Genomic DNA, 144,179 nt, shown 5'->3' on the forward strand with positions numbered 1-144,179 from the left:
TTAAAAATTAATCAATAAGAGACAAAATTTATCATACCAAACAATTATTTAAAATTTTAAATTATATAAATATATAAAATTGATTATAAGTCTACTTTAGTTATTATATCTAAAATTATATGTTTTTTATTTATTTACCAAACACTCTAACCTACTTTTTGAAATTTGAGCTTAAATTTACCAAACACTATTTTATTTCTTTTCATAATTGATTTTTCTAAAAGCACATCGACCAACAATTATTTTAAAAACTCCCAAAACGGAGCCTTAGATCAAAGTCTCGAAGTTTATCAATGATAGATTATATAACTAATAGAAATTTATATAGAGTCTCTTTGCTTGCTTTATAAATGAGGTCACAACTCCTATTTGCAATTCTTTACTCATTGCAATTACCCTTACATTTTTGCCAATTGATTAAATGGAGAACCCTTTTTCTTTTCTTTTCTTTCTTTTTTTTTAAAAAAATTCAAGATGGAGACAAGGTTTAAACTCAGGATCTTTTAGTAAGGATTGCAAGATGGAGACAAGGTTTAAACTCAGGACCTTTTAGTAAGGATTGTCTTAACTAGTTGAGTTATGCTCAAGTTAACAATCCATCGTAACATGATTATAAATATAAAAATAATTAACAACCAAGAGTCAATAAATTAAGATATAACATTGTTAATAATTATATTTATTCTACATATGTAAGTTAGAGATACCTAATATGCAAAATGGCAATAGGAGGCAAAGTTGATCCCTGATTAATATGGAAAAACTGTCAAGAAGTTAGTTTCTGAATATCTTCCATAGAACATTTAATTACAACAATAATAAAAGAAATAAAAGACCAGATGAGGATGAGTAAAACATATGAATGCTACATTACTGCTCGTACCTTTTGAGTACTGCAAATTGGCATGAATCATTTTTCTTGTTCAATTCAGAGTGTTATAGTTGGAGACTCCTCGTATTTGCTTTCACATTGCCAGCAAACCTTGTGGTGTCAATTCATTACAACAGCAGCCATCTCGGGCTACTGCGTCTTGCCTTGAAGCAACTGGACTATCTCCTCTGACCTTGATTGGATCCCTTTTAGATACTCGGTGAGCACGCGCTGTTGATAAGACCCTCCCTCCTGAATGATGGATGGTGCAAAAATATGAACAATATCGTTGAAATAAAGGAAAAATGACCAAAAAGGAACAGATAACAGAAGACCAAAATGTATCTTACTGTTCGTATTAGAGTCCGTTCAATTCGTTTCTTAATGACGCCATCCAGTTCGTCTGGTAAGACGTCCCCTTTTCCAATGGTCAATCCATCGATCAAGAGCTTGTTCCACTCTTCTTCAGGAGCTGCAAGGAATAATCTCTCTTTTGGTTAGGTAGGTCGACTAGAGATGATGGAAGGTCGGAGGTTTAAATTTCTCACCCACATATTGAAATAGAAAAGTGCTGAAGAGGTCAGAGGTCAGGCCATTGCAAAGTTGATCAAGTCCAATAACTACACAACTAACCTAATACAAGTAAAAGCTAAGGAGGTGTTTGGAATATTGAGTTGGTTATTATAGTCCGTAGTTATTATAGTTTGTGGGTTATATTACTTTGTAGATTATATTTAGGGGTGTTCGTGGGTTGGATTGAAGCACTTTTTCGACTCAACTCAATTGTCTGGGTTGTAATTTTCTTCAATCCAAATAATCATTGTTAAAAAAAAGAACCCAACCCAACTCAACCTGAAACATTTGGTTGAGTTGGTTTCATTTAATCAGGTCACTTATTTAAATTTTTGTTCTAAAACGAAGTAAAATGCTAATACATAAAAATTTGATTTAATTATTTTCATATATTGAATTAAGATTAATAATTCAATTTCAATTTATATAATAAAATTCTTCTTTCCAAAGTGCTAAAAAACTATTTTTGGGAATTGTTAAAGAATAAATTATCCAAAAAATAATGAAATTAAATAAAACTAAAAATAACTATGTGTATATATAATTGTATCATAAGTATATATATATATATACATTTTTAAAGTTGATAATAAGTTCGGATTGGTTTGGATTATTTTAGGTGAACCCATGAATCATCCCAGCCCATAGAGTTTTCATTTATTTGAACCCAACCCAACCCAAATGAGTTGATAACCCAATCCAAATCGCATGGGTTGGGTTGGGTTGGGTTGGATTGGGTTATCCGTTTTTTTGGGTCATTGGATTTTTTGAATATTCCTAGTTAAAATAGTTTGTGCTTGAGATGCAAACTACTTTAGCTCGGGTTAGAATAGTTTATATTTGAAGTGCATACGGTTGAAAATGTTGTATTTGTCCTAAGGGCGTTTTAGTCTTTTTACTTTTCTCTATTATTTTAGGGTTTGTCTGGGTCTATTTATACGTTGTATTTGTGGTGATTTTTAGTGTAGAAAAATAATAAAAATTCTTCTATCGTGGTTTTTTCTCCTTAATCTAGGGTTTTCCACGTAAACTTGTCTTCTTTCTTCTACCCTTCTTTATTTACGGGTGGCTGAACGAGAAAACTCGTATTTACGGGGAGACATTGTTTTTACTGCAGCCCACCTCATTAATCGGATGCCCTCCCAAGTCCTCAAATTCCAAACAACTTTTGAATGTTTCAAGGAGTCTTACCTATCCATACGTCTCATTCCTGATGTTCCTCTACGGGTGATTGGTTGTACCACATTTGTCCATAATCATGGTCCTCACTAAACTAAGTTTGCTCCTGGACTAAAAAATGTGTCTTTGTCGAGTATCCCCTTCATCGGCGAGGCTAAAAATGTTTCCACCCTACCTCACGAAAGTATTTTGTCTCTATAGATGTCACGTTCCTTAAGGATAAACCCTTCTTTCCCATTGGTCCTCTTCAAAGGGAGACTGGTGAAAAGACTAACGTGTCCACATATTCTCTTACTGTGAGTTTTCTTCCTGAACTTATCCTGGATACAAATAATACTGTTCTTCTTACTAAACAAGTGCCCTAGATAACATACTATAGGAAGAATCTTAGAAAGGAAATAACGCCTCTTGTTGCTTCGCCAAGTACTGTCCATGAATCAGAACCGGCAATGGCTCAAGATTGTGATACCTCTGTGCTTGATGATACCGGTAAGTGTGTTGAGGGTGATGTAATTGAAAATAGTGAAACTGTTGAGATTGCTTCGAATAATGCCAAGATTGCTTATGGCAATAGGTCACTAAGAGAAGGATAGGGACTTGCTACGTGTAACCGAGTGTGACCACCGGCTTAGTACTAGTGAGGAGACAGGTAAAGCAGGGGAGTATGATACCTCTCTTGATATGCCCATTGCATTGAGGAAAGGGACCAAGTCTTGTACCAAGTATTCCATGCATACTTTCTTGTCTTACAGTAACTTGTCTTCTGGGTTTAGAGCCTTCACTACTAACCTAGATACTGTAACGATACCCACCAATGTGCATGTGGCCATGGAAATTCCGGAATGGAAGGCAACAGTTATGGACGAGCTGAAAGCTCTTGAGACAAATAAGACATGAGATCTTGTGGCTCTCCCTAAAGGACACAAGACTGTTGGGTGCAAATGGGTATTCACTGTTAAGTATAAATCTGATGAAACACTTGATAGATACAAAGCGAGGTTGGTGGCGAAGGGTTTACTCAGACGTATAGGATTGATTACTCAAAAACTTTCTCTCCAGTGGCAAAACTGAACACGATTCGGGTTCTTCTCTCGATGGTTGCTAACAAAGATTGATCTCTCCATCAACTTGATGTGAAGAATGTGTTCTTAAATGGTGAATTAGAGGAAGAGATCTATATGAATCCTCCTCCGGGGTTTGAAGCTCAATTTGGCTCTCAAGTTTGCAAACTCAGGAAATCCCTATATGGGTTGAAACAGTCTCAGTGAGCTTAGTTTGACAGATTCACCACCTTTGTTAAGTCCTAAGATTTTATTCAGGGACACTTAGATCATACCTTACTCACAAAGAAGTCAGCATCAGGGAAGGTGGTTGTCCGAATCATGTATGTTGATGATATTGTTTTGTCAGGGGATGATACCGCTGAGATTACTAGACTAAAACAGAGGATGGCAGGTGAATTTGAGATTAAAGATCTCAGGAGTTTAAGACATTTTCTTGGGATGGAGGTGGTAAGATCGAGAGAAGGAATATTTGTGTCTCAACGAAAGTATACCCTTGATTTGTTGAAAGAAACGGGGATGATCGATTGTAAACCTATTGACACCCCTGTTGAAGCCAACACTAGGCTAGGAGACTCAGTTGACGGAATTCCTGTTAACAAAGAAAGGTACCAACGTCTAGTAGGAAAGTTAATTTACTTGTCTCATACTAGACCAGATATATCCTATGCCGTCAGTGTGGTTAGTCAGTTTATGCAGGCACCATACGAAAGACATATGGAGGCTGTTACTCGAATCCTGAGGTATTTGAAATCTACTCCAGGAAATGGCCTAATGTTCAGGAAACATGACAGAAGATGCATTGAGGCTTACATTGATTTCGATTGGACAAGGTCTGTTACTAACAGAAAATCAACGTCAGGATATTGTACTTTTGTATAGGGAAATCTCGTGACTTGGCGAAGTAGGAAACAGGGAGTGGTTGCTAGAAGTAGTGTTAAGGCAGAGTACAGGGCTATGAGTCTGAAAATTTGTGAAGAGATATGGTTAACAAAGGTCTTGTTTGATCTCCATCAAGATAGCGACACTCCTATGAAACTCTACTGTGACAACAAGGCAACTATAAGTATAGCCAACAACTCTGTGCAACATGATAGAATTAAACATGTAGAGATCGATAGACACTTCATTCAAGAAAAACTGAATAGCAGCAGTATTTGTGTATCCTACATTCCTGCTAGTCAACAAGCTGTTGACATTCTCACTAAAGGGTTACCAAGGCAAAGTTTCGATACGTCTATTAGCAAGTTGGGTCTTATTGACATATACGCCCCAACTTGAGGGGAGTGTTGAAAATGTTGTACCCTAAGGGTGTTTTAGTCCTTTTACTTTTCTCTACTATTTTAGGGTTTGCTTGGGTCTATTTATACGTTGTATATGTGGTGTTTTTAAGTGTAGAAAAATAATAAAAATTCTTCTATCGTGGTTTTTTTTCCCTGATCTAGGGTTTTCTACGTAAACTTGTCTTCTTTCTTCTACCCTTCTTTATTTCAATACATACTATGTTAATTTGGGTAAAAAATAGTAAACATCGTAACAAATAGGGTAAGAGAATGAGCAGAAAATAGTAAACACTACAAAGAGGGATTTGAAATATTAATATTGTAGTTAATTGCTGGTTATAATTATTGGAAATACCAATTATTACGATCAGAGTCCCAAACATGGTGTGGCCTATCCACCCACTTGAAGTCGAGGGCCCAAACATCCTTATGCTTCCAATTTTGAATCTTAGAATAATTGATGAATCAAATATATACCAAAAGACAAGATGACATGTTGGAACATAGCGTTCTTATTCGTTATGCATGAATGCGAGCGTTGGTATATATATATCTGAAAGGTAAACTGGTGGAACTGTATAGAGTAGATAAGATAAGCCACTTCACCGTCAAACCTCAAAATGTGCATGGAAGATACCACTTACCTTTGATTATGGTTTCTAAAAACAGTTCAGCTTTCAAGACTTCCTCTCCTGCAAATAGAAATCGGAATATTTCAATACCAAACCAAAATATAAAAATAATGCAAGTAGACTATTTAAGTAGCAGAGGTACTTAGCACTCTACAAGATTAAGTATTCACCGAGTATTAGATTAAAGTATTAGTACATGATCCTAGGACATTAAGCCTCTGGGACATTTACAAGTATTTTAGTGAGAGGTTTAAACCAGGAAGGTTGTAGCCAATAGCCACCAACCAGTTGGTTGAATCCATGGGTCTCTTTAACATACCCAGACGGCTGAAATTTGGTACTGTAATTATTAATTACACTTCGATAAACTCTACTGTTTTCTTTTCTGAAGTTATACATTCTTCCCACATTATAGGCGAATAAGTTATACATTCTTGTTCATACTGAACCAATTGGGTAACAGTTACAAAATTGTTACCTTTCTTTGCATAACTTCTTTTAGAAAGAACTCTAGATGCATAAAGTTGCAAAACTTTTTGTAACATAGCCTCTAACCCTGGCTTGTCTCCATCTTCTTTTGCCTGAACCAATTAAACAAGATTAACCATTTTAGGCATCATTGAACTCCATCACTAGTTGCATGTGGCCTCAAATTATATGTAATCACAAGTCTATCGCATGGACCAATGAGCAGCAATAGAAGCGAGCAGACATAACATGCAATCTAATCTATATATTATATTAAAATTTTTTAGATAGAAGCAATTAAACCAATGTTCCCGTACATGAATGATGGTTGCAAACTGAAATGAAATAAACAAATAAGTACCAGAATATATATTTTCTTGAGTTCAACGACATGGGGTAGGATGCAGATCTCTGACCTCTTGGTCAATAATATTTGTATTAATCAATTGAGCTATACAGGTTTAATCTTATCTATAAATTTCATGATGAAGAAAATCAAAAGATGGTAAAACACTTACTTGGCGTAGTTGAGCACTAACTTCTGCGAGAAAGCCTTCATCTAATTGCCCTTCTTGCTCTCGATGGATTATTTCCTAATCACCAAATGCCTTCTAAGAAAGCTTGATGAAACTAAATCTCATATAACAATCAATACTAAATATTAAATAATATTCCACAAAGGACAAGATTTAACAGCTTACTTTATCTAAATTTCAAGAGGAAGAAAATGAAAAAGAATCCTAAAAGTAAATATTATAAGGATTGTTTATTCGGATGCAAGCAAGACAGACTGGTAGCAAACAATCCCTAGATACAGGCCAATGTCCTAGGTTATTTACAGAGGAAAACCAGGTTAAGAAGGACCTCCATATTCAACCCTTCCTTAGTAACTACATGCAAGCTTAATCGAGGTCACAGTACAAGGACACACCATGCAAAATATAAGATTTACCTTTTCCATTAGCTTCAGTGCCCCAGGATCCCTGGGGGGCCAAGCTATCTCTTCCACTTCGTCAACTACAGGTTTTAGAATCTCCTTAAGAATATCAGTAGACGATTCTATTTTTTCCTGTACAATTTACATTACAAGGAAATAATAAACATCATGACTCGTGCAATCTAAAACTATTCTTTAATGTTTATGTCAGTATGTGTGGGTGGGTATGAGAGAGAGAGAGAAACAGTATTTCCATAGCCATTGGGGTTACGGATTTTCAGTTTATGGGGGGTGTATGTGATGTAGGGGAGAAAATCACCACTTTTATCAAGTATGCTACCAATCAATTTTTACCTCTTATTTTAGTATGTGCTTCTGGAGGCGCACCCATGCAAGAAGGAAATTTGAGCATGATACAAATGGCAAAATATCTTTCACTTTATATGATTATCAATATCATTTTAGTCCTATACTTTGAAGCTTTCCCAATTTTAGTTTATGTACTATCATTTGTCCAATTTTAGTCCCGAATCTTAAATTTCGTCCCTCAAAGATAATTTTTATCGAACATAGTTAAATAATAATAATAATTTTCATGCAAGGAAATACAACATGTGAATATGTTTTCAAAATTTTTAGTAAAAAAGTTTATTAAAAAACCAACAATATACTAGCAGTGGGACTAAATATACCATTTATTGCAAGTACAAAGAATAAAATTGAACAAACTTCAAAGAATAGGTATCAAAATGGTATTTTAACCCCAATATATATATATATATATATGTACCTTAGTTTTATGGACAAGGTGATCCACTATACTCATTACTGCGGCAGCCAATTCCTCGTAATCTTTCTGAAAAAGAATATATTTTGAGCATAAAAATGCTTATAAAGGCATGGACAAGAGTTCAAACAAAGGAACACTGCCTAATACTTGGATGAAAAAAAATTGAGTTAAAACTGAAACCATGCTTTATCGTCCTCTGATTTGCAGGTATCGGTTCTTGCTGCTAATCGGATCCAGAAACTCTCATTGAAAGCTAGGACATTTTGAAGGACAAGTTTCTGAAGCTGTCCATATACATGAACAGAATAAATAGTTAGTATTAAATCCTAGTACACTGGAAAAGAAACGGAGAAAGTTTAAAACAATTCTTTTATATAAATTATATATATATAACATTTCATTGATAAATGAAATAAAGTTGAAAACAATTTAGAACTTCAAAGTGCAAGACACCATTAATTAGAATGCCTCGTATCCACAAACAATTTCATTTAAAAATTGGTTTAAATTCTATTTTGGTCTCTATGCTTTTAGGTTATTCCATTTTTGGTCCCTAAACTTTCAAATCTCTATTTAGTATTTACTTCAAGTTTGTTCTATTTGGTCCATACACTTTTTAAATGTTTACTTTTGATCCATGAATTAAAAATAACTATTTTTGTTCTAGTTGTTACTTCGCTGTCAATTGTTTAAATGGATAACGTGGCTTTGCTATGTGTATTAAAATTCTAACATGAGCATGTATGGAAACCACATCAGTTGGTTGAGGCAAGTATTAGGTGAACGAGTTATGAGGTAGTAGAATGATAGTAAGGATTAAAATGATTACTCTTTAAACCTAGGGAGTAAAATAGATATTTTAGAAGTTCCACAGCCAAAATGGAATAAGTCTGAAAGTTAATGAATGAAAATATGACTTAAACCTTTCAAAATATTAGCATAACAATAATCCAATTGCAAAATTGCACATGGAGGTCCATAGAAAAGGGTCGAGAAATTATAATAGACAATACAAACATGGTCTCGTTAGTGGAAAAGAATTACACTTACCTCTATTGAACTTGCATTCCTCAGGGTATCTATCAGTCTATCTACTTCTACAGTCTTCTTGAATGCTTCCTCAGCATCTTGATTGACTGCATATATTAAAGTTCTCCTGTATTAGAGCCAAACGTGCAAATTTACTTCCAATGGTTCCATTACTTAGAGGCAAAAATGGAAATTGATAAACTTAACCTTAACATAAACTATTTGTTTCAGGTTTTTTTTTTTTTGGATAAAAAACAATTTCATTGATTAAATGAATTTCTATGTGATACTATTAATAACAGGAAAGCCTATCAAACTTACAACTCAAACTTTAAGGCAGCGAAACAAAACATGAAGTGTCCTAAAAAATAGTTTGACATATAACATCTAGAATCCAGAACTTCTTTGCGGTCTACTCAATCAATGCTGACCAATTTATCCACAAAGTTTAAGCAACTAAGAGTTCCCAACTAACCCTTTTGGCATTTTAATGAACCTTCAAGGGAAAAAACAACTTCATACCTTCCTGCCTCAAATATTAATGTCTTGTCAAAGATACTAGAAATGACAAGGTTTTTAATTTATTTCCTCCTGATAACAAACAAATGTTTCATTAACAGAGGCACCAACACAAAAGAAGAATGTTAATGTTGTTGAATATGGTCCTGGCTGCTCACTCTCCCATGCAAAGCTTACCAGACAAAGAACTCCACTTTCTTATGGATTTTAACCTTCTAAGGAGAGAAGAAAATTGAGGCCACCAGATAGGGAGAAGGGGAGCAAAAAGTATTGAAGATTGATCAACAGGATAATCCTTCATTAGGAACTAAAACACAGAAAACCTCTTCATTGTGAATGGACCATCCGATCAGAGATCACAAAAAGAAAGACCAAGCACTGCTAGGGACTCTAAGTTAGTGAGGGGCAATGAAAGCCCAAGGAGAAAGAGGACACATCAGAGGAAGGCAAAAACAGAGACCACCAAATGTAACATCTCTTCTAATTCAAATTGATAAACTTGTTCAAAAGGGGCTTCTCTCCCACCCAAAAATCCTCCCAAAAGTAATTATCAGATCCATTCCCGACTGAACAGTTAACAAACTGGGAGAATAGGGGAAAACCAAAAGCATTGGTACTCTAGAGGTTTTAACGACAACCCTTCAACCTACCACTCGAAACCCACTCAAGAGGTGCATACTATACTTACTCATTATGATCCTATACCACAAAGCACACATTTCCTGGAAGAACACCATAACTATTTAACCAACAATGTCTCATCATGTAGGGGGATGTCTCTTTATTGCGGGCTTGGTTGTATGCTCTTGCTTGTATTCTTTCATTTTTCTCAATGAAAGTGGTTGTTTTTATAAATTAATATATATATACAATGTCTCATTATGTAATCTCAAGTTACTAATGTCTAAACCTCCAACCTCCATGGACATCAAAACTACTCTCTCTTAAACAAGTGAGATCCATGATTCCTTCCCATAAGAAATTCTTCATTAAACTTTTTATGTTTTTAAACACCACCTAGGGAGGAGATCTCTTATACTTTATTCATAAGCATCTTCCTTAAATTATAATTTGATCTCGTCTATCACCATATAGACATGCTAAGTTTCTTACCCAACTAACAGAAAAAACTTAAGTTTCCAAGAACTTCTGATGCTTTTACATATATCAGTTCTTTATTCCAATTCTTGGTTCCATCTTGCACTTGTCAGTGATAACAGTTCTCCATAAAGCTTTTTATTCATTTAAAATCTCCATCCCCATACAATTGCTTGATTAATAGGAAGAGAAGCATTCTTCCACTTGATTAAGTTGTTGGCTCCCTCATTGTTTAGTACACAACAACGGAAATCGCTCATTCATTTCTCTAAATTTTTTAGTAATCGTAGCCGGAAATTAAATCAAAGAAGGAAAATAATATCAGGGAACATCGATAAAATTGCTTCCATTGTAGTAGTTTACATACATAAACCTAAGGCCTTTTTATCTATCTCACAACTTCTAATCTGAGAATATCATTTCCATCATGGAGAAGACTCATATGATTAATTAGAAAAGACAAACAAATATAATGAGTGCAAATCAACGTGAAGGAACAAGTGAATTCACTTTTTGTGGCAAATTAGAGAAGCTTTTCTAAAGAACAATCAATCAATTCCACAAACTAAGAGTACTAGCAAACATGCTTCAATCTCAGCAGCTACCAGTAAAATATCTGGCTGCAGGCTTATTACCTCCTCCTGAAGTTGACTGGACTTAAGGGAAATGCTTTGAGATTCCATGTCTTGAAAATTCCAACGTTCCATTTCTGAAAATCTGACATCTAAACGAAAAGAGAGAGGGAGGGAGAGAGGAAAAACATAAAACTTCCATGTCAATTAGAGAAACCATACCTATAATTACTGATTCAGTTATCTGCCAACATATACACACAGAGAGATAAAGAAGATTATAAAAGATTAACCATCTACAAGACGATCATAATTTAAAACTATAATCTCACTTTCAAATGCTTAGAAAGAGGAATAAAAATTGATATTGAACAAAAACAAACGCACAGTTTAGTTCGCCTCTGTCTTCTCAGCACATTCAACGGCCAGCATACCATTTAACTTTAATTTGCTCAACCCAGGTGAAAACTTATGCAGAGGGCAACAAAACAATTAAGAGGGAAAGAACCAAGAACTAAAAGATCCAAAAAAAAAAAAAAAAAAAAAAAAAAAAACCTAAATGATATAAAACATTCGGGTCACCTACGCATACACAGAACATCCAACGGTCTTCATACAGTTAACTCGAAAATGTATAAACGATGTGAAAACTAGAACCCTTGATTATCTCGGCAACCAAAAAATAACGAAAAACAAATCAATAATCGAGCAGAAACCTCTACTTCAAGGATATAAAACAAACGCTCAATTCAGTTCATCAAACTATATTCAACATATCAACAGTTTCCATGCCAATTAACTCACAATCGCTTGACCGACGTGAGAAGTAGATCACCCGATCATCTCGGCAACCAAAAAATAACAGGAGAAAGAATGGAAAAAGGAAATAAAAATATCAAAACACGAGCAGAAATCTCAATAAAATATACGCAACGGATATAAAGCAAACACACAATTCAGTTCATCAATGCATACTCAGCACACTCAACAGGTGCCAAACCAGTTAAAGTAAAATTTGTTTACCAATGTGAAAACTAAATCAACTCGACAATCTTAACAAGCAAATTAGCAACAGGTCAAGAAGAAAAAAAAAAAAAAAAAAAAGAGCAGGAATTAGAAGATCAAAAAGGCATCAGAATCGTCGATAAATTGCAGGCAAGAGATAGATAGCGAGAGAGATAGAAGAAATACCAGACGGTAAGAAGATGAAGCAGAAGAAATGCGAGTGAATGGAGCAGGAGAGAGCAAGAAGGACGCCATGGAAGTGAAGGAAGCAGCGAGAAAGAGTGTGGCGGGAGAGACAGCCAACGACCATTCATTCGGCTTTACCCAAATCCATTCCTCTAAGGCCATTGATAATTGAGATTTGAAGCCCAAAGGTTTGCTTTCGCTCTAAGCCCAACCCATCTTTACTTCTCTTTATCACGTGGAATTTGAGATTTTTGTACAGATGACCTAATCGGCGTTAGTATAGAATGACTTTATATTAAACATTCGATAAAAACTAATATTTTACTTATATCACATTGTATTAGGAACATCTTTCTCATTTTGAAATAATCAGACCCTAATGCGATGGTCATTTCTATCGTTATTTTTTTAAAAAAAAAATAAGTATTCGTCTGATTGGGGTTGTGAATGTCCTTTCACTACCATATCTTAGTGGAACTCTTTCACAATTTTGAAAACTTTCATTCTCATGAAGAACGTAAACATATGTAGTGTTAAAAAATTCAATCGATGATTAAAAATTGAAAATCATGATTGAAATGAACACCACATTAAGACTCAAATCATTTTGTAATGAACAAGACAACCCTAACACGAAAATGCATTCCAAACGATGGAGTGAGCAGAAGATTACTTTTCATTGGTATTTTAGAATTTGGTCATTACTCATTAAAGCCATTAGGATTTGGTCATTTTTACAAAAAAAAAACTCATCTTTTAGTTGAACTTTCAATCTTATTTCTATTTTTTAAATCGATAATTTTAGTTATCTTAGCAACAAAACAAGAAAAAAAAAAAAGTAGGTAATAAGTTTCTACACATTTGATTTTGGATCTAACATGTTCCTACGACTTTCAATTTTGTGCATAATAGGTTATTGACTCATACGATTGTTTCTAAAATTGATGGACATGGTAAGACATTTTTAAAATTTTTAAATGAAGGTAGTTGATTAAATACTAAGGGAAAATTTGTTGGGCGATAATCTAAGAATCCCATAAGATAAACATAAACCGTATATTTTGTGGGAATGTGAAATATATAGGCATCTTAAAATGGTTCTATGACGAAGCATTTATATTTATTTTTTTACGTCATATGGATTTTTATGATGCTCATGTAGATTGCATTATCAAATGATTTTTTTTCGCTTTACACTATTCTTTTACATTTTTTTGTCTTTTATTGATTTTCTTTATTTCACATTTTTAATTTGTAATTTAAAATAAAATAATGTATTTTTTTTACTATGCATTCATGCACTAACAAGCAACCATATGTAATAAACCAAATTTGTGCCTTGTATTTAGATATAAAATAAACTTTAGTTAAATTGAATAATATCTTGATTTACTTTTGATCAGAATTTAAAGTGCAATATTCATCTTATTATACATTTTTACTTTAGAAATTAAGAGGTTAGTTCCGATTTTCAAAGCTCTTATAAGATAACTCTCCGTTGATCATAGTGCATTCATGCACTAACCAATCACAATATACAATTAACTATATTTATACTTTACATTTGGATATAAAATTAACTTTAGTTAAATCGGAAAATATCTTGCTTCTTTTTAAGGTCTAATATTCCTATTAATGTACATTTTTAGTAGTTCCCCGACTCTTATTTATTTAGCGAGTTTTTTCTATTGTGCAACTATTGAAATTGTTTTTTAGTTATTTCTATAAACTAAATTTATCTTAAAATATAATATTAAAATAATAAATACCAAAATATTATATAAATTTAAATTAGACTAAAATGAGATGAAAATTGTTTAAAAATTAGTAAGGGCATTATTGGTATAATACATAATCTGAAGATATTTATGTACCAAAACCTTAAAATGCAAATATAGTTATCTAAATATTCTCAGACTTCATGAAAATCATTCCTTCAAAATAAATATGGTAGTATAAAATGTGGAACATATGTTATGATGTCATCAAGCTATCTTATATTGGTGAATTAATTGGATAGTTTTAAAATACATATTAAAAATTGGTCAAAGCACCATTTTGATCTCTATACGTTGAAGTTTCTTTAAATTTAGTCCAATTCAAATGTCTAGTCTTAATTCTTATAGTTTTCATAAATCTTAAATTTAGCCTCTCAAAATTAATTTTTATCAAAATTGATTAAATAATAACAATAAATCTTATGTAAAAAAAATACAATACGTGGATATGTTTACGAAGTTATAGTAAAAATATTAATGAATAATTATATGGTGTCACTACTTTTGTAAAAACAAAATTAGAACATGTTTGGAAGTGATTGGGAAATTGTTAATATTACTTTTATTATTTTTCAAAATCATTCTAAAATATCTTTTAATCATAAAATAATTATGATGATATGAAATTAAACCTAAAAGTGTACAATAAAAAATTAAATTAATTTTGATGATTAAAATTGTGTTTCGAAATGCTTTTAAACATGACAAGAGTAATTTTAACAACTTCAAAATCATTAAGAAAACATTCTATTGTCTATGAAATCGCTTCATAAATATACTAATTACTAATACATCATTGTTAACCGTCAATCAGATTTTGAGAAAAATATTCACATATCCCACTAGTTCGCCCCATAAAAAAAAATTGCAAAAACCACATTAGAACTGCGGGGTTGATTTCAATTACACCCATAAACTATTAATTTGATCAATTAAGCCCTTGTAGCTTGTAATTCGACCATTTTATTAAATTAAATTTTATTTGTGAATATTTTTAGTTTCTCTCTCCTCTCTCTTTATTCCTATCATTTTCATCTCTAGACTGTTTGTGGGCCCAACATGAGATGATATTGTTTGTGGACCTATTTTCGAAACGTGTTTCATATTTTAATTTCCTTCTGTATATCATATATCATCTTAGTGTTTGAACATACTCGATCAAAATTTCTCTCCAGATATCAGAACTCTCCACATCCTATATGATCTCGACGTCCCAAATAATCTCTTACATTTTTTAACAAATTTTGAAGCTTCTCCAAGCTCCTACTAGTGCCTCCAAGAAGCCCCATCCGCACCAATTTCATAAGGCTCCGCACATCCCCACTCTAAATCAAGTATCTTTCGCGCAGTTTCATTGCCAAATATGGCCCCATCGGCTCCAGCCCCACCTTCTTCAACGCCAACCGCTCAATTACCCACGAGGTCTTCCTCCAAAACGTCACTCTCTTCGTCGACCACCCACTCACCCTTGCCGCCAACGAGATCATCTCCACCCAACCTTGCCTCTGCTCTTTAAGGCTCACTCTGGCGTCTCCTCTGCTGCAATCTCACTTCCCAAATCCTCCATCGTTCCCGTCTCAGGTCCTAAACTCGTGGTCGCAAGTGGGTTTTGGATATTCTTCTTAATCACCTTCGATCTCACTCTGGATTGAGAAGTTTTGTCTATGTTTTTCATCATTTTCAAAACTCCATGTTCTGTTAATTTGTCTTGATGTGCTTTGGAGATAAGCTTGACCAAACCCACATAAAGGAAATTGCGAACGTGCAACGTACACTGCTGGTGTAAAAATCTTAGGCATTTCGTTGTCCTTAATTTTTGGCCAAAATTGACCAACATTTTGTTTCAAAATCGGGAAGTGAATATATTTTCAATCAACTCTTCGATGATCAAGTTTCTCAGAAGATGATGAGAAAGAGATGAGAATGATAGGAACGAAGAGAGGGGAGGGAGACTATTCACAAATAAAATTTAATTTAATATAAGGGTCTAATTGCAACCATTAAGAAACTATAAGGGCATAATTGATCAAATTAAAAATTTATGAATGTGATTGTAACAACCTCCATAGTTTAGAGATGAGTTTTACCATTTTTTCCTGAAAAAAAACAAACATATCGTAGAACTATATTATCTAAGCCTAGCATCTCCAAAATCACCCCTATTCCAATGTGAGACATCTAAAGTTATCGAATAACAGAGTGCCACGTGTCCACGAACATGAACTTTCAGAAATCAGTGCCTCAAAAACAACTATTTCCCTAGTTTTTAGTCTGTTCCAAAGATAAGTCAGAAATGCTATTGATCAAGTCATCAAGTAAATCTTCCTTCAAGTCTTTCAACACAAGAAGATTACCATCCATTGACGGGGTCGATTCAACATAATTTTCGGTAAGGGCTTTGTTCAGCTGCTCAACGAGCTCATCTTCGACTGGTGGGAAGTTCAAATCCCAAACATGGAAAATATCATTAATTGGGGACTCAGATCCAATTTCTGATAATTCATGCTCAAATCCAGCTTGATTATTCTCATCATTCCCTTCTACCTCCTCTTTGTAAGTGGGTAAAAATGGATTCTTGATAAGAGTTTGTAACAGAGAAGTATCAATGTCGTCGTGCTTTTGTGGATCTTCCGAAGCTATTCCTGTTTCATTCATAGGATCATCACTATCTCTCGAGGAAAATGTAGGCTCCTTCACATTGTTAGGGGAAAGCATGTCAACGTCGATGTCGCCATTACTACCTCCTGGAGCATTATGGCTCACAGCATGAGAAGATTCAAAACTTTGAGGATACAGGTCAAGGATTTCTAATAAGGCATCCTTTATGTGGTTCCAATTGCCATCTGAAATATCTGGTGTCTCTTTAATCAGACAAGAATCAACCCAAGCAATGTCTTCAGGAGTAAGAGCATCGACTTGCTCTTTAGATTCTTCGACCATGTTGTTCCATACAACCATATGTGTAAATTTATCAGCAAGACTGTGGTTGAAAACTTCCTACCTCAATATTATTATTTGAATAAAGTTTTGTAAACTTTTTAAGGATGGGGAGAAGAAATCAATCAAACCTTCTTAAATTGCAGGTATCTCTGTTAGTTTCACTTCACAGAAAATGACTACGATCCTAGTTTCAGTTCATGACACCTTGAGCACAATGATTGGGCAGTAGGAATTACTAAAGATTTGGAGGATAAAAGAGAGAAACAAGAAAAAACAAACATGTTAAACATTTGATGGTGGTCCGAAGGTAAGTATTGTTCATAAATCTGTGTCAAAATATTTCGTTCACAGTCCATCCATAGCAAAGCTAACAAATCCATAACAAGGACAAGAGGGAGGAAGTTGGTATAGCCCATATTACCAGAAGCAACAAAAAAATAGTAAGGAAAAATGAAGAACATCAATGATCACCATCTCTAAGTGAGAGGGAAAAAAAGGATTAAAAAAGGATAGAAGGACCAATTCCACAAGCTTAGGGGTAAAAAAATTTGCCATGATTCGTCAACATGCTGTCCCATACACCCGTGGCATAATTTTTACAGAAATGGTTCGATCTTTAACGATAACGACTGTAAAAAATAACTCACCATCTTTTTTAACTACAAGTACCTCTACTTGTTTAAGTTCATAAAATTGACCCGGATCCTAGAATTTTGTAAATGACAATGTTTTCTAGGTCAATATATAGAAAGTCTCGTAGCTAACGGGTTGGTAGCTAATGGGTTAATACCAAAACTATGCTTTGTCCCAAATTTCTTACTGGGTGTCAAAATATCCCATTCACAGTCAATGACCCATAACAAAGCAAGTAAAACCGTATTAATTCCAATGGAGACAGAGTTGGTAGAGCCTAAACTGCAAAAAGAAACATAAGAACAGTGCGATGAAGCATCAAGGACAGGTTCATTGATGATCGTATTTTTTAAGGTGAAGAAGGAAAAAAAATCAAAAGAACAAAAGGATCAATTCTACACAAAATTTCCTATGGTTTTGCAAAATTAATCTAGGAACCTAGAAATCCTACATAAAACTAAAGGCCAAAGTACTGCCTCACTTTTAGAGTCATCAAAATTACTCTAAAAAACGTCTTTAATTATTCAAAATCAATTTAATATTTGGTTTTTCATGTAATAAAAATTGATTTTCGATGATTAACGACGTGTTTTGGGATATCATTTCAAAACCGCTCTCATGCATGTCTATAGTCTAGAGTCTGTAAATTTCAATTTCATCGAATATCCTCAGCTCCCTTGTCTAATCGAATACCATAAGCTTCGAATAAAGAGAAAAAGAATCACAAACGTTTCTACGAACTAGCAACACTGCAAATCAGGCAATTATTCCGATATCTTACAGCTTTACAAATGCAATGAATTCTAGTAAAATTAAAAGAAGTAAATAGCTAGTGACTATGAAACGCAACGAATAATTCTCAGATGGCGAGGGAGTGAATGAATTCTGCGAGTAATGTCAAATGTATAGATGGAGAAAGAGAGATAAAAGGAGAGAGATCAGAAAATCCTTACTTCATATACAATCGAAACCCTAATTTGGTTAAAGATGAGAGACAATCCAGAGGGTCGCTTGTAATTGGCAGCAGAAACTGAAATGATGGTTGGACTCTCGCTCAAATAAGGAGGCCGGGTCAGGAGAATCGAGTCTTGCACAAGACAACAAGCGACACCACATCCACACTTCATCCATACCATACCATATATAAATGGTGCTGAACTTTTCCCCTTGCAATTTAAATTTAAAAGTTACAAAATTATATTGGAAGAGACGACTATTTGTTGTAATTTCATCCATATATGGGTGCGATGCAAATCATGTTCGTGAAACATCACGATCTATCAATATGAATGTGTCTGAAATGTTCTTTATAAAGAGATTATTCTATAATTAAAGTTCATTTGATTAAATATTCAAGTTCACATGAAATGATAGTGAAATTCGTAGAGATTATGATCAACCAATGCAATGTACGTGTTTAAACAATGTCCATGGGCATCACTCTTCTTAGTAAAACATGCTTTTCTACCTTTTATATATTTATTGAATGATGAATTACGGTCCAATGGTAAATAGATGTCCTGGATTGTTTTCCATTTAAACTAACTAAGATTAATTTTTTTTTTTTTATCTATTATTACTATTTTCTTACGCATGACATAGACTCGAAGGAAAACTATGATAATATGCACTATTGGTCATTCGACAAATTCACATGTAATGATGGTGAAATTCGTAGTGACTGTGTTCAACAAATGCAACATGTGTACTTAAACATGTCATGGACATCACCTTTCCTAGGAAGGCATGTTTTACTACCTTTTATATATTCATTAAATGTTGAATTACGCTCCAGTGGTAAAGAGATGTCCTTAAAATGTTGTTTATAATGAGATTTCGTATAATAAATGTCATATTTATTAGATGCTTATTCATTTTTTTATTTTTCTCCTAGAATCAATCTCTTCTACGAACACTAAAGATTTACCCATGAAATAATAAATCATCATATTATGCCACTTAGTTATCACAATTTTAATTTATAACTTTTCATTTCACTTGTACTATGTACATTTTAATTTAAATCATCTGTGTGTCTCTTTATATATATTTTTTCAATACTTTTAAATTTGATGGGTTATTTAAGATAGGAGAATCTTTATTTTCCTCTTTCACCCTTATAATTTTAATAATTTACATTTTATACTTCAACAATTACTAATAATTAAGATGTTTGTTGAGAGAATGACACTAAATAGTTGTAATGTTTGATAACGGGACACAACTATTTGAATGGATATGATTACAAATCGAATCGGCTCATCCATTCACATAAGAATGCAATCCAAACAATAAGTGAAAAACATCACAATTTGACAGTAAGAGATATGCCTAAAATATTATTTATAAAGATAAATATTCTCATATAATCAAATTCATTTTATTAAAACATTTATTTATTCTTCCCCTCGAAAAATACCAAAGAATTTCCTTTGAGGTAATAAACTATCATATTATGTTAATTCTTTATAAATTCAGTTACATTCTATGTTCTGTAATTTTAATCATCCATGTGGTATGTTTTATTCATTTTTATCTCTTTCATTATTTTCTAATTTCATGTCAAATATTTACCATTTGAACTCAATATAAAATATAATCATTCGAATTTTAAATATTACCTCATAAAATTACATTTTAAAATTTTAAACCACATGCAACACATTTCAAAGTTGTTCTAAATTAACTTTATAGCAAGAAAAATTGGATTTTTACACTACTTTTTTTGAATTCCTACTTTCAATTAAAACTATGAGTTTTCATGTTCATCGTAGTGTCTTTTAACTAGGTTTAACAAAAATAATTAAATAAGCTTTATCTTTTACACAATAGGAGTTTTGTTTTTTTTTTTTTTGGCCAACCATGACATCAAGTATGAATTAACCTTGAGGTCAGAGGTTTGATCCTTCCCCCCACATGTTGTCAAAAAATGAGTTTTGTTTTGTTTTTGTTTTTGTTTTTTATATCGGAAGATGGACTTTGAATCAAAGCGAGAGGAAGAAGTGAGAGTGAGACCAAAGAGCGAGAGAAATAAGCAACAACGATATCAAGAAGCGAGAGGAAGAATCCAAACAAAAAAGAAAAATCCAAACAAAAAAGAAAAATCAAAGAAAAATTGTTTAGTTGTGTCTAATGAAAAACGAAAGGAATGAGCGATAAGAAAGAATGTGACCTCATAAAAATATCAGGACCCACATGGATTTTAGGGTTGCCATGAAAGACCTTATGAAATTAGAATTCGCAACCCTTAACATTAATGAAAATAATTATTTGTCATGGGTGCTTGATGCCAAAATCCACCTGGATGCTATGAACTTAGGAGAAACAATTAAAGAAGGAAATATGACATCAAATCAGGTCAAAATAAAAGTTATGATTTTTCTTTGTCATCATCTCCGCGAGATTGAAAATGGAGTATCTTACCATAAAAGATCCCAGTATCTTGCGATAGAGAGGACTTGGTCATAGTAGGACTATGACTTACATTCATTAGAGGGATCAGTGATACTTAAAGAGCTAGATATAACCATAGGGGCATAACGGTAAATTGGCCCAACTGTACTTACGGGCGATCTGTGAATGGTTATTGCACTATTGATTGGTTGATATGGACAAAAAATATATATATAGTGAAAAGAGTGCAGCTGTCGTTCTTTAGTAAAGTATCCTGCCGTTAATGGATGGTGGATCCTGTGACTAAAGAGTTTAATCTGTTATTCACGTACCGTTGGAGCTTTAAGCTACAGGTCCATAAGGTCTCATTGATAGCTCAATGGATTCAAGTTGAGAATCAGTTCTTGGTGTTGATTTGAAATGTTCAAATTCACAAAAGAAAATTCGATTATATATGATATAATCGGTATGATGTATGAGATACATCAAGTGGAGGATTAATGTAAATCATAGGTTATAAAGTACCATAAAATAGAAAAAGAACTATGGTTTATATGTTTCATGAGATGAAATATTAAAACTATAGGTTATAAATATAATATGGTAAGTTGGTTATCATATATATTTATAATAATACTAATTATTGGATAATTATCTCTTCTTCTCTAATAACCAATTGAGTGGGAGGTTATTGGTGGTTTTATGGTAACCGTGAGATAAAAGGAAAAATATTTTCCTAAATTTAGGAGAGTTACTACCTTCGAAAAGGAACTCACAGAATGCTATCAAGTGAAATGGTTTCAGTAAACGATAGCTCATAGAGAGACTAAACGATCGTGAAGTGTCATATACAATAGTTCACTCAGCTGGTCGTAGCTAAACGATAGCAGGGCATTGTTTATACGATAGGCTGCCTTCTTCTACACGATTGAGCATTCGTCTATATGATAGACACTTCTCATCTCCCACTTGCTCAATCGTTTACACGATTGTTGTTTCTCCAGTCTCTTCCTCTAATCAAGTCCATATAGAGTCCACAACTCTTGGATTCTCACACCGAGAATACCAAGGTAATCATTGTGGTGGTCCTCACTCAACTCTACTGAGTTCGAGGTTTTTAAGGTCGTTCGTCGTGTGTTCGTATTGTTCGTGTGGTGGTTGTTGTTGATCATATTGTGTTGCGGTAATTGTGTTCGAGCGTTCGTGTATTACTGTCTTGGAGACTGATCGAGCATTCGTGATTGAGGGAGTTTGAATAAGGAGTCTTCAAAGGTATGATACTCAATCTCTTGATTATCTGAAAGCATGGTGTAATTTCTAGTTGTTGCATGACCAGTTAGTTTTCGTTTGTGTACTGTAATTGTGTATGTTCAATTTCGAATGAAATTTGGAACGATCCTTCCGTTGCTCATGGAAATCCTCATGTCTGATTTCCTTCAATTGGTATCATAGCTAGGTTGTTATGATATTCCAAATTTCACTTATGTTTTGAACTTCTTTTACAGTCATGGTGGGTTTTCTACATTGTGTTTGTGGATGGATGTTGATGAATGTTTACGGGTTTAATTGCCTCTGTTTAAAACTTTTTTTTAATTACAAAGTGTTAATTTGTAAAGGCCCCTGTGTTTTTAGGCATAATTAACAAGTAATTGAGTCAGTAATTCAAAGTGTTTGAGTTTGTTGAGTCATTCGTGACGAAGTTTCAAAGCATGGAGATGCAGTTCTCAACGAGAAAAAAGATCAAAGGTTGGTCGCATCATGTAGCTTATGGTAAACGATCGTTGGGATTTGGCTAAACGATGGTGTAGATTTTTTTGCGCGATTGTGTAGTATTTACTAAACGATCGTTTAACTAATGGGGTAAAGCGGTTACTCTATCGCATAGCGTTGGTTGCCCGATCGCATGGACGCTAGAGGTAAACGATCGAGTGGGAGCATTTGATGCTCATCATTTAATAAAAGGAGTGCGCACTAAACGATCATGTAGTTAGCATGCCTCATTGCATAGTCACTGACTACACGATCACGCAGTATACGATACCTCGCGTTTGCTCAACGATCGTTTAGTCAATTGTGCTTCACTGCATCGTTGTCGTTTAGATGATCATTTAAGGCTTGCATTGTATGTTGTGCGCTGCACAATCGTGTACCTCATGCTTTATCGCATAGTAAAGGTACACGATCGTTTAGCTCAAGAAGCGTAGGTAAACGATTGAGTAAAATATTTACTCTTTCGTGTAGGTGATCACCAAGGAGTTTGGTACATGATTAGTGGAGATACGGACTTCGACCGGACGGTTCAAGACCCGATTCACCTATTTGAACCGGAGACTATTTGCTATTTGTAATAGTTAGCTTTGATTTTGAGGATTTGAGGCTAATTATCCCGGTTCATCAATTTTTGTTTAATATACATGAGATGTATGTGGTTTGTATGACATAGTGTATGACATATAGATTTGAAACCCACCTTAGGTTGTCAATTATTCATGCATCATGTATTATAAGTGTTATAATACGACATGATAAAATTACAAGAGAGCATACACATGCATTATGAAATATAAGAGTTATATTTATGCATGCAGTAAGCATATTCATGCGTCATCTTTATATTATAAGCATTATAGTATAAGAGTGAATGGAAGTATGTTTGCTTGGTTCATTGCTTGGTTTTATAAGTGTTATATAAAAGTAGCAATGAGTGAACAATGCATGAAGCATGACACTTAGGCTAATTAGTAAAAGTTATGAATGCCTCGTATGTGTTTGCTTCGCATTATGGATGGTTTTGGTTGTTTCTGTTATAAACGTTATAATGGAAATTTGAACTAAAATCGATAAGAAAGAGTTGCATACAAACTTAAGCAAACTCACATTTTAAAAGGGTTTTAGAATTGGATTGAGATAGACGTAAGTTCAAGGTTCTAATGGGATTAGCAACCTAAGTTTAATCTTTTTAAATCAGTTTAATAGGATTAAATTGATTGGCATAAAATATTAAAATTGAATTAAATCTATCTATAAGGGACCTTTTTTCTAAGGCGGGTTCTGTCTAGACTGGGGTACTTAAGCTGATGGAATTGGAACCCTACCTGGAAAGGTGAATTAGATAGATTTTCTGCAAGCATGCGACAGTTGATCAAAGACTTCGTTAAAATGTTTAATGGATAATGATTAAAAGTTGTTCAACTTTCCAAGGTAAATGTTACTCTTAGACAAACCTAAAAATAACTTAATTAAAATCCTTAGTTGTGTTTTTTCTAAGTAAACTAAACACTAGGTTATAAAATACTCAGTGGGAGGAATATATATATATATATATATATGATATGTTAATGATTCCACTAATGTTCTCCCTAAATTTTCACGTCGTGAGATTCATGCTTGGTCTCGTGGTGCCCTGGGAGCATCCCCCTTCGAAAGGTGTTTGCATGAGCCAATATCAAGGTAGACGGAGAGAGTATTTATAGTAAGTGGGTGAAGGGTGTGTATCAACACGTCCTACGGTCTCCTTCATTGGTTCGCACTATGAGATCATTCTTGCATTCCCTCGTGGTGCCCTGGGAGCGTCCCCCTTCGGATGGGTTTTGTGCAGTTGGTCAATATCAAGGTGAACTCCAGAAATGGATAGGGTCACTTTAGTTTTTGGGAAATTTTTCCCTTCGGATTGGCTATTTTGGATGGAACTCTAGGACCTAAAATGACAAGTCACACTTACGGGAAACTGTTAAGTAAGTTAATGATTTCTTGACCAAATCAATGATGGCTAGTTGTTATAGGAGCAAAAGTTGTTTTGGTATTAACGACTGGTTGAGAATGTCTCAATTCAGAGGAAGGATAAATTGACCACCCTTCGACGGCTTTTGTCCTAAGATTTTGAAGCGTCATTGCGAAACTAAATGTCACATAAGGTTCATGTTAATTTTGCTAAACTGTATTAGATGTTGTTTGTTTTTCAACAAGTATTTACTTAAAACCTAATGTAGGTCAATGTGTTTGTTTTTTCAGCATCATGTTTGATTTTCCATTAAATGCCTCTAGTTTGACCGATTTCATACAGTGGAAAAAATCCACTAAAACATATTTTGTGGTAAACGACCTTGAGTTTATCATAGTTGAGAAGTGTCTTCAAGTCTCGACTCTTGATGCACCGCGAAGTGTTCGCAATGCATATGAGGTGGGGATGAAGGCTAATTCATTGGCCCGAATTCACATTTTGTCCAACATACCTGATGCTTTAGCCAAAAGGGTTGAGAACATGGTCATTGCACGTGAGATCATGGACTCGTTGCAAGAATTGTTTGAACGTCAGTTCTCACTTTTTGGGCACAAAGGGATGGATGACAATACCAGTAGTGTCAGTTCCCAAGTTAATCTCCAGGAAGAGAAAGCAAGTGTTGCAACTCTGTTAAAGTTCATCGATGAGAAATGTTCTTTAAAATTGAACTTGTAGGATATTTAGGTTCTGATGCTAATCCCACTACTCTTCAAAAGAGGAGGATGTCTAAAGACAATAAATATGATTTATTGGTATTGGAGACGTGTTTGGTAGAGAATGATGATTTTGCCTGGATCTTTGATTCGGGTGCTACTAACCACGTCAGCTTCTCTTACCAAGGATTTAGTTCCTGGCAAACGTTGCCATAGGGAAAGTTGACTCTTCGAGTCAGTACTGGTGAGGTTGTTTCAGTTGTTGTTGTGGGCAGGCTGAAGTTATTTTTGGACAAAAAACGTTATTTGTTACTGGATAATGTTTTTGTAGTTACTCATATCAAGATAAAAGTAATCTCAGTTTCTTATCTCATTGAACAAGGTTATACCGTCTCCTTTTCCGATAGAAAAGTGGTTATTTTCAAGAATGGTATGAAGATTGGTTTTAGTTCAATGGAGAATAACTTGTATGTACTAAGGCTGTTAGTCATTAAAGCCTTGCTTAATACTGAAATGTTCAGTACGACAACGATAGCTAAAACACCAGAGCTTTCTCCTAAGGAAAATGCCCATCTTTGGCATCTAAGGTTAGGTCACATCAACCTCAATAGGATTGAGCAGTTGGTGAAACGTGGACTTCTAAAGTGTTTAGAAGAAAACTCATTGTCGGTATGTGAATCATGCCTTGAAGGCAAGATGACCAAACGACCTTTTACTGGAAAAGGTTATAGAGCCAACGAAGCCTTGGAACTTGTACATTCAGACCTCTATGGTTCGATGAGTGTTAGGGTTCGAGGTGGATATGAATATTTCATCTCTTTCATAAATGATTATTCACGATATAGGTATCTCTACCTAATGCAACGTAAGTCTGAAACCCTTGACAAGTTCAAGGAGTATAAGGTTGAAATTGAAAACTTGTTAAGTAAGAAGATAAAAACACTACGATATGATCATGGTGGAAAGTATATAGACCTCCAATTCCAGAACTATATGATAAAACATGGAATTGCGTCCTAACTCTCGACCCTAGGTACACCTTAGCAGAATGGTGTATCAGAAAGGAGAAACATAATGAAACAATGTGTTTATTGGATATGAATAAATTTCATAATTAAATAATAATTATTTTATTCATCAAACAATGTGTTTCTTTACAAAACAACGAGACTCCGGGAAAATTAGGACACTAATCCCAACAAGCTTTACGTATAGTAAACATGACTAATTTCAAAATATACCTTTTTTATATGAAATATGTAGTATATTGCAGTCGATTGCTTCGTCTCTCTTTTTCGACCATGCATTGTAGTATGTTGTAGACGACTCAAGATCCAGTACGTCATCACCTTCGTTTCCGTCTGCATCGATAGTTGAGGTTCATGAATCTTCATTGGCTGTCAATTGCAGCAGGTCGATGCCTTGGTCGTTGGTCGTTGATTGAGAAATAATGAAGATTGAAAATAAGAAGGAATAAAAATGAAGAAGTAATTGAAAAGAATATTTCACAAAATGACCCAAAACCCATAAACTTTTCTATTAATTACCTATTCCTCAAAACTTTTCTACCACTGACCTTTTTCCCTATGCTAAATATCAAAATGACCCATAATTTTTAAAAAGCTTTCAGACCGCCACATTTCTTTTTCCTTCTACGATTTCCTCAGCCCTTCATTCAATGTGCATTCAATACATCAACAAAATTCCACCAAAACATTTATTCCCAACTAATATTCTGAAGAGAATGGAACGTCTATCTCATTATTCATTTTTTGTCGTCGAACTCCCCACGAAATTCTCTCATTGTTCTTTCGTAGCTTTCTTTTAGATTTTCAGCCCAATATCTTCGGATTCTTTGATAGCTTTCTCTCGTAGCTTTCATCGTCGAATTCAGTCCATATTTCTTCTTCCTTCAACGGTTTCTTCAGCCCTTCATTAAATGTACGATTTATTCTCTCAGATCACTTTCATAATAAGTGTCGTTTAGCATTAAATTACTACACGATCGTTTATAATTTACTAAACGATCGAGTAGTAAATTATACACAATCGTTTAGTAAATTATAAACGATCATGTAGTAATTTATAACGATCGTTTAGTAAATCATAAACCATCGTTTAGTAATATATGCAATAAGTAATTATACATGATCGTTTAGTAATTATACACGATCGTTTAGTAAATTAGAACGATCGTTTAGTAATTTATAAACGATCGTTTAGCAATTTACTATGTGATCGTTTAGTAAATTATACTCATTGCATATATTACTAAACGATCATTTGTAATTTACTAAACTATCGTGTAATAAATTATTTATGATCGTATAGTAAATTATAAATGATCGTGTAGTAATTTATATACGATCGTATAGTAATTTATACACGATCGCTTAGTAATTTATACACGATCGCATAATAATTTATACACGATTGTTCACTTATCAATGATTTGTTTATCCAATTGTAGATCAATGGCGCTACTTCGCATCTTTGTACGATTTGATAGGGATTGGGATGAGTCTGGAGGAAATTATATTGGTGGTCATATGAAAGGTCTAAAAGTCAGAAATGACATAACAGTTAGTGAATTAGTGAGTATGATGCACCAACGACTGAATATCGATCCGGATATGTTTGATATACACATCAAATGTTACTACAATATATTGGTCCCGACTCCCCCAATTAACATAGTCGAAGATGAAGATCTTAGCTTCTTTTTATAAGGTAATAGGGCATCCCGGATACCATTATTTGTATCATTTACACCTGCTAACAGTCATGAAGTACACCAACATTGCAATCCAACCGATTAACCCAATCCAATTCATACCGTGTCTACAATTGATTATCATACTGGGCCATGTAACTTGGGGGATGACCAAAATGAAGCTTGGTTTGGTCGAAACAATGAACCCAAATGTACTTCACAATTCAATACTGAATATGGATATGGACAAACTTCTTCAACACCTAACATCCATGTTCCAACCCCATCGGTGGACTTTATCGGTTGTGATGCCTTTGGTTCTAATGCATTCCACCATTCCAACCAAACCATTTGTTGATATACCCAAACCATCAAAGGGCCCATCGTATGACAACCTCATCACAATACCTCATGACTGTCTGAATGACAAGGATATAAAGGTCGGTCAAATTTTCTTTTTGAAATATGACTTGTCAGTTAAATTATTGATGCTTGCAATAAGAAAGAACTTTGACTACCCGTAAAAAAGTCAGCGAAGAGCTTGCTAACTGTCCGGTGTTCGGTGGAGGAATGCAAGTGGAGGGTCCATGCCAAAAAAATGAAAGAAAGTGCTTCCTTCAAAGTAGCCGAATATCCCAACGAACATACATGTTATCTTGAAATGAGAATTGGTAATAATCGACAAGCAAAAAGTTTGGTTATTGGACACTTAATAAAGTCCAAATACGGACAAGTTGGCCGAACATATCGCCCAAGTGATGTAATTGAGGACGTCCGACGAGAATATGGAGTGAACATCACCTACGGACGAGCTTATCGCGCTAGTGAATACAAATTGGTGTATGCACGAAAACTAAACGATCGCGTAACAGTTAGCTAAACGATTGCTTAGTATTATCTAAACGATCGCTTTATAAATTACTACACGATCGCGTAATGGATATCTAATCGATCGCTTAGCAGTTAGCTAAACGATTGCTTAGTTTTATCTAAACGATTGCATAACAAAACCTAAACGATCGTTTAGTATTAGCCAAATGATCGCATAATGGATATCTAAACGATCGCTTACTATTCTCTACACGATCGCGTAACATTTAGCTAAATGATCACTTAGTAATATCCATCTGATCGCTTAGTAATATCTCTTCGATTGCTGATAACTTGTAGAAATACAAGTTATTTATATTGTTTTATTTAGATATTGCGGTAAAAAGAAAGAAAAGTTGCATCAATAGTATAGAAATTGGCTAAGAAATGCGAAAATTATAAAATGTCGTCAATACACCCACTACACCATTGCGATGGTAGAATAAAATGTTTCAGTTTCTGTTTGCAGGAAATCAGTCACCACATGCGTTAATGGCTCAAAGATAAAATAAACGATGCATCTACGTCGCATTGCGCCTATCATTCAGGAATGAAGAGATGATCAACGCAATGACGGTGCATGTGACAATCGATCAAGAGCTTAGCGATCAATGCAAATTCAACCGCATGCGGTAATAAAAAATAACACTGCATGCAGCGATCGATCGAAGATGTAAAGAGCAACGCATCTGCGGAGGATTTTGACAAATGTACAACTTTCAATTGTGCATTTCTGACGGGTTGATTGCATAACAGAAGGAATATTCACTCCGCCATTTAAGGAACTACCATAACCATAAAGTGGGACCACGAAGTCAAAGAGCCAGGCTTCACCTATAAATAGCTTCTGTAAATCCACTGAAAAATATACATGAATACATAGAGACTTGCATATACTGATTATGAGAGTGAGACTGGTCTGAAGCGACTTACAGAGTAGATTCGAGTGAACCACAAGACAAGGCCGAGAGGTGAGTCTCCGAGCAGAGAATCCTTCTAATTCCTATAGTTGAAGCTCTGCGTGAAGGTCAATTCTACCAGGAAAGCAAGCCTGAGAGGGAAGTTTTCCTTTCCATTACTTCCACACGTCGGTAAGCACAACCTCCATTCAAGATTTGTGTCAAGACGTTGACACTCCTTCTGTATTTGTTTCTAATCTCTATTTCATCATTTGTATTCATCCTCCTTAATCTTTTATTCACACCATGTATCGAACGTTTAATTCTAGAGTTAAATGTTATGATAATTTCTATTGCCATCTCTCTGTCTCTTTCCGTTCATCCATAACCCATTTTCTCCATGATATTTTCCTAATTCCCTGTGTAATTAGCAAGAATTAAGCGAGTGAGTTAATTTGTGTTAAGGAAATAATTAAGTTTAGCTAAAGCATGCTCGACGGCATCTTCACTTGTGAGAGCAGAAGTGAAGATGTTATTCCGCCTATCGAGAAGGTTGGAAGAATGCGTTAACTAAAGCGATGAGTATTTCTAGAGATGGAAACAACCTTGCGTTCATCACGTTCATCCCTGTTTCACCATAGAGATATGGGAATGCGGCCGATCACTAAGAGGTGTACGCCAAGGGAAAGCGGATCTTAGTTGCATCTTTAACGCAATTGAAAAACTTGCGATGTTTTTACTATTTACTCTTTCTCTTTCTGCTTCATTCATAAAGACTTGTCATCTCATACATTGAATCTTTGTACAACTTTACAGTCAGTTCTCGACCTTAGTATCGTGTATCATGTTTCTTGTATCGTGTATCATATTAGTTTAGGATTTTATTTTATCAACACAATTTTATTTCATCGCAATTTACATTCCTGTATAAACCTAATTCTTTATTCATTGTTAAACCAGTCGCATGTATAAAAAAAGTAACGCATTGACGAAAACAATCCCTGTGTTCGACCTCAGATTGTTCTGAGAAACTTGCGTTGGAATTATACTTGGTTTCAGCGCAAGGAAACTTGTGACACGCATTACTCCATCGCATACTACGAGCATACCATTAACAACGCATATATTTAGATGTAGTATCGCATAAAAATGTCTTTATCACAAAGTATTTGAGCGCATATTTAGCACATCATTCATCCCATCCATAAGCCATGCGTCATAGTAGATAAAGAGATTAACTTAGTAGTAGTGTGCATAAGTGATAACATAACTCAACATCTCATTCATTCATATTCGTCATTGTCCTTCTGCTTAAAGATTCATTTTCACCGTTACAATTGCTTAGTAATATTTATCCGATCGCTTAAAATATTCGTACAGACGCGTTCACCATGCAGTCTGAAGACTTTTTAAAAACTGGGGGTAATTTTGAAATTTCGTATGGAGAAAAGAACAGTGGTAGAAAAGTTTTTTTACGAAGAGGTCATTTGTAGAACATTTTTTGGGTTTTAGGTCATTTCGTGAAATTTTCCTAATTGAAAATAATCCCTCCTTTGCGGTCGATTGAAGGGACGTGGGGAAGAAGTTCTATTGGAAATAGGAATTTTTTATTAAAAAAATTATAAAAAGGCATCATTTCGTGCGTGAGGGGAAGAATCTGAATCGTTTCTATTATTATTTTTATTTTTAAATGTATATAAATACGTGTCTGAGTGGAAGAATTTAATTAGTGAAAAATCTAGGTCAAATAGTTTATTTTATTTTATTTTTAAAAAAATAGAATGTTGCCCCTCCCTTCCGTACATATTCCTTCAAGAAATTCACAGTAGGCCCAAAATACTATTGGGCTTAGTCAGATGCCGAATCGAAGGCCCGATATTGTCTTCTACCTTTTCGATCCGATATGTATCTTTTCTTCGTCTGCACTTCACAAATCTTCGTTCTCGAGCGGCTGTTCTCCCGCGAATCTCATCTCGCTGCAGCTTCGTTCGTAATTTTGCCATCTTCAGCCACTTGAGCTACGGCAATATCGGCCACAAGCACATAGCCATTGGCATTGGGTTTGTTTCTCTTCAATTTCTGATTTACTGTATTTTTTTATGGTCTCATTTGATTTCTAGGGCTAGAGGCTTAGGGTACGTTATTCGTTAATTTTCCGTTGTTCATTTAGACTTATATTCTCCACCATTGGAATGAGAAGTAAAATCTTAGTTTTCTGTATGCAATCTCGTTTGTAAGATTTTCTTATGCATTGTGTTGTTTCTGCATCTTTCTTTCGGGTCTGTGAACGGGTAGATGGGGAAGTGGTTTATAGGTTGCAGCGTCTAGATGACATGAATGAATTAAGCTAGGCCTGTGAATTGTGTTTGTTTGTATGTTTGTATATGAATGTTTTTTGGAACAATCTCTCCACGAGTATGAAATTGCTCTAAAAGCGATGCCAGGTGATCGCGTTGGTGGTTACTATTGGCGTTAGGGATGGTAAATAGTTTTTGTAGCTTTAGTTTTTCTGTTAGAAAAATATTTATCCAGTATATGTCAATGTAGTTTCTAATATTCTGTTGAATTTGTGGTGTAAATTAGTACTGGAATTTTATTTCAAATGATCAAAAACTGTTGAATGACTGCAAAAACCACAGATAAAAGACTTAAACTATAAGAAGCCGAGAAACTTGTACAGAATTAGCAAGAAATCCTTCTTCAAAAGAATTTGTCCCAGAGTGATCAAACAGCAAGCTGTCTTCCATCAGAGGCATGGTATTCTAATAAGTCAGCAACATTAAAAGTGGAGGAAAACATGTATTGAGAAGGGAGGTCAATAAGCATTAAGACCAATCTTCTGTAGTACTGTAAAAGGTCTGATTTTCTTAGGCAGTAACTTCAAATTCTATCCTTTTGAATTGATTATTTTATAGACCCCAAATTGCCTTGACTTCTGTTTCTCCACTCTAGAAGGAAAAGTAATGACATCCATAATATAATATAGAGGCTGTAGTTTCACGTCTCTCTATATTTATATATACACATATATATCTTCCCTCAACCTGTTGACAGAACGAGCTATAAGTTGGTTTTCCGTCTTAGCAAAATTGGTTCTTGCATTTAACCACTTGAATTCCTCTGTATGACTGGAATGCTTGGATTTATTTGGTTGCTTGTTGGTACTGATCATAAAGTTATTGTTCATAATCAACGGGAAGAAATTGATTGTTCATGAGTTTCAACATTTTTTGCCACATTCATATTGGTCTCTTTTCATATCTCCTTCAGTTGAATTGTAGTTGTTCCCACCAATTGAATGGCTCACTCTCAAGTTTAAAAGCAACCAACTTAACCTTTTTGTTTTCTGGGGTACCAATGTATTCGAAAAAGCTTTCAACGTCCTTAATCCAATCAAGTAAAGCCTTTAGATCCAATTTCCCACTAAATGTGGGGAGGTTTATTTTCATCTTATAATCCCCATAATTGGTCGGGTTAACTTGCTGATACAATGGCTTTTCATTGATAGATGGGATTTGTCGGAGTTGGTCCTCATCCTCTTCACTCAAGCTATCTATTTCAAGTAATTGAGGCCCCTCTAATGGAGGGCTAAATGGCCGGTTGAAGTTTCTTGGAGGTTCTTGAATATCCTGAGAGCTTCTTGAACTCTTCTTGGTGCTGGAAATTGTTGAACTTGCTGGGGCGGGTAAACCTCGCTTCTCATCCTTTCTTCCTGACGAAGACTTTTTGCAATTCTTACTCAGGAAGCATTTTACCTAGTTGGCCCCCCTTTTCTTTAGGGGTTTTGTGGGGCTTGGGTTTTTTGTGTGCCCTGTATTCCTTTTTCCTTAATGAAAGCCGTTGTTTCTTTATTAAAAATAAATCCCTTTATAGAAGGAGAGCTGAGTTGGACACAACTTGTTGACCTCCTGAACCGCTAGCAGCTAGACTTCCAGCCAAAAACTAACTAATATAAACAACTTACATCAAACAGTGCTAAAGAGCACAAGAATGTTAACCACAGATAAAACACTCAAACTACAAGAAACAAGACACTCGTAAAGAATTAGCAAAAAAGCCCCAAAAAAACATGCAAGGCTGAAATTCCCTAATCGGCTAATTATGGGACTAAGATTGAGAATTTTAACGTCTGCACAAGTCGACTGCAAAACTATTTCTGCAAAATTAGTAATTAGTTGAAGAGCTGTTTCCAAAATGATCACTCGTGATGGGATTACGGATTACCAGTTGTAAAATGTGGAACTTACAAAAATATTGACATAAATGACTTAATAGTTATAATAGTGAAAGAAGTTGATGCAGCAATATGGAATGTGAATTTTAGAGGATGTTGTTTGTGGATGGTATGGTTCACTACTGGATAAATTCTTAGTTTGGTGACGTGTTGGTAATATTCACTTGAGCCACTCTTGAAATTGTATGAAGAATGTAGTTGAGGAATTGGATAATTATTCTCGGATGTTGGGGGGATGTGGTATTTGTTTTGTTGGAATTTTACTACTTTGTTGAATGGGATTGGAAATTGGTGTTTTATATTTGAAGGGAAAAGAAAGAGTTTGGTTTGGATTCATGGATATGAATTTGGGTGTGTGGTTGTTATGTGGACAGGGAGGAGGCAGCATCGGTGTGATATTTTGGTGGTGGTGGTGTTTCACATATCAGTGGGGATAAGTATTGAAGGATAAGTTTGGAAATGAGTTCAGATAGCAGGAGTCGAAGCAGGAGCAGAAGCAGGAGCCCACTGGATCGTAAGATCCGGTCTGATCGTTTTTCATATCGTGATGCACCATACAGGAGAGAATCACGTCGGGGTTTCAGGTTTCTGATTTTGATAAATTATTTATATATCTCAATTCTGATATGTAGGGTGGGAAAGAATCTGGAGATATGTTTTTTTGTTATGCAGTCATGTTATCTTTTAATCCATCTTTGGCTGTGGAGCTAACCCCCCTTGATTTTTAGCTATATATCACTCACTCATACATGTAACACTCAGACATGGTCGTGGAGTCTTATGTTTTAAAGGAATTATGTAGCCATTGCATTATTGTGCTCTGCTGGTTTTGCATGTTTTGTGTTTGATGAACTTGTCAAATCTCTGCATTAACCGTGATTGAGCAGACATGGAAGTCTCCTGTGCAGCTGCATTACATATAATATCCATGTTATAGTAATTGCACTGTAATAGTATTTGATGCTGATGTCTCTGTTTTTTGGACATGATCATATATTGGTATGAAAAAATGTCTTTGTTCTATCATCATATAGATTTGTCATTTATTGTGTAAGATCTCAAGGGTGGAGTCTATAATGCAATTTTGGTGTGCATAAGATTGCTAACTGCTTTCTTCATGGATTCTCCCTTTTCCTGTTGTGAGCTGGTGGGAAAAGCTGAAGACTTGGGGGTATTTTGTTGTTGAAGTTCAGAGACTCAGAGTGTAGGTTTGGTTAGTTTGAGTCATTGGGGACCGATGCAAATGGGAAAACTTATGTTTGAGTCGTTTACCCTCTTAACTGTATAAAAAAAAGTTTGGGGGTGTTGCTATTGCATTGGGACCGTATAACGTCATGGATGAATCCTTTTTATTTTTTATTTTATAAATATATATATATATATATTTAGATCTTTCATTTTTCCTTGCTTAGCATTGAGCTGCTAATCTTTATCTGATTTTATTGCCAGTCGAGACAATCTTTGCAAGAATTGCAAGCGGCCTGGCCATTTTGCAAGAGAATGTCCCAATGTGGCAATTTGTCACAATTGTGGTCTCCCTGGGTAAGGACACTTGATCTTGTGCTTATTGCCTTTGTCGCCTATTTGGTCACAGAGGTTTATTGGGAGAATGCTCGTTTTTTATTTACCTAAATATTCACCATTCTACTTATTTCTGGCATTTTAAAAAGTGGCTTGTTATTTTCCATTCTACTTGACATGAAAATTACGGATTTGGTCCCATGCTATCATGTCATTGGCTGGGAGTATTCAATGTTTGTATCCTCAAATCAGGAGTGCCATTAATCTATTTAGAATTTGATATTTGAAGTTGACTTAGAAGATATATTGTAAGATGCTATCAAAGCGGGAATTTGATTATATTTGCATATTTGGCATACACATGTTTGAACGATGATCCCATTTCACTTACGGCTTAGTTTTTAATTGATAAATTCATGGTACTGGATCTTCTAGGCATATTGCTTCAGAGTGCACAACAAAGTCACTATGTTGGAACTGTCGAGAACCTGGTCACATGGCAAGTAGCTGTCCCAATGAAGGCATTTGCCACACCTGTGGTAAGGCGGGACATCGAGCCAGGGATTGCACGGCTCCTCCGATGCCACCTGGGGACTTGAGGCTTTGCAATAATTGCTACAAGCAAGGTCATATAGCAGCTGATTGTACTAATGAGAAGGCATGCAACAATTGCAGGAAGACAGGCCATCTTGCTCGCGATTGTCCAAATGACCCTATTTGCAACCTGTGTAATGTATCAGGGCATGTGGCCAGACAGTGTCCAAAGTCCAATGTCCTTGGAGACCGGGGAGACCGAGGCATCGGCAGTGGTGGTGGCAGTGGACGTGGTGGTGCTAGTGGTTACCGAGATGTTGTGTGCAGGAACTGCCAGCAGCTTGGCCATATGAGTAGGGATTGCATGGGCCCTTTGTTGATCTGCCATAACTGCGGGGGACGTGGTCACCTGGCATATGAATGCCCTTCTGGTCGGTTTATGGATCGTTATCCTAGGAGGTACTAGTGATTTAAAGAGCTAAACATGGTTAGACCTTTGGATTTTGCTTCGAGTTTAGACAATTTGGGAACTAAACTCTATAGATTGCTCTACTTACTTACGTTGTAGTATTTGCTTGTGCTATGTACCAAACATTGTTTTACGCTTAGATGACGAATTTTCAGTATTGTTGATTTTGGTTCTATGTAATAAGACTTCCCATCAATGATTCTAGTTGTTGATTTTCCTCGTGTTACCTTGTATACTTTGAATTATGACTCATTTTGAGATGCTAGTTGTAAACTTTTGACTTACATTATATTTCTGGATTATAGGCCTATTTCTCTTGATGATGCCATGGCTTTCTCAAGTTTCACCGTCTCATTTGATTAATGCTTCGAAGTTCGAATGTAATTTGTTAAAGGAAATGTATAAGAAAATAGAACTACTTTTCCTTGTTTCCCTATTTGAAGGGACCGAAACTCGAGTTAATTTGTCTAAAATATTAGGTCAAAATGAGATTTGACTTGATTTTAAAAGGTAAGTTTATATAATTTTTTGCTCGTACACGTGTATATATATTCTCCATCTCTTCCTGTTCTCTCGTTTCTTTCTGATTTTAGATATGCCTCTTCTCTAGTTTGTCATTCTCCTCTCCCTTCCTATCTCTTCTCTCTTTACCTTTTTTAGGTTGGAAAATTTTTAGATGAAAATGACTTTCAAATTTGAAAAAAAAAAATGGAATGCTCCTTTCTTAGTGGTGAGACAGTTAGTGGTTGTGACGGTGGTGAGAATATAGGAAAAAGTAGTAGAGAGGGAGGAGAAAACTTAGCGAGATTGGGAAAAAACGAGCGAAGTGCAAAAAAAATGAGTAAGGAATGCACGTAAGCAGAAGTCAACTTGAATTTGATAAATTAGGTTAATTTGAATTTGAATTAGATTAGGGGAATTGAATTTGAATTTGCTAAATTCTATATTTAGTAAACAAATAAATTAGCATTAAGACTAATATACCGCAAATGAGATTTCACAGCATTGATCTAACTATTAAATGGAAGTGGCTAAAAAGCGAGAAGAAAAACAATAAAACTTATCCTGAATGATTTGTATAACAAATCTTGACAACCAAAGAAAGTGACATCCAAAAAACAATTCAACAAAAATACCTTTATGGTCCTTAGGTAGTTTATATTTAGTTCCTATACTTCAAATTGTCACACATTTAATTCATAAGTTTTGAGTTTGGTTTCAATCTAATCACTAAGTTTCAAAATACTACAATTTTACCATTGACATTTGAGTTTGACTTTAATTTGGTCATTATATTTCAAGATTTACACTTTAAACCTCAATTTTTTTATTATATACTCATTGTTCGTCTTAGGGGTGAAATCGGTTCGGTTTGATGGCCAAACCGAACCGAACCGCTTTTGTTTATACATGAAACCGAACCAAACCCGAACCAAACCGAATTGGTTCAATTCGGTTTCAAGAATCGGTTTAGTTATTTACCTCTGTTCGACGAAAAAGAACGACGGCAGAAAGAAGATGTGAACTTTGGTTCTACAAAAGAAGAAGTGAATGGCCTGGTCGATGAAGAAGAACCAGATGGTCTGGTCGAGTCGTCGACTAAAGAAGAACTCTGGTACATATCTGATTTCGTAAGGCGGTCTGGTAACGAAGATGAACAACAACATTCTGGTAACGAAGAAGAACGGTGGCGGTCAATGAAGAAGAATGACGGCAGAAACCCTAGTTGGTATAAATCTGATTGGCGAAGGGGAAGGAGATCGTGAAATGGAAATGCAAAATCGAATGCGTGAGTCGTGAGGAGGGTGGAAGGCAACGCTCGAGTGCTGAAGTGAGTTTAAATTAGGTTATTTATTTATTATTAAATAAATATTAATATTATATATATTTATATTTATATATAAACAGTTCGGTTCGGTTTAGAAATCGGTTTTCAAGCTTTGAAACGAACCGAACCGTTTAAATTCGGTTTCAACAACCCAACGAATTGCATCGAACCGAAAAATTCGGTTTTGCTTATAAATCAGTTCGGTTCGGTTCGATTTTGCAACTCGGTTCAGTTTGAGCAGTTTTTTTGTCTACCCCTAGTCCGTCTTTAGAGTTAGTTTATGTTAATAAATTAAAAATCGTTAACAGAATAATAATTAATTAAGTTTTACTATTTTTATCCCCTTTAAAATTAAAGTTAAAATTTTACTTTATAATTATTTTTAATTAATTAATAAAGATTGACATTAATGATTGAAATTGAGTATTCAATGAAAAATCGATGTTATAAATGTAAAATTTTGAAATTCATAAATAAAATTAAAATAAAATTATAATATTTTAAAATTTAAGGTCTAAATTGAAGTAAAACTTAAAATTTAAGAATTAAATGTATGATAATATAAAATTTAAGGACGAAATAGAAGAACTTATTCCTAGAAAAAAATAATTGTCAAACATTACAATTTTTTAAAAAAATTATTTTGACATTTGTAGGGTACCACATGTAATTATGCCGAATTAAGGGGCGAATATAAATTAAATGTGATTCATATTTTTGTTGACAAAGAAAAAAAGAAAAATCAAATTGAAAAAACGAGCAAATCCTCGAAGCGGAGCGAAACTCAATTTCTTTTTTTTCCCTCCTGCAAACGCTCTTATTTGTTGGACCGTAAAAAAAGAAAAAAAATTGTGAGAGAGGGAAGTGGATCTTAAAACCCTAGGGTTTCAATTCCTTTCTAATTTATAATCCAATTCTGTTTCTAAATGGATGCCGAAGAAGATGATTCTTCGTATCACGACCAAAAATCTTCTTTGTATGTTGATGATGGAAACTTAGATGTTAAGTGTGACACCAATCGGGAGCTTCAAAGCAATGAAGTACAGCATTGTGTGTCCAAGTCCTCAATTATCGAAACGGAGTTTCCATCTAATACCGGCGTGGAATCTTTACCACCCAGAGATGCAATTCTTGGCGATGAGATTCTTGCCGTGGATACTTATTCAGAGATGAAGAAGCAGGATTTGATTGAGGAGACAGAGATAGCAGAGGAGAAGGATTTTCGCAATATTATTGAGGATATGGCGGAAGATTCAGTGAAGTTGGAGATTGAGCCTGATATTGCGGAGGTGGGGTTATTGGGGAAAAGGGTTTTCGCTGATGTGAAAAACAATACAGGGGTGGCGGAGGAGGAGAAGGCTTTGAATGAATTTGCTGAAGGTGAGTTGTTACCTGAAATGGTTTTGGTTGGTGGCGCTGAAGATCAGGTTGAGGGCAACGTTTTAATGGCGAATTTTTCAGAAGATACGGTCGTAGAAGGTTCAGCTACAGTTGGCTGTGCAGAGACAACGGAGAAGACGTGTCTGAGTGATGTTTTGGCTGAGGAAACGCTTGCAGAAACGACTCTTTTTGTGCAGGATGTAGATGTGACTGATGCTACCAATGTGGTGCAGAAGATAGAGGTGGAAGAGAATGCCGATGACCTTAATGACTCGAAGGATACAGAGGTGCCAAAGCAAGAAAATTTTGCTGTGGAGGAAAGGGAATTAGGCGTCTTGGTGCAGCTGGCGGAAAACTCCGAGTTGAAAGTTAGTTTGGTAGATGAGGCTGTGGGGGAGGAGGGACGGATGGCAAATTTGGCAGGCAGAACTGGTGAAACGTTGAAGATGGAGAATGTCTCAAACACCATTGATGAGGTGGGGCTGACACATTTCGCTGTAAAAATAGGAAATGCTGAAGACAAGACTGTTGAGATGGACGGAATGTGTATGGAAGACAAGGCTACTGATGTGGCGATGATGGAGAATTTGGCAGATGAGACCCCAGAGATCAAGGGAGTGGACTTAGCAGACTACACTATTGAAGAGTTGAAGATTGAGAACGTGGAAGATAGGGAAGCGGGGGTGCAAGGATTGGCTGTGGCCGATGAGAGCCCTGTGGTTGGGAAGCTTGAGAATACAGCAGATGAGAATGCAGAGGCTGAGGGAGTAGTGCAAGTGACTGACTATGAAGTCATAAAATCGGAGAATGTAGAAGAAGACAAGACTGCACAAGGGGAGGAAATAGCTATGGCAGAAGAGAGTGCGGAGGCAGATGGCATGGTATATTTGGTGGATGAAGGGATTGGATCAGAGGAGACGGATGCAACCATGACATACTTGGTTGAGGAAACGGAAGCAGCAGAGGAGGTTGAAGAGATGGATGTTACAGAAGAGGTGGATGAACCAAATAAAGGTAGCAGTGGGTCTAAAAGGAAGCGTGGAAAGAATTCTAAAGCTCCAGCTAGAGTGCCTTCCAGGAAGAAGGTGGAAGAAGATGTTTGCTTTATTTGTTTTGATGGGGGTGATCTTGTACTCTGTGATCGCAGGTTAGTTTTTTCAGGAACATTCAAAGATTATTATTTTGTTGAGATTGTATGTTGATCTTTTCTTTTTCTTGGTTCCAGAGGTTGTCCCAAGGCATACCACCCGGCCTGTATCAATCGTGATGAGGCATTCTTCCGAGCCAAGGGTCGATGGAATTGTGGTAATGTGCTGTCTTATATTACATATTCTTCGTATAACGTACTTAAGTGTTACTCATTTCTCACACGCCAGCATCTTTAGTGATCTCATTCAATTCCCTAGTAGTACATGGTGAACGTGAAAGCCACTATTTGGCTGTTGTGGGTAGAAAGGAGCTGAGGGTTTTGTTTTTGTTTTTGTTTTTGTAAGGATCATTGATAATATCTTATTCATGGGAGGTTTTTGTTTCTATACCTTCATCATGGTTCTTTGGGGATTTTTGTATTTATTCCTTTTCATCAATTGAGTAACTTGTAGAGTTTCGTCTTGGCTAGTTTGCATGGATCTTTGCTCTCTTCTACTCTTTTTTGGTATTTAATGGGGTTCTTGAATTTTTTACCCAAAAAACTATTAATTGTTTTCTTTAATGTTTATGAAAAGGAAGTCTTTGCACCCAGATTTATTGTCCCTTGCTTTTAGAAAGATCTATGTGCAGATGGCTGCAGAGTATTGTCATTTTGATTTTAAGACATCCCAATGATGTGCACTATGACCTTTTGGAATCAGGAATTATAGTGACTCGGTTTTCATCACTCGTAGGTGTTGGTTCGGTTTTCATCTTTTGGAATCAAGAATTATAGTGACTCGGTTTTCATCCACTCGTAGGTGTTGGTCTGGAGTTTCAGCTACAGCATACTTCCCTCTGTATATGAAAAAAGATGGAGAGAAATTTTGGTTGCTAAACTTGGAATAACCATGCTCATTGATTGTACTATATTGCCTATGTAAAAATGTTGGAGGCTTAGTTCTAAGTTTGTACTGTGGAAGTGGAAATAACTGTCAAATATTTTAATGATAGGTTCATTGGACACAAGAAACCATGTTTCATTAAGAAGGATGAGTCTGTAAAAGCAAAGGCAATATGAAAACACAGGGCATGAAACAAACAAAATGAATCTCAAAAGAAGAAAGTACAAGATGAGACTCCAGAGAATTCAGTTGTTAAGAATAAAAAACAAAGGAGATCACAAAAAAATTGATTGAAAATATCGAGAGGGTTAAAACGTGCAAAACAAAACCCACTCCAAATACGACTCGTATGTGCCTTTGAAGACCCACTTGTTTCTCGCTAACCAAAAATTCCAATGAGTATCAAAACTAGTCAACCTGCCAAAAGGATCCTTCTTTTATCTTAAAATGTTTTCTCAATATAACACTTCATCACTGAAAATAGTGCCACAGAGGTGGAATGTATTCTGCTTCACTGAAAATGTTAGCAACGAATATAAGGACTTCTTCTTCTTCTTCTTCTTCTTCTTCTTCTTCTTCTTCTTTTTTTTTTTTTTTTTTTTTTTTTTTTAATTATTATTATTATTATCTTATCTTCACTGATAACAATTCTACTTATCCTCGATATTAGTAATGGGTCTTTTCGAGGCCTAGAGCAGCGGGGAAGAGGGGAGGTATCTGTTGGTTTCTGGATAAGATAAAATTCTTTTCAAGTTCTACACTAAAATTACAGTAGAAACTTGAGCTTTTTTCTTTTTGTTCAGAGACAGTAGAAGCTTGAGCTATTGATTTACAAAAAATAAAAAATAAAATAGAGATTTACTTGGTAAAGATAGCATTTATGTTGCAAATCAAGAAAGCTGTAGCCCGTGGAGATGAAGGTCCTGTAATATGTTCTTTCAAACAAGACGTGGAAGTTAAGGCAATGACCCTTGTGTGCAGTAGATCGTATTTGTTTGCTATGATGATTTATTTTAAGATTATAGGTGGCTTGTCTCTCTCTTTTGCAATCAACTCCCAATGTAATTGGCACAAATTGTTGTGGTTTTTTGTTAACACCTTTTGGGATGGTATAGATTTGGGTTGTACTTTTCACTAAATGAATGAAAAAGTGTCCACTTTACTAAAGGAAAAAGACTATTAAGATTCAATGTTTATTAACTATATGAAGTGCTCTTCAAGAGTGGAGCATTTTACTAAAATTTTCCTAATGGTCTTCCAATTAATGCTTTACCTTTTTTCTTATCAATGGAAGAGAAATAAAAATCGACTGAACAATGGGGCATACATATAATATATATGAAGCCTAGCTGTTTCTTGTGATTCTACCATCATTCCTCTGCTCTTTGAGATTTTGAAACTATCTTCTAATCCAGCCAATGATTTCCTTACCTTCTTTTCCTCCTTGCCTATTTTGTGAACTTGTACTGATTTGTGGTCTCATTCAAGGTTTTCTTTTATAATGATTTATAGGTTGGCATCTCTGTAGTAACTGTGAGAAGACTGCCCACTACATGTGTTACACATGTACTTTTTCCTTGTGCAAGGGCTGCATAAAAAATGCTGTTATTTTGTGTGTTAGAGGGAACAAAGGCTTCTGCGAGACATGCATGAGATTTGTTATGTTGATTGAAAAGAATGAGCAGGGGAATACAGAAAAGGTACGTGTTGCACTTGATTAGTGCCAAACATGCATGAATACTGTTAAAGTGTACATGAATACTGTCTCCATTTTACTGCATTACCATTGTCTCATTATCATTTTGGACATATAGAGTTGAGAAGGATTATTTTACGAGAAACAAACTTTTCATTGATATACTGAAAGAGACCAATGCTCAAAAGATACAAACTATAACAAGGCAGGACAATGTAACTTTTATGGGCTTAGATTTTTGGATACTCTTGTATTATTTCACTTTTTTCTCGATGGAAGATTGGTTCCTCATATAAAAGAAGGAAAAGTAAGAACAACATAACTACTTTATGTAGGTAACTAGCTAGTTGATCCCAATATAATGATGGGAGACAAAATCACTGGACTGTATTGTCCATGTTAAATTATGCATTAATCTGAAGTTCACGATAATTGGTCCAGAGTTCCCACTTTTTTGATTATTCATCAGGAGTCTTTCTTTTCAATACTAGTGTCTTCCCTTCTTCAAATCATTTCCATGTTGTTTCCTTTGCATTTCCTTATATCTTATTACGTTAAGAATGGTAAACTCATATCTAGATCTGAGCAAGTCATGAACTCCAAGCCCTTTCAAGGTTCCATGAAACATGGCTGGAGGAAATTATAAGGACTTCTATGTTGTAAAATTGTTAGGAAGGGAGGGAGAAATCGATGTCTTAGAAAGTCACGGACTAGATGAAGTATGACAAAGGTATATGGTTATGGATTCATGGAATAACTTTGGATGGAGGCTTTTGCTTCTAATAGTCATTACTTCAGTGCATCAAAATTTCCTCAGAAGTTCTTTATTGGTTTTGTTCTTTGGACCTCTCTTCGGATCTCTTCTTTATAAAACCAATTGGTTTTATTTGATTCTTGATTGACCCCAAAACTGATAAAACTCAACTGACTGCAACTATTACCCCTACTGAGAACTAAATCCGCACCCTACCAGTTGTTGAGTTCAAATTTCCTCAAAACTTTTTTTAAATAAATAAATAAATAAATAAATAAATAAATAAATAAATAAATATATATATATATATATATATATATTTAGTTATTTTAATAACAGAAACAAAACTTTCATTATCAAAGAGAAAAATACAGAAAGAGGGAGAGATGAGGTATTCCCTTGAGCCGGACTAGTATAAGTTTGGGGTTAGGCTATAATTTCAAAAGAATTTAGAAGTAGATGACCAAGTACAAGCAAAAAGGGTAATCAAATTCCAAAAAAATCTCGGTTATGAAAGATTCTACGGTGAATATCCCATTGGACCAAAGGATTTTCCCTAAAGCATTAAACTGAGGTCGTCAACTAACTAGAGGTGGACATTTGAAGCTTCGTGGGCCAACCCACTGCATTTTAAACAAGCTAAACAGTCCTCGAAACTCCTTTTGTTTTATCTCCCATCAAGTGGCGACTTGAGTGAATTGCCCTGTAGTTAGCGTACAGGCATTTGCAACCTTCATGGATATGAAACATAGCTTGGTGTTGGTGGGGAACCACTAAAGGATAACAAGGAGATGATGTAGCCAGTTGATACTTTGCTGGTTAGGAACTAAAACTGGGCTCAGGAGGTCAAATGAACAATTAGGTAGCATTGAGGAGAAAAATGAACAATTAGGTAGCATTGAGGAGAAAATGTCTTGTTATAGTATATATGTATATATAAAAAAAGTCTAGCATTCATTGAGAGAAAAGAAATAATGTACAAGGGCATAAAAACAAGCTCACAAAAAGAGTCATCACTCATCAGCTATAGGAAAGGATTCAAATGCAAAAGAATTCAACCAAGCCGATACTTATAAAAATTATGAGTCTCACCACATTCCACACCTCCTCCAAAGGCCACCACCACTCTAAAAATCCTACTATTATTCCTCTTGAGCTACATTCATAAAATAACAAAACAAGTCTGCCATAGGACAGACTCTCCCCTTATCTTGAAAAAAGGGAGTCCATTAGAATCTCCTCAATCAAAGCGCAACTTTCCCTGTCACGCACCATGACAATCCCAAACAATCTTAAGTACTAACTCCCAATGGAGTAAGCAAACTGGCAGCTCTCCAAATGATGATACAGATCCTCTGCTTACACATAGGACATATCATTGTGGACGCAACACCAAGGTAGAATGCTATTGGATACGATCTTGGTATTCACCCTACCATGTAAGCTTTGGAAAGCAAATAATTTTACTTTCTTAAGGATTTTAACCTTCCAAAGAGAGGAAAAAATCGAGGCCTCCCTAATAGGAGAAGACGAACATGGAGAATGAGTGATAGGAGAAACCCTCCAAAGGATTAAGCTCTCAAACTCGAATATCCCTCCTCCCTAAACCAATCTTCGGACTAGCAATAGTAGAAATAAGGCCTAGTTTAGCTTTGTTGGATTGCTGAATTGTAGGGAGACGATTGAAAAGTTTCTTCTTTTCCCACCTTGTTGAGAGAGAGGGTCACTTTTTTTGGTTGGTTGGGCTTTGTACCATTGTGTGGGGTCTTTGGTGTTGTGAGAGGAACAATAGAATCTTCAGGAGGGCAATAGAGATCCGTTGAATGATATGATATTAAATTTGCTTTCACCCATCTACTTAAGTTTTTTGGTCAATCTGTGATTTAAGATGGTATAAGAGCAAGTGGTTAAGAGGTCATGTATTCAAACCCTTGTAATATTATTTCCTCCCCAATTAATTTTGATTTTCACTTGTTGGGTTTTCTTCATATTTCAAGCCCACAAGTGAGAGGGACTGTTGAGTGATATGATATTAAATTTTCATCTATCAGTTTAAGGTTTTTTTTTTTGGTAATTATTTGCTTGGTCTTATTCTTACTGCATCGGAGCAGCTCCTTCTTTCTTTCATTTTTTGGTAGTTTTGGGGTTTTGGAAATTTTTTTGGCATGCAAGTGTATTCTTTCATTGGGGAGGGAGTTTATCATTAAAAAAAGAAAGAGAAGTAGTTATAAGGCCCACCACCTCCAAAGGCTCACGATTAGCAAGTGATTGGTTAAAATCCAAAGAAAGTGAGGGGGAATGCTCAGTAGAAATCAACGCCAAGGCAATTGAGTGTAACCGTTTTTGAGACAAATGATAAAGTTGTGGGAATAACTCACAGAAAGAGTCCTAGACCCCACCCATCAATCCTCCGAGAAATAAGTATTATCCCCATTCTCGACCGAGCAACAGTGCATAGGTTTTTACTAGAGCCTTTCAACCAACCATTAGGAGTCCACTCAAAAGGGTGTGGGGTCCATATCTACTCACAAATAATGACCCAACTGCCATAAGCGTTTGGCTTTTTATCTTGTTGAAGCAGAAAAGTGTTACACACTCAAATCACAATTTTGGTCATTTTTCCAAAATTATCAATTTATTACCAAACCTCAAATTTTGTTGGTTGGTTAGTCAAAAGTAACAGGTTATTGTTTGAAACATTTGCATTATAGGATGCTACTTTTTCATCTCATGTGCACTTCTGGTTAATAATTAATATACTTAATAAGTAGATGCTAAATGCCAATGTTGACGGTCATATTAGCAACAGAATGGCTATAAGGCTAAGGAACTAAACTATCAAATTAATCTTTTGTTTTCCTTCTTTTTGTTTGGTTTCTAGGAAAAACTATTATCTACATATGTGATATAATTTTTGATGTTGTAGGATCAGAGTAAATTAGGGCATTTTGGTCAAATCCTTAATTGGTTAGGATTAGGATTAGTTTCCTTGGTTTATTAAGATTATGATTAGTTTTTTTATTAATTAGAATTACGATTAGGATTAGTTTGCCTTTCAATTTTCTATAAACGTAAGGATTGTCTTCTTGTATTGACCAACTTTGTATTCATAATAAAGATTTTAATTTTATTATTGGAGATTCCTTGCATAGGCTACATCAATTTTTCTGTGGTGTGAAAATCAGATTGCATGCACTCCACCCCTACCAGGGCAGACAACCATCATTGTCTTGGCTGTACTATTGCTGATTATTTAATATTTATTTTCTCCATTTGTATTACTTCTTACTTCTTACTCATGCATACAAGCAGTAAGCTACATTTTTATAAAGCAGACTTTCAAAGCAGTATCTTTCAAAAACTACTATATCTATGTATGTCTTACTGCAGCAGGCCATTTTACTTATTCTGTCATTCTTGTGCTTGTGCAGGGCCAAATCGATTTTAATGACAAAAATAGTTGGGAATATCTTTTCAAGGAGTACTGGACAGATCTGAAGGGAAGCCTTTCTCTAACTTTTGACGAACTTGTTCATGCAAAAAACCCATGGAAAGGATCTGAGACACTAACTAGCAAACCTGATTCACCTGGTGAGCTATGTGATGGTAATGTTGATCGAGGATCAGATTTGGATGTTTCTGAAAATGAAGAATCTGGTAGTTCTAAAAAAAGAAAAGCTAAGAAAAGGTCAAAATCTCAAGCAAAGGAAATTAGTTCACCTACAATACCAGCTAAACCTGATTCTCAAGGGCTATCCACGGATAACAATGTTGAGTGGGCATCTAAAGAGCTCTTGGAATTTGTAATGCACATGAAGAATGGTGATAAGACTGTTTTATCTCAGTTTGATGTGCAGGCTCTCTTATTAGAATATATTAAAAGAAATAAGCTTCGTGATCCTCGACGGAAAAGTCAGATCATATGTGATTCAAGACTTGAGAATTTGTTTGGAAAGCCACGTGTGGGACATTTTGAAATGTTGAAGCTCCTAGAGTCACACTTCCTCATCAAAGAGGATGCTCAGACAAATGATCTCCAAGGGAGTGTTGCTGATACTGAATCGAGTCAGTTGGAGGCTGATGGCGCGGATGGGTTGGGAAAGACTAAGAAAGAGAAAAAACGCAGGACGCGGAAAAAAGGTGATGATAGAGGATTGCAGTCTAACCTTGATGACTATGCAGCCATTGATACTCACAACATTAATTTAATTTACTTAAAGCGTAATTTGGTGGAATATCTGATCGAAGATGAGGAGAGTTTTCTTGTAAAGGTTGTTGGTTCTTTTGTGAGGATAAGAATATCAGGCAGTGCACAAAAACAAGATTTATATCGGCTGGTTCAAGTTGTAGGTAAGAGTCATGCCTTTACCATTGGAAGAAATGTTAATCTTTAACAATTTTCTTTGTATAAGAATGTAATAACTATAGAAGTGATGTTTAAGCTGTTGACCTGTTATCAGGTACAAGCAAAGCATCCGAGCCTTATAAAGTTGGTAAAAAGATGACTGATATCTTGCTAGAGATCTTGAATTTGAACAAGACAGAAGTGATTTCGATTGATGTTATCTCAAATCAAGAGTTCACGGAGGTAGTTTTAATACAAATTTAGTGCTTGAATATCACCTTAGAACTGGATTAGCAAAGAAATTGTAATTTTGAAATACTTGGCCTTGGCACGTTTTGTTTTCTTTATTTTTATTTTTTTAAAATTCCTTTTTTTTTTTTGGGGGGGGGGGGGGGGGGGGGGGGGTTCTCAGGAGGAGTGCAAGCGACTCAGACAGAGCATTAAGTGTGGAATCCTTAACCGTCTGACAGTGGTAATTTTACCTTTCTTATTTATCTTCTATTTAATTACTTATTCAAGCTTCTCATAAAAAAAATTAAGCTATGTTAAATAATCAATCATCCCATGTAGGGTGACCTCCAGGAGAGAGCAATGTCGCTTCAAGATGCCAGAGTTAAGGATGTAAGTATTTGATTGTTTGCAGTTCTGCACTTTCTTGACGTGAGAGTGCATGGGTCTATTTATATCTGCTTCTGGAAAGTATTTGATACTTTTGAGTCTGGAATTGTTTGTCATGTATGCATGTTTTGAAGGGAAATATTTTTGAAGGGTACCTTTGTCCTTTAATGGTTAACCAATTTATTTAGGAAATATGTGTGTCTGCGAGCTATGATCCAGATGACCAGTAAAATTGTTTGTCATTGTAATGTACCATCATCATTTACCTGCTCGTTTGTATATCTTGTCTGGTCCTTCTATTGTCTTATTATTAGAGAACACATAACATTCGTCTAACCTTATACCATCGGGAGTTAATACTTGTATGGAGATGGTCCTCCTAAGTCTCTGCTACTTTTTGTCAAACAATTTATGGCTTCATTTGGATGGGGCTCTTTATTTTCTTCTTTTTCCCTCTCGTTCTGTATAAGAACTTATGCAACCAATATTTTAAGTAGGAATAGATTTACATTGACTGTCCATGTCATAAATGATTTTAAAAAGTGTATTTTAGTGTGAAAAACGGATCCAAAAAAATTAGGAAGATTTATGGGGACACTGATGTGATTTTTTGTTTACACTATGTTGTAAAATAAATCAGTGCCAACTATGGTTAGAGCATCTCCCCAAAAATCTTCAGTGCAGAAGAATATTAGCTTCTTTTTCTTGGCAACTTTTTCTTGCTATACGGTTATTTTTATTTTTTATTTATTTTTTCCTTTTCGGGAGATATGAGTCCAACTCATTTTGCTGGTCAAGTTGGTTGCATATAAGTAGTTAATATGATTAAGCCAAACTATGTATTGATTTGTATTTTAGATACCAATCGTTTGCCTTCTAGTTGGTTATTTTGTTGTATGTCTATCGACAGTGGATGGAAACCGAGATAGTTCGACTGAGTCATCTTCGTGATCGAGCAAGTGAAAAAGGCCGCCGAAAAGAATATCCTTTTTTCATTATTTTGTTGAATTATTGCTGAATTTTATTTTTAACAAGGATATGATCTTTAGTAGAATCACTTTCGGCTTAGTACTTTGAAATAGGTTATGATGGGAAGTCAACAGTGTCCTCTCTTTTTCCTGTCCTAAAATAATCTTGATTTTTTTTTTCCCCTTCCACACCTTCTATGAATCCAGACCAGATAACTTAGTCCCGTGCTTTTCCAAGGGACTACAGAATGTCAGCTGGAACTGGAAGATGAAATCTATTCCTCTGAGTGTGCAACTAGAATAAAGAAGACAAGATTGTAAAATATTCCGCTATTTTATTTCGTTTGTTCATTGTTGAGAATGGGATGGATAAATCTATGGTTATTTTCCTTGACTTCTCTCAACGCTCAGAGAATGTGTTGAGAAACTACAGCTTTTGAAGACCCCTGAGGAGCGGCAACGCAGAATTGAGGAAATACCAGAGATACATACTGACCCAAATATGGATCCAAGTCATGAATCTGAAGATGAAGATGAAGCAGATGATAAGAAACGAGGTGTGTGTGTGTGTGTTTTTCCCTCCAACTCACATTTCATTTTCATCAGCCAGCCAATATAACATAATCTGTTGCATGCAGAAACCTACACCTTGTCAAGAAGCACAAGCTTTGGCAGGAGGATGAGGGAGCCAGTTTCTCCTGGAAAAGGAGGTTCAAATTTGAATGATCCCTGGAGCGGTACTAGAAACTTTTCTAATATGAATCGGGACATGAATAGGAACTTGTCTGGCAAAGGCTTCTCTAACCAAGGAGACGATGCCATTGGTTCTGGTGAAATAATAAACGAACATTCATGGGCTCAAGGAAGAGAGAGAGATGTTAAAAAAACAAACAAGTGGGACAAACAAGTCTCTCCTAGTTCAGAAATCACTGCTAGGAATGCCTTGTCTGGGGCCACATCTGAGAGTTCTGCTGCTGCTCACTCGGTAAATCCAGCAGTATCTCCATCTGTGGGGACTACACAAAATGCTGCTACAGTTAATGAATCGGAGAAGATATGGCGTTATCAGGATCCTTCTGGGAAAGTGCAGGGACCATTTTCAATGGTGCAACTGCGCAAGTGGAGTAACACAGGTTATTTTCCTGCAGACTTGAGAGTATGGAGAATCTCAGACCAGCAAGAGGACTCCCTACTTTTGACCGATGTCTTAGCGGGAAAGATCCCGAAGGACGCTCCATCGACAAGTAACAGTTTCCAAGCACACCCGAGTTCTTCATTTGTTGGGAAGCCTCAGGTAGCCACCTTGCAGTCAGGTATGGATGGTCAGAATGCTGGTACTTCAAATTCACATAGTAATCAAACTTCTTATGACCAATCTTCTGGAGGAAGATGGAAATCTCAAAATGAAGTTAGCCCTACTGGTAGACCTGCCTCGGCTTCGATAGAAGTCCCCAGGTATTCAGGAGACAGATGGTCTTCTGACCATGGTAATAAGAACTTCACAAGTCTTCCTTCTCCTACTCCCAGCTCAGGCGGAACAAAGGAGCAGCCATTTCAAGTGGCTGCGCCATTCAAGGAGGCGAAGTCACTCTCAGGAGGTGGTGGTGGTGGTTTGCACGGTTCTTCACTTATGCAAGGGTCTGAAAATGACTCATTGCGCATACATTCAGGCAGGAATTCGTCAGAAAAGGGCATGGGTTTAGGTCTTATAAATGCATTCCAAAATCATCATTCTCAGCCAGTAAGGCTATCGCCTACCATCGATGATGCTTCGGTTAATCCAGCTGCTGCAGATATTAAGAGCATTAGTGCAAATCTTCATAGTTTAGTACAATCCATCAACAGTCGTAATCCTCCTATTGAAGCTCAAGGACAGGGGTCTGGCTCCGTCCTGAAACGGGAAACAAATGCTTCAGAGTCGTGGCAAAATGCACAATCTCTTAAAGTTGAATCGAACATTTCTTCTAGCATGCCACCAGCACAAACTCTTCACAGTCGTTGGGGGGAGATGTCGCCTGCACAAAATGCTGCTACGTCATTCAGTGCAGGAAGTTCAACATCAAGTTTTTCCTCTCCCGGTTTGTCTAATTTTCCGTCCTCTGACCCTTGGCGATCTACGCCTCCTATTCCCAGTAACCCACAACACATTCAGTCTTCAACTTCGCCCAATCTTCCTTGGGGAATGGGTGCTCCAGAAGGTCAAAGTACCGTTCCACGACCGGGTTCGGAGACTCAGAACCAAGCCTGGGGTCCAATGCCATCAGGAAATCCAAACATGGGTTGGGGTCCAACAGCACCACCTCCAAATGCTACTGGTATGATGTGGGGAACTGCTGCTCAAAGTTCTGGCCCTGCAGGTACAAACCCAGGTTGGATTCCACCAGGTCAAGGGCCACCAACTGGAAACAACATTCAAGGATGGCCAGCGCACCCTCCGGTAAACGCAACTCCGGGATGGGTTGCCCCCAACGTTGGACCATTGCCACCTATGAATATGAATCCCAGTTGGCCCGTCCCATCCCCGAATCAGAACATGTGGGGTAATGAGCATAGTAAAAATGGGGATAGATACTCGAACCAAAAGGACAGTGGCTCTCATGGCGGAGATCCCGGGAATGGAGGTAAATCTTGGGGGATGCAACCATCTTTTGGTGGTGGTGGTGGAAGTTCTAGGTCTCCTTACAATAGAGTGCAAAGACTGTGCAAATACCATGAAAGTGGACATTGCAAGAAAGGAGGAACTTGTGATTACAGGCACAAGTAGAAATTAGTTAATTTGGACAGTCATTAGAGATCAATTAATTTTGTATAGTCTTGTTACCATCGAGAGTTTTTCCTTGTATAACCTCCTGTTAAATGTTATACATGTGATAACTTTTGCAGTTCTTTATTATGGAAGGGTCTTGAAAAGCAAATAATTTTATTTAATCATTATCACTTCACCTATTTGGGTTTTGATCTTAGCTAGGAGATGCTTCAGAGGCAAAGTTTATATAATTCATGCAAAGTGAAGATTAAAAAAGACAATTATTTTAAATGGTAAAAATGGTTGAAAATATTTTCAAGTATAGTAAAATATTATTATATTTTCAAATATAGTAAAATGTCACTCTATCAATGAACAGATATAGATGTTTATCGTGGTCTATCACTGATAGATAGTGATATTTTACTATATTTATAAATAAGTGTTCATTTTTTTATTTGAAATCAATTCAATATATGTATGTATATATATTTTCGAATTAATTTTGAGTCTTTGATCATATAAGTTTTTTCATTCCATATTATATATAAATCTGTTATAGTAATGAATACTAAAATTTAATATCAACATGGTATCTCTAAATTTTCTTTCTATTTCATTTTGAAATTTATAATTCTTCTATATTACCCTAGTATTGATAAAAAAAAATGTCATTTTTCATTAATTGCAGATTTTATTCTCCATTTTTTCCCCTTCTGCAGTGAATCATTTCGGTTCTCTAAATTTAAGCTTCTTTTATTTGTCATTTATTTTTGGACTATTTTCAAATGTGGAAAGATAGAATCAACTTATTTATGTATATAACAAAATGTTGCTATCTATCGTGATAGACACTAATAGACATCTATAGTGATAGACACTAATAGATGTCTACTAGTGTTTATCGATTGAGAATAACATTTTGTTATATCTGAAAATATTTCCAGCAATTTTATCTTTTAAAACAATTGTCTATTATTTTTTCATTTTTATTCAATTCTAAAACATTATTAAGAAATGGTAACAATAAATGGATTAGTAACGATAACATATCATTTAAGCGTTTGGATTTATGTTTATTTTCCATCCAAGTTATAATCTTAATTTTTATGAGATCAAATGACACATTTACTTAACCTTATCTACAAAAATAACATGGCCAAACTATTTACAATTTATAGCAAAAAAAAAAAAAAAAAAAAAAAAAATTAAGAATAGTTACAGCCCAACCAAACCCAAAAAATAATGTAAACTACCAAAAAAGTCCAGCCCAAACGAAAAAAATGGAAAAGAAAAGACCCAATTAATTGACCCGATTTTTTCATCCAACGAAGCGTTTCATCTCTTCGAATGCTGTCGTCTCTGTCAGAATCTTTCTTCTTCTTCCATCATGCTACTCCACGTTCTCTTTTTTTCTTCTATTTATGTCATTATCTTCCATCGAAATTGCTTCATCTTCGTCCATTTTTTTTTTCTATTTAGGTAATTTTCTTCCATCGACGATGCTTCATCGACACTGTTGCCTTTTTTTTTTTTTTTTCTCTATTTACGTCATTTTTCATCCGCTGTTCACTTCCATTATAGTCCGTCTTGGTCATCATCATCTTCTTCTTAATCCTTCTTCTCCTGCTTCTTGCTGCATCTTTCTTCTACTACTATATCAGTAATTACTCAATACGGTATAACTCTTTTCTTTTCTTCTTATCAATTTATGAGTGATTATAGTTATTAAGCCTAACCTTTATTTCTTGTTTAGTGGTAATATTTATTAACCCTAAATTTTGTGTACAAATGTTAAGCAACATAAAAAGGAAGACAGTTAAAGGAGAAGAATCATAAAAAAAATAAAAGAAAATAAAAACTAAAATTGAAGGTATAAACAACCTATAATAGACATTGATCGTGGTATATCAATGTCTATCAATGATATGAATATTTTCTCATATGTTTGATGGCTATTATAAACAAACTACTATCACTGTCTATCACATTTCATGGTTTGCAATAAATAGTGATAGAATTTGGACTTCCATCACTATCTATCTGTTGGAAATGTCCTAAAACTCGTAGTTTGTAAATATTGTTAACATGTTCTATTTATCAATAAAAGTATTATTTATTGAGTATTTTATTCAATAAATTGTTATTGATATTGCATTCTGTTATAAAAATTCAATAAACAAATCCATGGCTATAATATGAATATTTTAACTTTATATGGCGACATAAAAGAGGGTCAAGTTTTAGTATATAGCCAAAATGGTCTATAAGTATATGGAAGAGATTGGGTACCTCATCCTGGTGACACTATTGGATGCGGCCCATTTTGTATACCAATACAAATGATGTGATCCCAAAATCATTCATGTGGAGACATGTGAGTGGAGGCATCCTCTTCCATGTGTTTGCATAAGACCGAACCTCGATAGTCACTTTTCTTTATAATGATTGTTTACTGTTAAAACTTACTATTTTAAAATTCAATGACCTAGGGTAACTCAATCTTAATCCTGAGCTAACTATGAACTCCTGTTTATTCGGGATTATCCTTTGATTTGCATAGGTGAGGGTAGTCCAACAACAATGCTTAATAAACCTTCTATTTTGGGATAAGACTGGATAAATAGCTAGACACATAGTTCTGCAAAATGTAATTCACCCTTACCCAATTTAGGGTTAGCAGATAGGTTGTTCTCTTAAGCGATGATTCATGATCTTGAACAATGGAGTCCCGCCCTCTCACGGTTGAGAGGGTCATGGTTTATAAGTTAGACTATAAACCAATTGTTCAATAGAGGATTAGTGGAAGCTTAGGGAGCAAGACGTATTTACAGGGTAAAACGGTAATTTTGACCTAGCTATAAATACGAACTATCTGTGAAGGATCGACTTACTGATTATGGTTAAAATGGACAAAAATATAAGAGTGTAACTATTGAGCTATAGTGGTATGTCTCGGTAGTTAAAATTTGATTATTTCGATCTAAAGAGTGTAGCCAATTAATCTCAAATTGTTGGAGCTCATGATCTGTAGGTCTATAAGGTCTCTCTACTAGCACGTAAAATATATCTTGGATTAGTGAATTAAATGGATTTGAAATATTGAGATTCAATATTAGGGTTTTTGGATTTGAAGTGTTCAAATTCAATTAGGGTTTTCATTAATTGTATTTGATACAATTAAAACCTTTAATTTTGTTGAAATTAAATGAAACTGGAGAGTTAAAAAATATTTAAATAATGATTTAAATATTTGATGAGGTAAAAATAATATTTAATATTTGATATTAAATTAAATTAATTATCCAATTTTATTCAATTTTGAAATTTGTTCAAAATTGACAATTTGATTAATTTATTTTTGGATTTTTTGAAATTCAAAATTATAAAACTTAAATTAAAAACTGAATTTTTGAAAATCAGTTTTAGTTAAAGTTTTAAATTAATCAAATTAATATTAATTAAAATTATTTTAAAAATAGAAATTTGGAAAATCCAAACACAAAATCGACCTCATGCCACTTCAATTTCAATCGAAATTGAAGTGGCATAAGCTAGTTTTAGTCAGATATGCATGGTTTTAATGTATATATTGAAGTATTGACTTCAAATTTCTAGCCATGCAAGTGTTGGGTTTTATGTCTTAAAACTTGTGGTTTGTAAACAATAAACTTATTTTGAAAAATTCAATAAAGTTGTTATCGAAGTTTGATTCAATAAAGTTGTATTGAATATATGAATTGCTTATTTTGTTTTAGAAATAAATCCAATAAACTAAAAGATCCATGACTGTTACATGAGTACTTGAACTTTATGTGGAGACATAAAAGTGGATTAAGTAAATAATCAAAATGATCTATAGTATATGAATAAGGTTGGGTGTCTTATTCTGGTAACACTATCAGATGTGACCCACTCTATAGTTGTTACAAGAAGTTGTAAAGTGTTACAGACGAAGTGATCCTGATTCGTATATGTAGTGACATGAGGAGTAGGGGCGTCATGTGCAATGAGTTTGCAAAAGATTGGACCAAGAAATAAGTCATTCTTACTTTATAACGTTGTTTACTGTTTAAGACTGACTATTTCACAACAATGACCTAGGTAACTTAACCAATCCTGAGCTAACTATGAACTCCTGTTTATTCGGGATTATTCTTAGATTTGCATAGGTGAGGGTTGGCTCAATAGTGCTGGCTCAATAAGCCTCCCATTTCAGGGCTAAGATCAGGTAGATAGCTGGCGACATAGGGTGCAAGATGGAATTCACTTGTACCCGTTTTCAAGGATAGTAGAGAGGTTGTTCCAAGTGTTAGACTCCGAGTCTTGAACAAGGGGCCCCACCTTCTCATTGGCCGACTCGATTTGATGATCGGATCACAAACCAATTGTTCATTAGAAGATTAGTGGGATATAAGGAACAAGAGGAATCTCGGGGGTAAAACAGCTTTTGACCCATCCATTATTACGAACAACCTGTGAAGGGTTAACTTACTAATTATGGTTATATCGAGTGGACACAATATATCTATAATGAAGGAGTGCAACTATTGGGCTTTAGTGGAGTGACCCGGTAGTTAATGAATAGGGGTTAATTGGTTTAAAGAGTTCAACCAATTAATCTCAGATCGTTAGAGCCCATGATCCATTAGGTCCCCTCTAGCTCACAAACAGATAAGCCTTAGAATAACATGGTAAGTTGATTTGAAACGTTCAAATTCGAATTAAGGGAATTAGTAATTATATGTGATATAATTACACTTTTAATTTTGGAATTAAACATAATTGGAGAATCGATTAATATTCAAATATGATTTACATATTAATTTTACGAATAGGGATTGTTGATAGTGGAGTTGGTGATTAATTAATATAATATTGGATATTAAATTAATTGAAATTAATTAAATTGTTTAATTAATTATTAATTATTAATTTTATTAGAAAACTATTTTTTTGTAAAATTAATAAATTTTTAGTTTTAATTATAAAATTAAAAAAAAAGCTAAAAATGACATTTGATTTTGAAAATAGATTCAAAATTAATAGAAAAACGAAAAATGGAAAAATGGAAAAATGGAAAAACCCACAAAAAGTGAGATTTTTCCACTTTCTAACCAAGCACCTTATTCATTTCTCACTACCAAAAATTGAAGTTGAAGCTTGCATAATTTGATGTAATTGGATTGCATGATATTCCAAGATATATCACATAAGCTTCAGCTAAAAGAATCCCATGCAATTGACTGGTTTTGCTGAGACATTCTAGAGGTTGAAGAAGGTCTTCAACCTCGGTAAACTAGTGACCTCCTCTTCTTTTTTATTTCCTAATTCAAGCTTGTTTTGAGTCCCACAACTCAATCTAAGGCTGCAAGAGAATAGTAGGGAAGACCTTGTGGTGGTTCACAACTAAAGAAAAAGGAGATTGCAGTTTAAGATCAAGATTCAAGAGGTTCTTCAAAGGTATGCGTTGAAACCCTCTTAATTCTCTGTGAACATGCTTATTTTGATGTCAAAATTAATGAATTAGAATACTTAATGATTCTGTTTTCTTCCCTTGTATGTATCTGTAAACCAACAACAAGCTGAATTCTTACTGAAACTCTACTGAAAAATTTATCTCTCCAAACACTCTTCCCTCTCTATCAAATTCACTTCAATTCAGAGATTGCACCTCTCAATCTGAGATAGAGAATAGTAGAGAAGGTCTTTGTAGTAGTCCTTAGCTGATTTGAAGTTTCAATTTCGTGGAGAGAAGCTGGTATTGCGGAGATTCATCAAAGGTTGTAGTTCTTGAAACTCCTCTTTGAAATTTTGTTTCAATGCATGTTTTAAGCTCAAGTTAAGTGTATTAGAGTACTTATCGATTCTGATTTTTCTGCTGCATGTTAGTTTACTCTATCACTATCGATGATAGACAATGATAGAAGTCTACAAATGTTCATTAAATGATAATAGTGAGTGATAGTTAATGATAGAATATAGACATATATCACTTGTTTATTACTGATAGTGGTATGTTTAAATAGGTGGAACAAGAACATGAACATCAAACAATAATGCAAGATGAGAATAGGCATTTTAAGATAACAATATGCATCTCATTAGATGTAATACAAATTATAAAAAAACCAATTAGATGATAGGAATTTAAATACTTGTAGAAATGGTCCTTTGACCACTTTCTAAATATTAAAATTGAGAAAATGCACACAAGATTCATAAACTACCTTATAAGAAAACAATGCATCACAAATAAGTCAAATATCTTGGCTTTTAACTTTAATGGGCATATAGCAGAGTTTGGATTAAAAGAATTTTGTTTAACCACAGGTTTAAATGGTACTCAACTAGCATCAATGGATTTAGAAGAAAAAGAAAAAATTTATGAATTTAGAAAAAGAGTCTTTAAGAATGGTGATTCGATTGATAGAAAGGACATCGAGAGAAAGTTCTTACATCATTCTGAAAGTGATAGTTTCAAGGTTAAGTTTGCAAACCTCCTTTTTTAGAGTTCTTTTTAATCCCTAGACGAGGACACAATATTGTTAATTGGTGACGATTGACATATAACTTGACATATCAATATTTTAAAAAGGCTTATTCTACTGAAAAGGATTCTGTATGCCTTCAAGGTTTCCCTTCAGAACTAGTTTGTTGGGCATTTGAAATAATACCAAAACTTTCAACAATAGATATTGGATTTGGAAGAAAAACTTGCAATCAAAGTCCAAAAATAATATTATGGGAGTACTTGCAATCTGATCATTGGAGAAATCTTGAAGAGAATATTTTTCAAAGAAATGATATAAGTATTTTCTATAATTTCTTAGCTTCATTTTTATTACTTGCAATGGTTTTAAACAAAAAACAGATAGTAGTCTATCACTAATAGATAGTAGTAGAAGTCTATCACTGTCTATTAATAAAAAATAGTGATAGACATTATAATAAAAAAGCTTGTTGGTGTTTTTCTGGTTTTGATCTAATGATTTAACATGTGCCTAAACTTGTAGTTTTGTGTAATTCCACTAGTTCCAACAACAAGAATCACAATCAGCCACCATCAAATATTTGATAGATTTGGAAGAAAAGGAAAAGGAAAAGGTAGAAAGAGAAAGAAAAGAAGAAAGAAATAAAGGAAGAGATTTAATTGGAGAAAAAAAAGCATGAGAAAAATATAATGGAGGAAATAGAAGATTTGAAAAAGATGTTGGGAAGACCATAGAAAAAAACAAAGCTCCTTCTTGTAGCTTACAAATTCTTGAAAGAAATAATGAATTTGATAAAATAGTGAATTATGCTACGAATTATGTAGCTCAGGTAAGTCTTTTGCTATGTACTATTTTATTTTTAAATGTAAACATATATTTACTAAGTAAACTAAAATTTTTTTTCTTGTAGATTGAAAATGAGAATGAAGGAAAGATTTGTATACAAGTTTTTGTACTGAGGGACAGTGATAGAAGTATATCACTATCTATCAATGCCTTTTTCTTCCTTTTGATTTGTGTATTTTATTATATAAATCTCATTCACTTCATTATCTTTGTGTTTGATTTATGTTTTTTGTTTTAGGAATCTTATATACCAACACAAGAAATTGAAACAGAAGATGATTTTGACCATATTCAATCTCTACCTTTGGAAATCCCAAAGACACAAGAATTAACAATAGAGTTTAAGGAAGAGGATGGAAAAGAAAAGGTTTACTTCATCTCTTAAGCTACTTTGTTTTCTCTATTAAGCTACATTGTCATAAAAGTCAATTAGATCTATCACTACCCATTAGTGATAAACACTGATAGAATTCTATCAGTGTCTATCACTAATAGAAAATTCTATCGCTTTCTTGATTCTTAAGTATCAATGACACATTATATTGTATTATTGTAGCGAAATAAATTTGAAGCTGTAGAACATCTGAAAAAAACTGATCATGTTCAGCAGAAGGTAAATGTCTAAGTTAAAATCTAAATGATAGATTTTTATCAGGAAGTGTCTATCACTGATATACACTGATGAAATTCTATTAGTGTCTATTTACGATAGACATTCCCGATAGAAGTCAATGAGGTCAATCACTGCACATCAGTGATAGAAACTGATATAATTATACAAATGTCTATCATTAATAGACACTGATATACATATATAACTTTCTTGATTCTTATGTAACAATGACAAATTACATTGTATTATTACAATTAAATGAATTTGAAGCTGTAGAATATCTGGAAAAAACTGATCATGTTTAACAGAAGGTAAATATTTAAGTTGAAATCTAAATGATAGGCTTTTATTAGGAAGTGTATATCATTGATATACGCTGATAGAATTCTATCATTGTCTATTAGTGATATTCTTGATAAAAGTCAGTGAGGTCTTTCAATTACTGCATATCAATGGTAGAAACTAATAGAATTCTATCAGTGTCTATCATTAATAGACAATGGTATACTTCTATAACTTCCTTAATTCTTATGTAATAATGACACATTACATTGTATTATTGCAACAAAAAGAATTTGAAGCTGAGGAACATATGAAAAAAACTGATCATGTTCAACAAAAGGATAAGTTAAATATATAGAAGCTATGAAAGAAAATAAAGCGATAAGTTGTCTTCTTAAGTATTTTAGAATTTTGGATCTATTATAGGAAGTTGAGCTTGAAGAAGAAGAATTTGATCTATCTGACAAAGAAGAAAAAAAAGAAAAAAAGAGAGGATATCAAAAATAAAAAAAATGAGAAAAAGGTAAATATAATTAATTAATGATATTTATAAAATACTATCAATGTCTAACACTATACTATTACTTTATTTATTACAACCTGTTGATGAAGGAAAAATATTGTTGAACAAAAAGAACATGTTGAAGAACAAGTTGTTAAAGAAGAACTGAAGAAGAAAATGAGAATGAAAAGAAAAAAAGACTTGAAAATAAAAGAAAATAATCAAGAGAAAAGACGGTAAATAGTTGCATGTTGTATCACTAGATATTTGATATCATGATAAATAGAATGATAGTGGTCTATCACTATCTAACATTGATGATAGACGACTATCACTGTCTATCAATGGTAGATACTGATATTTTTTTTATAAATCAATTTGTATATTAATGTTATGTTCATATATTCCTTGCTATATAGATCTAAATAGTTGTTGTTGTTAGTTATATCTAACTAGATATTTGTACATATTAGTTGATACAATAATGGATAGAGTGATAGTTATCTATCACTGTCTATCAACAGTATATAGTGAGAGATTTTATGATAAATCAATTTGTATGTTAATATTATGTTCACATATTTATTAATACATAGATATAAATAGTCGATGATATCATGATATGTAGTTTTTAAATTCTAACATTTAACTTTTTTCTTGTTACTATTATTTTGGGTTGCTGAAGGTGAAGGAAAAGGGAAACGTACAAAGTTTAGACCAAAAGTATTAGATGATGATGGAAAAATTATCAATGAGAGGCCCAAGAGAGAAAGGAAACAAACAACAAAGGCAGAGGAAATGAACAAAGCACCTCCTAAAAAGAGGAAAAAGAACGAAACAACTTCATTGATGAATAATGCTCCAAGATTCAACTTAAACATCTCTCAACTAAACTCTCAAACTCAATCTCAACCTTCTCAGACTTAATGTTAAAACTTGATTTTAGAATGTTATTGGAAAAGACTACAATACTATGAACTATGTTATTTTGTGAATGTTACAATACTAGTGACAATGAACATTGATGATAGAACTATATCTATAAGAATTGTAGTTTATACTAATGATGTTATCTGGTGTGATTTTATCAGTTGTATAAAATTTTGTCTATATGTTGGACAAAATTCTATTAGGTACATCATGAATTCTATCGTTGATAGATAATGATAGAAGTCTATCAATGTCTATTAGTGATAGTCTATCAAAAAGGAAAATGATTGTAAGCTCCATCTCACTTGGGGAAAGAACTGCTTGCTGGAAGTTACTTTTAATTGTGAGTTTAATCCAAGAAAATATGCAATGTTATTCTGTGTCATGGTAGGCCTTTGCTCTCCTCGAGTCCTCTCGACTTTATGGGACATCCCGATATTTATTCAATATTTGCTAGTTTTTGCATTATCTGTTGGACCTGTTTATGGAGCTTTGTTTCTGGTTTATTTTGTGTCTGAAGAATGAGGAAGTTCAACCACCATTTTTTGCTTGAGCTATTTACAAGAGTTTAAGTAGTCCTTTGGAGCATTTTTGCAAGAGTTTGGACGTTGATATTTTGAATTTGCTTATCTCAAACTATTAGTTTTGACTTTTTAAACTTATTTTTAGTTTGACATAAATATATTTAAACATTGATAGACTTCTATCAGTGTCTATCAATGTTTAAATATATATTATATACTTTTGAAGTCTATCAATTCCGTAGTTAACTGATAGACATTGATAGACTTGTATCAGTGTCTATCAACTCTCAACTCTATTACTATAATACTATAATGCTTCTGGTTCTAGTGTCTGATGCCAAAACTGAATCAACCATGTATAATCCTAATATTGCAACAACTTTTACATAAAAAATGAAATCAATATATAAATTCTAATAACCAAAACTGATATACTGCATTATATGGCAAAGAAGAAACACTGACTTCCAAATTGACCATTAGAAAAGTTCAGTATCAATATCCATGATCAATTCATCAAGTATCTTCATTTTCAGAATAGCAGAAAAATAAATTACTCTCCATCAATGATATACACTGATTGAAAGATATCAGTGTATATCAACACAATGGTATATCAGTGTGTATAGACACTGATAGAAATCTATCAATATTTATCAATGTATATCAGTGTGTGTATAAATGTGTATATCACATGTTTCAATCTAGAAAAGAAATATAAACAAAGAAATTCAAGAATTTTGTTCATATAAAGATATCGTTCCATTCACTTACAAACTCAACAGTAGAACCAATCAAGGAGAAAAATAACTTTCATAAATTATAATATCAATCCATTTAGCAATACAAGGGAAAACATGCAACTATAATTATTACATCATTGATTAATTTGGTGAAGTTTGCAAGTCCTAGAATTGTGACCTTTAGAATGACAACGACTACATCTTAGTGAACTACTTTTAGTTTCATCTATAGATTGAATCCTTTTTTTTTTAGGTCTTCCTACTGAACGTTTAAAAATAGGAGGTACTACTCTAATGCCATCATCTAAAACCCTCAAATTTGAATGGACTCCAAAGATTGAACATATCACACCCCTTCCCGAGCTCAACCCTCGAACTCGAAAGGAGGGGTGAAGACGACAGATACCACCCTTTTGTGATACCTACTACCCATCTGAACCCATTTTGCTCACCAAACTTAAAGTCAAGTAAATAAACAACAACTGTTTGGCTTAACTTATTTTACTATAATCATTGTAATGTTTATATAATTCCAAAAATAGCTTAACAACTCTAGACTCTTAGTTACAGAAGTTTATAACAACAACTTAAATTCCGGAAGTGTGCTTGTGGTTGTTGGGAATGTCCTAGAACTCGAAGTTTGTAAATTTCGTGTTAAACATTCTATTTATCAATAAAATACTATTGAGCATATTATTCGATAAAGTTATTGATATTGTATTCTATTATGAAAATCCAATAAACATATCCATGACTATATTATGAATACTTTAACTTTATGTAGTGATATAAACAGGATCAAATTAATAGTATATAGCCTAAATGGTCTAAAAGTATATGAATGAAATTGGGTATCTCATCCTGATAACACTATTGGATGCGGCCCATTTTGTATAGGCAATACAAATGATGTGATCCACAAATTATTCATGTAGAGACATGTGAGTGGAGGGATCCTATGCAATGATTTTGCATAAAGAATGGACCACGAAATAGTCACTTTTATTTATAACAATCGTTTACTGCTAAAACTGACTATTTCATACTAAAGTAATCTAGGATAACTCAATCTTAATCCTGAGCTAGCTATGAACTCATGTTTATTCGGGATTGCCCTTTGATCTACATGGGTGAGAGTAGTTCAATAGCACTACTTAATAAGCCTTCCATTTTAGGGATAAGACCGGATAGATAGCTAGGGATATAGCTCTGCAAGATGGAATTCACTCATACCCGTTTTAGGTTAGCAGATAGGTTGCTCTCTTAAGTGCTGATTCCAGGTCTTGAACAAACGGGGCCCTGCCTTCTCATGATAGAGAGGGACATGATTCATAAGTGGTATTATGAATCAGTTGTTCATTAGACGATTAGTGAGAACTTAAGGAACAAGATGTATTTACAGGGGTAAAATAGTAATTTTCATCCAACGGTAAATATGAACAACTTGTGAAGGCTCGACTTACTGATGATGGTTAACATGGACAGAAATACATATACAATGAGGAGAGTGCAACTATCGAGTTATAGTGGTATGTCTTGATGGTTAACGAAAAGTAATTAATTCGGTTTAAAGAGTCTAACCAATTGATTACAAATCGTTGCAGCTCATGATCTATAGGTTCAATAGGTTCCTCTACTTGCTCATAAGTAGGAATAATGAATTGAGTAATTGATTGGATGAATTTTGAATCTAAGGTTATGAATTTGAAAAGTTCAAACTCAGTTTTATGGTTTTTCAATTGATTGTATATGATGCAATTAAAACGTTTAATTTAATTGAAATTAAAACAAGATTGGAGAATCAATTAATATTTAAATTATGATTTAAATATTGATTATATGAATTTAAATCATATCGGTGGAATTGATGTTTTATTAATTTAATATTAAGATATTAAATTAATTATATTAGTTTTGTTTAAATTAACTAATTTTGAATTAATTATATAAAACTAAATTTTAAATAAAATAGTTTTATTTAAAATGAAAAAACAATTTTTTGAAATTGTTTTTGAGTTAGTGGATTTTTCCCAAAAATTGGAAAAATCCACTAACTTCACAATGGTGTATTATCACTAAATTCCACCATGAACTCTTCAATCAACACCAAATAGGAGCTGTCCTACATGTAGCCATCTTCTAGTGCATGATTTAAGGCTATATAATGAAGCTTCATGCATGAAAATTGGAAGAAGACTGCGTTCTTTATCTTTACTGTTGTAAAACCAAAATCTTACTCCACCCTCACTAGTTCATCTTCAATTCAGCTTGATTAGAGTGTTTCTACCACACATTCCTTCTTGAGCATAGTTGAGAAGATCTTGTTGGTTGTCTATCTGAAGAATCCAGCTCGAACTTGTGAAGATTCTGCTAAAATCGTAAAGAGAACTATAAAGGTATTGTCATGTTCAAACCCTCTTTTGAAAACTTCATGAGTAGCATGCTTAAAACTCAAATTAAATGTAATTCAAGTACTTATTGATTTTGAATTCTTCCGTTGCATGTTATATTACTCCTTCAATTGGTATCAGAGCATGTTTTAAGTGCTTAACAACTGTTAATTTGAGTTTGTGGGTGTTCTTCATGAACTGTATGAAAATAGTATGCTGATATGGTTTTTCAGTGTTTTGGCATTTGAATCTTTTCAATTATGTTATAACTCTTGTAATTGGCTCTTGTTTGATGGGCCTTAATATGTGTTTAAGTGTATGTAATTCGTTTAAAGTCATTAGAGTTACAATTAAGATGTAATTGAAAAAAGAAATGAAGAAGGACTAACCAGCAGGAACTGGAAATTTGAATTTTTTTCCAGATACTCGATGCTTGATGGGATACTCGATGACATTCTCAATGGATTTTCATAAAATACTTGATGCACAATGCCATAAGATGGTACTCGATGCATTTACTCGATGATATTTCATGAAATGCATGATGCCATACTTAATGGTATTCGATACATCTACTCGATGATATTTCATGAAATACTCAATACTCGATGCTAGATGCCTTACTCGATGGTCGATAGTGTCTACTCGATGGTATTTTTGTGAAATATCTAATGCTCGATGTCATACTCGATGCATACTAGCATACTCGATGCTAGTTACTTGCTGATACTCGACGAGTTTTGCCCAGTTCAAGGTGGTTCAAGCAGTCCAAAAGGTTTTGAAGTCGGTTTTGCTGATTCTTATAATAGTTAGACTTTTATTTATTTTAAAAATGCCAAAACCAAAAACCATATCAATTTTATGTTTAATTATTTATGTATTTTATGTTTTTCATAATTAAATATATGCATAAAGTATGCCATTTAGATTTAAAATCCCACCATAGGTGTTGTTACATGCATGATTGTATGTTATAATTAGTTATAATATATAGAATACATGCTTTAGGGTTTGTTAAAAATTAGTGTAATTGTTATATTGATTTTAAATACCTTTGAAGCATATTATGAATGTTAAAGCATTTTTATAAATTTTTTTATAAAATGAAATTAGACTTTAAAGTCCATAATAAAGATAAACAACATGCTCACTTAGGTTAACAACTAGTTTTAACTATTAAAATAGGTTGTTACCTTATAAAATTTTGTTACAAACTCAAAATCAGTTCATAAACCTGTCTACGACTGGGGGTGCTTAAGTTGATGGTTTACGTAACCTCTCCTACTTGGGGATTATGACCGAAATATTGAGCATTGTTAACTGATTTTATGAGCTTGCGTGAGCGGTGTGAGGTTTAAAACTTGTTTAAACACTTAGACATTGTAGGGTTATATCCAAATATAAATGTTATACTTGGATAAAAATCATATAGACTTTGGTTGTTTAAAGTTAGCCATTTTTAAACCTAAGTAAATAAATACCCAAACATTTAGAACACTTCAGTAGGAGATTAACCATATGTTCGATATATAGTTATTAGCTCTCATGTCCTCAAGAGTTCACAATGTGAGATCCATGCTCGACTTCGTTTCACTTTTACCACGACTACTCCATTCGAAAAGTGTTTGCAGGGGTCAATAACAAGGTGAATGGGGAAAGTAGTTCATAGTAAGTGGGTGAAGGAAATAGGTCAATATTTTCCTATGGTCTCCTCTATTAGTTTGAACTGTGAGATTCCTATGTTGCACCAGCTTTCATTTTTTAGGCGGCACTAGCCAGTCGTTAACCACGATGATCCCCACGGAAGGTTGTAACATAGGATTCGGAACAATCCAAGCTTCAGAAATGAATAGGGTCTTATAGTTTCGTCTTGGATATTATCTTCACCTAGGAGGCTGATGACATGCAGACATGCATGTCATCTTAGGCCTTTTATTTAGAATTATGAGAGCTGTTAAGCCGAATATGCGGCAATTATGTTAGGAATTTATGAGAAAATGGGTTTACATTGATCAGCATTAAGAATCTCGGCTAACCCATTATTATGCGTTATTATGCGTTCAACTATCTATTTTTGTAGCTAACGCAGGAAGTGGATGCAAACGCGGAAACTGACTACTGCATAGACGACCGCATGCGGAAAAAACTCTCCATCGAAAAGGCGAATGCGTTCGATCAACGCATGGGTGTTGCGGTAATCAGCCGCATGCCTCCATCGCATGGGAGTTGCGCTCGTCAAGCGGTTGCGATCATAGTGTAGAAGTTGTAGTATTAAACGAATATGGTCAGAACATGATTGCGGCGACACGATAACGCATGATAAATGGATCAACGCAAGGTTGGTGGAATGAACGCATCAACACATCTCTCGGAAAAATAAAAAAGATGATGTTGACATCTCACCTGCTATGCTGTTAGCAGCAGAGATTCAGAAAGGATTAAATGCACTGCGAATGTCAGAATCAGAGCAGTCCATTAATATTGTCGGCGATCTAAGCTCTATATAAAGAAGTCGATGAGCAGAATTTCAACTCATCCAGGGTTTATCCCTACGATCCAGACTAATGCGTGAGAAGAAAGATTGAGAGTTCTTCATCTCCCTCATCCATTCCGAGTGACGACCGGAGCCTTCGACCGGAGCTAGATCTCGGGAGAGTCAGCTCCACTGCCCATCCATGGCACCACCGGCAGCCTTGACGCACATCCGCTGGGAGCAAGACATTGTTTCCAGCCGGTCATTTTATTTTCTTTTTTTTCTTACATTGTATTGTATTACATTTTGTGATTAAGAAATTAATACATGATGTGTTCAATGCATCTCTATGTTTCCTTCAATTCCATCTCCATCTTCTTTACTTAGCATCCTTAACTTTTATTGCATCACTTAGTGAGATTGCTAGAGTATTGCACACTTAGTCATGTGGATTAGGGATATGAAGCATGTAGCAAACCACCAAGAGGTGTGCGTTGCGTGAGTGTGTGAATAACCTTATTTGCTTAGTGTGAAGCTAACGCAACGCTTGTCTATGAGTAAAGCTAGCAACAACTAATTGCCCGGGAGGGTAAGTGGTTGGTCGCATTAAGCACTATAAGTTATTGTTCACTAGAGATAGGAATAATCTTATCATTTAGGCATACTTGAAAGAGTAGTCTAAAATCCAAATCTAAGACTCGAGAGAGCGGATTGGAAAGCATAAGCAAGAATGGGGAACTTAGAGATAAGCTCTGTTTGTTATCACACAACGTATGCACCCTACGAAGAGGATATTGCATGCGTCCAAGAAGTAGGATACGGTGGTATATGGCCATCATGCTCATGCGGCGAGAGCACATGAGCAGGTTATGGAGGTTTAGGTAGGCATAGGCTTCCCAGTAATATCGCAGATACATCGCATACGTCCTAGAATTAGACTCAAGTGTGTGTAGCATGATTGCATAACTTGCATTGACTAAGGTTGCCCTTGGGATCACTCTTAAGCGTTGCAATGAAGGCATCTCCACATTTTATCTATTTTTCCATTCGTTTGTTTCATGTCAAGAGTTGTCGTATCTCTACCTTTCATTCATATTCTCATTGTGTTGTCTGTTAGTTAGGAGTAGAAGTAGTGTTAGCTTAGAAACCCCATCCACCATTCTTTTATTTAACCGCCACATGCACATTACCACATTCATCTAGCTACAAGTCCCCGAGTTCGACCTCGGATTACCCGAGAAATTTGCGTTTGTATTATACTTGGCGTAAGCACAAGAAAACTTATGACAGGACGCATGGTCATCGCATACATTTGTTAACGCATAGTCATTCTAACGCATGACCACGACGCATGATAAACAATGCATACTTTAAGAACATGCATCGCATATTATGTCCACGGAATTTTAGTTGTTGAATAATTGACATTTAATTTTTTGTCATCAAGTTTTTGGCGCCATTACCAGGGACTTAGCAGCTAATTGTTTGTTGAGTTTTGTGTCTCTGTAAGCAACTTTTTTTTATCTTGGGAGTATTGCAACTTGTGCGACCAGATTGCAACCAATATCGAAGTGTAGGCGATGTGCCGAAAGCCAGTATTGACCCCAAGGTAGAAGGGCAATCAGTCGCATGAGCTGAAGGCAGTTCTGAGAACGTGGTGGCCAACATGCGCCCCACAGTTTCCGGAAGTTCCATTGGTCAAAGCAACTTGACCCAAGCAGTTGAGAGTAAACTCCTGCATGAAAGACTCCTTGCAGTGACAACACTCCTATTTTTCCAGGGATTTTCTACTCTATCTTTACTTCGCTTTCTTAGGTTAGTTTATTTTTTTTTTTATTGTTATTTTGGATATGCGGCTGCTTCCTTGATTGAAGTGCATTTTCTTTTTGTAGGTGCAACAATAAGTCTCCTCGGTGAACAGTACAACGGAAGAATTCCTTTCATCCTTCAACGCATGGCTTCAATCGCGTGAATTTCAACGCATAATCGCATGCGTTATTCCGTCTATAGTCTTTTCTTGTTATCTTTTATGCCTTATCCTTTTGAAATTCTTTTTTTTCCCGATTGCGTTCCTTTGCGATGTTTCTTTGATGGTACATACAAACCTTCGCTCAAACATTTATTACCACATTCCTGTTGAGTTTGTTTTTAGCTTTGTGGCAAGAATGCTGCCAACTTCTAAGTTTGGGGGTGGTAGCAGTCTCGGAGAATTGCGTTCATTGCATTGCGATGATTTGAAAAAAAAAAGTGAATCGAGTTTTTGAGAATAACAACTCCACTGTCAACACAATGGGGAAACCTATGTTGATAAGAGTTAAGCTGTGAAAGGCACTTGCTCATAGTTGGATGTCCACATGACTCATGTGGGGGCAAGCCAAAACGAAGGCAAGTCACCAAGATCAGCGCATAAGCGCAACTCCTCTGTCGGGCGCAAGCCCAATCAAGTAAGACAAGGGTTGAGTTGAATATGGAACGCAACCGAAGTTGGATGCCCGCATGACACACGTGGGGGTAAGCCAAAATGAAGAGCGTAACCAGGTTCAACGCCGCATTCGAATAAGTCATCGCAAATTTTTGAAGTGTTTTAAACGAGCGCATTCTTAAAATCTAAACGCAAAGTTGCAGTGAATGAGTAAGAAGTTTTTTAGCAAAGGCTTACCGGATCTAAACTTAGAAAAGATCTTTTTGAATAAGCAGCCAAAGTGGAGGAGAACATTGCGGCGAAGGTTAGAGGTATGAGGAAATTATATTCTGAAAAGCTGGTCATCGCAAAGGAAAGCCGGAAGGTGAGTTAGAATTTCTTGAGTATAACGCATGCTTGAGGACAAACATGATTCTAAGTTTGGGGGTGAGGCATAGTCATATTGTTCTATAAGATCTGAAAATGGTGGGTCACACTTACAAGAATTACTAATCGTTAGTAAAGATCTTGACTGAAAATGATAATCAAAATAACTATAGGAATAAAGAGTTATTCTGATATAGTATTTGGTCAGGATTGTCTTGCTTCAGTAAAAGTATTTTTGACTACCCCACGGTAGCAATTATTCTAAATCACTGAAATATCGTTGCAAAATAAATAAAGAAAAATGGGTTTAATAGAATTTGTTTAAATTTTTTCATACAACTGCTCGTTTCCAATATGTTTAACGGAGAAGGATATTCAAATTGAAAATCCAACATTAATACGATATTAGTTATGGATGATTTGAGGTTGGTGTTGATGAAGGAACTTCCTTTGATTCCCAGTACAACAACGAACCAAAATGTTCGGGACATCTATGATCGGTGGGTTAGGGCTAACAAAAAAGCCAAGGCTTATATTTTAGTAAGTATATCTGATGTATTTAATAAGAAACATGAGGTAATGTTCACTGCCCGTGAGATAATGGCGTCGCTCTAGGAGATGTTCGGGCAACCGCCATCCTCTGTTTGACATGAAGCCATTAAGTATGTTTATAGTACTTGCATGAAAGATGGTACCAACGTTAGAGAACATGTTCTCGATATGATGGTCCATTTTAATATTGCTAAGGCTCTGATAATGGGTAGAAATACACGTTATTACAACTCAAATAAGTAAAACAATGAGAGAATGTGATGGTAAAAATAAGCAATATCATGTCCAAAAGTGCTAAACTGAAGAAATTGCGATCGCATGCGCCCATCGCATAAAAGCAGTTAATTTACTTATTTTATGCAGGAAAAATTCGGTGGCACAAGTAAGATTGCGATCCAAAGGAATTAGGCGTCGGCGCGCTTGAAGATTGTGATCGCAAAGTCATGCGATCGTATTCGATCATGAGAAGTTGTTGAAAAAGGTGACTTGAAGGAAATCGGAAACTCGAGATTTTCGTGAGCAGTGGAATAAGACTATTCCAAATTACAATCATGAATGAACAAATCATTTACAGTCGACTTCAAACAAATGGTTATGCAATTCATACAGAAATTGCAGCATGTAAAATACAAAGAAACAGAGAGTAAAACTCTACACACATAGGCAGAAGCGTTTCCACGCTCCGTTGCGTGACTCTGATCGAACAACAACCACAAGCGCCCGATTTACACGATTGCAACACCGCAACGAACACAGCACGAACACTTCGTGCTCGTCCTCAACGATCTCCTTGATCATGAACTACTCCATAACACGAACGACCTTCATAGCACCACGAACGGCCTCCAGAAAACCTCGACGGTGTCGAGTTGAGTCTGACACCAACAACAAGGCGACTTTGGTATTCTCGTTGTGAGAATCCAAAGGGTGGGCTCTGTGGACTTGGTGTGAGGCAGACAAACAGAGGAAACAACGATCACGTACACGACTGGGCAAGTGGGAGATGGCTGAGACCTATCGTATAGGTCGATGCCCAATCGTTTAGCCCAGTCTGTCGTGTACAGATTCTACACGATCGTTTACCTCGGGCCAACGATTGTCTAGCAAAGCTATGCGATCGTTTAGTAAACACTGCATGATCGTTTAGTTCGCCCAACCGTTGTTTAGTAAATCTGTATTTACTTGACGACTAACGTGAGTTTCTTTTCGCGGAGAGAAAACTCGAAATCCTTTTCAAACTTTTGTAAGAAAACTCAAAATCCTTTTCAAACTTTTGTAAAAAATTCTTTTCAAAATAGGAAACTACTTTCCTTTTAAACTTACGGTTACCATGATCCAATAACCACCCACTACTTTGGTTATTTAAAAGAAAAAGTATTAATTATCTAATAATTAATATTATTATAAACATAAATGATAACCAACTTATCATACTATATTTATAACCTATAGTTCTAATATTTCATCTCATGAAACATATAAACCATAGTTCTTTTTCTATTCCATGGTACTTAATGTAAATCTCATTTACATCAATCCTCCACTAGATGTATCTTATACATCGTACCGATTATATCATATATAATCAAAATAGCTCTTGTCAATTTGAACATTTCAAATCAACAGCAAGAACTGATCCTCAGTAGAATCCAAGCTACCAAGGGGACCTCATGGACTTGTAGATCCGAAGCTCCAACGGTACGTAAATAACTGACTAAACTCTTTAGTCACGGAATCCACCATCCGTTAATTGCTAGGCACTCAACTAAAGACCGACAGCTGAACTCTCCTCACTACAGATATTTTTTTTGTCCATCTTAACCAATCAGTAGTGCGACAACCCTTCACAGATCGCTCGTAAGTACAGCTGGGCCAATAACCATTATGCCCCTGTAGTTACATTTGTCTCCTTGTGGATTGAGTTCCCAGCTCCTAGATCAGAAAAATCCCCAAAAAGGTAGACATGTTGAGTTACCAATCTGGCCATTCACACCCATACTAATCAAAGGACCGCCCTCAATGGCAGGAGTTCACAAAACACTCAGGATTGAGGTCGTGTCACTTATGGTCGTTTAGGTGAGATGAAAGTCTCTAGTATCAACGGCGTTATATACAGAGTCTAGCAATCTCGTGGTCTAGGTCTTATACAAACTCTTTGTATAGGACATCCCCGTTCCACGTCTCCACATGAATGGTCAGGATCTACCATTTGTAGTAGTTTACAACACTTGCAAACCTCTACAAAGCGGGCCATATCCGTAGTGTCACCAGGATCTGGTATCCCACCTTAATCCTTATACTACAGACCGATTTAGGTTATCACTTAAGGCATGATCCACTTGTATATCACATATATATGCTTAAGTTCACATAAGATAACCAAGGAGCTTTGTTTATTGGATATGAGTAAATGTCAGAATTAAGTTCACTTATTTTATTCATTGAACAATGTGTATCTTTACAAAACAATGAGTCATCTGAAGTATGTTTTCCTTGGGCAAAATGAAACCTTGCAGGTGATAATTTCCTCTGCGCTACAAGAAGAACAAGAAAATGCGCTGCTTAGCATCCTAAAGAAGTACATAAAAGCAATCGGGTGTACGCTAGCAGATATAAGAAGAATTAGCCTAACATACTGCATGCACAGAATACGTCTCGAAGAAAACTAAAAAGGGTCTATTGAACCTCAACACGAACTGAACCCTACGATGAAGGAGGTTGTAAAAAAGGAGATCATTAAATGGTTGGACACAGGCATCATATACCTAATCTCCGATAGCACGTAGGTTAGTCCCGTGCAATGCGTACCCAAGAAGAGAGGAATGCCGGTAGTCCCGAATGCAAACAATGAGTTAATACCAATGACAGAACGTTTGACTTTGATTCACAATGCTTCAACGTATTCAAAATACTGAAGAACACATTAATTACTACGCCTGTTTTTATCGCACCCGACTGGACAAAGCCATTCGAGCTAATGTGTGATGCTAACGGTTATGTGATGGGGGCAGTGTTAGCATAGAAGAAAAAAACAATGCTACACCCCATCGCATATGTGAGTAGAACATTAAACCCTGCCCAAGAAAACTACACTACCACAGAAAAAGAGCTTCTTGCAGTGATCTTTACGCTCGAAAAATTCAGAGCCTACTTGCTCGGATCTAAAGTGATAGTTCACACCGACCACTCGGAAATAAAATACTTAATGACAAAAAAAGATGCAAAGTCGAGGCTAATCCGATGGGTTCTCCTCCTCCAAGAATTCAACATGGAAATAATTGACCGCAAGGGGATGAAAAACAGGTTGCTGTCCACCTATCAAGATTAGAGAATCCGGAAGTAGACCGCATTCAGTCGGAGGTGAACGTATCCTTTCCAGATGACCAGCTGTTCAAACTCGAAGAATTAACATGGTACACAGATGTTGTCAATTTTCTGGTCTGCAAGTAATTTCCCAAAAATTATACAGCCCACCAAAAGCGGCGGCTTATGCATGAATGTAAATCCTACTATTGGGATGAGCCAAATCTTTACAAGAGGGGGTCAGACTAGATCTTACGACTATGTGTGCCAGAGACTGCTTATCAGCGCATACTTTCCCAATGCCATGACTCACCTTATGGTGGACATTTCGGAGGTCAACGCACAGCAGCAAAAGTGTTACAAAGTGGATATTACTGGCCGACTCTATTCAAGGATGCGCGGGACTATTCTATTAAATGCGACAAGTGTCAACGCATAGGAAACATTTCATGGAAGAATGCGATGTCGATGAATATTATATTAGAATTGGAACTCTTCGACGTATGGGGCATAGACTTCATGGGACCATTTCCACCATTAAATGGTCACAAGTACATTCTGTTGGCCATCAATTATGTCTCCAAGTGGATTGAAGCGGTATCATACGTCGCAAACGATGCGGCGACAGTCTCCAGATTCCTACGAAGAAACATCTTCACTCGTTTTGGCACTCCGCGTACCATAATAAATGATGAAGGTTCCCACTTTGTCAATAGCATCATCAACAAACTGCTACTCAAGTACAATGTCCATCATAAGGTCGCCACCACATATCACCCTCAGACAAACAGCCAAGCCGAGGTGTCTAATAGAGAAATCAAGTTGATCCTAGAAAAGGTGGTGAATCCTTCACGCAAAGATTGGGCCATGAAGCTTGACGATGCCTGTGGGCATATAGGACTGCCTATAAAACACCTATAGGCATGTCCCCGTATGCGCTAGTGTTTGGGAAGGCATGTCACTTACCGTTGGAATTAGAGCACAAGGTACTGTGGACAATGAAGAAGCTCAATTTGATTTAAAGACTGCAAGGGAGGAGAGAAAACTTCAATTGCTCAAGCTAGACGAATGGAGAATTCAAGATATAAAAATTCCAAGATCTACAAGGATCGTGTAAAGCGTTGGCATGACAAACAACTATGTGAAAAGAATCTCTAGGTTGGACAGAAGGTTTTGCTATTCAACTCTAGACTATGACTCTTTTTGGGAAAATTAAAGTCACGCTGGTTCGGCTCATTTATAATTAAAGAAGTATTCTCGCACGGTGCAGTCGAATTAACTAATGAAGAAGGGACCAGCGCATTCAAGGTCAACGAGCAAAGAGTCAAGATGTATCACGGAGGAGACTTTCATCGTGAGAAAACCTCTGTGGACCTGAGGAATCTTGACTGAAGAAGAAACGAGCAGTTCTTGCGTTGATATGTGACACAAACTCATCAGGGACGCATTTTTTTAGTATCCTTTTGATATCTTCTTTTCATGAACTTACTTTACCTTTTTGTACAACCACTACTCTTTAAAATTATCAACTCTGTCTTTCATACTTTTTACTCTCTTAATATTTAGCAATGATCGTAGTGAACGATTTCGGTGGAGCTACGTGATAAACTAAAAACACGCGACCAGTTCGGTCAACCCATCGAAATCAAGGAATTGGCCATTACAAGCAAGGATGCGATCACAGATGATGCAGGCAACAGAGCAAATTTGGGGGTTATATCTTTCTTTGACTCTTTTATTCCAATTTTGCACTTCTCGCATCTCATTTTAATATTGCTAAATTTTATCATCGCATCCTCTTTAGTTTAACACAATCATTGAATTTTGATTACTTTATTTAGTCAACGCATTCTTTCCCGTACCAATTATGATTTCAATGATGAATTTTGATTACTTTATTTCCTACCGCATGTACTATAGTCAACTTAATTTCAGGACAACCAATTCATGAAACATTTCTAGAAGTTAGCGGTCCACCAGCTTTCTTTCAAAACAATTTTTACAAAACTTCCTAAGAGCATCGCATGAATTACTTAAGTCTATCAGCAATGAGGATATTGCTGTATATACTTTGAGGTGCTAGTATTCATTTTCAACCTTGTTACTTTTAGAATTTCTAAAAAAAAATAAAAAATCATAATGTTGAGATTGGATCTTACTCGTAGTTGGATGTTCGCATGATACCCGTGGGGGCAGGCCAAAACGAAGGTAGGAATTGTGATCAACGCATAAACCAAGTGACCGCAACTCCACTGCAAAAAAAAAAAAAAAAAAAAAACAAATGGGCATGAGTTTAGACTGAGAAAAAGCGCCTTGCTCGTAGTTGGATGCTCGCATGACACCCGTGGGGGCAAACCAAAACGAAGGCTAGGAACTTGGATCAGTGCAAGATCACAAAAAGAATATCTAAATCGCGCAAGGGTAAAAATCACTTAGAAACACCCCAGCTGGAGAAAGTTTTGAAATAAATTATGCGATGTCCAGGAAACGAGTAAAGTTTTTTTTTAAGGTTAAACTTGCGGTCCCTAAGTATTAGAAATATTTTAGGAAAAGATCATGATAGAAATTAAGAAGGTGTTGGTTCATGAAATTTGAATAAGACACCTCGAGAAGTCTAGGTAGGGTAAAAGCGGTTGACTTTTTAAAGAAAATCTTTAGTTTATGCTTGAGACAAACATTGTTTTAAATTTGGAGGTGTGATAACGGGTAGAAATACACGTTATTATAGCTCAAATAAGTAAAACAATGAGAGAATGCGACAGTAAAAATAAGCAATATCACGTCCAAAAGCGTTAAACTGAGGAAATTGCGATCACATGCGCCCATCACATAAAAGCAGTTAATTTACTTATTTTGTGCAGGAAAAATGCGCTGGCGCAAGTAAAATTGCAATCCAAGGAATTAGGCGTCCGCGCACTTGAAAGATTGCAATCGCAAAGTCATGCGATCGTATGCGATTGTGAGAAGTTGCTCAAGAAGGTGGTAGCATAAAGACTGCGCATCAAGGTGACAGCATAGTAAATCATGATGGGACGAAAAACTGATGATGGTTGAATCTGAATTTAGTTGACAAGCCGTTAAAGCCATACTGTAGCAAGTACACTCAACTTTCAGTGACCTTTAATCGGCGTATCAGAGTAGGAGATTTAATGACCGCCCATCATTGCAATCATTAGAAGAAAAAAAAAAAGGTTGTTTCACCTTGAGCTCTATAAATATCGAAGGCCACCATTGTAAAAGGGTTAACAAGTTAGATTATATACAAGTTAGAGAGCCGTTAGTCTGTTCACGTACATACTTAGATTTAGAAGACGGAGACGAGCTAGGAGACGAAGAAGCCGAGAGATCATTCCCCAACAGATCGAGAGACTACCGGAAAGCGCTACAAAAGGCAGAGAGGGCCAACACTGGACAGAATATTCATCTGGACAGAATTGGAGTGAAAAAGATAAGTGTAAAAGGCCACGGGAAGCAAGACATATCTTACCGGGCTTCTTATCTCTAAATTCTATTATTATTTTGTATTCAGCACTTTATTTATAGAAAATGGAAAGCTTATTTCAATCTATGTTCAATCTCTCCACATTTCGCATGAGTAACTAAACTTCTGAATGGGTTGAGAAGTATTTAGCTAGCCTGACCTAGAATTTACATTTTTATGCGATCATCTTGTCTTATGTATGCGTCATTCACTCTTTAGAGATACTTGAGAGAGTAGTCTAAAGATAGAATCTAGACTTGAGATAGTCAGATTAGAATCTAGGCTTGAGAGAGTCAGATTAGAACCGCATAAACAAGAGATAGAAACTTAGACATAAGTTCTATTGCTATTAACACATCGCATGCACCCTAGAAATCGGATATGATAGTATGCGGTCATCTTGTTTTATGTGTGCATCATTCATCATCGCATAGACAAGAATAGAGGCTTAGACATAAGTCCTATCGACTTTTTTGTATACGTCGCATGCGTCCTAAAAATAGGATTTATGGCATTTGCATTGAAAGATGACGTGTTGTTATTTGTATGTGGCATGATCGCATAACTTGTGCATAATCTTAGGAAGTGTTAGTGAAACCTCTTCTCAACCCGTTCATCGCATACTCATTGTAACTCTCGATTTCATCAACTCTTCGTTCGAACTCCGTCGCATAGGAAATATTCTTAATCAAAACACCATCCAACTTATTTGTTTTTACCACCGCAAGAGAATCAAAGTAACTAACGCATATTATTCAGTAGTCCCTGTGTTCGACCCTGGACTTACCAGGAAACCTAGTGAGGTTTATACTTAGGTCTTATTAGGAAAACTTGCATGTGCAACGCATAATACATCACCGCAAACTCAAACCATAATCGCATCACAATTCACAATGCATCAGTTATCGACCTTGGACATACCACACTTGCAAAAAAGAGGGCAACACTAAGACAAGGGTGCCTAAACTCACACACACAAATCATAAAGGGCATTTCTTTTACCTAGAGGGCTAGCTTTAACACCCCATTGCCGGAATCTATCACTTTTTTCTCACGGGTCCTAACTAGACATGACGGAGGTAGATCTTTTCACCTCTATCCATGCACACACGCACACTATTTCTTTTGCAGGCGCTAGTATATGCCTCATTTTTTTTTCTTTTTTTTCAGAATTACAACTAATTTTCTTTTCTTTATTTTTTTCTTTCTCTTTTTTTTTTTTCACAGTAGGCCCTATTTTATCCACTTTATTTAGTTTTTCTCTAAAGCAAGCATAGTTACTCCTAAGTCAAAGGTGGACCTTTCGGAGTGACAACAAAAATACAAACCAGATAACCCAATTCTAAGCATGCAAGGCTTTAATTTCGCAAAACAACGAGATGTAAATGACAAGAAAAATTTTTAAATTGGGATAAAAATCATGATCATGGATTTCTAACGTTCTTTTATGCAAATTTCATTACATGAAGAGTGTGTCATAAATTATCATGGTAACAACAGGGCAAACTAGCAAGCAAGGAAATCAAAGTACATAATATTGTCCAAGCACAGCGCTCAAGGACCCCAGGCTAAAAAATACTACCCGACGAGTATCTCACCCTAACCTTAAAAATGTACATTCTCCCCAATGTACGATGTTCACGAGAGCGAGAGATTACTAGATGATTGGATAGACGATTGCTCACGAGAGTAAGATATTACTAGACGATCGAGTACCCACTGTCTATACAATATACTTAACCTTTCTTCCACTTACTCGATGATATACATCCTCCCTCCCTCTACCAAATTCACACAAAGGCTACACCTCCTGGATTCTCACTCTGAGAATACCAAGGTTACTAAGTGGTAGTGTCGAGGGTTGCCATTCAAGGATTAGACAGTTTGTGTTTGTGACGAGAGCGAGATTTTGCTAGACAATTGCAGCGAGGGCGAGAGTTTTCCAGACGATTGCTCTTCATTTCTTTGCGTTTGACCAGTGTAGATCGAGGGAATACGTGAAAAAGAGTTCTTGAAAGGTATGTCCGTCAATTCTCTTTATTTTAGTAAGAAAGCATGCTATAATTTTCTCTATAATGCATAACTGTTCTTGTATGCTTGTGAATGCGTTTATTCTTTCATAATGGGCTTGGAAAGATCTTGCTTCCGCTCACTGATTCTCTTAATAAGAGTTCCTTCAATTGGTATCAGAGCCAGGTTGTTCTGATATTCCAAATCCATTGTTGTATTGAATTGCATTTACATTCTTGGTGGGTTGTAAGCATGTCTATGTTTAAGTGTTAAATGTATTTGTGGATGTGGATTAATGGAGTTTCTGGGATGACTGCCTTTGGTTATTACTTTCTTTTACATTTCAAAGTTAATTGTAATGGCCCCTGTGTTTTTGGGCATATTAACTTGTTATTGAGTATGTAATTCAAAGTGTTTGAGTTCTTAAGAGTTGCTCGTGATGAAGCTTCAAGGCATGGAGATGCAATTTACTTCGAGAAAAAAGATGACAAAGAGTTAGTCAAATCGTGTAGCCCAGGCTAAACAATCATTTAGATTTGGCTAAATGATCGAGTAGAAAAGTTCTAACTCGATCGTGTAGCATTTACTAAACAATCGTTTGGTTGATGCTGAACGAACGAGTAAAGTGTTTACTCAGTCGGTTTGCGTTGGCTACTCGATCATGTAAACGATGGGGGTAGACGACCACAAAGAAAGCTACACGATTAGGACGCGAGGCTTCGCCTAGGCAGTTCAAGACCTGGTTTGCCTTTTTGAACCGGTTTACTCGATGGTTTATGTAATAGATAATTTTTATTTTCGGTTTTTTTAGGCTAATTATCCCGGTCCATTAATTTTTGGTGAATATACATGAGATGTATGTTTAAATTATATGTCATATAGTATGCTATATAGTTTTAAATCCCACTATAGGTTATGCATTTTGTCATGCATCATCTCTATGGTATAGCCAGAGGGATTCATGGACCAAGGTCAAGAGAAAAAGGTTTGCAAATTGAATCGGTCCATTTACGGGCTGAAACAGGCGTCTCGATCTTGGAACATAAGGTTTGATACTGCAATCAAATCTTACGACTTTGATCAAAATGTTTATGAGCCTTGTGTCTACAAGAAAATTATCAACAGTTCAGTAGTTTTTCTAGTGTTGTATGTAGACAATATCCTACTCATTGGGAATGATGTAGGTTTACTGACTTCAGTTAAAAACTGGCTAGCGACCCAATTCTAGATGAAAGATTTGGGAGAGGCTCAGTTTGTTCTTGGTATTCAAATCTTTTAGGATCGAAAGAACATAGTGCTAGCGTATTCTCAAGAATCGTACATTGACAAGATGTTGATCAAGTACTCGATGTAGAAATCTAAAAGAGGTCTACTGCCTTTTCTGCATGGAGTTACATTATCTAAGGAATAGTGTCCTAAGATACCTCAAGAGCTTGAGGAAATGAGACAGGTCTCCTATGCATCTGTCATTGGCAGTTTGATGTATGCGATATTATGTACTAGACCTGACATCTGCTATGCTGTGGGGATAGTCAGTAGATATAAGTCGAATCCAGGACAGGGTCACTGGACTTCCGTTAAGAACATCCTCAAGTATCTTCGGAGAACGAGGGACTACATGCTCGTGTATGGATCTAAGGATTTGATCCTTACTGGATACATGGACTTTGATTTTCAGACTGATAAGGATTCTCAGAAATCCACTTCAGGATCAGTGTTCACTCTTAACAGAGGAGCTGTAGTATGGCAAAGCACTAAGTAGGGGTGCATCGCTGATTCCACGATGAAGGTCAAATATGTAGCGGCTTGAGAAGCTGCTAAGGAGGCTGTTTGGCTCAAGAAGTTCCTGACTGATCTGGAAGTTGTTCCAGACATGTCTAGGCACATCACCCTTTATTGTGATAATAGTGGTGTTGTGGTGAACTCCAGGGAGCCTAAGAGTTACAAGCGCGACAAACATATAGAGCGAAAGTATCATCTCATCCGCGAGATTGTGCATCAAGGGGATGTGATAGTCACGAAGATAACTTCGGAGCACAACGTTGCTGACCCATTTACGAAGGCTTTCACGGCTACAGTTTTTTAGGGTCACCTACAGAGCATGGGTTTAGGGGACCGTTCGCGGCTGGACTAGGGCAAGTGGGAGATTTTGTATTAGGCCTTAATGCCCTAGTTTATTATTTTGTACTTGTTTTATCTTGTACACCCACTCACTTTAGGATAAGTGGGAGATTATTGGGGTTGATGCCCTAAATCTTGTAGGATCCTGTAGTTTGTAAACACATGTGTGAACAAATATTTGTGATGTAATAATATGAGATATTTTCTTCACTGTTGTATATGAAATATGAGATATTTTAATTACATTCACCACAAACCAATAAACTAAGATCCCTGGTTATCGTTGTAACTTAAGCATGTATGTGGAGACATACAAGTGGATCATGTCTTAAGTGATAACCTAAATGGTCTATAGTATATGGATAAAGGAGAAAAACATTATCCTGGTGACACTACGGATACGGCTTGCTTTGTAAATGTTACAAGTGTTATAAAGTGCTATAGATGGTCTGTTCCTGATCATTCATGTAGAGACATGCGAGCGGGATATCTTATACAAAAGAGTTTATATAAGACAGAACCACGAAATGTTTAGTCTCATTATATAACGCCGTTCATGACAGAGACTTTCATTTCACTAGGATGACCATAGGTAACATGACCTTAATCCTAAGTGAGTTGGGAATTCCTACCTTTGAGGGCGATCCTTTGATTTGCATGGGTGCGAGTGGCCAAATTGCCGACTCAAACCTACCACTTTGGGGATTCGTCTGATTGGGGAGTTGGGAACTCAGCTACACAAGATGGAATTCACTCCTTCCTCGAAGCAAGGGTAAGTAGATAGATTGCTCCCTTAAGGACTAATTCCGGGGCTTGAACAATGTGGCGCCACACACTGTCTCATGTCTCGAGAAGTGTTCACTCATAGCAGGACTATGATGTATTGTTCATTAAAGGATTTAGTGGTACTTAAGGAGTTAAATGTAACTATAGGGTCATAACGGTAAATTACCTCAGCTGTACTTACGAGCAATCTGTGAAGGGTCATCGTACCATTGATTGGTTATATCCAATGGACACATAAATATATCTGTAGTGCGAAGAGTGTAGCTGTCGGCCTTTAGTGGAGTGTCCGACAGTTAATGGATGTTGGATATCGTGATTAAAGAGTTTAGTCAGTTATTCACGTATTGTTGGAGTTTCAAGCTACAGGTCCATAAGTCCCATTGGTAGCTCAATGGATTCAAGATGAGAATTAGTTTTTGGGTTAGTTTGAAGTGTTCAAATTAACAAGAGGGAATTTGGTTATATATGATATAATTAAATTGGTTCAATTATATGTGATATAATTGATTTGATGTATTAGATACATTAATTGGAGGAATTTATATAAATATGATTTATATTAAATATAGGAGAAATGACCTATGGTTTAAATATTACACATGATGTGATATTAAAACTATAGGTTATAAATATAAATGATAAGTTAGTTATTCTATTTATTTATAATAAAAACAATTATGAGATAATTGTTTAGTTGGTTATTTCTTTTCTCCATTAACCGTGCAAGTGGGAGGTTAATTTCAGTTTAATAACTGAAGAATAAAATGAAAAGAGTTTTCATTTTACTAGACAATCGCTTCATTATTACATTACTAATCGATCACTCACGAGAGATTAAATGATAGCCCTTCCAAGAGATTAAATGATCGAGCGAGAGATTGCTAGACGATTGCTCACGAGAGTGAGAGATTGCTAGATGATTGGCCAAAAGATTGCTCACAGGATTGAGAGATTGCTAGACAATTGGCCAGACGATTGCTCACGAAAGCAAGAGATTGCTAGACGATTTCTCACGAGAGCGAGAGATTGCTAGAGGATTGGCTAGACGATTGCTCAGGAGAGCGAGAGATTACTAGACGATTGCTCACGAGAGCGAGATATTACTAGACGGTCGAGTACCCACTGTCTATACGATATACTTAACATTTCTCCCACTTACTCGATCGTGTAGTTCGATCATATACATCTTCCTTCCTTCTACCAAATTCACACAGAGCCCACACCTCCTAGATTCTTACTCCGAGAATACCAAGGTTACTAAGTGGTAGTGTCGAGGGTTTCCATTCAAGGATCAAACAGTTCGAGTTTGTGATGAGAGCAAAATTTTGCTAGACGATTGCAGCGAGGGCGAGAGTTTTCCAAACAATTGCTCTTCGTTTCTTTGCGTTTGACCAGTGTAGATCGAGGGAATACGTGAAGAAGAGTTCTTCAAAGGTATGTCCGTCAATTCTCTTTGTTTTAGTAAGAAAGCATGCTATAATTTTCTCTATAATGTATAACTGTTCTTGTATGTTTGTGAATGCGTTTATTCTTTCACAATGGGCTTGGAAAGATCTTGCTTCCGCTCACTAATTCTCTTAATAAGAGTTCCTTCAATTGGTATCAGAGCCAGGTTGTTCTGATATTCCAAATCCATTGTTGTATTGAATTGCATTTACATTCTTGGTGGGTTGTAAGCATGTCTACATTATGTTTAAGTGTTAAATGTATTTATGGATGTGGATTAATGGAGTTTCTGGGATGATTGTCTCTGGTTATTGCTTTCTTTTTATTTCAAAGTTAATTATAATGGCCCCTGTATTTTTGGGCATATTAACTTGCTATCGTGTATGTAATTCAAAGTGTTTGAGTCTGTAAGAGTTGCTCGTGATGAAGCTTCAAGGCATGGAGATGCAGTTTACTTCGAGGAAGAAGACGACCAAGAATTGGTCAGATTGTGTAGCCCAAGCTAAACAATCGTTTATATTTGGCTAAACGATCGAGTAAAAAAGTTCTAACTACACGATCATTTGGCTAATGCTAAACGAACGAGTAAAGTGTTTACTCAATCGGTTTACATTGGCTACTCGATCGTGTAAACAATCAGGGTAGACGATCACAAAGAAAGCTACATGATCAGGACGCGAGGCTTTGCCCGGCCGATTCAAGACCCAGTTCGCCTGTTTGAACCGGTTTACTCGATGTTTTATGTAATAGATAGTTTTTATTTCCGATTTTTTTAGGCTAATCATCCCAGTCCATTAATTTTTTGTGAATGTACATGAGATGTATGTTTAAATTATATGTCATATAGTATGCCATATAGTTTTAAATCTCACTATACGTTATGTATTTTGTCATGCATCATCTCTTTAGTGTAAGAGTCGTGCGCCAAATGGTTTTGGAAACGGAGCGTGCCCCAAATGGCTCCCAGGCCCGACGGGCTACCTTGGGCCCAATTTTTGTGTGCTAACTGGCAAAAATTTGAAAACGGACCCAAGGCTTTAGAACATAAAAAAAACAAGTCGTGCATCAAACGATTTTGGGAATAGAGCTTGGTGCCCAACTTGTGGGGAGTAGAAATATTGATATGTCAATGGATTTTTTTTTTTAATTTTTTTTTAGCCAATATGTGGTATTAGGATTTAACTAAAACAATAGTAATAAATAAATAATGTTGTGAAAATTCATGATATGTTCATAAATTGGAAACCAATAAGCAATTTGTTTGTTCTTCCTTTTTATCTTCAACCACGAGAAAGAGATTGAATGATGGGCAGAGCATTTGCATATGACTTTTGCTTTGCTTTCATATAATTTCGTTTCAGAAACCAAAATTCAATTCTTCCATTAGGAGAAATCAACAATGGAACGGCACGTACGCCTTTTTCTCAACAAGCTCTCATTTGCTTCCATTGCCATTGCTACTCTCACCTTCATCTTCCTCTTCCTCCAAACCCCACAAACCTGCGTTCCCCCAAATTCCCCTTCAAAACCCCATCTCAAATTCCCCAAATCCTCCTGTGATTCCACTCCTCGCGAGCTCGTCTCCATTGACAAGAAGAACAAGCGTCTTTGGTCAACCAACGACTGGCAGAAGAAGCTCTCCTCCTTCATTCAATTCTTCCATGCCATTCGAGATCTAGGCCTTCTCCACAACCACACCAAAGTCATCTGCGTTTCCGCCGGAGCTGGCCACGAGGTCATGGCGCTCTCTCGTATGGGAGTCCTCGATGTCACCGGCGTCGAGTTGGTTGATTCGCCTCCTTTGGTGAGTCGTGCTGATCCACATAATTTGCCCTTTTTTGATCATGTTTTTGATTTGGCGTTTACTGCTCATTTGGCTGAGGCGTTGTTTCCGTCTCGATTTGTTTCTGAGATGGAGAGAGCTGTTCGTCCTGATGGTGTTTGTGTGATCGTTGTTGAGGAATGTGGTGATGATGAAGTTAGGGACATTGTAGGGTTGTTTATGAAATCGCAATTTGTAGATTCGATTAACGTTACGTTAACAGGGTTGAAAATGACTCGGATTCTAATGAAAAGAAATTCTTGATAGAACAATGTTCGTACGATTTCTTAATTTCGATTGCGATTTTTGTATTGAGATTGTACGAATGAAACCCTAAATGTACAGAAAATGCAGGTTCAGAATTTCCTTTTTAATGATTTTGTATATTCATCATCATCCTGTTTCATTACAATCTGAGTTCCGAATCAGAACAGATGTTCTAGTTCTATGGACGGATTGAATTTCCACTAATTGAAGCAGCGATGTCATCTTGATGAATGAGGTAAACCGACGATCTCAAGCGACCGAGAAATTCCATGGATTACACAGTTCCCTGATCGGAAAATCTCTGGCGAGACAATCTCCACGCCGTTAACGACCACCGTTCCTCTCGGAACCCGAACTCCTCCGAGGATCTCGAGATCTTGACCGGAGACGAGCGTCTTGAGCGAAGTTTTGGCCGGCAACGAAGCGAGGGATTTGTATGTAACCATTTGAGGAACAATATGAAGCCTCACAGCTCGATTCAGAACAGGCGATGGAGATGCTACAGAGGCCAAATTCGGCGGTGCAAAGACGGTAATCGATTTCAATCCTTCGAATTCTTGAAGAATCCCTTCAAGAACAGATTGCAATCCGATTGCATAAGAAACAAACCCATTTGCACTAAGCCACCGTATGATTCTTCTCCATTCAACTTCAACCCCAACAACCCCATTCTTGGTTTCAAGAGGATCTGAAATTACAGTGGCATTTGAATCACAGAACGGCGCTTGAATGAAGCTCCATCCCTGACGAACATCAAGAGGATCAAGAGGAGAAAATGGGCCAAGAACTCCATGAATGGAAACATTCCCACCAAGAAAAATATCAGGGTCAGTGACAAGAACATGATTGATCTCAACCAATCTAGCAGTGGAATTCATTCTAGTGATAGCAATTTTCTTTGGCATCAAAAGGGTCGGGAGACAGACCCCTTGAGGCTTCTTTAACAAGTCAGCCATGGAAAGCTTGGAAGGGGAAGTGTGGTATTGGACGAGATTCTTGAGAAGCCATGGAGGGAGGGAAGTATTGGAAATGGCGGAATCTTTAATAGCGAAGATGGTGGAATTTTGAGGGGAGAAGAAATGTTCAGGGGAGACCTGAAGAAGTGTGGCAATGGTGTTGAAACCGGCTCTTCTTAAGGCTCTTGATGCGTTTAAAGAGAGTTCGTCGGCCATGGCTTTGTTGGGTGGAGTTGCAGAGTGGGAAGTAGTAGAGTGCAGAGCTGTAGTTATGGCGAAGAAGGCTAAAACTACAGAGATGGAGAAGACGATGGGTGCATGCCACCATTCGAATGAACACTTAGCCATTTGATTGAACGATTGATTTTCACCGCGTTCCAAAACTGAAATTCTGCACAGAAATCAGAAGAAGAATGCTATTTTTCCTGGTTTTGGAGGGAAACGTTGATGATGAGAGGCCTAAGCCCAGATATTTCTGTATTGGATAATAACCCAATAAGAGTTGGGCCTCAAACTTTCTGTCTCGGCCCAACATAAGCCCGTTTAGAAAGTTCGAAAATTTTCAAATTTGATAAGTAAATATATTAGTTTAAATTACGAATTTCATTTTAATTGTCTTAAAAGTCCCCAAACTTTGAACTTTGAAATTAACATACATTTAGGTATTGTTGTTATAAAATAAAGAAAATACATAATTTCGGTTTTGTTATGATTTTAGAAGTCTTCATTTGGTTTTAGAATATTATTTTAATCCATATATTTTGGGATTCATTTTGCTTTCATATGTAAAACTAGTTCTCCTTATCTCATAGTCTTCAATCACAATGTAACCTTTTCTAATTCTCCTTGGAGTTGTGCTATTGATTTTGAGAGTTTACAAATTTGTTAATTGGGGTTCAAACAATCAAAAGTTTCCTCATTCTCAAATTGCTAGGGTTTTTATATTAAACCTCTTCCTTATAGGTTGTGAAGATATAGTTAAAATATCTTTTCTTATTTTAAAATTACTAATATTATTATTAAACTCATTTTGGTAAACTGAAAGATTAAATTTAAAATTTAGTAAAATCACAGTGACTAAATATAATAAAATTTAAAGTATGAAAACTAAACTAATATTTTAATCGAAAAGGAAATATTGAATAAAATAACAATTAAACGAAAATAAAAATTGGAACATAGTTGGTAGGGTAGGGCAAGACAGAATCCGTTGGCCATGGCAGCAGGAGACAAAGCGAATGATGATTTGAAGGCCATTTGGCCACTCTACTTCAATAATCAATACAATTATACAATACAACTTAGTAGTGTTTAAAAAACCCGATAATCCGATCAACTCGAACTATCCAACCCAAACCGTAAGGGTTGGGTTGAGTTAGATTTTATTTTGGATTGAATTGGGTTAAAAAGGTTAAAAAATATTAAATTCGAGTTGGGTTTGGGATTACCCCATTTCAGGGTCGAGTTAACCCGACCCGACCCGAATATATATATATATATATAAAAGTTAAAAAAAAATCAAATTAAAAATATATATATATAAAATAAAAAAATAGAACCGGTGACCTAATTCGGCCCAACCTGAAAATTTTGGATTGGGTTGACCCTCCAAAAAAGAACTTCATTATTAGCCAATCCGAATTTTTAGGTTGGTTCACAAAAATCTTCCAATCCGATTCAATCCGAACTATGTACACCCCTAATACAACTTTTTTAAATTAAATAAAGCTAAGTCAAGAGCTTCCAAGTATTAAAATCTTCCGCGTTTTTAGGCTTCACACCCAATGGAAACTTGGCTCTAGTAAAAACAAATTAGAATATTCTCACTAAAGATTTTATAACATTTATTTGGAAATTGGTATCTTTTTTCTCTCTATTACCTTCAGAACCAAACAACAGTCATCACCACACAACAATCTCCAAATTTTCCACCAAAAATTTATGACACAATTTAAGAATCAAAAGAATATATTTATATAAACATGAGATTTCTGTAAGGAAAAAACTAAAAATTGGGATCAATCTCAATGAACCGAATCAACCCCATCTCTTTTTCTAGTAACCCGAATATAACAAAAAACAGCTGCAAAAATTGCCGTTACAAGGCCGCCGATGATGACTCCCCCGCCGGCCACCGACTTATCGCCGTGGTGCTTTCCCAGCCGCCGGATCTCCGGCGCCTCAGCCACTCCATACCCTTCTCCGGTCCCGGTCTCCAATGGCTCCGGCGCCGCCGACTCTGTTGTTGTGGCAATCGAAGCCATTGCTTGAATCAGCAAGATCTCGGCCACAATGAGGCAAAGAAGGCAAAATTTGGTCATGGATTGGAAACGAAGAAGGTTTTAGTTAATTTGAAGAGGTTTGCGAATATGGGTTTTTCAATTTGAGGGAAATTTTTTTTGGTTGGGTTGAGATTTGAGGATGAACTTTGAAGAGGAGGATTTGGTCTTGGGGTGTTAAATAGAGGAAGTTTAAGTCATAAGTGTGTGTTGTTTTGTTGAGAATTGTGATGGTGGGTCCTCTGAGTTTTGTTTTTATGTTTTAAAGTACGTTTCATAATTGATATAGGGATTTTGATTTGGTGGAGGCTGTTTACTCCCAAGAAAAGCAATACGCGTGGAGTCAGTAGAGTAGCTTTCAATTATATAAATTTGTAGTTTAGATTTTCTTCCAAATAATTTAATAGTTTTCAATTTAGTCATTCATAATTTTTTTAACTTAACGGTAACATCACCATAGCTCAAGTTATATAAATCTTCTACTACTCATTTTGAGATTTGAATCTTGACTCGTAAAAAAATTAGTTTTAATTTGTGTTAAAAGGATAATAAATGACAAACAATCATCGGAGTTAAAACAAGTACCACCCTTATAAACAATGATAGAAACCCACTAAGGAAGGGACTATCAAAAACTAGAGGTCACACATCTTTCACAACTAAAGGCGATCATCCAAAAAAGAGTTCACACACGCCTCTCAAGCCAAACAATCAGCAAACTTTATTGCACAAACGGTCACAAAAAGAAAACGAAACAATACCCACTTTGCTTGCTTGAAATCAATTTCATCATCAAAACACTATTAATCGCAAAAAGTAGTATTATAATTGTTGAGAATACAATCAAAGTTATCATAAATATGTGAAAGGATCGTTGCTTCTAACCATAGTCTTGTTGAATAATATCATGTTCCATCTCAAAATTAATTGGCTATGACAGAAATAGCTCTCATTATAAAGATTGTGAGGTACCTCTATCTTTTCATCATGAGAACCTAAAAAATATATATGATTGGGTAAAATAATAAACAGAAAAATGGGTTCTTGAATGTAAATAAAAAATAGCGTTTGAATAATTAGTAAGATTTAAATATATATATATATATTCTTAATACAACAAGTGAGAATATGGACACAGAGGAATTTAGATTTGAACCTTTTGAAAAAAAATAAATACATCATAAATTAATAATTAGGTATACTTACTATGACAAAACCAAATTTAAGCTAAACTCACACCAAATTAATTAAATTGATAATCTAGTCATGATATTAATTAAATGTGACTTATAAACTAAGTATAGAAATGAAAATTAAATTTCACTTGACCATGTCGCCCCTATACTGTGTAAATAGTGGAATTTATTCTTTGGAAAGCCAACTTGAAGGTTTGGTTGAATTGAAATTCAGTCAAAGAAAATAATTGATATACTTTTTTCGTTTTATATAAATGCCAATATGGTTTTTAGTTGTGACAAATTAAGAAACTATAGGTAGACCCAGTTGGAGTTTACCGTTAAAATATAGTTCCTTAGCAAAGCAAAGCTAAGGCATGTCTGTCAACTCAAACTTCTTATAGTTTCAAAATAAATAAATAAATCCTATTATAAATATTATAATAATATATGCCTAATATTTTGTATTCTAAAATCCATGTTTCATTTTTCATGTTGTCTATATACCTTCTAATTATTTATGTTTGGTGTCCATGTAAGACCACATTCTATTTGTCAAATTGTTTATAATTAGTGACACTTTGCGGTTTGAAGGGATATGCACATTTTGGTGATAAATCTATTTTATAGTTCCATTTTAATTTTCACATTTTCATATTTTCATATTTTCATAATTATTTTTATTTTTATTTTATTTGTTTATTATTATATTATATTTTCTCAATTTTCGTGTTCCCGTTGTGCCTCGTTTTGCTCCTCAGTTTTACAACACATTATCCACACGAGCTTTTATCGATTCCCCATTGAAGGTACGTCTTAAAGGTAGGTTGTTTTTTTTTTCCTCTTTATTATAATTAATAAATTAAATGTTATTTTGCATATTTGGTACATATTAAATTTCTAATATAAATATAGTATTTTGTGATGGTGTTACCATAACAAATCTTATGAAACTAGAATTCACAACTATTGACACTAATGACAATAATTATTTGTCATAAGTGCTCGATACCGAAATCTAATTTGATGTTATGAACCATGAAGAGACTATTAAAGAAGAAAATACGACATCCAGTCAGAACAAAGCAAAAGCTATGATTTTTCTTCGTCATCGTCTCCACGAGAGATTGAAAATGGAGTATCTTGCGACTAAAGATTCATGTATCTTGTGGAAAATTTGAAAGAGATGTAAATCAAAAAACAGTTATTCTTCCTAAAGTTCGTTATGAGTGTACGCAATTGAGGCTACAAGATTTTAAATCAGTAAGTGATTACAATTCCGCATTATTTAAAAACCAATTCAAAATTGTTATTATGCTAAGAGAAAATTACTGATGTTGATATGTTAGAGAAGATATTTTCTACATTTCATGTCTCGAATATGCTCCTACAGCAGCAATATCGAAAGAAAAGCTTTAAACAGTATTCTGAATTAATTTCATATCTTTTTGTGGTCGAACAAAATAACAAGTTATTGATGAAAAATCATGAATTTCGACCAACCGAAAACTCTATTCCTTGAAGTGAATGCTGTGAATTTTAATAATAATGGTCGAGGTAGTGACCGTGGTAGAGGAAGAAATCATTTTTCTTTTCATGGTGGACGTTATAATCATCCAAATTTCAAGAGAATCACATAAAATGGTCATCATAAAGAAAAAATTTCACAAGATAAGAATTCAAAAGGTGATAAATAAAAATGCTTCTGATGTGGTATGACTGGACATTGATCACATATTTATCATACATCGAAACACTTAGTTGATCTGTATCAAGCTTCCCTGAAGGAAAAAGGGAAAAAATGTGGAAGCAAGTTTTGCATATCAGGATAATATATTTGACCCGTCCCGTATGAAAAATTTGAATGTGACGAACTTCTTTAAATCTTTTGAAGAGAAAATTGGCACAGTTGATGGAACATCAAGTGTTTCTCTTGACTTTGAGAATATCTAGAATTAATGTTGTTTTTTTAATCTATCTTAATGTTTTTTTTTCTTAATTAATGTTAACCTTTGTATATTCCAAATGTTGTTTTTCTTATTGTAATTATTTTCTTTTAATGAAGAAACATGGATCATTTTCACATGTTGAATGATTAAAAAATGAGCAAAGAAGATTTATGTTTGGAAAACAGCGCAACTATGTCTAGTTACAGTGCAACTACACATGTAATACTTACAAGTAAAAAAATATTTTTCTAAATTGACAATGTTGGAAGCAAAATTCAATACGATATCAGGTTCTACAAATTTAATTGAAGAATTTGGAAAAGCAAATATTATTTTGCCTAGAGGAACAAAATTTAAATTAACAATGCATTGTTCCCTAGTCAATCAAAGAGAAATCTTCTAAATTTTAAAGATATATGTTGTACTAGTTATCATATTGAGATTGATAATAAGAATATTATAGAGTATCTTTATATAATCTCTACAGTCTCAAGTGAAAAACATATATTGGAAAAGTTGTTTGCTTTATCTTCTAGATTGTATTATACTCAAATATGAGTAATTGAAACATATGCAACAATGAATTTGTCATGAATCTAGATATATATACTATTTTGCATGACAGATTGGGTCATCCAAGGTCTATAATGATGAGGAAAATTATTGAGAATTCAAATGGACACCTATTGAAGAGCCAGAAGATTCTTCAATTTAATGAATTATCATGTGATGCTTGTTCTCAATGCAAATTAATAATTAGACCATCACAAGCTAAAGCGGGAACTAAATCACCTGTATTTTTAGAACGAATTCATGGTAATATATGTAGACCTATTAAACCACCAAAATAATCATTTAGATATTTTATGGTATTAATAGACGCATCCAGTAGATGGTCACATGTGTGCTTATTATCAAGTCAAAATCTTGCATTTGTAAGATTACTTGCTCAAATAATTAAGTTAAAAGCACAATTTTCTAATTATACAATTAAAACTATTCGTCTTAATAATGCTAGTGAATTTACTTCCCAATCTTTTGATAATTATTGTATGTCAATTGGGAAAAGTGTTGAATATGTTGTAGCTCATGTTCATACACAAAATGGTTTAGCATAATCATTTATAAAACATTTGCAGTTAATTGCTAGACCATTGCTTATGAGAGCTAAACTTCCTACATCTTTTTTGGGACATGCTATTTTGTATATAGCGTCACTTGTACACATTAGGCTAGTAGCTTATCATAAATACTCATCAATATAATTAGCTTATAGCCATGAGCTAAATATTTCCCATTTGAGAACTTTTTTGGTGTGTAGTATATGTTCTAATTGTTCCACCACAACATACTAAGATGGATCCTCAAAAGAGGTTAGGGATATATATGGATGTGATTCCCCATCAATTATTAAATATCTTGAACCCCTGATGATGGATGTATTTACTGCACAATTTGTTGATTGTCATTCAACATTAAGGGTAGGAATTAAGAAGTTAGAAAAAGAAATTACATGGAATACATTGTTATTGTCTCATTTAGATCCATGTACAGATCAATGTGAGCTTGAAGTTCAGAAAACAATTCATTTGCAAAATATAACAAATCAGTTACTATATGCATTTATAGATGCAAAGAAAGTAACTAAGTTACATATAACAATTGTAAATGTTCCACCGAAAATTGATATCCCAACACAACAATTAATGAGTCTAAAACACGCTAGAAGCGTGTTAGACTAATGAGTTCCAGAGATAAAAATTCTAAAAAAGGAACAATAACTAATAGTAAAAAAGACTTGGTTGAAGATGTAAATACCCATGAAGAAATCCTTGATATGACTAGTTAGGAAGGTGAAATACCTAAAGATAATAATGAGATTCAATACACTATGTCATGATAGAGAAAAGATGAAACTGAACTATTGTAATTATTGACAACATTTTTGCGTATAATGTTGCTCTTGATATTATATATGAAAATGAGGATTCTGAACAAAATCAGTTGAAGAATGTCGACATAGAAACGATTGGCTTTAGTGGAAGGAAGCAATCGAGGCAGAATTAAACTCACTTTCAAAACATCAAGTTTTTGGACCAGTTCGAACACTAGAAGATGTCAAACCTGTGGGATATAAATAAGTACTTGTAAGGAAAGAAATAAAAATAATGAGGTCATAAGATATAAAGCAAAACTAGTTGCACAAGGTTTTTCACAAAGACCTGGTATTAATTATGAGAAGACATATTCTCCAGTGGTGGATGCAACTACACTATTTAATTGGTCTGACTATGTATAGTCTGAACATGTATCTTATTGATGTAGTCACGACATACTTGTATCGATCTCTTGACAATGATATTTATATGAAAATCCTACAAAGATTTAAGATATCTAGAATAATGACATTTGTATGGATCTCTTGACCAATCCTACTCTCCAAATTGCCTATAAATAGTGACATTTGGTGGTTGTAAGAGATATGCACATTTTGGTGAGAAATCTATTTTATATCTCTATTTTAATTTCCACATGTTCATATTTACACAATTTTGTTATTTTTATTTTATTTGTTTATTATTATGTTATATTTCTAGGTTTTTTTATCTCCTCTGTACATCGTTTCGCTCCTCAATTTCACAACAAATCCAAACTTCTTATACTTATTTTCAGGAAAAAAATCCTTCATTTTCTTCTACTTATATATTTATGGATACCTAACTTAAACCCTAAATTGCAAATTATGCTCTCGTTCTTAATTCACCCAAAAAAAATCACTATACTAATAAGTAATAAGTAATAAATTTATCGTCCTTAGTTATATACCATAATTATTTTCCTCTTCTAGTCAAATGTTTTCACTTTATATTAACTTAATTCAAATATTTATTTATTCATTACAATCAGCTTTGGATTTTTTTTTTCTAAAAAAAGGAAGAAATTGTTATCTATTTTCTATGTTTTAAAAAACAAAAAACAAATTTTGAAATTAAACTTATAAACAATACTTTCTAGGTTCTGTTATCTATTTTCTATGTTTTAAAAAACAAAAATAAATTTTGAAAACTAAAGAGTGGTTTTTTTTATTAAAAAAAAAAAAAAAATTGTTTTGTTTTTAGAATTTGATTAGAAATTCAAATGTTTCCTTAGGATAAGTGAAAAAAATATAATAGAAAAATGGAGGAAACAAACATAAATTTCAAAAATGGAAAACTAAAAATGAAATCGTTATCAAACTATATAAAAATTTAGTCCATGCACTTTAAAATTTTGCAATAGCTTGATCCCTAAAATGCAAAATTCTCTCAAATTTTAGCATGTAATGACTTAAATCTTGTTCGACAATGATTTTAGTTTTAGTTGCTTGTTTTTAAAATGTATACCCATCATGTCACAATTTCTTTTCTATAGTCTTCACATCTCTTAAAAAAATAATTCAATTTTTATACAAAATTTTCAAAAACTATTAGAAATTAGTTTATATTTTGTTATAAATTTTGTTATGAGGGTAGTTAAATGGTTAGTCATTATTGAAATATGCCTATTTATAGGCCTCTTTTGGTTAATAAATGCACATAGCATATTTATTTACTCTGCTTTAATATGGTATCAGAGCAAATTAAAACTTTTTTTTGACTTTTCGTTCTCCTTCTTCGTCCGAAACGACGATCATGACCAGGTCCGACGACCCAACCTTATTTGGAAACTCCAACTCCATGGAGAATGTTCGAGCTTCCCCATCTTCCATTCTTGAACAATATCAGAAACCTTATTTTCTTCATCCCTCAGACAGCACCAGCCTTGTGCTCGTTTCCAATCTTCTTACAGAATCGAATTACGACTCATGGAGTTAGGCGATGAAGATCGGGCTCACTGTCAAGAATAAACTCGGCTTCATCAATGGTGAAATCCCTCGACCTTCCGGTGAGTTACTCAGTTCTTGGATCATATGTAATGGCGTTGTCACCGCGTGGATTCTTAATTCTCTTTCCAAAGAGATTTCTGCTAGCATCAACTTCTCCGATTCCGTTCAAGAAATTTGGACTGATCTGCAAGAACGGTACTAGCGTAAAAATCGACCAAGAGTCTTCCAACTATGCCGTGAAATTTCCAACTTATCCCAAAATCAAGATTTTGTCACCACATACTACGCCAAGCTGAAAACGTTGTGGAATGAACTCATCTCCTACCGCCCAATCTTGTTCTTGTGGAAAATGCACTTGTGGTGGTGTCAAGAACCTACAGACTTACTTCCAAACAGAGTATGTTATGGCTTTTCTCATGGGTTTAAACGATTCATCTACTCCTATCAGATCTCAGTTGTTACTAATGGAACCAGAACCATCAATCAATCGGGACTTCTCTCTAGTTGCACAGGAGATTGACCAGAAAGCTTATTCTTCATCCTTTGGCAATGTGATATCTTCATCTAATGCCACTGCCCTCCTTGTGAAAAATGGTTCTTCTGCTTCCCACCAGCCTGCTCTAAGTAATTCTCGCAACACCAATTAAAACAAGAAGAAGGATAGACCGATCTGCACCCACTGCAATATTCAAGGGCATACTATTGATTGTTGTTACAAACTCCATGGATATCCACCAGGGCACAAGCTTTATAAACCTCTCGAATCAACAAGAGAAAATCATTCTGATTCTCTATCCTCTTTAACATCTGAACAATGCTAAGGCTTATTGGCTATGCTTCAGTCCCATCTCAACAAGTCCAAAACAGCCACCATAACAGCAACATCCAATAAGGCAGATTTTATCACTCCTACAGCTCACGTTGTAGGTATTTGTTCCTTTTCTGATATTTCTTCTGATCAGTGGATACTTGATTCTGGTGCATCAGCCCATATCTGTCATAATAAGGTCCTATTCACCACTCTAAGACAAATTAAACCGACAACTGTTACTTTGTCTAATCAGTCTCAGCTTCTGGTTGAAGTTGTTGGGGATATTCAAGTCAGTACAGATATCATGCTACAGAATGTGCTATATATATCAGATTTCTGTTTCAACTTAATTTCCATAAGCTCTTTAACTTCCTATTTACCCGTCATGGTCACTTTTTTTAGTGATTTTTGCCTCATTCAAGACAAGTATTCTTTGAAGAAGGTTGGCAAGGCTAACAAATGGAATGGATTATACTTGTTGCAAGCATCAGTTGATAAGTCCTTACATTCATACAGAACTTGTTTGTTCTTCCACTACTACATTCTCTGCTTCTACTTGGCATAATCGATTTGGACATCCATCATATAAACATCTTAGTTTCCTAAAAGATATTTTACATGTAGACATGGATAGTACTTGTAATAAATGTATTATTCGTCCTCTAGAAAAATAAAAATGACTGCCTTTTCAAAGCCATAATAGACTTGTTGCTCATGCTTTTAATCTTATACATTGTGATATTTGGGGCCCTTACAATGAACCTACTCATGTTGGATATCGTTACTTTTTAACACTAGTTGATGATTATTCTCGGTACACTTGGGTTTTTTTTATGAGGAAAAAAAGTGAAGCTATTACTATTGTTCCTCGTTTCTTTCAGTTGATTGAAACTCAATATGGTCTTTCCATAAAAGCTTTTCGATCGGATAATGCACAAGAATTGGCCTTTATTGAATTTTTTGCTGTCAAAGGTGTTCTCCATCACTTTTCTTGTGTCGAACGGCATCAACAAAATTCGGTAGTAGAAAAAAAACATCAACATTTGTTAAATGTCGCACGATCTCTGTTATTTCAAGCTAGGTTACCTATCTTGTTTTAGGGAGAGTGCATATTGACCGCATCTTATTTGATCAACCACATTCCATCTCATATTTTGTCCTGGCAAACACCTTACTATTGTTTGAATGATGAACATGCTGACTATACTTCACTACGAACTTTTGGTTGTCTTTGTTTTGCCTCTACTTTGCCTTCTCACAGGACCAAGTTTCAGTCTTAGGCCATTGCCTTTGTTTTTTTGGGATATCCCACTGGTACCAAGGGCTATCGCTTATATGACATTGAGAAGAAGCAGTTCTTTATTTCACGGGATGTTGTGTTTCATGAAGACATATTCCCTTTTCATCAAATCAGTTCTCAAGCTGAGGTACTTGACCCTTTTCCCGATCTAGTTTTACCATTATCACTTTCATTTTTAGGTGATTTATCTAGCAGTGAAGCCTCTTCATCATCTGCTTCTGCTACTCCTGAGATTTCTGACCAGTCTACTTCACATGACGTTTCTAAACCTACTGTTCCCTTTGTTCCCTTTGCACCTGTTAATGATGATGCTGCAGTTACTGATCAGCCCCATCTGTCTTTACTTGACAATTCTTCTCACTATCGCCACTCTACAAGGACAACTAAACCACTCTCATATCTCAGGGACTATTATTGCAACCTCCTTTTACACAATCATTCTCAGCAGACAGTTACTAAGTATTCTTTGCAAGCTGTTTTATCTTATGACAAACCTAATCCTATCTACAAAATGTTTTCCCTCAATATCTCAGCCATATATGAGCCTCAGTTTTATCACCAGGCTGTCCCTCATGAACATTGGCGCCAAGCTATGCAAGATGAGCTTCTAGCAATGGAAGCCAACCGTACTTGGTCTGTTGTGCCCTTACCTCAAGGCCAACACTCTATTGGATGCAAATGGATATACAAAATCAAGTATCGTGCAGATGGGACCATTGACCGCTACAAGACACGGTTAGTAGCCAAGGGATACACGCAGCAAGAAGGCCTCGACTACATTGAGACATTTTCTCCTGTTGTCAAGCTTGTTACTGTCAAAGTACTTCTTACTCTTGCTGTCTCAAAAGGTTGGTCTCTACTTCAACTAGATGTTAATAATGCTTTCTTACATGGTGATCTAGTCGAAGAGGTATACATGGATCTACCCTTGGGTTACAAGCACAATGTTGTTCACAAACAGGGGGAGCATCTTGTTTCTCGCTTGCATAAATCCATATATGGCCTTAAGCAAGCATCACGCCAATGGTTTGACAAGTTCTCAAAGGCACTCTTTTACTTGGGATTTTCTTAGTCTAAGTCCGATTACTCCTTATTCACTCGAGGTTCTGCTCAATCCTTTGTTGCTTTGCTTGTTTATGTTGATGACATAGTCATTACTGGTGCTTCTTTACTTATGCTACATGAGATCAAAGATCATTTGCACAAGGCCTTCAAGCTCAAAGACTTAGGGCCTCTGCGGTATTTCTTGGGCCTTGAAATTTCAAGATCATCTCAGGGTATTCTTCTATCACAACGGAATTATACATTGCAGCTCCTAGAAGATCATGGTTTGTTGGCTTGTAAACCGGCTCCTCTACCTCTTGATCCGGCTTTAAAGCTCCAATTTGATGTTGGTACCCTCCTTCCTGATGCAACATTGTATTGGAGACTCATTGGAAGACTGCTATACTTGACTATTTCTCGGCTCGACATAGCTTTTGCTGTCCATAAGCTCAGTCAGTTTGTTGCTCAACCTAGACAGCCTCATCTTGATGCTGCCATGTCTTTACTTGAGTATTTGAAAGCTTCTCCGAGCCAAGGTATTCTGCTACAACTTGTCCACACATTCCAATTGAAGGCGTATTCTGATGCTGATTGGGAATCTTGTCCTGATTCAAGGAAGTCTATAACCGGTTTTTGCATCTTCTTGGGTGATTCCATAATTAGTTGGAAGGCTAAGAAGCAGTCTACGGTATCCCGTTCTTCTGCCGAAACTGAATACCGAGCTTTCGCTGCTACTACAAGTGAATTGCTATGGGTTGAACAACTTCTTCACGAGTTTTCGGTCCTCTTTAATCTACTGTGATAATGAAGCTGCTGTCCATATTGCTGAAAATCTGGTTTTTCATGAAAGGACGAAGCACATTGAAATTGATTGCCATTTTGTCCGAGATCACATTATTCGTGGCAATGTCAAACTTCTTTTCATCCGGTCTCACTTGCAGCTTGCTGATATCTTCACCAAGGCTTTGCCAAAAACTTTGTTTTCCTCCTTACTATCCAAGATGGGTATTCTTGATATAACCACACCATCTTGAGGAGGAGTATTAGAAATTAGTTTATATTCTGTTATAAGTTTTGTTATAAGGGTAGTTAAATGGTTAGTCACTGTTGTAAATATGCCTATTTATAGGCCTCTTTTGATTAATAAATGCACATAGCAAATTTATTTACTCTGTTTTAATAAAAACAAAAACAGATTTTTATCAAACTACACTGTTTTTCTTAATTTTTAATAGTTTGCTTGAAACAAACTCCTATGTGCATTTTCAACCGAGACCTTTATTTTTGTAGTTTCCAAACAATTGATCTCCAATCAACTTGAATTTACATATATCTCAACTTCCATTAAAGTTTAACTATATATATAAATGTACGGTAGCTTTTTGTTTTCAATTTTTTGATAATTTTTTTTTTTTAAAATGCTAACTTTTATATTTCATTTCATACAAGTATCCTTTAAGACCTGAAAATACCGCGTGATTGACTTATATATATATAATATCATTTTATTATTATTATTATTTAAATTAGACCATAAAAAAAGAAAAATACTTATAAATAAAAAAAATTCGAAAAGTATTTATACTTTATAGCAAAAAGCTCCAAAAGTATTTGTACTTTTGAAACTTTTTGCTATAAAATGTAAATATTTTTTATTTTTTTTATATATTTAAAAAGATCCCGAAAAAAAATGAGACTCGTTATGATTTATTAGATGACTTTTAGTGATCGTTTGATTGGAGGTTGTCTTAATGGAAATAGATACTAACATGTAAAACCTATGTTTGTTTGTTTTAACATTTTGGTTGGGAATAAGTTATTCCTAGACATCTTTATTTTCTATAGATCGAGATTTTCTATTTTCTTCCAAAACGGTGTGTTTTCTCTTTTCCCCCTCCATCTGTTTTCATTTTATATATAATTTCATTTTTAATATAATTGATTAATTCATGAATATTAATTTTAAAATAATAATATAAATATTTATTTTAATAAATCAATAATCTATTTAAATATTTACTTGACTTATTTTTACAATAAAAATCTATTAAAGGAGTGCAATTACTTATTTTACGTAATTAATTAATTAGCTAATAATATCTTACATGTATTTAATTAGTAAACAATGATTAGTTAAATTTAGTTAGTACAAACATGTATTTTTTAATAATAATAATAATTTATTTATTGAGATTAATTTAAAATTTGATCTTTCATTGTTTCAAAAATAAATCTTTCATTATAAAAATATAATCACTATTGATTATTTATGATCAATTAATTATTTATTATAATTAATTTTTATTACTTCGTTAATTATTAACATATCATACTTATAAAACTTTTTTTTTAGTATTCTTTATTAACATATCATATTTTTATCTAATCTTCACCTTTTTATATAATATATTATTTATTAAAATATATTTTCTTATTTTATTTAATTATAATTAAAATTACTAAGATTTAACTTAATTAATTACAAAAATTATAAAGTATTAGATTATAATTAATATGACGTTCATTAAATATATTAATTATTTAATTATAATTATAAATTACTCAATTTTCAAATATTTATAACTAAAATTATTATTGATGATTAACTAATTAACTTTTATAAATATATTGAATGATATTTATTTTTTAATTAACTAATCTATTTCCATTAAAATGATTATCATGCTTAATTTCATAAATTAAATATAAACATAATTTTGTTCATAAAATTTTGATAATATTTTTCATTCACAATCAAACACAATAATTTTTTATTTTCAAACATCATTTATTTCTAGATATCAATAAAATTTTCAACAAAACGACTCAAGAAAATCTTGATTTTTTTTTTAAAGTCCTATTGTCGCATGAATCTTCGTGGAAATATATATATATATATATATTTACATTTTCCTTGCAATTAAAAAAGAAAGTTTGAAAATGTGTACAAAGTTAAAGCAAAAAAATGAAATAAAAGTTGGAAATAAAGCTACTTTCCCCCCTTCTATTAAAAAAAGAAAAATAAAAGGAAAAAAAAGGGAAAAAGACGCGTGGGGATTGGTGGTAGAAATTAGAATAAAATACAGCTGGGGATGGGGAGTTATTTATTTTGAAGTGAATAAATAAATGCAAACAAATTTCACAGCTGGATTTTTGGACTCCCAAAGATTTATCATTCATGGTCGGTGTCACATACCGTTTTTATTTAATAACCAACCTAATTTACATTATAATTATAATGTATCACCATCGTTTCTAGTAGCCACCCCAAACCCAACCCCACACTTCTCTACTTTTCATTCTTAATAAATGGGTCCAATAAAATAATGACCCATATTACCGAACTCGACCGGTAAAAATAAGTACATCTAATCTACATAATATTTGTACTATCAATTTCAAAGTCAAATATTCGATTCCTTCATTTTATCAAAAAAAAAAAAAAAAAAAAAAGCCCAAATTTACTAGTATAAATCCATGTATTAACTTAACTGATTAAGATATATGTTTCGACCAAAAATTAATTAAATTTTCATCATCCTCATGTCGTTGAACTTAATGAGAAAGGGAAAAAATCAAATCCCCTACTCAAGACTATAGAATTTATTTTAATTTTTTGTCCCTAAATTATTAAAATGTTAATTTTTAAAATTTTATTTTGAATCTTATTGTTATATGATTAAATGGAAAATATTTGTCTTGATCCCTATAAAATTAAGGGAGTAGGAATGGAGACAGAGAAGTCATCATCGTCTTCTCTCCACCATTAGGTATCTCTAGAGTGTGAGAATTTTTAACACTTAAAACTACCAAACAATGGTTGCACAATTGTAAATAGTTGTGTGTGAGCATTTGGTCAATTAAACTTACTATCTCAAAAAAAAAAAAAAAGAAGAAGAAGAAGAAGAAGAAGAGAAATACACATCATATTCAGAAGAAGTTATCGTCTAAGACCGAGAGCAAGTATGTAGATTCTATAGAGGATTACTCATTCAAAATAGTACTTGTAACATTCTTGACTCCCAAAGTGTTAATCGATGATGGGCGTTGAAGGTAAAGTTGTTGGAATACTTTGATTCTGGTATGTGGCACTTCAAACAACCAAATTTGAGAGTCTTACTATTTTACGTTTATGACCCTAGGGTTTAGAGAAGTGCACTATATCAATTTTTTAACCCTATAAGCATCTCAATTCTGTAATCTATATTATTCTCTTAGATAAAATTATTCTCCTCTAATTTGTTTTATGGACGTAACTTATATATGGTTACTAAACCACGTAAACCTCAATGTCAATCTCTTTTGCTTTATGTTTTTTATTTATCTTTGATTGGCGATTCTCAACAAAGACAATGGACTTTAACTCGACTTTGAGTTTTTTTTGTTTCTTAATTAAAATTATAGAACTTATAATCGATGATAAAAAGAAAGTTGTATTAATCATAATAGTATGGAAAGAGTTTGGAAGTTTGCAATGTGAGCAACAAGTAAAGTATAAAAATCTATCATTAAATTAAAATTATGAGAATCTCGATCTTCGATCATGTCACGTAATTGAAAGAGTGTTTATGCAACAGAGGTTAAAGGAATAATCTTGTAATTGACTAGTTGAGCAAAACGACTTTGTAAAGAAGAGACATGTTTGAGCCTTGAGCAAATGTTTAGACTTGCTAACGTTTTTCTAGTTATTTTGATGTTGTATCAAGTCAATTATGACATTAGAGAGTTAAACTATATTAAGTTTAATTATTTAATACCATGGTGACCAAAAAAAAAAATGTCACTGCATGAATGAATTTTATGCCAAGCTAATCATAATTTAATTAATTTAAACATCGTGCTATAGATCAAAAAATTAGAAAATTTGAATCTAACATCGTATATTTTTCAGAAAAATTAGAAGAAATAGCAAAATTGGGGTGCCTTTAAAATAGAAATAATAAGATTTTTGGCAAAAATATGTCGCGCACATGACCTATATTTTTAAAATCTCCAAATTGCCCCTGGTATGATTGGAATCATCTATTATGAGACCGTGAATCCATTCTCAATAGATATACAATGTAAATGAAATCGTCAGTTATGAGAATTTAAATTAACAGATTCAAGAGATGAGATGTCGAATTTTTCTCCCATTTTAAAATTTGAATCAGTGGTTTCATATCTGTTTTGATTTGATTTAGTCACTTTTCACAAATATAAAATTAGTCAATCTTCAATTTGTTTATCACCATTTTTATTTTAATTTATAATATATCTTTAGATTTTATATTATTTTGTTCGTTTTTTATTATTTTAAATTCGGACTAATTTTTTTTTATCCTAATTAGGATTTTACTTAGTATTTATACATATTATCATCTAACAAATTGTAAATTTGATTTAAATTTTATCATTTTTTGTATTTTTTTAATAATATTTTATTCATTATCATCTTATTATATTATTATACCTTTAATTTGTCTTTTTGATAAACAAATAAGTATTCACTTTTGCAATCCTGCTGTTTTTTATATGCCTTTACAACGAGTTAGGCTTCTTTTTTTTGGTTTTGTGGTTGATGGAGTTATAAATGCAGTGTAATTGTTGAAGCTTAAATAAAAAATGAGTTTTTTTCCTCATTTTTCTCTCCCGAATTATATTTCAATTTATATTCTATTATCAAATTAGATTTTATCTTACTACATATCGAATTAACTATAATAAACAAAAACTTATTTTTCTCTCTAATTTATATTTGAATTTATCTTTTATTATCAAATGAAACACATAAAAATGTCTTGATATACTTAAAAAGAAACATATAAATGAGAATAAAACTTTAAATGTGTTTGAAACATGTGTGTGTATGTATAGATATTTTGTCCATTTTATTATTAATATTATTAATATTGTTGTTGTTATTATTATTATTATCATTATTATTATAATTAAAATAAGATAACAAAAAACTCTAAATCTCATCTTCTTCATCTTCTTCAATTAGCCACCCCCAAAATCTCATTTTCTCATTCTCAATATCATATCTGCGATCGTTGGTTCAGCAACTCTTTCTTGAATTCCATCGTCTTGGCTAGTTTTTGACAACAACTCTCGCTAGGCCGCCGACCTTTTTCGCTCGCACACATGTTTTCTACTTTTATTTCAACTTTGAACATCATTTTCAACAATGACATTTTGGTATTGATAGTTAGTGTTTAAAGTTGACTTTCAAGATCTTATGTGCACACATGGAATGAAGATGATGAAACTCCATACAACTGGTTTGATGTCAAACACAATCATATTTAAAATAGTCACATCGTCGTGAAGTTGCAATTTCTTCAAATACTTTGTTGCCAACGACTTCAGTGATACAATTAACTTTGCTCTTTCTCATTTTGGAGGAAGTCCGTCCTTGTAGACATCCATAAGTTTCTAAGGACTCTCACCGCTTGGTCGTCATCTTCCCCATTCTATAAGTAGTTTGAAGCGTTAAGGACCATAGTGGTTTTTAATTTTTGCTTCTAGAATGTTTAGATACTGTGTATTTGTGATTCTAGAATGTTTAGATAGAGTGTATTTGTGGTATTCAAATTGTTTTTTAAAACAGTGTATCTTTGCATTTACTTATTTTTGTTGTTTTAAGGTAGTTTTGTCATTTACTAATTAGTATTTTATATTATATAAATTTGATTTTTCCATTTATAATTTTTAAACCTTTTTACCATTTTTCTAAATGAAAATTTAAATTTTGTTACGTCGGGTGCCAGTCATATTTTTTAACCAATAAACAATCTCAAAGTTTACATTTTGCACTGTGTTTTCTTCTCCTCGTAATGGGCTTTCTCGTTGCCCTAATAAAGCCCAAAACTAGGCCCATATGGATGTTGATTGACATATTTAAATGGGCCATGGGCCCTTTGAGTAGTCCAATTACAAACAATAATTTTGAGTTCATGAGCTTTTAACTGTTGGGTTCTTAGGTCCTTAACTTATGAAAATGACTATTTTAGTCTTGAACTATAGAAACACAACAAAATTAGAGGACAATTCAAATAAATCAATAAGTAGAAACATAGGTCTATTTTCAAAAAGCAGAAAGAAAAAAAAAACAAAATGATTATTAAATGGAGCTTGAATGACATTTAAATTTAGGATAATTGCATTGACTAGTACTTTTAGGGATAGTAATTAAATTTAAAACAATATTTTTAGAGAATTGTAAATATAACAAAATCTATTGATAACAAACTCTATCATTGATAGTTCCTACCAGCGATATGATTTATCATTAATAGACTTTGAAACCAAAATATAAATTTTACTATATCAATAAATTCTTTTGCATTATGCTATATCTACAAATACGTTTAGCCTAATTGCTATATTTGCAGTTGTTCCTTTAATTTAAAGTTGAGGGAGTGTTCAAGCTAAATTGATAGGGACATACTAGTTTTGGTCAATATCTCTTGATTTTGGCTTTGTTACAACGTTTCAACTTCTTCTTTTTTTGTATTGGTTTGTTTATTTTATATTTTTATTTCAAGATAATAATAAAAGAAGAAAGTTATTAGAGGTCGGAGGTTTGATCTCCCCTATCCTTGTAGTCGTTGTACTAATAAATAAAAGAGAACATATTTAAACTAGCAGTTTTGGCATCTTCATTTAGATTTTTTTTTTTAAAAAAAAAAAAAAAAAAAGATAGTTCTATTCTCTTTATTTTATTTTTAAAAAAAAAATTTTTGGTCCTTAAATCTTAAGAATAGATGTTTTTAGTACATAATATCTCAAATTGGTCAATTTAATCCATGAGTTTTCAACATAGGTTTAAATGTTCCCTCCATGAAAAATAATTAAATACAAATAAAAATAAAAGATAGATGAGCTGACATGGCAACCTGACACGAAAATATATATATATATATATATATATTTTTTTTTTAATATTTTAATTAATAACGGTTCGGTTTTAAATTTGATTTTACTATTTTTTTAAATATATAAATATATATATATATTAGTTAAAAACGGTTCGGTTCGGTTTCAAATTCGGTTTTCGAAAGTGAAACCGAACTGAACCGAATTTTTCGGTTTCACTGAGTTTTCGATTCGGTTCTTAGAAACAGTTTGGTTATTGCAGTTTGAATGACCACCCCTAGTCTTCGCTTCCTCCCTGCTCTCATGCTCTCTCTTAGGCAAGCATGACAATGGTGCTATTCTAAAGCCAAGCAACAAAACAAATTTCTCCGAACACGAGCGTCAAAATAAGAGCTTTGTGTACAAAAAATAAATAAATAAATAAAATTAAAGACTCTTTTCCCCAATTTTCCCCCATGTTCTATTTTCTACACTTTGGTTCAGTAGGGGAAACGGGTCCCGTGAGACCATCTCCGTTTTTTCTATATATAAATATTTGTAATTAATATATATAATTATATATAAATATATATATATATATATATATATATATATTAAAAAATAAAAAATTTAATCAGGAACGGTGACAGAGCGGGAATAACCTCCCCGTCTCCGACCGAAAATTTGGTTAGAATCTCTAATTTGACCTCATTTCTGGTCAAATTTGATCTACGGAGATCCGACCTTACAGAGATTTTTGCCAACCTTATCCAGAAGAAGGAAGAAAATAAAAGATTGAGGGAAGAGGATGAGAGAGAAAGAGAGAGGATTGAGAGGGAGGAGATAGAATATAGGAGTGAGGAAGTGGAAAGAATGAACGAAAAGAGTAAAAAAATATTTTTTTCCATGTCAATTCATCTATCATTTATTTTTATTTTTATTTAATTATTTTTCAGTGAAGAGACTTATTTTTAAAAATTCACGAAACATTAGGGACTAAAAATCTAAAAAATCAAAAAGATATTTCTCCCTTTTATTTTTAATTTCTAAGAAGAATTGTTGTATGAGGGTTGAGTTGCTATGTCAGGTTTAATGAATTTATATTAAGTAAAAAAAAAAATCAAACAAACAAACAAAATTTAAATCGGAAGTTGAAACTTACCGACAACTTCCCTATAAACCATTGAAGGGAATGATCTTCAAATTCAATTGATGCTTTGGTCTTGGGCAGACACATGAAACAGCCCCACATTTCCTTCACTACGTTTCTGTTGGGGAAGTTTTCTAGTATTAGTTAACAAGGGGAAAAAAATCTTACTACCTTTGTTCATTATTAAAATGATACGATAATTTATTTTATCACCTCCATGTTGTTTTAAATGTTGGAATGTCTTAAATCGGTTATCTGATCTTTCAAATAATCGAGTACATGATCTTGCTGTCCAAGTATATTATTTTGACCATAAAGTTTACAAAAATGCACTATATAATCATTCTAATTCTTGAGAGGTTTCTGATTTATAATATGAATTCTTTTCTCTAATAATATACTGTATTCCTTTGTCTGTGGACATAATTATTACATTGTTTGTGAATTACGTAAATCTTTATATCAATTCTCTATTATTTATAATTTTCTACTTATCTTTATTTGTTGATATAATTACATGAAAAGTGATTTGTTTTTTTAAAAAAAAAATAAAGATAAAATATCTTTTTGGTTTTTAAGTTGTAGATATAATTTTCATTTAGTCCTTAAGTTTTAAATTGCTATGTTTACTCTCGAGTTTTGAGTTTAATTTCTATTTGATCTCTAGATCTGATGTTACCTTTTTATCTTTGAGTTTTGAAGCTTATTTTTATTTAGTCCCTAAATTAGTGTAGAGACATTTTAACTAAATATGTTAAGGTATTTGTTATTGCAATATGATTGGCTTATTTATTATAAACAAAACTTGAATAACATGTTTATGTAACATGTCTCACAACAGGTTATGACTCTTTTATTGACATTTGTAACGTGAAAGATAATATATTTTACATAATATTTTTTTTCCTTATTTGTCAGCATGATTTTCCAGATTTCGTTGTCTGTTTGTATTTTTTCCTTGCAGAGTTGATTTATTCTTTTCAAAAAGATATTCTCAAAGCTACCCTTATATATATATATTGTGTTTTGTACAATTTTAGGGTTGGCTGTTTTGAAGGATATTTGTGTCATTTTATTATGTTTATCCCGAAAACACAAGTGTACTGTCAATCCATGAGATTGTGAAGCTTTTGTCATTGTCAATCTTGAGTGTTTCTCTAAATCTTATTGATTTATTATTTATCATCTTGAGAAGGAATTCTCGATCTTAGAGGGAGTCTAAGCATTACTATAGAGAAGTGATTCTCGGTCTTAGGGGAAGCCTAAGACTTCATTTTCGAGAAGGAGTTCTCCATCTTAGGAAGTACCTAAGATTCGTCAACGAAGGGAGTTCATCGAGTAAGAGGGAAAATAATATAGTTGGAATCAAGTCTCACATACTGTCAGAAGCCAAGTGTTCAACACTAAAATTATCATACTTAGGGAAAGCCTAGATAATCTTTGAGTTGGGCTCTGCGACGTGATTCATCGTAGTAGTCGATCTATTGCAAATAAGTACTATATTGTAATTGCTTGACTCTTTAATATTAGTGGATTATCTTTGTTGGGCATACTGCCCCTAGATGTAGTGGATTTTCATTGAACGGGTTACCAACTTCTGTATATCTTTATTCAATCTCTTGTTGTTAGTATTTTGTTGTTATAGTGTTTATCTGTACTTTATGTCTAATATCCATATTTGAGTGACAAATCATCTTTATCACTTTTTCAAAATAGTTAACATTCCGGCAAATTCTTTTTATGTGACTAATTCCACCTAGGTAATAACATTAATAAATAAATAATAATAACCATCCAATATGTTAAATGCTAAAGAAAATGATGTTATAGTGATAAAAATGAAAATTATCCCGAAAAAGTTGAGGGTGGAAAACCAAGCAGTTGTGTGAAAATGTTGGATTCCCAAGGTACGAGCTCTCCAATCGACTTTTTGGACCTTTCATAATTCAACTAGGGACCATACTTTTGGTGATACCTCATAATAATAATAATAATAATAATAATAATTTATTTTTATAAAATAATAATAATAATAACAAAAGTTCAATAATGGGACCTCCAATTGGATAGCCATTCACTTACTTTTCAGCCGAATGGGAATAGGTTCCACCAACTTCATTATTTTAAATGTGTTTGTATTTTACCAAGAAAGGAGACAAAACTGACTCATTTGTACTACTAATATTTAAATGCAATAATTATTGGTGAATGGTATTTTATAGATATGCTTTAAATAATAATCTCTATACTTTTGACTTTGATTCATTTTGATATGTGTACATTCAGAATGTTTCTTTTAATCATTATGCTTTTAAATTTAGTTATTTTACGATTATTTTGATCTTTAAAATAAAATAAAAATGAAAATAAATAGACCAAAATAATCCTTTTTAAAAATATCCAAAGACTAAAATGAATAAAAACAAAAAATATAGGGATTATATATACACACAAACATCACTTAAAGGCTCATCAACCATCATTTTACATCTTCAACTCATGGTTTAATTTCATGCAACAATTTTCTTTTTCTTTTTCTTTTTTTTTTCCATTTCTAGTCCTTATAATATGGATCTTTTCATTTTAAAAAAGATAATAATTTTCAAATTGATCTACATTACCATTATTTTGAAATATCCATAGATATAATAGACCCCATATAAGGAAATAATACAATTTAGTACCAACCAAGACATTTGAAAGATTTAGCCATTGCTTTTATTTTAGGTTAAAAATATTTATACTTGATAGTAAAAAATTCTAAAATTAACTTTTTGCTATAAAGTATAAATATTTTTGGAAATTTTCTATTTATAAGATTTTTTCTAAAAAAAAAATTGAGTTTCTAAACTTTCATAAATGTAACAATTTAGTCATTAAATGTTAGTTTATAACGATTTAGTCTTTTATGCTTTTTAACTTTGTAACAATTTAGTCTATAAACTTTACTATATAATTATTTAGTTTTATACTTTTAAATTTGTAACGATTTATTCCATATCATAGAAATTAGTATTAAGATTTAATGAGGTTTCTTGCATAAATAAACTGATTAACTAATTAGAAACTTAATACTATTATAGAATACATAGTCTACATCATAAAATAATACAAATTGATATATAAGTTTATTGAATTTTTTAAAATAAAGACTAAAATGTTGAATTTGAAAGTATAAAGACTAAATTGTTACATACTTAAGTTCAAAGAATAAATAGTTACAATATTAAAAGTACGTTAAAAAATAAAGTTAAAGAAATTTAGAGATAAAAATATATATTTTAACCTTAATTTTACTGGGACACTTTTCATCATTGTTTTCTTTTCTTTTTTAAGACACGTGACTAAAAAGCTCCGAATGTTTTGTTAACTAATTTTATGTGATTCACAAAGTTGGTTCACTGGCAATTTTTTTCATTTAGCTTACTCTTAAATTCAACCTATTTTTTTTTCAATTTTTTTTTTCAAAGAAAAGTAAGTGGAAGATTCTTCAAATTTAACTAGGGTGATATGACCTTTATCCATGGTGAAACTTTATTAATATTTTTATAATACGATTTTTAGTTCAATCATTAATAGATGGAAATCTAATCATTAATCTTTAGTATGAGAATGTGAGGATAGTCAACCGAACATACCTTAATATCTTTAAAAAATCTATATTTCAATGAAAAATTCACAAATAAAAAAAATATATCAACCTATTCACAGATATAATAAATATATATATATATATTAATAGACACTGATAGACCTCTATCGACGTCTATCATATAGTATAGACTTCTATCTAGAGATGTCACAGGACAGGACAGAGCCGGAGATGCCATTCCCCATCTCGTCTCCGCTCCCCATTTCATTTTCCATCCCCGTGAAATTCTCCACGGGATCGGTGCAGAGATTCCCCGCGGGGAATTCACGGGGATCAGGTTTCCGCGAGAAATTTTTTTCCGGTTACTTACTTTTTTTGTAAAAAGCCAATTAATTTAAATTACTAATGTGAGTAAATTTTAATTACATAATTAACTTTATCACTAAATTGTTTATTATGATTAATTTTATATAACAATTTAAATTTAAAGATAAATTATTTAAATTTTGACTTAAAATGCTAATTAATTTTTTTAGTACAAAGAAATAAATATAAATCAAACTATTCACATATATAATCTAAATTTAAATGTAATATTTATATAATAATAATAATAACATAACATTAAATAACTATATTAAATAAATATGTAAAAACTAATCGGGGCGACGAGGAACGGGACAGGGCCAGGGTCGAGGGAATACTTTCCCCATCCAATCCTTGTTTAGCTCATGGAGAATTTTTTTCCCCGCTCCCTCCCCCATTCTCCGCCTAATCGAAAAATTACCGTCCCGTTCAAGGCGGAACCAATCCTCATAGAAAAATCGGACATCTCTACTTCTATCAAACTGTATCAAATAATATTAAATTTTGTTATTTGATTTAAATGGTTTTTTTTTTTTTTTAAATCCTCCTTCCATTTCCAATCTAAAATTGTTAAACTTTAAAGAAATAGCCTTAAGATAGAACCCAATAAGACAAAAAAGAAAAAAAAAATGATATTATTATTTTACATAGATAAGACACCATTGGCAGCGGACGACGAAAATCCGAAAATCCCAACCCTTGACCACCACCATCGCCACCGCCAATGCCACCAACGCTAGTGGCGATGGTGAATGCATTCAACAGGTGTAACTGCAAATCTCGCAGTATCAGTACAATAATCATAAATCATATGGTTGGCTCGAACCCAAAGCAACTGATGGCTTTGATGCACATTCAACTCGGAAAGCACCGGCTCATCCCACCAAAACTTCTTACCATCGTCGGCACTACCGTTGCAACATGCAGTGTTGTTGGCATCACCAGTTGCGGAAGGACACTCACATGCATCGATTTGAAACCCTTTGTAAGAAGCAACGAAAGGAGAGTGGGACCAATCAGTCTTAACTCGACCACCTTGTGTGGCCCAATCATCAGCATTCCAAATTGAGCTGTAAACTCCCATGGATTGGTCTCGAGGAAATGGTACACCCTTGTCCTCCATGTTCGTGTGGACTCGCACAGGCGTTTCATCTACAAGGAATCTACACCAAAAAGAAGAATTAATTTTGAATCCACGAGGTAAATCAGTAAATGTTTGAGATTTGTTTTGCTTTTTTTTTTTTTAATTGTATTGCAATGGGGCCACATGAAGCCACATGCATGAGATCAGATAGGTGGGGCCAAGAGGAATATAATGCTGTGGCTCGGTTGAAAGGGCTCATTGGGTTTGTCAGACCCATTGGCCCATTGATACCGATCGGGCAACCGCTCGTACAGTACAGACCCACCCACCCAATGGGCACTGATTCACATAAACTTTTAAAATCTTACTGCTTTCTAAAATTTGGACTCTATTCCATTTTTGGTTTTATAATTTCAAAATTACCCAATGTTTAATTTAGTATTTCAAATTATATATTAAAAAAAACATACCCATTTTATTTATAATTCTCGAAATGGCTTAACCAAATTCATCACAAATGTTCCTTTTCTAATTTTTTAAATGTTGTTTACTTGGAGTCCTTCCATCAATATATATAAGTATAATCTTCTTTTAAAAAATCTATTTTTTTTATAATCATTTAGGAATATTTCATAACTATTTAATTTTTTATTTTTAAAACTAAACCTATAAGCATAATTTCCCTCTATTGATTTTTATGTTTTATTCTCAATATTTTATGAATGTTTTTAGATTTATAGCCAAATTTTGGAAGCTAAAAAAATTACATTTAAAAAACTTGCCTTTTGTTTTTTAAAAATGGCTTAGAATTCAAAAGCTCACATAATAAATATGAAAAACATCAATAATAAATTGGGAGAAAAAATCACAAATTTAAATACGCAAATAACAAAAGAAGCTTAAGCCCCTTTAGTAACTATTTAGTTTTTTCTTTTTATTTTTGAAAATTAAACTTATTTCATCCATATTTTTTATAATGATTTGCGTTTTTCTTAAATGTAATGAATAAATTCTTAGTCAAATTTCAAAAATAAAAACAAAATTTTGATTGTTACTTTTTTTAGTTCTCAAATTTTAGCTTAGTTTTTAAAATTATTGGTTTAAATTAAATAATAAAAAAATAGAGATAAAAATAGTATTCATAAACTTAATTTTAAAAAAACAAAAACAAAAAAATTATAAAATGATGCCTTAGTTTTTGGTTTTTAATTTTGTGCTATTTAAATGTATGCTAATACCCCTTATTTAATTACCATTTTTAGTTTTCCAAAAATTGTTCACTTTTCTCTCTGCTTTTTACCAGAGTTTTTCATTTTTCTTGAGTTAAAAATTTGAATTTCAGCCCAATGAAAACAATTTATTTTTAAATTTTTTTTAAAGTTTGACTTAGATTTTGAAAACTGTAATATTTACGAGTTTAGTTGTCAAAAATTAAAAAACAAGATAATTATCTAGAGGCATCTTAATTTTAAAAAATTGATATATTAATTGAAATAATTAAAAACTAGATAAGAAAGCAAAGAAACTAGGACCAATATTTGGCTTACATGACTTGGCGACGGTTCCAAAAGATGGAATAAGAATGAAAATCTGCAGTTGGATCAAACCAAAGCTTCAATCTTTGCTCTCTATTCCCAACTCCATTCACATAAATGTTAGTTTGTACTGAATATGGCTCTCCACTTGTATTACCCAGAAACTCAAAATCAAACTCATTATGATTTGGACCGTCCGATGACATCTACAGCACAAAAATCAAACTCATTTCAATACAACACATTCCATTAATCATTAATTTTTTTAGCCCAAAGTCTTAAACTTACATAATATGCTGTTACAGTTCCAGCAGAGTCTCCAGCAATAAGCTTAATTTGAATGGTCACTTTCCCAAACATGTATTTTGATTTGGATGAAAACCCAGCTCCTGAAATTCACTTCAAAGTTAAGCATTGTAGAGAGATTGAGGAAAAGGGTAAAAGGGGGGGGGGGGGGGGGGGGGGGGCGGCGCAAAAAATGGGGTTATTTTTGTTTTTTTCACCAGAGTAATTGTCAAGTTTAAGTTGGAGGACATCTCCATTGTAATTGAAGTGATCTAACGCCCAAGTTGGCTGAAAAAGCTCATCAAATTTAGCAGAAGAAGCAAAACCAAGGAGTAGAAGAGAAACACATAGTGCTAAAAACAGAGAGGAAGCCATGGGAGAGAGCTTGAAGTTAGAGCAGAGAGAAACAGAGAGGGGAAGAGTTTAGAGAGTGGATGTTTCAAGTAAAAGAAGTGTGTAAGAGATGCTTTTATAGCCATTTTCAGTAACGAATGCCTTTATTCATGTCATTGAATTTACAGTACCACATCATTTCCGATGGGGAATTTATATAAAAAAGAGAGTAAAAAGATGAAATTTTGATCCAATATTATATTGCAAGATTGTTCTAGTAGTCTAATTTGTATTTGGTTCGTAATTTTCAAAATGTTATATTTTTAATTTTCCAATTCAATTAATATTTAGTCTTTAGTTTTAAAAACAGTACAAATTTATCATATAGTTAATTTTTGTTACATTTTAGAATATTTTAACTCTTTTTTGCCCATTTTATCTCAGATTAAAAGTCTAATGCATAGAGATAGATATTATAAGAAATAGAAGGTGGATGGAGGGAGGAAAGTTAGATATTATATAGTAGTTGGGTACAGCTGTGGGTAAGGAAAGAGAGAAGGAAAAACATAAAGGATTGGGGTTTACCAAAAATGAGGAAGGGGAAGACAGTGTGTTGTATGTATTTGTCTTTTGTTTTTACGTAGGTGCATCACTCTATGGTATGCGCTTCCCTAGCTTAGCTGTAATCGAATTGTACTATCCCCTTGTACCTTCCCTTACCCTATCTCGTTTTTCATTCTTTAATAAAATAACTTCTTCCAGATTTTCCCCATAAATTATTCGACGAACTTATTACAATGTTATTAATGAGTTGTTTAGAGTGTTGAGATGATATAAGATGTTTGAAGTTCTGATATCTGTATTTGAAGTGTAGAGTTGTTGTTTGAGTTCATATGTCTGTGTTTGGGTGTGCAGGTGCTATCTGATTCTGTTTTTTGTACTTAAAATAATTTATTTGTATAAACACTCATTTTTTAATCTTATAATTCAATTATTGTATAAATTCATTTGTTTGTATTCAATTATTGTCTTTTAGATAATTATTTATTATTGTTGTTTAAAAAAAAACCCAATCGAAATTTAAGATTAATCGTAAATAGTCAACGAAATACTAACTTTTAAAAATACAAAATTTAATTTTAAGTCAAGGATGGACGTACCAACTTTTTTTCTAAAACATTTTTTCACTTATATCGAAAACTAAAAGGTTATGTATGGTCATTTAAATATTCAGTGAGGCATTAAAAAAAATGTGCTTCTATTTGATTTTATAAATTTCGTTGAGGCTTTTCTCATATATATTCACGAATGAGTTTTCTAATTTGGTTTTATAATGGACTTTTGAAGAGTAGATTTTGAATATTGATGTTGTATATGAATAGTTTTTTTTGGGGGCAAAGATTTAATCCAAAATATCGTAATTTTTTTTAATGGGCATTATACGGATAAATAATTGTTACATTAAGTAAATAAAAATGAAAACTTGAATGACATAATTTATAGATAATAAATTATTAATATATTCTATCACAAGACACTAGACGAAAAAACGATGTATGTAAATTGAAGGTAAAAAATTGGTGCATAGAATTAGATTGAAATACCATGGTTTCTTAGTAAAATGGATATAGTGGAAAAAAAATTACACCTGAAGTATAATGAAATAAACTCAAAGAAAAAAAATAAAGAAATAAAAACGTAAGTGAGTCATGAAAGGAGGAGAGAGTGACAATTGTATATGAGAAGGGAGGAGACATAGGAAGTGTAGGGAGGGGTGGAATTGTTAAACAAGGGTTAGTGTGCACATGTTGAGAGGAGTGAAAAGGGGAAATGATATATCATTGGGTCAAACAGTGATATAGGAGCTATATCATCTCCCCACATAGGATATTGGACCCCAAACATACCATAACAGTTTTTGTAGATGTATGAAAATAACGATAAAAATAAAATTTTCTACATCAGAAGATAATTTTATGAAAATAAATGGCAAATAATTAATTATTTGAAAATGATTCAAAATCTTCAACAATATTTGATTCAAAATGGATAAGAGGTTTTTTTTTTTTTTTTTTTTTTTTTTTTTTTTTTTTTGTCTAATGTTAAAAGGTTGTTTTTAAATATATAAAAAAAAATCAAAATATTTACAAAATATAACAAAATTTTAGAATTATCAATGATAGAATCTAATAGACACTGGTAGACACCGATAGACTTTTATCCGTGTCTATCAGTGACATTGATAGACATTGATAGAAGTCTATCAGTGTCTATCAACATCTATTATTGATAGTTCTAAAATTTGGGTATATCTTGTAAATATTTTCAATAGTTTTACCATTTGAAATGATTTCTCAATGTTAAATATAGTTTATCTAAAGTCATTGATGAAATTCTCAGTTGTTATGCTTTAAGAGATATAAACAAAGCGAAATCAAACCTACACTATTTAAAAAACACATCGTGCACAAAGGATCTTGAGAAAGACCTTGTTTTTTAATTAGGTAAAACATAAAGTTTGTGAACCATATGTCTAGAACCAAACGTCTAATTCAACCTAAATATAATTTTTGGTATTTAATATGAAAGATTTTTTAGATTTATTATGCCCAACCAAAAAGTTAAACAAGTTAATACATAAAATAACAACTAACATGATAATATGGTTATATCTGAAACAGTCAATATATATCATTGATAAAAAGTATAAACGTTTGAATTCTCTCATCCTTTTGTTATTGATTTCAAATAAAGAAAAATTAATATATTTGTGTTTCTAAATATTAAGATGAAAATCACCATGAGCCTCTCGACAAGAGTATAGACAAATATAAAATATGAAAAAAAAAAAAAAAAACTTGGATACTCTCAGGCTGAAGTTCAAGTAATTGACCAATAAAATTATGACACATAATAAATATTTTGTTTTTTTAAAAATCAATTAATTTTTTAACTTTTTCTTTGTGGGTAAAAAAAAATAGGATGTTGCAACTAATAATTATCCATATGAAAATACATGGAATTTGAAGATGAGGGTAGAGTATGGGCTATGGATTAGATTTGCATCTCATCATATGGTATAAAAGAAATAGGAAAAAAAAAAAAAGTTGAACATTTATTTAATATAATGTATAGAAGATTTGAAGGAATCATTTTAGGAGAGTGACTTTACAACTGTTACTGTCCCCAACATAATGTGAAATAACTTTAATCATGCAAGCTGTAGTATAGAAAGAAAAAAAAAACAAAAGAAAACAGAAAAAAGAAAAATCACTATTCCATTCCATGACCCACAAAAAGAAGAAACACTATGCTCCACCTAAAATTCTCTCTCTCCGTGACAGACCAATAAAAGAACGCCACGTAGGAGAGAAACCTTCTCTTTGGACTTTGGGATATAGGTACAGCCCTAAACTTTTAGGTAACCTAGGCAAAAGCCAATCCAATACAACCCCAATTCAAAATCTTTCGGAGCAACGACTAATTACACTGCCTTTATTTAGACAGCCTGGCACTTTGATTGCAACTGACGTGTCATGGACGATGAAATATATTTATTGTATTGTACGAAATTATCTTTTGGAAAATAAATTCAATAAAAAGAAAAAAAGAAAAAAAATATTTTTTCCCTCATGTTTTTCTCTCTCTTTTTTTTTTTTTTTTTTTTTTTTTTTTTTCCGGATGTATTGTAATTAAAGTATGAATAATTAATCAAATTTCTGACCTGGAGGTCGATAATATGAATACTATGTAGGTACATTCTTGTTGGCTTATATTTTGTTTAGTTTTACTTGGCCTCTAAATTTTAAAATATCACACTTTTATTCCTTAATTTTGAGTTTATATCACGTTTACTCACTCATAATCAAAATTGCCGTAATTGTAATGAGTTGATGTTCAATTAGATTCCTTTGATTGTGTTTACTACACAGATGCAATCGTAATAAAATAATTTCATTGATGTTGTTTACTTCCATAAGGAAAAATGATTAAAAATTAGAACAAAAGAAAGGTGTGAGTCTCATGTTATCAAATGTAATTGAATTGATCATCCTCTCATCCACAATAGAATTCATTTGTTGATTACAAATTTCATAAATGTGTTCACATTTCATTACAATTATACAATATTGGTGAAAATGGGAATCATTTTTTAGATTATCATTGATGAATTACGATTAAAAAATATTGATAAAAAATAACAAACATATATTGATTATTAGTTTTCAAAATGTTATATTTTTACTATTGAGTTTTGAGCATTGTTTCCATTTGGTATATAGCGCTTCAATATATTTTTTTATCGAACACTCTTTCAATCATTTGTGCTAATGTATGTTAATTAATATACAATAATTAAGTTCATTTCTCACTATTTTTTCGTCATTATTAAAATAATTAAAAATGATTGCATCATAATTATTTTTAATTAACAAAAAGTTAACTCTAAAGACTACAATGATTATCAATAAAAATTGGAAGGTAAAAATGTAAAATATTAAAATTTATGGATCAAATGAAAACTAAATTAAAAACTCAATAGTAAAAATGTTGCATTTTAAAAATTACAGAGTAAATACATATTAATATTTTTAAAACTCACATTTGCTACAATATTTATTATTTTACATTCATCATTTTTTTTATTTTTTGCTATAATGTTTATTATTTACCTCTTAAACTAAAATAATTTATACCTCAAACACATACCATTATAACCAAAACTAAAATAATCTACATCACAAACACAAACTATTATAACTCAAATATATTAACTTAAAAAAATAATAAACTTCTTGCCTTAAACGCCCCTTACACCTCCAACCTTTTTTTTTTTTACAAAAATATGTCTTAACTAGCACTTAATTTGTGAGTTTATTATTAATAAAAGTTAGTATATAACATGAATACTAAATTACAAGTTTAGTCTTTTAAAACTTTTGAAAGAGTTCGGTAAATTTGAAAATTTTAAATTTTAAATGAATAATTAAATACGAAGTTAAAATTTGTGTAGTAAATACGTAAATTTTTAAAAATAAAAAGTTAAAAGGGTTTTTTTCCCTTGAACCTAGAGTATCTCAAGGTTAACCTATGAGGAAAATGGAAAAAAGGACAACGTGACAGAAAAGTTGGTAAAGCTATAGAGTATAAGGGAAAAACAGGCTTTTAGGCTCTGAGCAGTCCCCCTTTGCTGAATAAATCATAAATCTCAATGCACATCACATTTTTCTGATTTGAATTATTATTATTATTTTGAAAAGATGATTTGACTTATTTGTCTTTGTCCAGGGTTGTTTTTAGATTTTTACTTTATTTATTAAAAAAAATTAGCACATCATTGTTTCATTAATTATGTCATATAACTCTCCATGGTTTAATTTAGGTTGGCATCTCGAGCTTTACAAAAATCCAATCACATTACTAATTTTGAGGTCATTTAAAAGATATTCCTTTTGGCTTTTGTGCTTTTTGAGATTGTGAAATTGATTTTTTTAATCTAACCTCATAGTCTCCTTGATCAAGAAAAAATACATGTAGGCCGTTAGCTTTTTTCTTTCTTTTTTTTTTTTGGAGAAAATGTCATTAAGTTAATGAACTTATGAACAATAAATCATTTTCTATATATCCAAAAATTGGATATAATCGTAGATTTACTTCTTTACTTTTCTTTGATTGTCCTAAGTTTCACCAAAAAAAAAAAAATAATAATAACAAAGTTGGGAAAATGATTTAAATTCTGATAACCACCTATCTAAGATAAAGGGGATATTGTAAGCAAAAGAATTGATTATTATAGTTAGATTATAATAGTTTGTGTCTAGGATGTAGGTTATTTTAGTTTGAATTATAATAGTTTTTGTTTGAGATATAGATTATTTTAGTTTCAGTTATAATAGTATGTGTTTGAGGTATAAACTATTTTAGTTTGAGAAAAAAATAATAAAGATAAAAACATGATGAATATAAAATAGTAAAAACTGTAGCAAATAGTAAATATGATAGCAAGGGTTTTGAAATAATTTTGACTGTAACTGATAAGGGAAGTAACATTTACGATAACAAGTGATGGTTATTATAATCTTAAGATAGTCTATCACCCCAAACACATCCTAAAATTCTACCATTTTTTTTTACCATATATATATATATAAATTCTTGATAAAAACTATTTAAAATACAAGTGTTCCAAAAAAATCTATTTTGAACATTAGCCAAACATTTTATTTTTTTTCAAAATAACTTATTTTTAAAATTAAATATTTGAAAAGTTAAAAAAAATGAGATGAGGAAAAAAAAAAGTTCCATTAAGATAGATGTCATATTAAAAATACTTCAATTTCTCAATTTTCTTTTTTATTTTCAAGGTGTCCCGTGGGGCTTTTATTTTAACATCTTTTAAAAAAAAAAGAAAAAAAAGCCCAATAATCCATCGAGGCAAGTGGGAAAAACAAACAGAAAAAAACATGGGTTAAAAATACCATCGAATTGAATTCTGTACTCCTCGAATAACTAAAGGGTAGCAATTTTCTATTGACCACCATCGAATTGAATTCTTACCAAGGTTTATTTTTATGGATAAATAACACTTTGGTTAAAAATACCATTTTAGTCTATAATTTTGAAGTTTGTCCAATTTCCGTCTGTCCAATTTTAATTTTTACACATACCATAAATTTTAAATAGTCACTCTTAAGTTAATTTTTACGAAAGTTACTAGTAACAATTTTTTATCAATAAGATACAATGTATGAATTTTCAAAATTTATAATAAAATGATAAAAAAAAAATCCTGAAAAATTCAACGCAACAGAGACTAAATTTAAATCACTACAATGATTAAAATCAAACCTACTCCAAAGTAAAGACACTAAATTGATATTTTAACTAAACATTTATTTCTCTCCTCTTCCTCTTTTTTCTCTCTCATACTAGTAAAAAGCGTAGACCACCTTTTATATCTATTTGGTTTCTGATTTTTCATTTTTGAAAATTAAGTCTATAGATACTACACTATGTCCACATCAAAATTTGTTCCTTTGGTATCTATTTTTTAATGATGGTTTAAAAAATATTGCCAAATTTTGTAAATTACAAAAAGTAGATTTTAAAATTTTGTTTTTGTTTTAAAATTTGGTTAAGAATTCAACCATTGTACCTAAAAAAAATGCAAAACACTAGAAGAAATGAGAATTTTTTTTTTAATTTTCAAAAAAAAAAAAAAAACGAAATGATTATCAAACGATATCATAATTATAGAAAACATGGATTTCTTGATGACCAATGATCATATGAATATTGGAAAACAACACTTCCCAACTGGTCTAGTCAAAAAAATTTCTTGCTATCCACTATTAATTTTATATTATCAATGCTTACGCTCAAACTCAATAACTACCAACAACAAAATATAGTAACGTTTAGTGATCGGTAAAATTAGAAAAGTACGATAGTATTAACGGATTCTATTCATATACTAATGAAAATGTCTTAATTTTTTAAGTTTAAGGATTTTTTAAACTTTTAAAAGTTCAAAGTACAATGTTTGTGAGTGTTTTGTATAATTTAGTCAACATTACATGCTTAGGCTAAAACTCAATAACTACGGACAACAAAATACAGTAATCTTTAGTGACCAGTAAAATTAGTGAGGTGAGTGTAAGTGGACAATGAAACAAAAAGAGTAAAAAGAAAGAGTAGTGTCAGATTAAGAAGACAGGATGGGAAGTGGGGGATGATGGCGTAAAGCAGGAGAGTAAGTACAGGCATGGGCATGGCGAAGGGATGATGACTTACTATGGTTAATGATGATGGCACTCTCAAAGTCAGTGGAAACCTCTTTCAGGAGCTTACCACCTCAAGTCTGCCCATTTATTGTTTATTGCCCTAACTTCAGACCAAATAGGTGTCCACAACAACACCCATTAATGGATGTTCTGTTCTCTTCCCCTGAACACCATTCTGGATTTCTCTGCACTGCATCAAAACACAATTCCAAAGTTTTTTCACGTCAAATATTGTCTTATATTTATCAACTGCAGCTTAGGTAGAAAGAATCTCTACAAACAGAGCACCACTGCATCTAAATCCAGTTCTTTAGCCTTTAAATTTCAAAAGTTTTGATTGGGTCATCGAATATATAATTAGATCTACCATCAGTACCATTAAAAAAAGGATCTGTATTGAGAGCCAAATAAGTTAAAAGCTCCATAAAGCCATCAGAAGTCTTTCCTTTCTCCCTGAAGATTTGAAGATGTAATTGAAACATTTAAGGATTTAACTCTTTTTTTAGACGAAAGCATTCAACTTTTTAACTTCTCCCTGAAGATTTGGAGAATGTAATTGAAACATTTAAGAATTTAACTCTTTTTTAGACGAAAGCATTTAACTTTTTAACTAAGTGACAATAATATGAGGACATCAGACCATGATCCATATTTTTATTTAAGAGTTTTATTGTCTTCCATTTTTACCCTTCTAAACATGGTTAAGTAAGGGTATTCTGACCATTTTTTTAGAGTGATGATTTGACATCAAATTAGGGCATCATCCCTAAAATGGCTATTTAAAGTATGTTAGTTTGACGTAATAAGTTTTGAGTTTTCTAAATAAAACTTGTTTGGTTGATGATAGAGCTTCATCATCATTTCCAATTCTTGAGTCATGGTTGCATACCAATAACATACAAGTAAGTCTAATCAACTTGCTTATGAAATATTCGAACTTGGAGTGAGGAACTAATTCTCCTTATTTATTGGTATTCGATCAAAAGATAATCCATCATTTTCTTTGGGTTGAAATCAAATTGATTTGGAGGTTCCAGTGTTTGAGAATAAGAGATTTCATATCACTGATGTTAGAACTTTTTTGCAACTAGCACAATGAATTTTGGTCTATTTTGGTCTATTTTTGGGCATGTGACACTTTTTATAAGGAGGTCGCAAAATCCAGATGAACACCAAAATGAAGATCTCATAGAGCAAACAAGTCTGCTCGTTTTCATTTCTTATTGTAAGGGAACTATAATGTTCAACTGCTACACATAAAATGACTCAATCTATATTAAGCCTTACACGATCACAGGGATATTGTATGCTCATTCACCAAATCTAAAATAAAAAAAGACATCTACATAGAAAAACAAGGTGAAACAAATAAACTTGTACAAAGTTGGTGTTCAAATCAATGTACTCCTTAAAATCCCCCCATGACATGCATCGTCTAATCTCTGAAGGAATTATAATTTAATTCAAACAAGATGGCAAGTTTAATTCCTTTATTAGAGAATAAAAATGTATAGTTTGGAATTACCAAATGAGATGTGCGGACCCAAGTCCATGGATGATACTATTTTTTGCCCAAGAAAATTCTGTTCACAACATCAACTGGTAAAGCATAAGCTGGGTCAATGGCTTTCAGGCCTGGATATTCAAGAAGTGAAAGGCCTGCATCAATAAAAGTAAACGTAAGGAGTGACAAATATCATAAGTATTTAGATAAGATATTAACATCAGCTAGTAGCATATGACGTTAATAACCAGCTATTCCGAAGTACGTGTGATAGACATCAACAGCATCATCCGGTCTGTCTGAAATACCACCATTTTCTGTGTCCTGAAATTTTCAATAGTTTAGTTATGCTATGGAAGTTTCCTTCGTTAGATGCAATATAATCATCTCGTATGAATAAATCCAATCTAGATAAAGGAAATTTGGCTAACAACCTGACAGTCTAAGATGAACTTAATGAGTTTTTCCTTATTAATCCAGTGAACTCTGCCAATCATGATCAAGCTAGAAAGAACCCACCATGAGTAGCAAACCTGAAGCAACATAATGAAGTCGGTGAGTGGGAGAATGTAAAGCAAAGACTTGGTTACAATGTATAATAGAAGTTCAAACCCACATCAGGAAGTTTCTCAGGTCGACCATTAAGACCTCCAGATTTGACTTGCCGCTCACATAACCACCAGCCAAGAAGATCCTTGTCAATATGGTGTAGAGAACCCATTATAGCAAGAGCACCAACACAACAGAAAACTGAAGTCACAGCAGAACTTGACATTAAGACACAAAACCTAAAACAATTGATAAGTAAAAGTCGATTCATAAGATAAGTACGGCTACATAAACAAAAAGCATAAATATGCACTAATGTAAATGTAATTTCAATGTCCAAATAGGATAATACCAAACATGGTAAGAGAAGTAACCAATCCAAATTGTTTTGAAGCACAAGAGAGATCCCATCACTCAGACAAGATGAAGATAAAATTTCAAACATCTTTAAGAGTAAGTGAATACTCAAAAGATAAGATATGTTGAACATACTTTGTCCAGAGTGAGATTCTCCACCAGGCGTGCATCCAAATCCACCATCCATATTTTTGCAGCTAACAATGTAGTTCACAGCCTTCTCTACATTAATTTTTTCCAGTTGATTTAATAAGGACAGACAAGATACTGCAATATAAGAAAACCTGCGAGAGAGAACATTTTCAGCTTCTCAATATTTTTCACGTTTGTAGGAACACATGAAGCATGAAACCCAAAATAAGAATAAAAATAAAAGTAAATTAACAAATGGGTAAAGACTACCTTGAATCTACTTCACCCCAAATATCTCCTGAAAAGGAACCGTCTTCATTTTGCAAACCAACAATATCTACCACAAGATTAAGTCTCACGAGAATTTCTATATAATTATAGTTAACACTCAACTTAATTACCAACTTTCACTGACAGGTGCATATGAAATCAAAAGTAGAGGACACATAGAGGGTGTTCTGAAATATTTAGAAATAAGTAGTTGGGTAATGGTAATCAATTGTCCCCTCCCCTTTATTCCCCAACGTATTAAAAAAGGTCAGTGTTTCCCAAAAATTCATGAAAGTTATCGGTAAACTGAATCAAAACAAAAAATCCCACAAGATGCTAAAAATTAAAAGTCAACTCCTAAATGCCAAAGGATACAATCTGTCACCTTATCAACATCTACAACACTCAACTTGTCAAAGAGGGCCAAGACTTGGACGGCACTAAGGGTGTAAAGTATGTGGGGATCATGTCCAATGTTTCCAGAAAAACCACCTGCATATATCGGATCTCACTTCTCTACTTTTGTTACAAATGATTCAACGTTTGCATCTAAATCCTAAAACATGCTGAAAAAGGAAATTTTGTTCAACTTGATTCTGTAACAGCTTTGTATCAACACAAAAAGAAATCTAGTATATTTAATAGTTTGATATGTACGATGTCCAAGACTAATAGCACAACGCTGAACATATACATTTATTCCAAACAAACTAAAATATAACCATATTAACATAGAAAGAAAAAAGCAAACAAGTTGAGACAGTAGAGAATGCTAAAAACCTGACTCGTGCTGACATTTCAAGACCCACGAAACAACTTCATTGATATCCACAGTATCTAGCTTTCCAAGAATATCCAGTGTGGTTAACCCCCAATATGCACCATTCATTCTAATATGTTCCATCATCACAGATTGAAGATCATCCTTTCTCTGTACATGAAACAACCTAAGGTGGGATACATACATAGAATAAATGGATAGCTGTCTACTATCTAAGAGTACGAGTGAACTGATACTAGATAATCGTATAATAGACCGAATCCCAACCCCCAAAATGGTTTGCCCCACTTTTTGAAACTAACAATTTTGCCCTTACATCATCATCAGCCAAAATTACCCTTAATTTTATTTTTCCCTTTTCCTCTTCTTCTCTCGATTACCCTTCCTCCATTGCCATTCTCCATTCATCGCCAGCCATCGGAACGTTGCAGAGGTAAAAAAGTAAATAAAGTAATGGAGTACTCAAGAGAAGGGAAATATATGAACGATAAACACACCTTTTCAACAGATATGATGTATTTCACGTGTTTCTCAGCTGTCAATTCCCCCATTTGTCAAGTGCTAAATTTGCTTAATTTAATTTCTTTGGTAGATGATACTATAGACACAAGAAAGTAAACTCGATAAACAGTGTGATCACAAAAACATTGCAAACAATCAAGCAGTGATCGGGGAGGACGCATTAAACAAAAAGGAACTTAGATCAAACATTGTCACCTACGGAAACAATTAATCCACAGAAAACTGACGCAGAACAATTAATCTATAAAAGAAGAAATTAAACACCGATGACAAAACGAGATATATCTAGAAATCGAGTAACTGGAAACCAGTGAAAGGCCAGGGCCGAACCTGGTTTGATCGTGAGCTCCAGTCGAGAGGGTAATATCGACTTAAAAATGGGAGAAAGAGCTACAAGACGAAGAAGATCCAGAAATCAACGGGGAATTGTAGGTTATATTAGATATATGGGTTAGTTAGTATTTTGTTGTAAATATTGTTAATTATATAAAGGCCTCTTTGTGATTAATAAAAATAAGCAAGTTTATTTACTACTGCTTAATATGGTATTAGAGTATTAATAAAAATTCCCTCCAATTTTTTCGACCATTCGTCTTCCCTCCAACTTTCTTTCTCCTTGAACCTTATTTTCTTCATCCCTCATATAGTATCAGTCTTGTGCTCGTTTCCAATCTTTTCACGGAATCGAACTACAACTCATGGAGTGAGGTGATGAAGATCGGGCTTACTGTCAAGAATAAACTCGGCTTCATCAATGGAGAAATCCCCCGTCCTTCTGGTGAGTTACTTAGCTCTTGGATCATATGCAATGGTGTCGTCACTGCGTGGATTCTTAATTCCCTTTCCAAAGAAATCTCTGCGAGCATCAATTTTTCTGACTCTCCGCAAGAAATTTGGGTTGATCTTCAAGAACGATACCAGCGTCAGAATCGGCCAAGAGTTTTTCAGCTTTGCCGCGAAATTTCCAACCTCATGCAGAATCAAGATTCTGTCACCACATACTATGCAAAGCTAAAGACGTTGTGGAATGAACTGATATCCTACCGCCCTTCCTGCTCCTGTGGAAAATGTACTTGCGATGGCGTCAAGAACCTACAGACATACTTTCAGACGGAGTGTGTTGTGTCGTTTCTCATGGGATTAAACAACTCCTCTGCTCCAATTAGATCTCAGTTGTTGCTGATGGAACCAGAACCCTCTATCAATCCCACATTTTCCTTGGTAGCACAAGAAATTGTTCAGAAAGCCTTTTCTTCATCCCCTGGCATTGTCATGTCTTCATCCAATGCCACTGCTCTTCTTGTGAAAAATGGTCCTTCTGCTTCCTCCTAGTCTATTATGAACAATTTCCGCAACACCAATCAAAACAAGAAGAAGGAGATGCCACTTTGCACCCATTGCAATCTTCAAAGGTATACAGTTGATCGTTGCTACAAACTTCATGGCTATCCTCTTGGTCACCAGCTTTACAAGCCTCCCGAGTCATCAGCAAAGATAGAACATTCTGATTCCCTATCTTCTCTTACAGCTGAACAATGCCAAGGATTATTAGCCATGCTCCAATCTCATCTCAGCAAGTCCAAATCACCCACCACAGCAACAGAATCAATCGATTCTAATGGCCATGTCATAGGTATTTGCTCCCTCCCTGATATATCTTTTGATCAGTGGATACTTGATTCTAGTGCATCAACTCATATTTGTTATAATAAGGCCTTAATCACTTCTTTAAGACCAATTAAACCAATAATTGTTTCCTTACCAAATCAGTCTCAGCTTTTTGTTGAGTTTGTTGAGGATATCCAAGTCACTACAGATATCATGCTACAGAATGTATTATATATACCAGGTTTCTGTTTCAACTTGATTTCCATAAGCTCTTTAACTTCTCATCTGCCAGTAATGGTCACTTTTTCCAGTGATTCTTGTCTAATTCAGGACAAGTACTCTTTGAAGATGATTGGCAAGGCTAACAAATGACATGGACTATATCTGTTATAAGCTTCAGTTGATAAGTCTTTACATTCTTTCTCGCATTTTCCTCTACTTACAGAGCTTGTTTGTTCTTCCACTACTACACTTTGTACATTTACTTGGCATAATCGTCTTGGACACCCATCCCACAAGCATCTTAGTTTCCTAAAAGATATTTTACATGTTGACTTGGATAGTACTTGTAATAAATGCTTGATCTGTCCTTTAGTAAAACAAAAACGACTATCTTTTCAAAGCCATAATAGACTTGCTGCTCATGCGTTTGATGTTATATATTGTGATGTTTGGGGCCCCTATAATGAATCTACTCATGCTGGATATTGTTATTTCTTAACAATAGTCGATGATTACTCTCGATACACTTGGGTTTTTCTGATGAGAAACAAGTCTGAAGCTATTAATATTGTTCCTCGTTTCTTTCAACTGGTTGAGACTCAATATGGTCGTTTTATCAAAGATTTTCATTCTGATAATGCACAAGAACTAGCTTTTACTGATTTTTTTGCTTCTAAAGGAGTTCTCCACCAGTTTTCTTGTGTTGGACGACCTCAATAGAATTCAGTAGTGGAAAGAAAACACCAACATTTGTTAAATGTAGCACGATCTCTCTTGTTTCAATCTAGGTTGCCTATTATGTTTTGGGGAGAATGCATATTAACTGCCTCTTATTTGGTCAACCGAACTCCATCTCATATTCTATCTTGGCAAACTCCTTTTAATCGTTAAACGGTGAACATGTTGATTATCATTCACTACGTACTTTTGGTTGTCTTTGTTTTGCATCTACCTTTCTTTCACACAGGACAAAGTTTCAACCTCGGGTTATTGTCTCTATTTTTTTGGGATATCCTACTAGTGTCAAAGGCTATCGTCTATATGACATTGAGAAGAGGCGAATCTTTATTTCAAGAGATGTTGTATTTCATGAAGACATATTCCCTTTTCATCAAATCATCTCTCAAGAGGAGGTACTTGACCCTTTTCCTGATTTAGTACTACCACTGCCGCTTGCTTTTTCAAAAGGTCTATCTAGTTGTGCAATGCCTTCACCATCTGCTAGTCATACTCCTCCGGAGGACAATTTGCAACTTGCTTCCAATGAGCTGCACACTTCACATGAAGCACCTGCTCCTGTTGAACTTCTTTATGAACCTATCGATATCGCGGCTACCATTTTGCCTAGTCCTCCTCATATTGAAAGTGTCCATCAGTCTCATCATCCTCGCCGCTCTACAAGGACTATTATACCACCTTCATACCTTAGGGACTACCATTGCAACCTCCTATTAAAAAAACAACCTCAGCAGACACATACTAAATTTCCCTTACAAGCTGTTTTGTCCTATGACAAATTGCACCCTACTTGCAAACTATTTGCACTCAATGTATCAGCCACATATGAACCACTATTTTATCATCAGGTTATCCCTCATGAGCATTGGCGCCAAGCTATGCAAGATGAACTCTTAGCAATGGAGACCAACAAGACTTAGTTTGTTGTACCCTTACCTCAAGGACAACATTCTATTAGCTGCAAATGGATATACAAAATCAAGTATCGTGTAGATGGAAACATTTACCGCTATAAGGCATGCTTGATAGCCAAGGGATATACACAGCAAGAGGGCCTTGATTACATCGAGACATTTTCCTCTGTTGCTAAGTTAGTTACTGTCAAAGTCCTTCTTACTCTTGCAGTCTCAAAAGGTTGGTCTCTACTTCAACTAGATGTTAATAATGCTTTCTTACATGGTGATCTAATTGAGAAAGTATACATGGATTTACCCTTTGGTTACAAGCACAATGTTGTCCACAAATAGAGAGAGCATCTCGTTTGTCGTTTACACAAGTCGATCTATGGACTCAAACAAGCATCAAGACAATGGTTTGACAAATTCTCAAAAGCCCTCATTTGTTTCGATTTTTCTTAGTCAAAATTAGATTACTCTCTGTTTACTTGAGGTTCTGATGAGTCTTTCATTGCCTTGCTCGTTTATGTCGATCACATAGTCATCACTGGTGCTTCTTTACCTATGCTACATGAGTTAAAAAACCACCTTCACAAGGTCTTCAAGCTAAAAGACTTAGGTTCCCTTCGGTATTTTTTGGGACTTGAAATTGCAATGTCATCGCAAGGCATTCTTCTGTTCCAACGAAATTATACCTTGCAACTTTTGGAAGATCATGGATTATATGTTTGTAAGCTGACTCCTTTGCCTCTTGATCCACATTTGAGGCTGAATGCTAACGTTGGTACTCTTCTCACTAATGCAACAATGTACCGAAGGCTCATTAGGCGACTGTTATATTTGACCATATCTCATCCCGACATAGTATTTGCTGTTCACAAGCTTAATCAATTCGTTGCTCAACCACGCCAACCTCATCTTAATGCTATCATGTCTTTGTTGAGATATTTGAAGGCTTGTCCCCGACAAGGAATTTTGCTGCGGCCTATCCATTTATTTCAATTGAAGGCATATTTTGATGCTAAATGGGGCTCTTGTCCTGATTCAAGGAAATCCATATCTAGTTTTTGCATATTCTTAGGAGAATCCATCATCAGTTGGAAGGCTAAAAAGCAGTCTACGGTCTCCTGATCCTCTGTCGAAGCTGAATACTGAGCATTAGCAACTACTACAAGTGAGTTATTATGGATTACTCAACTTCTCCAAGAACTTTCCATACCTTTTGTTCACCCTTCCTTAATATACTGTGATAATGAAGTTGTTATCCATATTGTCGAAAATCTGGTTTTTCATGAAAGTACAAAGCACATCGAAATTGATTGTCATTTTATCCAAGATCACATCATTCATGGAACTGTCAAACTTCTTCCAATCCGAACTCACTTGCAGCTTGCTGACATCTTTACTAAAGCCTTACCAACATCTTTGTTTTCTCCATTACTGTCCAAGATGGGCATTCTTGACATCACTATACCATCTTGAGGGGGAGTATTAGATATATGGGTTAGTTAGTATTTTGTTGTAAATATTGTTAATTGGTTATTATTGTTGCTTGCTGTACTTGCCTATATAAAGGCCTATTGAAAAGGCCTGTACAACAATAAAAATTGCCTATTGCTGTTTAATAGGTTAGAGAAGAGAATTGAAGAAGCATGGAAAATCAGCCCTAATTTGTAATATTGATCTCGTTCATGCAGATCACCATAAGCAAGCCACTCACTACTCCAAATGCCATGGCCATTGGCCATGGGGGAGCTGGATAACCAAATATGTACTGTTTATTTAATGCCGACACTGCTAGAGAAGAATTTTATTTTGAAAATTTTAATTAGTATTATAAATATTATAAAAATAGATATCCAATCCTTAGTGTCCTAGAAGTTATGATGTTATCATAATAATTCATATTTGGTGTTCATGTAAGTCCATATCCTATCTACTGCTTTGACTATAAATAGTGACATTTGGTGGATCTTAAGATGATGCACATTGGTAATAAAAAGAAATTTTCATATATTTCCCATTTCCATAAAATCATATATATATTTTTTATTTCTATTTTTCTTATTTTTCATAAAATTATAATTTTAGTTATTTATAAGTTTAGTTATATTTTATTATATATATATATATATATTATTTTCTCCATATCCATTGTGCTCCTTAATTTCACAACATGTTATCAGCACGAGCTCCTGTTGCTTCCATCGCTGAAGGTAGGTTAATTTTTTTTTCTCATTATTATAATTAATAAATTAAATGTTATTATGCATATTTAGTACATATTAAATTTTTTAATATAAATACAATATTTTGTGATAGTGTTGTCATGAAAAACCTTACAAAGTCACTGAGTAGTGGTGTCCAAGTTGCTACCTGTTCGTTTAGAAGATGGTTCGTTTGCTGAGCGACAGCGAGATTTGGTAGACGATTGGCTTGGCGTTGCAGCGACAGCGAGAGGGGTTGTTCTTGACTAGAGTGAGAGATAAAGAGAAGAAAACTTCTTCAAAGGTGAGTCTCTTGTTCTTTTGTATTTAATTTGTTGAAAGCATGCCGTAATTTATTCTGTGATGCATAACTTGTATGTATGTTTGTGAATGCTTGTATTTCTGTCACAATGAATTTGGAACGATCTTATTTCCGCTCATAGGTACTCTTTGATAAGAGTTCCTTCAATTGGTATTAGAGTTAGGTTCTGATATTCCAAATCCATTGTTGTATAGAATAGCATTTACATTCTTGGTGGGTGAAGCATGTCTACATTCTGTTTAAATATTAAATAGTTTTGTGGATGTGGATTAATGGAGTTTTTTGGGATGATGCCTTTGGTTATTTAATTCTTTTACATTCAAAGTTAATTATAAGGGCCCCTGTGTTTTTGGGCATATTAACTTGCTATCGAGTCTGTAATTCAAAGAGTTTGAGTGTGAGTCACTCGTGATGAGGCATCAAGGCAAGAAGTAGCACTGTACTTCGAGGATGAAGATGACCAAGCGTTGGTCAGGTCATGTAGATGATGGGGTAAGCGATCGTTGAGTATATGATACTCGACAGTAAGGTAAACGCGCGTGCACTAGACAATCGTTTAGCTCAGCAAGCTTCATCGCTTAGTTACTAACTACACGATCACAGAGTAAATATTACTTAAGCGCTTGTTTTATGATCGTCTAGACGATCGTGCTTCACAGCAACATCGTCGTCTAAACGATCGTTTAGACTTGCGTGTTTGATTTTGGTGTGCTAAACGATCAAGTGCCTCATGTTTCATCGAATTGTAAATGGTACTTAATTGTAGCTAAATGATCGTGGATACCTGGCCATTTTACTAAACGATCAGGGAGGCTTCGCCCGGGTGGTTTAAGACTTTGTTCACCTGTGAATCGATTCGCACGATGGATTAATGTAATAGATAGAATTTTATTTCTGTTTTTTGAGGCTGATCATCCCAGTTCATTAGTCTTTGGTGAATGTACATAGGATGTATGTTTTGATTATATGTCATATGGTATGCCATATAGTTGAAATCCCACCTTAGGTTATGCATTGGTCATGCATCATCTCTATATTGTAAGAGTTATGATTAGAGTTTGCATGATTTAAATTACATAAGAGTATGCTCATGCATCATATAATATAAGAGTTATATTTATGCATGCATTAAGCATAGACATGCATCATCTTTATATTATAAGTGTTATAGTATAAGGGTGTATGAAAGCATGTTTGCTTGGTTCATTACCAGTATATAAGTGTTATATATAGTAGTGAATGGACATTGAATGAAGCATGACACATAGGTTAAATTTATAAGAGTTATGAATACCTAGTTATGCATGACAATGTGTATAGGTTTTGATTGTTTCTTTTATAAGTGTTATAAGGGAAATTAGAACTAAAATCAATAAGAAAGACATGCATGCAAATTTAGGCTTGAATCATGGTTTTTTAAAAGTGTTTTAAAACTTGGTGAAGATAGACCTAAGATCACGGTTCTAATGAGATTAGCAACCTAAGATTTAATCTTTTAATTAGTTTAATGGGATTAAATTGACTAATAAAAGATTAAAAGTGTAGAAAATCTATCTATAAGGGACCTTTTGTCTAAGGCAGGTTTTGTCTAGGCTGAGATACTTAAGCTGACGGAAACGGAACACCCCTACCTGGGAACCTACCTGAAAAGGTGAATTAGATAGATTTGATGCATGCATGCAAATTTGAGGACAATCCGTTAAAGAGTTTAATGGTACTAATTGAACTTGTTTAATTTCAAAGACAAGAGTTGTTTTTTTAGCAAATTAAACTGACTTAGATAAAATCAGTAGCCGAATGGTCTAAGTTAATGAACCCCTAGGTAGAACATTCAGTGGGAAGTACTTGGGGTATATGATACATTATTTAAACCTCTTCGCATTTCTCCCTATATATTCACACTGTGAGATCTATCCTCGGCCTCGTGGCACCCTGGGAGTGTCCTCCTAAAGGATAGTGTTTGACTAGGTCAATATCAAGGTGAATGGAGAGAATGTTCATAGTAAGTGGGAGTGGGATGTGCGACAGCATATCCCACGGTTTCTCTCGTTAGGTTGGATAACATTTCTGTGCATCGCCTTGAGGCACCATGGGAGTGTCCCCCTATAGGATGGCAGTTTTGCACGACTCTTTATTTGATCTTCTGTAGGATAAGGTCGCTTTAGTCTTTTATCCTAATCTGTTTTTTCCCGACAGTGGACGCATTAGGGTGGGACTCTAGGGCCGAAAATGAGAGGTTACATTTACGCAAAATTGTTAAAGGTTAACAGTTCTAGACTGAAAAATGGTGACTGTTAAAGTCAGTTACAAGAGTTATTTCTGCCTAATGGTTGAAAGTGTCTCATCTTAGTGAAAGGGCATCTGATCACCCCACCGGTGACGTTTGTTCTGCCTCGCTGGGGCATCATTACGAAATAGAAGTCTTTTCACTTAGGGTACTTGGAAACTATTTTGCTAAAACTAAAATTGGTGTAAAATGTGGTATTGCATAGACTCATTAAGTTTGTTCATTTTTCAGCAACGTAAATATGGCTACATCCACATTAGCTCCATTAAGTACCAACAAACTGACTGGCAAAAACTACGCTAGTTGGAAGCACACGATCACAACAATTTTAATCATCGATGACCTAAGGTTCATCCTTATGGAGGAGTGTCCTTCTATTCCATCTCAAAATGCCACTCGAAATGTTCGGGAGGCCTATGAGCATTGGACACGGGCTAACGAGAAGGCCTGAGCTTACATCTTGGCCAGTCTTAATGATGTTTTGGCCAAGAAGCATGAGCCTATGGTCTCAGCACATGAGATCATGGAGTCCTTGCAGGGGATGTTCGGACAACCGTCTGGACAGCTCAAGCACGAAGCTCTTAAATGCATCTTCAACTCCAAAATAAAGGAAGGCACCTCTGTCTGTGAACATGTGCTTACTATGATGGTCCACTTCAACGTGGCGGAGATGAAAATGGATCACGCATCGATGAGGGCAACCGGGTTAGAATAATCCTGCATTCATTTCTGGATAGCTTCCTACACTTTGTCAGTAATGTAATTTTGAACAAAGTGGACTATACTCTTACAACTTTCCTTAAAGAGTTGCAGACATTCCAATCCTTGCTGAAAAGTAAGGAGAAGAAGATTGGTGAGGCAAATGTTGCCTCGTCATCAAAGAAGTTCCACAAAGGTTCAACCTCAGGAACTAAGTCTACACCTTCTACTTCAACACTTCCAAGTGAAAGAAGAAGAAGGGTGGTAAGGGGAAGGGGAAGACACCTGCTAACCCACAGCCTCTCGCCCAGTGGGAAAGGCGACCAACGCCCGGTAACAAAGAAAAATATTTTCATTGTAACTAGGATGGGCACTGGAAGCGGAACTGTCTACACTGGATCAAGGAGAAGAAGAAGGCTAAAGTCAAGGCAAAACAAGTTAAATATGATTTACTAGTTTTGGAAACCTGTATAGTGGAGAATAATGATTCTGCCTGGATTATTGAATCTGGATGTTTGTTCTTCTTTTCAGGGGATTAGATCCTGATGGCAGCTAGAGGCTAAAAAGATGACGATGTGAGTAGGCACCGAACACGTTGTCTCAGTTGTGGCAGTGGGAGGGCTCCAGTTAACTTTACAGAAGAAGTTTATCATTTTGAATGATGTTTATGTAGTTCTTGAGTTAAAGAGGAACTTGATTTCTGTAAAGTGTCTGATACAGTGTAATTATACTCATTTTAATTTGGATAAAGTGTTTATTCATAAAGATGGAGTTGAAATTTGTTCAGCAAATCTGCAAAAAAACCTTGTATGTGCTAAGGCCATTAGCAACGAGTTCCCTCCATAACATAGAGATGTTTAAAACTGTCGTAACTCAAAAGAAATGACAAAAGGTTTCTCTGAAGAAAAATGTCCAACTTTGGCACCTTCGATTAGGCCACATCAATCTCAATAGGATTGAGAGGTTAGTAAAGAATGAACTTCTAAGCGAGTTAGAGGAAAATTCATTACCAGTGTGTGAATCTTGCCTTGAAGGCAAGATGACTAAAAGACCTTTTATTGAAAAAGGTTATCGAGCGAAAGAATCGCTAGAGTTAGTGTATTTTGACCTTTGTGGTCTTATGAATGTGCGAGCCAGGGGAGGCTATGAGTATTTCATCACTTTCACTAATGATTACTCTCGGTATGGGTATGTTTATTTGATGTAACGGAAGTCTAGATCCTTTGAAAAGTTCAGAGAGTTCAAGGCTGAAGTTGAAAACGCATTGGATAGATGGATTAAAACACTTCGATCGGATCGAGATGGACAATTTTTGGATATGAGGTTCCAGAACTATTTGATAGAATATGGAATCGTTTCCCAACTTTCAGTATCAGGTACACCTCAACAGAATGGTGTAGTGGAGAGGAGAAACAGAACCTTGTTGGACATGGTTCCATCGATGATGAGTTACGCTTCTTTACCGGACTCGTTTTGGGATTTTGCAGTGGAGACTACAGTGTATATCCTCAACTGTGTTCCTTCCAATAGTGTTGCGAGAACATCTTTGGAGTTGTGGAACGGGCGTAAAGCTAGTTTGCATCAGTTTTGCATATGGGGTTGTCCAGCACATGTGCTTGAGGCTAATACAAAGAAATTGGAACCATTAAAAAGTTGTTCCTCTTTGTAGGCTACCCCAAAGGTACACAAGGGGGTTACTTTTATAATCCTACGAAAAACCAAGTGTTTGTGTCTATGAACACTACCTTCCTTGAGGAGAATCATATTAGGGAGCACAGTCCACATAGTAAGATCGTGTTGCGTGAGCTTTCCAATGAAACTACTGAAACTTCAACAAGAGTTGTTGAAGGGCCTACTCCATTAGCAAGGGTTGTTGATGGTAGTTCATCTGGTAGGTTAGTTCCACCTCAAGAGTTAAGGGAACCTCTATGTAGTGGGATAGTTGCGAACCCACATGTTCGCTATATGGGTTTCACTGAAATTCTGGCTATCATAAGCGAGATTGAGGATCTGTGGTCTTATCAGAAGGCAATGAAGGATTTTGACCAGGATGAATGGGTCAAAGCCATGTATCTCGAGATGGAGTCGATGTACTTCAACTCAGTATAGGATCTTGTAGATCAATTTGATGGGGTAAAACCTATAGGTTTCAAATAGATCTACAAGAGGAAACGAGGTGCCGATGGGAAGGTGCAAACCTTCAAGGCTAGACTTGTGGCAAAGGGTTATACCCAGTGGATGGAGACGACTATGAGGAGACTTTCTCGCTTGTTGCCATGTTAAAGTCTATCTACATCCTCCTGTTCATTGCCGCATTTTATGATTATGAGATATGACAAATGGACATTAAGACTGCCTTTCTGAATGATAATCTTGAGGAGACTATTTATATGGTGCAGCCCGAAGGATTCATAGCCCAAGGTCAAGAGAAAAAGGTTTGCAAACTGAACCCATCCATTTATGAGCTGAAACAGGCGTCTCGATCTTGGAACATTCGGTTTGATACTGCGATCAAATCTTACGGCTTTGACCAAAACGTTGATGAGCCTTGTGTCTACAAGAAAATCATCAACAACAGTAGTTTTCTTAGTGTTATATATAGACAATATCCTACTCATTGGGAATGATGTAGGTCTACTGACTGCAGTTAAGAATTGGCTAGTGATCCAATTCCAAATGAAAGATTTGGGAGAGGCTCAGTTTGTTCAGTATTCAGATCTTTTGGGATCAGAAGAACAAAGTGCTAGCACTATCTCAGGCATCGTACATTGATAAGATGTTGCTCAAGTACTCGATGCAGAACTTCAAAAGGGGCCTACTGTCTTTTAGGCATGGAGTTACATTGTCGAAGGAAATGTGTTCTAAGACGCCCTAAGAGGTTGAGGAGATGAGATGGGTCCCCTATGCATCTGTCGTTGGCAGTTTGATGTATGTGATGCTCGTACTAAACCAGACATCTGCTACGCTGTGGGGATAGTCAGTAGGTATCAGTTTAATCTAGGACAGGGTCACTGAATCGCAGTCAAGAACATCCTCAAGTATCTTTGGAGAACGAGGGACTACATGCTCGTGTATGGAACTAAGGATTTGATCCTTACTAGATACACGGACTTTGACTTTCAGACGGATAAGGATTCTCGGAAATCCACTTCAGGGTCAGTGTTCACTCTTAACGAAGGAGAAGTAGGGTGACGAAGCACTAAGTAAAGGTGCATCGCCAACTCCACGATAGAGGCCTAGTATGTAGCGGGTTGTGAAGCTTCTAAGAAGGCCGTTTGGCTCAGGAAGTTCCTGACAGATCTAGAAGTTGTTCTAGACATGCCTAGGCCCATCGCCCTCTATTGTGACAGTAGTGGTGTTGTGGCGAACTCCAAGGAGCCAAGGAGTCACAAGCGAGACAAACATATAAAGAGAAAGAATCATCTCATCCGCGAGATAGTACATTGAGGGGACATGATAGTTATGAAGATCGCTTTGGAGCACCACATTGCTGACCCGTTTACGAAGGCTCTCAACTACAGTTTTTAGGGTCACCTTCAGAGCATGGGTCTAGAAAACCGCTCACGGCTGGACTAGGGCAAGTGGAAAATTTTTGTACTGGGCCTTAGTGTCCTAGTTTATTGTTTTGTACTTGTTGTAATGTACACTTCACTGACTTTAGGACAAGTGGGAGATTGTTGGGGTTGATGCCCTAAACTCTCGTTGGGTTCTGTAGTTTGTAAACACTATATTGAACAAACGCACACTTGTGATGTAATAATATATGATATTTTTTGCACTGTTGTCTATGAAACATGGGATGTTTTCATTGCTTTAAAACAAACCAATAAACTAAGATCCCTGGTTGTCATTGTAACTTAAGAATATATGTGGAGACATACAGATGGATCATGCCTTAAGTGATAACTAAAATGGTCTGTAGTATATGGATATAGGAGGGAAACCTTATCCTGGTGATACGACGGATGCAGCCCGCTTTGTAGATTGTTACAAGTGTTGTGACGTGCTATAGATGGTCTGATCCTGATCATTCATGTGAAGACATGTGAGCGAAGGCGTCCTATCCAAAGGAGTTTGTATAAGACTAGACCACAAAGTATTTAGTCTCGTTATATAACGTCGTTCATGACAGAGACTTCACTTCACTAGGATGACCATAGGTAACATGACCTTAATCCTGAGTGAGTTGGGAACTCCTGCCTTTGAGGGCGGTCCTTTGATTTGCTTGGGTGCGAGTGGCCAAATTTCTGACTCAAACTTACCACTTTGAGAATTCGTCTGATTGGGGAGCTGGGAACTCAACTACACAAGATGGAATTCACCCCTTCCTCGAAGTATGGATAAGTACATAGATTGTTTCTTTAAGAGCTGATTTCAGGGCTTTAACGATGTGGCGCCACACACCTTCTCATGGCTCGAGAGGTGTCCACTCATAGTAGAACTATGAGATATTGTTCATTAGAGGGATCAGTGTACTTAAGGAGTTAGATGTAACTACAGGGGCAAAACGATAAATTGGCCCAGCTGTACTTACGAGCATTTGTGAAGGGTTATCGTACTGTTGATTGGTTATATCCGATGGACACATCAATATATCTGTAGTGAGAAGAGTGCAACTATCGGTATTTAGTGGAGTGCCAGCAGTTAATGGATGGTGGATCTCGTGGCTAAAGAGTTTAGTTAGCTATTCACGTACCGTTGGAGCTTCAAGCTACAGGTCCATAAGGTCCCCTTGGTAGCTCAATGGATTCAAGTTGAAAATCAGTTTTTGGGTCAGTTTGAAGTGTTCAAATTGACAAAAGGGAGTTTGTGAAGGAAATCAGACATGAAGATTTCCATAAGCAGTGGAATGATCTTTCCAAATTTCAATCGTATTAGAATAACAACAATTACAATCCAGAAACGGAAACTACAGGCTATGCACAAAACGAAATTACAGCATGCTTTTCTAAAGATCAAGGGATAGAACAAACATACCTTTGAAGACTCATCTATAATCTCCCTTGATCACGAACGCTCGAACAGACTCCAAGACTGCAACTCGAACGCTCGAACACTACAACTGCTACACTACATGATCCATAACAATCTCGAACACAACGATCACCCAGATCACGAACACAGCGAATGACCTTTAATAACCTCGACTATGTCGAGTTGAGTATGACACCACCACAATGGCTACCTTGGTATTCTCGGTGTGAGAATCCAGAAGTGTGGGCTCTGTGTGGACTTGGTTAGAGAACGAGACCGGAGGAACAATCGTGTAAACGATTGAGCAAGTGGGAGATGAAGAGTTTATCGAATATACGATGCCTAATCATTTAACAAACGCTATGCAATCATTTAGCAAAAGTTGCACGATCATTTAGCTAATCGGCCAGCTGAGTGACTATCGTATAGAAACACTCCACGATCGTCTAGTCTCTCTTCAACTCTCGTTTAGTAAATCGTATTTACTTGACAGCCATCGTGAGTAATCCGAGAATGGAAACTCTTTCTACTACTAAATTTAGGAAAATATTTTTCCTTTTATCTCATGGTTACCATGAAACCACCAATAACCTCCCACTCAATTGGTTATTAGAGAAAAAGAGATAATTATCCAATAATTAATATTACTATAAATATAGATGATAACCAACTTACCATACTATATTTATAACCTATAGTTTTTAATATTTCATCTCATGAAACATATAAACCATAACTCTTTTTCTATTTCATGGTCCTTATTTAAATATCATTTACATTAACCATCCACTTGATGTATCTCACATACTACACCAATCATATCATATATAATCAAGTTACCTTTTGACAATTTAAACATTTCAAATCAACACCAAGAAGTGATTCTCAACTTGAATCCATTAAGCTACCAAGGGGACCTTATGGACCTGTAGCTCGAAGCTCCAACGGTACGTGAATAACTGACTAAACTCTTTAGTCACGGGATCCACTATTTGTTAACTGCCAAGCACTCCACTAAAGACCGACAACTGAACTCTCTTTACCATAGATATATTATGTGTCCATCTTAACCAATCAACAATGCGATAACCTTTCACAGATTACTCGTAAGTATAACTCGACCAATAACCATTATACCCCTGTAGTTACATCTAATCCTTAAGTACCACCGATCTCTCTAATGAACATAAGTCATAGTCCTACTATGCTGAGTCCTTTTTTCCAAAGAGAAGCTGTGGCCACTATGTTCAAGCCCAGAATCCGCCCTTAAGGGAGTAATCTATCTACTTACCCCTGCTTCAGGGAAGGAGTGAATTCTATCTTGTGTAACTGAGTTCCCAGCTCCCAAATCAGACAAGGCCACAAAAAGGTAGGCATATTGAGCTGAGAATCTGGCCACTCT

The 144,179-nt window shown here is 34.3% G+C and overlaps 10 protein-coding genes across 27 annotated transcripts; 5 read left to right on the plus strand and 5 right to left on the minus strand.

Moving 5' to 3' along the window:
- Positions 1–628: 628 nt before the first annotated feature.
- Positions 629–12,362, minus strand: LOC120077071 (uncharacterized). 5 transcript variants are annotated; one of them, XR_005481723.2, is made up of 12 exons: positions 12,204–12,362; positions 11,076–11,164; positions 8,845–8,950; positions 7,980–8,078; positions 7,795–7,860; positions 7,020–7,136; positions 6,586–6,660; positions 6,078–6,180; positions 5,612–5,659; positions 1,222–1,343; positions 884–1,123; positions 629–745 (listed from the first exon to the last, which is right to left on the minus strand). XR_005481723.2 is itself a non-coding variant. In XM_039030922.2 (11 exons), exons 1-11 carry the CDS (start codon positions 12,270–12,272, stop codon positions 1,022–1,024), a joined length of 996 nt encoding a protein of 331 aa, XP_038886850.2. In that variant the 5' UTR covers positions 12,273–12,362; the 3' UTR covers positions 629–1,021. The 5 variants fall into 5 exon arrangements, 2 of the variants coding, with proteins under 2 accessions (XP_038886850.2, XP_090170048.1); XR_005481724.2 differs by having other exon boundaries at positions 629–763; XR_016529719.1 differs by lacking the exon at positions 12,204–12,362 and adding an exon at positions 11,400–11,475.
- Positions 12,363–16,240: 3,878 nt separating this feature from the next.
- LOC120077354 (uncharacterized) lies at positions 16,241–16,939 on the minus strand. Its single transcript, XM_039031239.1, has one exon. The coding sequence runs from the start codon at positions 16,937–16,939 to the stop codon at positions 16,241–16,243; it is 699 nt and encodes a 232-aa protein (XP_038887167.1).
- A 14,652-nt stretch (positions 16,940–31,591) lies between these two features.
- LOC120077868 (zinc knuckle (CCHC-type) family protein) lies at positions 31,592–36,910 on the plus strand. Of its 4 annotated transcripts, XM_039031953.2 has the most exons (6): positions 31,771–31,923; positions 32,503–32,719; positions 33,372–33,548; positions 34,472–34,681; positions 35,547–35,639; positions 36,054–36,910. In XM_039031953.2, exons 4-6 carry the CDS (start codon positions 34,557–34,559, stop codon positions 36,616–36,618), a joined length of 783 nt encoding a protein of 260 aa, XP_038887881.1. In that variant the 5' UTR covers positions 31,771–31,923; positions 32,503–32,719; positions 33,372–33,548; positions 34,472–34,556; the 3' UTR covers positions 36,619–36,910. The 4 variants fall into 4 exon arrangements, with proteins under 4 accessions (XP_038887879.1, XP_038887880.1, XP_038887881.1 ...); XM_039031952.2 differs by lacking the exon at positions 32,503–32,719 and having other exon boundaries at positions 31,767–31,923; XM_039031951.2 differs by lacking the exons at positions 32,503–32,719; positions 33,372–33,548 and having other exon boundaries at positions 31,592–31,923.
- Positions 36,911–39,160: 2,250 nt separating this feature from the next.
- Positions 39,161–53,171, plus strand: NERD (GW repeat- and PHD finger-containing protein NERD). Its single transcript, XM_039032229.2, has 10 exons — positions 39,161–40,976; positions 41,055–41,134; positions 43,375–43,562; positions 47,744–48,662; positions 48,773–48,900; positions 49,070–49,129; positions 49,228–49,278; positions 50,186–50,256; positions 50,649–50,800; positions 50,882–53,171. The coding sequence occupies exons 1-10, from the start codon at positions 39,376–39,378 to the stop codon at positions 53,005–53,007; spliced, it is 5,376 nt and encodes a 1,791-aa protein (XP_038888157.1). The 5' UTR covers positions 39,161–39,375; the 3' UTR covers positions 53,008–53,171.
- A 33,484-nt stretch (positions 53,172–86,655) lies between these two features.
- Positions 86,656–88,666, minus strand: FLA21 (FASCICLIN-like arabinogalactan protein 21 precursor). The gene has a single exon (XM_039030895.2). The coding sequence runs from the start codon at positions 88,664–88,666 to the stop codon at positions 87,581–87,583; it is 1,086 nt and encodes a 361-aa protein (XP_038886823.1). The 3' UTR covers positions 86,656–87,580.
- On the plus strand, positions 86,673–87,469 carry LOC120077056 (uncharacterized). Its single transcript, XM_039030896.2, has one exon. The coding sequence runs from the start codon at positions 86,673–86,675 to the stop codon at positions 87,357–87,359; it is 687 nt and encodes a 228-aa protein (XP_038886824.1). The 3' UTR covers positions 87,360–87,469.
- Positions 88,667–114,295: 25,629 nt separating the features above from the next.
- LOC120077139 (xyloglucan endotransglucosylase protein 6-like) lies at positions 114,296–117,118 on the minus strand. Its single transcript, XM_039031041.2, has 4 exons — positions 116,811–117,118; positions 116,596–116,696; positions 116,320–116,513; positions 114,296–114,851 (listed from the first exon to the last, which is right to left on the minus strand). The coding sequence occupies exons 1-4, from the start codon at positions 116,965–116,967 to the stop codon at positions 114,425–114,427; spliced, it is 879 nt and encodes a 292-aa protein (XP_038886969.1). The 5' UTR covers positions 116,968–117,118; the 3' UTR covers positions 114,296–114,424.
- Positions 117,119–124,607: 7,489 nt separating this feature from the next.
- LOC120077486 (geranylgeranyl transferase type-2 subunit beta 1-like) lies at positions 124,608–129,433 on the minus strand. Of its 11 annotated transcripts, none has more exons than XM_039031381.2 (11): positions 129,155–129,433; positions 128,800–128,900; positions 128,302–128,452; positions 127,897–128,013; positions 127,522–127,588; positions 127,255–127,403; positions 126,830–126,963; positions 126,648–126,746; positions 126,462–126,537; positions 126,235–126,368; positions 124,608–124,894 (listed from the first exon to the last, which is right to left on the minus strand). In XM_039031381.2, exons 2-10 carry the CDS (start codon positions 128,851–128,853, stop codon positions 126,271–126,273), a joined length of 945 nt encoding a protein of 314 aa, XP_038887309.1. In that variant the 5' UTR covers positions 128,854–128,900; positions 129,155–129,433; the 3' UTR covers positions 124,608–124,894; positions 126,235–126,270. The 11 variants fall into 11 exon arrangements, with proteins under 11 accessions (XP_038887309.1, XP_038887307.1, XP_090170184.1 ...); XM_039031379.2 differs by having other exon boundaries at positions 124,608–124,899; XM_090314058.1 differs by having other exon boundaries at positions 129,024–129,167.
- Positions 129,434–129,535: 102 nt separating this feature from the next.
- On the plus strand, positions 129,536–130,156 carry LOC120077355 (uncharacterized). The gene has a single exon (XM_039031240.1). It carries the CDS (start codon positions 129,536–129,538, stop codon positions 130,154–130,156), a length of 621 nt encoding a protein of 206 aa, XP_038887168.1.
- Positions 130,157–130,162: 6 nt separating this feature from the next.
- LOC150036220 (uncharacterized) lies at positions 130,163–132,312 on the plus strand. The gene is made up of 3 exons (XM_090313599.1): positions 130,163–130,457; positions 131,160–131,346; positions 131,622–132,312. Exons 1-3 carry the CDS (start codon positions 130,163–130,165, stop codon positions 132,310–132,312), a joined length of 1,173 nt encoding a protein of 390 aa, XP_090169725.1.
- The last annotated feature ends 11,867 nt before the right edge of the window (positions 132,313–144,179 follow it).

This window comes from Benincasa hispida, chromosome 5 (assembly GCF_027475165.1).
Source record: "Benincasa hispida cultivar pf3 chromosome 5, pf3_genome.v1.1, whole genome shotgun sequence".
In the NCBI taxonomy this organism is placed as follows: domain Eukaryota; kingdom Viridiplantae; phylum Streptophyta; class Magnoliopsida; order Cucurbitales; family Cucurbitaceae; genus Benincasa; species Benincasa hispida.

Coding starts and splice junctions, on each gene's coding strand:
- LOC120077139 (XM_039031041.2), bottom strand. CDS start 116,967: ATGGCTTCCTCTCTGTTTTTAGCACTATGTGTTTCTCTTCTACTCCTT. Junction 116,697..116,810: donor TAAACTTGACAATTACTCTG/GTGAAAAAAACA, acceptor AGTGAATTTCAG/GAGCTGGGTTTTCATCCAAA. Junction 116,514..116,595: donor GAACTGTAACAGCATATTAT/GTAAGTTTAAGA, acceptor TTTGTGCTGTAG/ATGTCATCGGACGGTCCAAA.
- LOC150036220 (XM_090313599.1), top strand. CDS start 130,163: ATGAACAATTTCCGCAACACCAATCAAAACAAGAAGAAGGAGATGCCA. Junction 130,458..131,159: donor TTCTAATGGCCATGTCATAG/GTATTTGCTCCC, acceptor TCTTAACAATAG/TCGATGATTACTCTCGATAC. Junction 131,347..131,621: donor TCTAAAGGAGTTCTCCACCA/GTTTTCTTGTGT, acceptor TCTTTCACACAG/GACAAAGTTTCAACCTCGGG.
- LOC120077354 (XM_039031239.1), bottom strand. CDS start 16,939: ATGGTTGTATGGAACAACATGGTCGAAGAATCTAAAGAGCAAGTCGAT.
- FLA21 (XM_039030895.2), bottom strand. CDS start 88,666: ATGGCTAAGTGTTCATTCGAATGGTGGCATGCACCCATCGTCTTCTCC.
- LOC120077071 (XM_039030922.2), bottom strand. CDS start 12,272: ATGGCGTCCTTCTTGCTCTCTCCTGCTCCATTCACTCGCATTTCTTCT. Junction 8,951..11,075: donor CCAGTCAACTTCAGGAGGAG/GTAATAAGCCTG, acceptor GCTCTAATACAG/GAGAACTTTAATATATGCAG. Junction 5,660..6,077: donor AAGAAGTTATGCAAAGAAAG/GTAACAATTTTG, acceptor TTCTATTTGCAG/GAGAGGAAGTCTTGAAAGCT.
- LOC120077868 (XM_039031951.2), top strand. CDS start 34,557: ATGAGTTCAGATAGCAGGAGTCGAAGCAGGAGCAGAAGCAGGAGCCCA. Junction 34,682..35,546: donor GAATCACGTCGGGGTTTCAG/GTTTCTGATTTT, acceptor TTTTATTGCCAG/TCGAGACAATCTTTGCAAGA. Junction 35,640..36,053: donor CACAATTGTGGTCTCCCTGG/GTAAGGACACTT, acceptor TGGATCTTCTAG/GCATATTGCTTCAGAGTGCA.
- LOC120077355 (XM_039031240.1), top strand. CDS start 129,536: ATGAAGATCGGGCTTACTGTCAAGAATAAACTCGGCTTCATCAATGGA.
- LOC120077486 (XM_039031381.2), bottom strand. CDS start 128,853: ATGGGGGAATTGACAGCTGAGAAACACGTGAAATACATCATATCTGTT. Junction 127,404..127,521: donor TGGGGTGAAGTAGATTCAAG/GTAGTCTTTACC, acceptor TCTCTCTCGCAG/GTTTTCTTATATTGCAGTAT. Junction 126,369..126,461: donor CACGTACTTCGGAATAGCTG/GTTATTAACGTC, acceptor TTATTGATGCAG/GCCTTTCACTTCTTGAATAT.
- NERD (XM_039032229.2), top strand. CDS start 39,376: ATGGATGCCGAAGAAGATGATTCTTCGTATCACGACCAAAAATCTTCT. Junction 48,663..48,772: donor TCGGCTGGTTCAAGTTGTAG/GTAAGAGTCATG, acceptor ACCTGTTATCAG/GTACAAGCAAAGCATCCGAG. Junction 48,901..49,069: donor CAAATCAAGAGTTCACGGAG/GTAGTTTTAATA, acceptor GGGGGTTCTCAG/GAGGAGTGCAAGCGACTCAG.
- LOC120077056 (XM_039030896.2), top strand. CDS start 86,673: ATGGAACGGCACGTACGCCTTTTTCTCAACAAGCTCTCATTTGCTTCC.